The sequence below is a fragment of the Accipiter gentilis genome, chromosome 7 (assembly GCF_929443795.1).
Source record: "Accipiter gentilis chromosome 7, bAccGen1.1, whole genome shotgun sequence".
In the NCBI taxonomy this organism is placed as follows: domain Eukaryota; kingdom Metazoa; phylum Chordata; class Aves; order Accipitriformes; family Accipitridae; genus Astur; species Astur gentilis.
In genome coordinates, this window is record NC_064886.1 from 20,991,348 (window position 1) to 21,108,044 (window position 116,697).

General features: G+C 48.8%; 1 protein-coding gene across 1 annotated transcript; it reads left to right on the forward strand.

Annotated features, from left to right (window-relative positions):
- Positions 1 to 46,248: 46,248 nt before the first annotated feature.
- Positions 46,249 to 114,222, forward strand: MMP17 (matrix metallopeptidase 17). Its single transcript, XM_049806591.1, has 10 exons — positions 46,249 to 46,790; positions 89,671 to 89,803; positions 91,745 to 91,871; positions 99,025 to 99,308; positions 102,366 to 102,542; positions 102,677 to 102,776; positions 104,994 to 105,076; positions 109,177 to 109,329; positions 111,683 to 111,940; positions 113,210 to 114,222. The coding sequence occupies exons 1-10, from the start codon at positions 46,662 to 46,664 to the stop codon at positions 113,536 to 113,538; spliced, it is 1,773 nt and encodes a 590-aa protein (XP_049662548.1). The 5' UTR covers positions 46,249 to 46,661; the 3' UTR covers positions 113,539 to 114,222.
- The last annotated feature ends 2,475 nt before the right edge of the window (positions 114,223 to 116,697 follow it).

Consider the following 116,697-nt stretch of genomic DNA (forward strand, 5'->3'; position numbering starts at 1 on the left):
CAACATTCTTCTGGTTTAACATCGTTCATACAGCTAGGAAAGATGCTTACTAATATGTTTTACTGACATATACCGGTTAACACTCTTCAGAAAGCTTATGGCCTCAGTGTAATTGCACATTTGGTTATTCTTTGTTGTACACTGAGACTATTTAATTTTTAATTGAAATATCCTTAAAATGAGTACAAAAAGACACGTGTGAATTTTTCCCCAAGCCTGCTTTAACTGTGAGGTTTTGTAATAGTTGGTGCATTCAAAAAGTGCCCTTATTGGCAGTTATCCGATTCCATAAAGCATGAAATCAGGGCTTTTAAAGACCCCTGAAAAACTCTGTGGTCTGTAATCAGAAAGATTGTGGTTACAATGACTCATGTTCTAATTTTCTCAAATTTTATAGAGAGTAGGTGGAGGTTGGAGATGGATTAGAGAATTAATGTGGTAAAGTTTACGCTTACTCACAGACTAGTTGGTAAGTTAACTACATAGAACTACACAGATTAATAACTTCAGTGCAAAATCTTTTTGTTTAAAGCAAGGGGAGGAGAAACAATGCGTTGATATAACTCAAGCTTTGAGTAACGTGGTGGTCAAAATGGTAGTTGGTATGCAACTTGCCGGTGCTCACTTGGAATGCAAGAACAGTATTTAAACCACTGGAAACAATAATCAATCAGGTTTCTTTTCATTTTTTGGCCAGTAGTAATTAGCAGAGTTTATACTCCTACAAACAATATAGAATGCTGTCTGAGGCAGAGAAATTTCATTGTGCACATTAGTTGTAATGAAACAGAGCCATCCAAATGGTAATGCAGAATCATGTTACCCACCATTTACCTTGTTATTTGTAATGTGTTGACTAGGACAAAAACAACTTTCAACCAGTGCAGGAGAGAGAACGTTTTCTCTGTATGTGTTGATGAAACAGTACTAGTAGACACAGAGATAAAAAAGGAGATAAAGTAAATTTTGTAGGCAGCTGTTGTAGATTGTTGTGCAGTGTTAAATTTACAGGACCTATATTTTTCCCTCCTAAATGGAGTTAAAAGTCTCACCATGGTTAAATAATTGGCAGCTTGGATGCCAGTTGTTTGTCATGTAATAGGAAAAAAGCCCAACTCTTTGATAAAATAGACTGGGCAGCTTGTTTTGCTGCTGCTTTGCAGATTTATTCTCTTTGGGAAGGTTGTTGCTTTAATGACTTCTTAAAATATTTTCCTTCCCTGTGAGCAAGTCTTTTTTTTCTTTTTTTCCTTTTTTTTTTTCTTTTTTTTTTTTAATTCCCTTTTGTGGTATGAAGTGAGATGGAGCGTTTAGCTCCAGGAAAATTTAGATTAAACTACAGTTTTATACACTCTTTACTGTTTACTGAGGTTTGTTTGCGTTTAGCACTCTCTCATGGGTAGTTGTATTCTCCAGAATTTAAAAAGTAGTAGTGTTTTTATTGTGTTATTTTTTCTCTTTCAAACCAGAACGGACATTTTCACCATATTAAAGGGGCTTGAACTGCTTTACCAGAATAATTCCTTTGTATGTATTCACATTTGGAAATCGATGCTGCTTTTTTGGTCTGTCTTCACAGGCGCTAGCTGTGTTGTAACTGCTTGTAAATGCAGCATGGAGCTTGTGATACGATCCGTACAATTTCTGGTGTTTGGTACATCAGGAGAATGTAACCAGTATCAGGAGAATGTCTTAAGAACTTCAAATTGGAAAATTTTCAAATTTCTATTTTCCAGGTGCGGATTTTCAATGCAACCCCTGAAAGAGAACTTTCTGTCAACCCAGTTATAGGAGCCTGCCTAAGCATTTGGGACGACAGGCAGCAGGTCTGGGATTTGCAGAAAAGGCGAACGGGACTGCATCTCGCACCCCACCTCCCATCCACGAAAACTGTACGTACTCAATTCCTCACGATCTGGCCACACACCAAGGGGCCTAAAGAGGCCCTGTATCACCTGGCTGTATTGCCAGAATATTGTTTCTGATGGAAAATCCATGAGGTTGCTGCAACGGGGAGTTAAGAAATTGAGAGCGCTTCAGTTGGAAGAAAGTGGGCTTTTGAGTAGTCACGGGGAAGGGACTGTGGTAGCTCTGAGTTGTCAGCAAGTAGTTTTAATTTTTCAAATTTCTCTGTTTTGTGGAAACAATATAACATGAGGTTGCTTTGCTTTAAATTTGGTTAAATACAGTAATTTAAGCAACTCTTTAGTTGTAGGTACTTGGAATTATTTCCTCTGCGTGTGTGTAACAAACCAGAAGCACTTGGAATATTAACGCTAGCTTTCCAAAGCGCCTTGGGAGGGCCTTTTTGTCCCTAATGTGCTAGCCAGTCTTTCCTCATCTTAGGAGTTCCAGATCAGTTTGGAAGATAAACAAACTTTTTTAAAAATTGACAGTTTATACAATGCAACTTTATTCTCTGTATTTATGCAGAGTAGCCTTCTCAAAACAAATTTCCGTGACAGAAAAACAGTAGGAGCTGTTGAAGAGGTATCAGTTTTTGCTCTGTGGAGGTTCAGGTTCAACTGAAATATCAAAAAAAGTACTTAAAACTTTGTTAAGTTTTGAACCACTAAATCATTTGCAGACTTGGTTATTTGTAGGTATTATAGACATACTTTCTCAGGGATGGATAATAGGGCAAAGGCATTGCTACCGCAAAGCTAGTGTATAGCCTCAAGTTCTCCATCTTTCTTTGTCAAATGGAAGAGAAATAGGTAAGTGTTAGGTGCTGGTATACATCTGTACCCCAATCCCTGACCAGTTTCCTTCAGGGCATATTTCTTAGTACAGACTCCATGAGCTTTGATCAATCTGCCCATCTAGGTATAATCTTCATCGTTCAAGATGTGGATTCCTAATAACTTGTATTGCAGATGCTCTACTTTGAGTTAATTGAATGCGTTCAACAGCTTCCTACTTGGCTCTTCAGGTCAGCTGGTGGGTAGCCTGTTAGTAAAGTTAAAATCATTTGGCTATCTCAGTATATACGTCTTGGTTTTGAACAGGTGAAGAGACCTTGCTTCCAGTTGTAGGGCAGCTTCTATCAAATTGAGTTAATGGTTTGGCATTGAACAATTTGGCTCTGTCAAGAAGCTGACAGGCATTGAGATGTATCTGTGGTCTCTTGGCATTGATCATGATTTCACGTCTATTGTCACTTGCAACTCTTTGTATCATAACATTTTGCTTGACACCAATTATTTTGCAATGTACACTTTCTTATTTGTAAACTTCATGCATTAGAGACAATCAAAACCATACTCTGCATTTTGCAGTGGGACAACAAAGGATAACATTTAGAATTCATGTTTTCTTGGATTTAAGGCAATGTCTATTATCTTTTGTGAAGAAATTTTATTGGGAAATCCTGTTTAATTAAATTTCTACTTAATTAAATTTTGTTTATCATCTATTCTTCTTCTCTCATTCCTGCCCAGCAACTAATTATATGAAGCAAAGAAGTAAAAGACCTGTGGATTGAGGTTAGTAAAATGCTAAAGCATCTTCTTTACTAATTTTTCTTTTGCCTCATGATCTGAAAGCATGAAATACAGCATTGCACTGATCTAACATTCTTATTTTCATCTCGTAAATTAATTTGGCTATAACTTTATGAAAATTGGTTTGAAATTCTCCTAAATGGAGCTCTTAAAAGTTGAAAGCTCAGTGTTTGAATTTCTTTCTGTTGTGATTTAAATATGAACATGTTCTGAATATTTTGGTTTGCTTTTAGACAGATTCTTTCAAGCACCAGAAGTGTGGTTTGGTTAAGCATTACACATAAAAGGAAAGGTTTTTATTGGAGCGGTTGGTTAGAAACTAATACCTGTCTGCACACTAATTAGGTTTCCGTCTTTCTGGTGGCCAGCTGGTGTGGTATTGCTTTTGTTATTCTGTTTGAACCATTGAAGGATTCTTGATAATTCTTGATGCAAACCATGTCTTTGGTTTTTGCCTTAATTTTCCCTGTTCTGGATTACACAGGAGGTGAATATAGGTATAGAAATACCCTACTGGGTTTTGTATAATCTTAAAGCAAGTCCTGACTGTTTATAACAAACCCACTTTTACCTTCCAGTGAACTTGAAACTTCCATGCTATTAATTTAATATCTTTAATTTGAATGAAGATGATAATCTCTTGGCAACAATTAATCCTGAATATGTAGCATGACAAACATTATTAAAAGCTCTGCCAGACCTTTTTAAAGCAATGGTGATAATCTGCCATTTCTGGATCACTGCCATACTCTTGTCAGGAGACCTGCTATGACTTGGTTTTTCTGATAAGGACAAAATGGCTGCACATCTAGGTGCATGCTGAGAAACTCATTTTTCTTTAGATGGAGTATTAAAGTGTTGACCTCTAAATAGAAAGTGTGATGACTTTTTGATGGTACTTGACAGTGTTTATAAATACAGCTGCCTAGTAGGGTAAGAGAAATCCTGGTATGCAAGACTGGAGAAGGGCAGATGCCGACTTCCCCAGACAACATAGAGTGGCAGATAAGATAAGTTACTTCAGTGAAACTGGCGTAGTTTGGGGTTCCAAGCTTTTCCTTGTCCTGTTTGTTGTAAAATAAATTCTAAGGATGTATTCTTGCAGGGAGAAGTCCTGTATATGCTCATATCTTCTCTATTAAAAAGTAGCAAGATTTGGGGTTTCTTGTTAAAATGTAATCCAAAGATGTTTATCTGCAACTTTATTTATTAGGATATGGTAGTCTTGGTGACTGTAGGACTGTCTGTTAAATTATTGCTCTCAGTTGTTTTAACAGCTTTTTTCCTTCAGAAATGCTAAAGCTTGAAAAAACCTAACCCTAACTCTGACCAAGAAACAGGTCAGAGGGTTTGGCATCACAAGGAAGGAAACAAAAGTAATCTGTAATTTCTGCTCCTCCTTTCTGAAGTTCTAATAATTTAATTCATTTTCTAAGGAAAAATGGAAAGGAAAAATTCATTTTGTAAGGACTGATGAAAAGATGAGTATTTTCCTACCTTGAACCAAGTAAGTGTGAGAAGATGTTTCAGCCTTAAGCTATTGAGACAATCAGAAGTACATTGTCCGCAGGTCTTTGAGTGCCCTAGCTTATGCACAGTGAAGACTATAAATTACCAAGTACAAGGATTAAAAGATTTTATGAAAATCATAAGACGTTGCCTTAAAAAAATGGTGGGGTGGATGAAGCCTGTGTTACAATGGCATTATTACAGTCCATTGCCAGTAAGCTGTCTATGCTGCAAGAGAATTTCGAAAGCTATATGACCTTGACCTCACCTAGAAACCTTCTCCGAGCGGATACTGAAGACGGAGTGAAAAGGCAACTACTCCAGAGGTGTATTTCTAGTGGGAAACCTCTTGTTCCCTTGGATACTTAGAGTAGAATATGTGGGATTTAAGTGTAATGGTATAATAATGACAGACAGAGGAATAAAGGTTCTTTAGATGCCCCAATCTATTGTTTTATATTCCCAGAACAAAACATCTCGTGTATTTGCATAATAAGAAGCCACCAGTTTACTCCGTTGAATCATGAATTGTGAAAGCCTTTGAGTTTGTAAGTTAATAGTTTTCTCAGAATTGCCATTGCAAACAGAGAATAGACGATCATTATTCTTTTGTGCGGGTCCCTTATCTGTTTGGGTTCACGCTGTCCCTGTGAGTTGTGCTGCAATTTATCAGTGGGAAGATATTTCCAGCTCATTTGTGTTCTCTCTGTCAGGGCCCTGAATGCAGTAATAGACCTTAATGGTCCTGACCGGCCTCGCATGGAACCTTCGCTCACAGCCTCTGACCGGAGGCTCGGTTTCAGCTCAACGCCTTGGCTCTCTGCCGAGCTGGCTGTAGGTGTGTCCATCTGTAGGTCCGTGGCATCCATGTCTGTGCCTGGCTATGGACCCTGTTGACCCGGACCCCGACCCACAGGCTGACTTCCCAGCCTGACCTCGGAGCTGCCTCGTCGCCACACGCCGGTCTGGCGATCCGGACTCTCGGCTGGTCCCAGCTGCCGTTCCTGGGCCCGCCCTGCTCGCTCGGGTACCGTGGGGCTGTGGCCGGACTGGTGAGGTCCCTGCCCTGCCGCCTGCATTATGGCACTGAGCTCCCAGCTCCCACCCTTCAGGGAGTGGTTGGCCCTCGCTGCTCCACGGCTCTTGTCGCTCAGGTCTAACTCGCTGGCTGTCGTCATTGTGCAGAGAGGCTGCGGAGTCTCCATCCCGGGAGACAGTCAAAACCTGACTGCACACAGACCTGGACACCCTGCTCCGGCTCATCTTGCTTTGAGCTGAGGGCTAGGATGCAACGATCTCCAGAGGTCTCTGCCAACCTCAGCTATCCTGTGGTTCGTGTTCGCTAACACTCCGAGGCTGCCCATCCTAATCAGGGTGGTAACAACTGGTTTTGCCTCCACTGTGTATTCTAGGTCCCCTGTGTCTCTGGAACAGCTTTGCAGAGGTATATTAAGTCCAGAGGTGAATGCCCTCTGTCTTACCACAATAGGCAATAGAAGTTGTCTCAAAGACTGAAAAAAGCCAGTATCCTGAAGTAGCTTTTATTGAACTCCTTCCCCGCTTCCCCTTCATAAAAGATCCATTTAAAAATATGATAATATGCTATGTAATCTGGGAAACCTCATAGCTGAACATTGGCAGCTTCGTGATCCATAAAACACTACCTGAACGCACACATCCCATTGCCAGAAACTTCTTATGCTTTGAACCTTTGTACGTCACATAAAAATTTGTCTTCAGTTGCATCTTCTGCTTGTGCATCTTGAATGGGTGTAAGTTTGTCTGATGTTTTTTAATCAGGAAATGGTAGAAATTGACAGCCTCAAGCTGTCATTGCCCACAAAAACATTATGAGACATATATCTATTAATCCTGCAGAAGGAGCATGTTAAATTCCCACTGTTCGTAATCTCCCGTTGGAACCAATATTGGCTAATGACTTTAATGGTATCGCACTTGGCAAAAATTAAACACATCTTTCATCCTTTCCTAAAGCTATTTCTATTTAAAGCATTGTAGATAAGGAGACAAAGTGGACAAAGAGTGATATTATATGTTGAATTTAAGAGAATACTGTAAAAATGAGTGAGCTATGCTGGCAAATCTGATGGCATTTGTCCAGTGTTTCTTAACTGGCAAAGAGACATTCACTCACTTCTGACAACCTAATGATTTTGATGACACCGTGATGGTTTTTTGAGCAGGGGTACAATAAGTGGTGTTGAAAAGCTGTTGTTCTCATACTGTGACAGCGAAAATTTGCTGGATTTTAAGGCCAGCGCAACTTTGCCAATGAATAAAGTGTTATATCTTTAGAGGCAGAAGCAATTCTGTGTTTCCTTCCCAGGATAATGACTACTTTACATGGAGCTGAGGGTAACAGGCAGTGTGCAATCAGACTGCTTTACCTTATAGAAACGATTGAGCTACTGGCCTTCAAAATCATTGAACTTGCTTCCTCTTTTTGACAATCCTCCAAGCCCAAAGCAGAAGCTATGATTTAGGAAAGCTAGGAATATGCTTTCTGTAACATCCAAGTTAGGGAGGTCCTTTTTTGTAGAGGGCAAGTGGGTTGAATGCCATTTTGTAAATAGGGGTTTGATTTAATTGTCTGTGTCTCTGTTTGAAGCAATAAGCAGTTTACTGTTCCTATGGATAAGTGGGTGACACCTCTCAGAGAGACAGAAATAGAAACAGCTATTGAGGATGCGCATGGATGAGAGACCTCTGCTCTATGGACTGGCTGCTCATGATGAGGCAGGGGAGTACTTAGATTCCCTAGCTGCTCAGTTTAGACTTGCCATCTTGCTGCATCCAGTGTGCTGAAGTGTGCACCGTCAGAGGCACTCCGAAATGTCACTGGAAGTTAGGGTTTGTATCTTGCTAACTTCTCGGTATTGTCTTGTGACAATGCAGAAGAGCACGAATGTGATGGTCTTATTCAAGCCACAAGCAAACACAAGATAACAACTATTCTATAAAGAAAGAATATTCTTTGCCCTTAGGCTTTAAGAATATGCAGATACAGTAAATACTACTATTTATCCTTAAATAATGGTTAAGGTGTGGGAAATCTTCTATCAGTGGCCTATCAGCATGGGGAGAGAGAATAGAATATATTCTAAGTATCAATTAAAATAGTGTAGAGAGTTAAAAATGGCACAAATAGATTCAAATGGGTGTTACAGATTGCATGTGGAGACTTGTTCAGGTTCAGGCAAATATAGGTTAGATCCTGCAGCTGGCATCATTTGGGAAGTCAGACCATAGGTAAAATTGAACCAAGTAGGATGATGTCCAGTTTCAACTACAGTTTGCAATTATTCCACTACTGGGCTGCTTTTTTCTTTTTTTTTTTTTTTTTTTTTTTTTAATATTGTAAAAGCAAGGTCAATATCTAACAATAGAAGACACAGATCTGTATTTCACTGTGTTTGGCTCAGACTTGGTGATGTTCTTCCTCATTTGGGAGTGAAGAAGGGGAGCAGTACTATGATTTGATGTGTTCACAGATTTGAGAACGGAGTTGTGAAAAACTGAGTTATAAGAAAGTAACAACTTGGCTGAGACTTCACTAAACAATTACAGGTGATTCACAATGAATTGAACTGTCAAACCAGGTCTGTACGTCTAAAACCAGCGATTGGCGAGAGCCCACCTGGGGAGTTATACCTGCATTGCCAGTGGTCTGTAGCTATGGCTGAAGGTAATGCACTTGGCTGCTATTTTTCATGCTTCAAAGTTGTCTCTTCCCGTTTCACCTTGCTGGCGAGCTGGAGAACATCTTGTGAAGTCTGAAAACAGTGACGAGTTTGGGCAGCCATCAATTGATTTGATCCTCTCAGGGACATACTTTCATGGCCCCTTAAAAGGCTGGTGGCCAAGTGTCTCCATACAGTCTGTCTAATTTAATGTTCTCTCTGTGAGTAGATCTCTGTTGGATGAAAGCAGCTAGTCCCCAGATGCTTATATGGACTTTTTTCCTTGTGGTACATGCTTTCTGCTTGGCTAGTGGCTCACTTATGACTGGTCCAGCTTCATCCTGGGCCTCTTGAAAGTCCCTGTCTCATGCCAGAAGGCACGGCATTCTCTGAGGAAAGAGGTAAGCAGCTGTGACCCTAAAGTAGTACCCTGTGCTGAACTTTTGTGTTTCTAATCCTGAGTACCTTAAAGCTCAGTTCTAACTCTGAACTTGACAGCCCATTCAAAACCCATTTTTTCAAGGTGTCTCATCATCTGAACGCTGGAACTTTCAAGACCAAAGTTTTACAGCTTTTAGCACTTTGGTAGTAATGAGTTTTACACCTTAATAAAAGCTCCAGCAAAGTAGGATCTATCTGCAATTTCTTTAAAGTCACTGAAGAGTCGCTGATTTCATTCAGGCATTGTCAGCAGTACAAAAGCAGCTTCTCAACAGTCCTCTATAAATGAACTATTACCTTAAGAAACAGTTTTCCATTGCTTGTTCTTATATAGTTACTTTTTCTATCCATATCACATAGTTTGAGTTCAACTGAAATCTTGTTCACTCTGTTATAACAAGCTTTCAATACCATTTTTATTGCCTAAACAGAAATTAGCAGTGGGGAGGTTTCGCAGAACCTCCCCGAAAACGCATGATCTTTGCAGAATAGACTGCTTGTAAAAAGCCCTCCAAATCCTCCTGTTGTTCATACCGCAGAGGCCAGGACTGTGAATGATTTGCCAATAAATAAAAATGACATGTCAATCACACGAGCTTTTCTCCACCTTCTGAGAGGGGTATTTCAGCGTTCAACGCGTAACTGAACTCTCTGAAAAGCATTCCAGATGATCGCTCATTGTGTCAAATTATGCTGCATTATGGAGATAGGTGGCTATTTGCTGGTATGCAGCTGTAATTCGAGTTACATATGTGGGTTTATTAGGCATGGCTTCAGAAGGTGGCGGGAAAAGAGGGAAGTATTCCATAGTTAACAGCCAAAGCAGTATGAAAATAATGGTTAAGAAGCGCCAGTTGGGGATGGGGCCACTCGCTGCACTGCTGCAGGGCTGGCGAGGAGAGGACGCGCTGCGGTGCTGTCCTGCTGGCAAGATGCATTATATGAGATCTTGCCTTCCACTACTCGAGCACATCTGCTGGTTCGCACTGGCACTAAGCTCTTACATGACTGATGGGACAAATAACTTCAGGACTGTTTTGAGAAAGCAGTGCTGACAACCAAAAGACTCGGGAGACTTTAATTCTTTTAAGAGGGGAGGGAGAGGTAAGGGTTAAATCTTGAAATACTGAAGCCTGGTTCAAATGTGTGACTGTAACCACAGCTATCTGGAAACCTGTTTTTATGAAGAAAATGAAACACTGTCATTGCGATCTAAAAACGTTCCTTTCAAAAAAGTCAGCAGCCTGTAAATGGAGAGGAAGTCAGCCCCATGAACAACAAATCAAATTGAGTGGTTTTTATTCTGCCAACTGTTGGTGTCATGAAATAACAAGGAAAAATGCTGTAAACAGCGCTGTATTGAAACACTGAATCACTGAATCTAACTTTTCTTTTAATTGGACTGTCTGGAGGATGAGCCTTTGCAGTGTCTAGAAGTACCCATGAAAACTCAAAAGGGAGAAAAGGAATATATTAAAGCAGCTAATTTGTAGCATGATGCCAGTCTGCCCTTTGCATTCTCCCTATCAACAGAAATCATAACAGGCTAATTCCTCGCTGTAAAATGTTCTTTGTACATCTGAAGCTAATGGCATGCTGCACTGAGTGGGAAATGGGGAGAAGGGCTGGTGCTATCAAAGAAAATAATCATCTCATTCCCTTGGAACAGCACTGAAAGTTATTCTGCGAATACGCTCACCCTCACCAAAGAGAGGGTAAAAGCTCTCTGCTGCCATGTAAACAGCAGAGGAATTTGCCTTTTCTCTTTAATATTTTAAATGATATTGCTTAGAGTTTTAGTAACAAAATTCGGTGAGAAAGAGGAGCTCTAAATTTCAGAATCTCCCGTTATCTTCATAGCAAAAACAGAAGCTTTATTAGGGAGGGACCCCCGGGCAACGGAGCTGGTGCTCACGCCTGCGGGCTCAAGGCAATCACGGCTGCCCGAGGACTGGAGAGTCCTGCGAGCGCTTCCCCTTACTCCTCTTGGCTTGCAGCGGGAGGTGTTCAGCTCTCCGTGTCCTTCAACCTACGTCCTGCAATCCTGTTGATGAAGGAGGACCGCTAAAGGTGCGTGAAGTCAGCGGGTCCTTGCGGGAGCGCTGCTCCTGGCTGGAAGGTTTGTGTTGTGAGGCCGTAGGCAATAACAGAGGTGCAGAAATTGTAAGTAAAGGCATGAAGAAGGGACATATGGAGGTGTTGCTCCTGCGTTGGCTGCTATAAAATTTAGAAGTATTTCAAGTTTTGAGTTAAAGCAAAAAAAAAAAAAAAAAAAAAAAAAAGTAAGAAAGCAATCCTTCCACAACCAAAATACAACCTGAATCCTGGCAGCACACAGCTCTGCTGTCCCCAAATGCTGCTGGTCAAAGAGATCTGCAGGAAGTGCCTTTAAGAGTCTGTGTTACAGCTCCAGTTTTAATTTATATTCATTACAGTTTTTATCTGTGCACAATTTAGCCTAGCATTGTGAATGTTATTAGCTGCTGACTTTAATTGTCAGGATTTGTACAAAAGTGTTGCTATTTGACTAATTAAAGTCTGGCCAAGTGCGCAACATCAGGCCTCGGGCTCTTCTGCTAATTGCGCTGAGCTTTCTACCTGTTAATTTATTTGGATAAATATTATCAAAAGGCTTTGATAATTAACAGCTATTCATGAAATGTGCCTATCACCTGTCACCATCCTCTCAAACTGCATGTTTCCAGACCGGGAGGCTGAAGCATTATCCCCTATAACAGCATATTGACATGCCAAGCAGGGCATCTGAAAGAGGAGAAAATGAAGCTGAAAATTACGACTCTCTAGAAGTAAGGCAGAACCGTGGTGTGGTCAGAGCACTGGGCTGGCACTTGGTGGGAGCATGTTCAGATCTTGGCTCTCCAACTGTCTCCTTATGTGATCTCATATAGATGACTTCAGTTCTGTGTGAGAAAAATCGAGGTAATTCTTCTTTGCTTTGTTCAGTGGTACATAACCCTGGGCTTAAGGGCGATGTGGTGGTTCTGAGACCTTTGAGCATAGCTCAGAGGTGACGAGAAACAACAGCTTAAACTGAGCCCAAGAGGGAGAACAAAGCATGATGCTGCGGTTTTAACGTATGGTTGAAGACTGCTGCTCTCAACTCCGAGCCTGGTATATTTGTTGTACTGTACAACGAGGCTAAAATCCTCTGGAGCCTGCACTGTGATGCAGGTGGTAGTCCTATGCTGAGATGTCTGCACCCCTGTTCTGCGAGCACAGTGTTATGCGTACACGGGTGTTTGATAAGAAATAAACTTCCAGTAGAGATGGACTGAGATTTCCTAGTGCCAGAGATGCTGTACAAGACTTCTCTAACTTTTTAAACTGCATTTTTCCCCTTTTCTAGAGCTTTGAGCTTACTCAATTTTCAGCTGCATCATAGCATTAAAATTGGCTTTGGAGTTAATTTTAAATAGATTAAATTCTTGACTGTTAGAATCTTAATAGTAAATGCACATAATCTAGCATAGCAATTTTCTTTGGTTTTGCATCTTAAATACCTTCACTTAGTTAAGGTAATGGTTTGTACTTTTGTTTAAGAAAACAAGCTTGGTGATGATGTATGAAGAAGTTTTTCTTGCCTGGTTCCTTCTGACGTGTGCGCTTTTTCTTCTTTCCAGCAGCAAGAGCGCTGAAGACTTCCTTGACTGATGGGTTCGTTCAGGACATCTCGGAGGTAGGTAGGGAAGATACCTATTGACTGAGATGATGGTGGTTGATGTGAACCAAAAAGATGAATGCATAGCTAAAATGACATCTCAGATCTTGAAACGTGGAGTTTTCTGGGCTGTAAAGAGTCTCTATTTAATACCAGAAAAATGAAGCTGAACCTTAGTAATAATTCTTTCTTCAGCAGCAATCAGTCTGTGCTGGGATATTTTTATAATCCTAGCTATTGATCTTCTGAAGAGCTGTTGTGTTTGAAATAATTATTTCAAAGAAAGATTGAAGAAAAAGCAAGATCATCTTTGCACAAGAGTTTTTTGCATCACTTAAATATATTCACTGTAGAGCTATCTCCCCCAAAAGAGGTGAAGATCATTCCCAGCATCCAGGGCTGCTTTTTTTCTGCTCCATCTGCCAGAGTTTTGCAGCTGGCACAATTCATTAATTCTGTTCAATCTGTGTTCTCTTAAACCAGCAATGAATTTGATAATCAGCGTGCTGGGTTTTGAACATACGGTTTTCTTTTTACTCTGAGCTACTCATTGAGTATTACCATGCAACACAACAGCTTTTTCCAGGGCTTTCTCTGGAGAGGCAGAGTGGAAACAGCAGCATATGGATGGTGTGATGGGATCTCCATCTCCTTGGTAGAAAGCTGGTTAGCACTGGTGGGGGTAGCTCATAGGAATCTGGCAGTGTGTTTAGCCATTACTACTAACATCAGCACAGAATCTCTGCTTGTCCTCCAAGCTGCAAGTCGACCAGGTAAGTCAGCACGAGCAGCGACAGTCTGTTTTTGCAGACTCTTGTGTCGTGAGAAGCCTGTTAGCATCTAGAAAGCTGATATTGAGAGGTACTGGCCCTAAGCGGTGATACAGCGAGATGGTGCTATGCTTGAGGAACTTGTTGAGCAATGAATTTGAGTGACCTAGCTCTGTTCTTGGCTGCTGCGTTTGGGTTTTGTTGATGAAACAGCACTAAGAAGGGACTAGTCCTATCACCTTCCTGAAGGGAAAATCCTACACTTGCCAAGACGGCCCAGGGCATCAGAGCAGACTGGGAAAGAGATTGAGAGGAGGGAAGAATTTCTAACAGAAAAGCTGGGGAGCCCAGGGAACACAGATGGGGTGCCAGGTTGAGGAAGAGTTACAGGGGCAGTGGGAATGAGCAGGAATAGGGAAAACTGAGAAACTCGAGGAAAGAAAAGTGCATGTCAGGGAGAAGCTTGTATAAACTTGCATAGAAGCAAGTGTGAATAGATATAAACAGGGAAATACAGGCATTTACGACCATCTCCACAACACATTATACCATTGTTACAATCTTCAAAAGCATGCTGCCTACTTCTTCATATTCTTCTGAAAATTATTGTTTCATGACAAAGCCCCAGTCGTACAAAAGCTCCTGATACATAATTCATGTAGGTACAGGATTCCGTGCTTTTTTCTCCCTTGCAGATCTTCCTGGAGTACTCTGGGGAGATCCGTTTATCAGGTCCAAAGCAAAGCTTTGTTTTTCCCTCTCCTCCTCGACAAAAAGCTATCACTAGGTGCCAGTGTTCGGAGCAGCATTACAGTCTGAACGTGTACAGGACCCCATTGTACTGCCATATCCCTGTCAGCTTTCCCGTGAGTGACAAACTGCTGCTGCCTTCATCTCTACATGTGTGCAATATTAACAGCCGATTTGTTGACCCTCACATTTTCTTTAAATGTGTCTTGGTAGAATTGAAGCAATGCGCGCAATTTTTCTGGGAGAAGTAACAGATGGGCGACTTAATGAAGAAATCCACCCACTCCTTTGACTACCCTGTACAAATATTTCTATAGCTGCTGGTGAATTCACATACACTCATGAACTCAGAGCAGCTTGCCAGGACGGGAGCACGATCCTGAAATCTTTAACAACCCGGGACTTCTCACTGGGCAGTGTGTCTGGGTGCATGATGGGGACTGCAAAGATGGAGCTGTTGGTGCACGGCCGTGCTTGCCAGCTCTGTGTCATCCTTCCACCCTCCTCTGCCCCATCCTCGCTTGCCCGCAACACTCTGTGCTCCCTGGGGAAGCAGTTTTGAGTGTAGTCAAGGTGAAGTGAAATCCTTGCCTCAAATCACTGCAGACATCTCGGTGATCCTTGCGTTGCACGGAAAGCCGACAGGATGCCTCATCCACACTGCCCCATACAACTCTGATCCATCCTCCACGTTGTGCTCTCCACTGCTGCAGAAGGAGTCTTCTATGCACAGGAATTTTTATTGCATTTATTTGCCCTGTGTCCTTTTCATGTACCCACATTATTTTGTATGCAGCATGGAAAGACAAAGAGGTTCCTTTAAATAATTATATTCTTTCCTCTGCTAAACGTAGATTAGCTTCTTCTGATGCTTATTATTAAAAACCGTGCTAATTTACACTGCTTATGACAGGTTTACTGGCATTCATGCAACTCTTACTATCAATATAGTTAAAAAATGACTGTATGTGTGTTATTTCAGAAGCCAGCCCTACCGAGTTCAATCTGCAGCCAGTGGGTGCCATTATGTTGCCTTCATTGGTATTTCATCTACTCTTCAGCAGCCGGTTAAACCTGTGTGCTGTTGGTGATGGTCATCTTGCCACAGAACCGGGGGAGGATTCGGGAAATCTGAACTCAGTTCTGAGGTTCCACCTCAACAGGTTTCCTAAGCACCTTGGGCAAAGCAATTCCTTTGCCAGTCCCTGTTTGCAAATAACAACATAGGCAAGTACAGACTCTGTTCCATGGCCTCAGCTCAAAAGGACCGTGGTGGGCTGACCCTGGCCAGCAGCTAAGCCCCCACCAGCCCCTTTTTTTCTTTTTTTTTTTTCCCCCCACACAAAGGTACGTTGATCAATTCTTCACTGTTTAAATCCTTTTGATCAAGTGGCATTAGCAACCGGGCAGGGTGCAAAATGCATCCTTTTTGTTGCTGGCTGTCGTGTTTCCACTTTAAAATCCCAGATAATTAGTTAAATGTACCCAGGGAAACCCTAATTTACACAAGGTTGCCGAATAATTGTTACATTCATTTAAAATTAGCTAGATTGGAGCATTTTCTGTTCTGCCTTTGCTGATACCCTCTGGAAATGGTGAGGATCTGCCTGTTTGCTGAAGACAAGGACCTCTGAGACGGGTAAAACATGACCTTTATGCTGCTGGGGCATGTCTTCTCGCCTCAACACACTGGCAGTATCTGCACAGGAGGGGAGGGAGCTGGGGATGGAATATGGAAAGTTTTTGATCATATAATTGACTTCTTTCTCCTTCCCTCCCCCTGTGTGCTGAAACACCTGTAAAAATGTCTTACCTTCTGCTAAAAATAAATAAGAGAAGCACTCTCTAACACCTAATTATCTCAGACTAGGAGAAACAGTTGTGATTAAGGTTTTAAGGCAGCCTTCAAACAGGCGTGTGAAAATATGTCCAAACTGCAAGCGTCGGCAGATGTAGGGGAGAAGGGAATGTGGATAGCAGTCATTGACTCGAGAGGTGCACAGGATAATGAAAGAGGTGTTAGCAGATGGGAGATAAAAACAAGGGATGTGGGAAGAGCAAAGCCTGTGAAGTAGCTGTTGATGGAAGAGGAAAAGTGGAAACTGCTTGAATGGAGATGTTTGGTGGTCCAAGACCACCAGCTTGTGAGCAGAAGAACTGGCATGGCTGGCTGCGAGAACGGGTTTGCCTCCTCTTGGGGAAGGAGAGCAGGACACGAGGTGGCTGAAAAGCTGTTTTATGGGGAAAATTCCGTTTTCCAAATGTGTTTTTGTTTTCCTCTAGAGCAAAACCAAAACCTTTCTTGGGGCCTCTGTGCCGTACTACCGTAGACGCAGCCCCACACTGTGCTGCCCTGGCTGCGCTGGGGCTGAGCTGGGCTCCGTACTGGGACGGAGTGCTGTCCTCTGCCTGCTGGAGCCAAGTCCCGTGGTGAAGCCCTAGGGCTTGAGCTGCTCAGTGTAATTAATATGCATTTGATCAGGGAAAGGCTGACAATGGCTTGGTGGTAAAGGTGTTCATCTGACAGGCAATAAACCTACCCTGAGCAGAGCTGGAGACCCTAAACCTCCACCTCCTCCCTTACCACCATCCCTTCCCGCAGCAACCCCCCGTGGACAGTCTGCCAAGGCAGAATAGTTTATTTTTCTCAAAAATGTCTCAGTCAGCCCTTGCTGCGCTGCAGCAGAAGTGTCTTTGGCGCATCCACACTGCGTGCTGAGATCTGAACCCGCACCTGGGTCTTTCCTTAGCTGCTCTGCGTGTTGTTCGACTCCAAAGCCCCCCAGGAGCTGGAGCGGAGGGGCTGAGATGGTTGTGCCCAGCCTGGGTCTGCCAGGCCTCAGCCCTGAGCATCCCCGAGCGGTCCGTCACAGGGAGGGTGGCTGCCGGTGCTGCCGTTTCCCTGCAGGGATGTGCGCTGATCTCGGCTTGGTGAGAAATACGCGCTGCAGGCGTAGTCTTGAGAGGTAACAACATACTGTTCTGCATGCCCGCTTTTTAACAGTCCTTTCCATAAAGCGCCCTGAAACCCTGAGTTCTGTCTGAATCCAGGAGCTGAGAACTAATTTGTTATATTCCCGCCCCCCCCCGCCCCCCCCTAAATTCCACTGCTGTCTCAGTGCCAATTTGCACCAGTTTAAGCCTTCTCCAAACAACTCCCAGCTTCTTAGAGGCTGAGCAGGCAGAAAGACAAAATCAGTGCCCCTCTCGATGCTTGTTGTGACCTGACATACCTGATACATTCCTGGCTGCTGGAGGCAACGAGAGCACCTCAAGCGCCTTTTTATGACACTTGCTTTTCTTGCAAAGGAATGACATCCGACTCCTTCTCAGTGACAAAACCCCTTCCAGAACTCAAGGGATTTGCTCAAATTGCCAACACGCTTTCGTCAAGCGCCAGAATGCTCGGTGGGTGGAAGCCAGGCAGCGGCACGGCCGCCGTCCCTGCCGGGCTCGGAGTTGTTGCTCCCCGCTTACATCCGTCACGACGCATGCGTCAAGCCCCAGAGACAGATGCTGGGCAAGGGCAGGGAGGGAGCAAAGATCCCAGCTAATTTTTTGCAGCCAGAACAGCCAGGGTTTCTTTTTGTATTATCAGATTTGGGATGCGTAGGAGAGACCTCAGCAAGGGACGGCACTGCTTGCAGAGGACGCTGCTGTTTGTGCCAGCGATCAGAGCTGAGTTAAGGGACTTAACGCAGAGAGGGGACAAGGACACTGAGTTGATGTGCAATCTAACCCAGTATGTCAAAGGCAGAGAAGGGGGGCTTTGGTGGTGCTTAATGGACTGTCCTTTAGAGATGCGGTGTTGCCTCTGGGAATGATGCACTCACCCGGCCGAGCTGGGAGTGCTTGAAGTGAATTAGGCTGTATAATTTCAGGATGCCTTTGAGTCAAAGAAAGTTTTTGGAGATTCATTCTTTATTTATTGACGTGTTTTCTTTGCTTCAGAGAAAGAAAATGAAATTTCCCGCAAGATGAAAAAAAACCTAAACCACTTTCCTTCGTGCCTGTAAAAAATGCCTCAGGATTTTTATGAATTCCTTGTTACAAATTGCCAGCAAAGTTAATTGGAAGACTGGACAAAAACCCAGATCTTTTTTTTTTTTTCTTTACATGAATTCTTGCCTTTGCTTTGCCTAAGTGCACTCAGTGCCTGCAATATTGAAAGTGTCCATGTGCAGAATAAAAATAGATTCCTTCTGGAAAGTTTTTAAAACAAAACAAACAAACAAAAAAAACCACAACGAAAACCAACCCTGTGTGGCTCAAAATAATTCTTGCATTATATCTCGTTAGCTTAAGGCTGACAGTACCTCAGAGGTACAAAAAAGATGAAGCAGCCCTCCTTTCTCTAATAAAGCAAATTGGAGCAATAAGCAAAGGCAAGCTTTTGTTGTGCCGTCGGCCCCGGCTGCTGGCTGGGACTGAAAGCGCCCAATGTTTTGTGCTTCCCTTTTGCTAATTAACGTGGCCATTTCCAGGTGCCAGGGATCTGTCCCACACCAGCGCTGGGAAGCCCTGGTGCCTTTCAGAACCTCCCATGCCTGTTTGTATCTGCATCTCCTCGCAGATGTGTGGTAAATGCATTCAAGACCTCTGCTGGGAGGCCACTGGTTTTTCTTTTGGTCTGGCTTTCGCAGCGGTGGAAGAAGCAATGATCCATGCTGAGAACAAACAGGAGGTAACAGGTTTCAACATGCTTTACTGCACGGGAATTACAATGGCATGGCAGCTATTATCCTTCATTTAGGGGCACGGAGGCTGACTCGATGGAAGTAAGCCACTGAGGTGAAATCTGCTCCATTATTTTCAATAAGAGATGTGCGGAGCATAAACAGGTCAGTATCTTCAACATGATCAGCAAAACGGTGCTGGATTAACTACTGTCTAATGCCCTGCTTTATTTACAACAGCTCTGGATGTGCACTCCTATAACAAATGTTCCCACATTTAACAAGTGTCCCCCCGCCGCAGCGAGGCTGGTGGCCCCGAGCCGCTCACTCTGCGGCTGGAGGACTGCAGATAGGGCAGTAAATCGGCATTATTCCTCGGGCTTCTTCCTTGGCTCAGCCCAAGGTTTGTGCAATTTATGTCATCCTTTGGCAAACAGCTTCCATGCCAATAAACCAGAGTAAAAATAACTCCTGTCTCCTTCCTGCTGCCTGATTAAGGTGTTTAGGGTCAGGATTCTCTCTTAGTAGCTGTCCTGTACCTGCTTCTGTACGGTTTGGTCTCAGTCAAGCACTTTCAGGGCTGTTTTAGTACCAATAAATACAATCATGTGCAGGTTGGCTTGGGGCTGGATGGTACCATTATATCCCAGTCACATTCCTGAATGGCAGCCAAGGTTCCCTGCCTGGTAAAGAAAATACATAGCAGCAAGTTTTATGACTTACTGAGACTACGGCAAAAGATGCAAGGTGGAAAGTCTTTCTTAGGGCATGTTCATTTTCATGCGAGTGGACTGCATTTTAAAATAAAAAGGTTATCCATTTTCCTTATGTGCTGGAAAGCGTATAGGGTGTGTTTTCTAGCACGAGGGACTCTTTCTCATCTCCTGCTGTGAACTTCACCGACTGGGCTGACAGCTCACCGACTTGGATCTGCGGTTCAGCAACCAGACCCTGCTAATGCGCCCAGCTCTCGCCCCGAGGCGCTCCTCGCTCGCCTCCGCAGCGGTGATGATGGTGGCAGGTCCCGGATGGGAGCCTGGCACCCCTGCGGAAAAATGCGTTTGGAGAGGGAAAAGAGCAGGGGGACGCAGGATTAATGCTCAGCTGCTTTGTGTCTTGCGTGAAATACCCAAGAGATGAGGAGTTAAAGGAACCGAGTGGTGGCTATACAAGTAAGTGTGTAGTACTGGCGGAGCGAAGTCAATTGTGTCACTGGTTTTTGACTGAGCGCGACCTGGCTGACAGCCAGGCACCAGTGAAGGGGGAATAAATGCGGCTCCGGTTCTCCCTTTCAAGATGCTGCCCTGTGCCGGTGTGCGTGGGGAGAGGGAGCCAGGCATCGGACCCGGTGGGACCGGCACAGCCTGCTGGCACGGGTGGCTTCGGAGAGTGTGGGGACGTGACTGCCCGATGGCTGGAAGCCTCGTGGCAGGGAGTGACCCAACCTGGCTCCTGCACAGTCTTGGGGAAAGCAGATACCACCCGCCTTTGCCCCCCTCGGGGCTGGAGATTTGAGCAGAGCAGAGCTGCCTGGGGGGCTGCTGGGCACCATCACCCTCTCTCACCGCTCCACCCACTAATTATTATTCAGTTAAAAAAAAAAATAAAATCTTGTAGTACAACCTTCCGTTTTTAAAAATTTGCTGGCTTCCTCTGCTCTTTGGCCTGGTGGGGAAGGAGAAATAGCAGCACCCAACTTGTCTCCCCTCTGCCACGCGCTAGATTGGGCAGCTCTGTCGCAGCTCATGCTGCATGTGCTGTCTGGAAGGGAAACGGTCCAACTTCTCTGATCACACGCAGCGTTGATGCGTCCTCTGTTACAGATCCGCTCCTTTACCTCTGAGCTCATGTTTCTGAGACAGTTTGGCCTGAACTGGGCACACGACATTAGCTGGAGTGCCTTGTTTGACATTAGCACGGTCGGGTTTTGGTATGACTTCTGCCAGGCCTTTATCATCTGCATGCTGATTACTGATATTCACCTCCCTTACACCCGAGCGAAGTGCAAGAGCCCTGTAATCCTTTTCACTCAGCACATTAGTGTAAAGCCTCATGAATCTCTATTAAATTTGAGAGAGAACATGAAGATAGTTTGCAGCTGCCTTGTTGATTTTATATTTCCTCTCATTGTAGTGCCTTGCCGTGAAGCTGAGAATTAAATGGCTAATAAGGCATCTGCTCCAAGCAGGAGTCTCAAGATTGCGACAAAAACAGCTTACATCAGGGTCTGGCTTATTGGTTTTTCTTGCCGTCATATAATCATGTTATTAAAGTCTTTAGGGGTACCTGATTAGAGGTAGCGACTGTCAAAGCCAGCTCAGCTGGCAGCGCACACGAGTAGGCGGCCGTCGGGACGCCGGAGCTCTCTCCGTGGCTCGGCCGGGTGCTGCAGCTCTGCCTGCGAGGCGGCCGGAGCTGCGGGGCTGAGCAGCGGCCGCAGGCAGAGGAGCGGGTGCCCAGCGGGGTGCTGCGCTCTGCGTCGCGTGCGACTGGTAAGCTGAGATCCGTGAAGAAACGGACGCTGAAAGAAAGGTGGGAGTGCTCCGGTTTGGGGTGACAGCTGGGAAAGGCGTTAAAACACCTCCTAGCAGCCGTGTGGAAGAGCGGTGCCCAAAGGGAAAGGAACCGGCTCTGGAAGGAGGAGGTGGGCAATGGCTGGGCCAAGGTCAGGCTTGTGCACCCTCGAGCGATGAGTTAGCTGTGGGCCTGGGAAGCGAGAGCGGTCCTCCGGCACGCCGCGCGCGTGGGTTGGAGCATCCGGCAAGGACCCCAGAGCTCGTCTGCGCGGGAGGAGGAGGACGGGGCTCGGACAGCTGGGGGCAGAGGGACTCGTTGGCAAAAAGGAGGCGATGGGTTTGTTCCAAGCCCCGAGTGCCTCGGCTGCGTGTGGGGGCATCAGCGGGAGCGGGGTGGGTCTGTCTCAGTAGGAAAGCTCAGCGGGCGTCTTGAAGAACAGAAGATGCACTGTCTTCTTTGGACTTGGGTGCAGATACTGGATACTATTTTTCTAAGCATTTTTTAAAAAATGTTTAAAAATACAGCGTCAGACCTGTCATTTTCATGTTAAATTGAACTCCAAGTTCATACTAATTCAATTAATTAAAGCTATGACTTGATGGAATGGGTCTTGCCCGTTGTGTCTCTGGCCTTCGTTGCTATGATTCGCAATGCCTTGAAGATAAATTATTTTTTCAGATGTGCTGGGCATTGCTTCTGCTCTTCCCAGTTAGAAAGTGTTCCTTATTGCAGGGATCACAAAGTCACTGTGGCTGCTACAGTGATGTGCCTAGGTAAAAGCAACTATTTTTCCTATTAATGAAACTGCATCCATTTTCATTAAAAATAGCTCTGTCCCACTTTGTTAGGACATTTTCATTAATTTTTTTTTTTCTTAATGGGAACTTGCTGTAGACCAGTAACACACATTTTTAAAGATGAGATGTAGGTACTAATGCACTGAACCACCATTATAGGCAAAATGAAGCTTGGCTCATCACTTCCAGAAATGAGGCCGCTTTGGCTTTCCAAGTTAAAAAAACACTAGCAGCGAAGTAATGTTCATCCTATGTGTGATTCAGAGTCTGATTCCATTCTGCATTGTTGACGGCTTTGTACAAAAGCCTTGTCTGCTGGGGACTTCTGAACTTGGAGGTTCCTTTTGGTGTTCAACTATTTCTACCTGATGTCTCGGGTGCGGTACCCAGAGCAGAGATGCCACTGCCGCACCGTACTGCTGCAAAGGGCATGCAAACCAAAGTACTTCATGATCCTTCTAGTGATTAAACCTTCATTAAAGTTCACCTTTACCATCTTTAGCCCCTAAGTTTTTCAGACCAGTTCTAATTAACTTTTAAATTAAGACTAATCTCTAATAAGCAAGTGTGTGTGCTAGGTCTTTGGCTGCATTGGAAACAAATTGAAGCATATGGATATTTTTATTCTTTCCTTTCCACCTCCTCAGGCTTAACGGGCAGACTCAATCCAAGTGTAATGTCACCAATTGCAGGGATTAATTAGACCCATGTTTTGTAGTATAGTTAAAATACCATACAAAGAACTCTGTGAGAGATTTTCTGCTCTGCCCTAAACCTCTAGCACCGTGTGAATGAGAAAGACACACATTTGTACCAGCAAAGACAATTTTGACAGTTCCTGATGGATTGGTGTGATTTGGCACTTCCTTCTTCTTTTTTTTTTTTTTTTTTTTTTTTCCTCCCCTGCAGGTGAAATTCACTGTTAAAATTGGAATTTGCTGTGTTAGAAATCATTCCAATGCATTACCTTAGCTGCTGCTTTTGAACTTCTCACGTAAACACTGAGAGGAGGAGGCTGGGGGTGAGTGATTTTGTGGAGGAGACTTGCCTGCTTTCTGGGTCCTGCAGAAGGGGTCAATTCCTTCTGCTCTGTAGCTTCCTACTCCTCTCTCCCCCCTCCAGTAGCTACCACAGATGCCTTCAGACTGATTTAAGTGCTGTCAGGCCTTGGGGGGATTATACAGGTACATTTTACTCCTATAAAACCCTCAGGATGGAAAGAACAGTACACTTGTCCTCTCTCGGCTAGTCAAACATTCCTCTCCCTGCTTGTTGCATGCTAAAACTCTTCCTCTAGGCTTTTCTTTCCCCTCTCCTAGGCTTTTCTTTCCCCTCTCCGTGGAAAGGGAGAACTACTGAAGCTTATAGGATTGTTTCCAGGATGTAGGAAATGTAGGATCGTTCCCAGCCCGCTTCAGAGAGTGGGCTTCAGGTGAGTGTGTTTTGCCAAGCGCCATGGACATTCACTCACATCATCTTTGCATGAGACAGTCCAGCTATGAACTGACTCTCAAATGCTGGTTTTGCATATTACCTTTTGCATAGCTAATTGCTGTTTATTGATGCTAACCTGACCAAAATAAGTCATTGCTTATTAAAACCGCGTTGTGTTCCTCTGACCTTGAACTTATGCAAAGGTCTCACTTAAAAGGGTGTTACATTTTTAAAAAGTCTCTGAGTCTCTGTTGTCCTGGCTCAGGGTTTTCAAAGTGGCTACAAAATGTTTTCCCGGTGACCAGACAGCAGTGTGCTCTGCAAACGCTGTGCAAGCTGCTTTTGCTGGTTTCTTACTCTGGATCTCCCAGTTTTATGCATGTGAACATGGATCCATGTTTCTCGTGCTGCTGTTAACTCCACAAGACCATTGGTTCCCTGTGTCTTCTCAGTCAAGAGTCTTTGTGCCGTGGTTGTGTCCCGTGAGATGGAGGTAGGTACCACAAGTCCAAGACGGATAGCCACTTCACTTCCATTTTAAACATCTAATTCTGCCTTCAACAAGATTGGTCTTCACCTCTTCCCCTTTGCTCCCATCATGTTAGCGTTAACCACCTTCCACGTCTTGTCCCTTTTGGTTTTAACATGCTCAGATTAACAATGCCTATGTTCAGTGAGTAGGAAAGAATATATATATTCCACTTGACTTTGTTAGTGCTGTTCAGGTCAATGGGAAGAAATTTTTCTGGTGATAAAGGGAAAGGCCATTTAAAAATAAAGCTGTGACAGCCCATGCTGCTAGCACATGAGGTGAAAGGATGAGTTCATTTGGGGAGTGTTAACTCTCCTCCTAAAATACTTTGCTATCTGTTTCTAGTCGCAGCAGGTACACGTTTGGTCGCAGCAACTCTCAAAGAGCAGGGTGGTGTTGGTGACCAAGATGAAGAGCGATGGACAGACTGATGGCTGGCTGGGCTCTAAAGCTCAGGAGAAGCCAATTTCCAGCTCTGCCGCTGAACCCTGGGCTGATACCTCAGTTTGGGGGAGTCTTTCTCCATAATATAGCCAAACTGAGTTCCGATCATAGTAGTGCCCTATTTCAGCACCAAGATGAAAATATCATGACAATGACATATGTTAAATGGATTTTAAATATAAAATAATAAATGGATGAGCAGTCCCATTTGTGCTAAGCGCAATATGGCCAGTCCCACCCACCTCGGTGGGAGAGTCCCAGGCTAGTTAGCATGGTGCAGACTGTGAGACTAGAGCTCTGCCTTGGATGGGGTTTTGGAGGAAAATTAGACTTTGCAGTGAGTCACAGAATTAAAAATTAAGCCTCGTTACAATATAAATGAAACCTGTTGAGAAGAAACAGCTGTAGGGTCCTCAGGAGATGCACAAAATCTAGCCAAGTGTAGGTGAAATCCTAGCAGGCAGGAGTGCTGGTGAAGAGTAATACAGCCGTGTGAGAGATCTCAGTGGAGAAAGGGAGTTCTGGAAAGAAGCATGAATTTCTGGATCAGAATATGAGCGGGAACAGAAAGAGAAATCTTGCTTCAAGGGATGCAGCCATCCTGTGTTGGGGGATGCAGTTAGAGGTCTTTCTCATCTCTACTTGAAGCCAGAAACAGGTGATGCCAGCGTGGGTCATGGCTGGGCAGGGAGACTATAGCATTTGGTGTCTGAAAGAGTTGTCTCCAACTTGGGCTGGTTGCTGTTGCTCCCTTCGACCATGGATTAGACCACGTGGATTACATGACTTCTTTGGTCTTCCACCTTCGCTTGACTTCAAGTCCATTAACCCTGTCAGATCAAGACTCCAGCACTGATTTTGAAGTCATTTACAGAGCAGAAGCAGCTACCTTGTCTCCTAAGAGAAGCCACGGGAGCTGCCCAGAAAGCCCAAGCCAAAGGTACGGCAGTGTTATTCCGGGAAGCCAGCTGGGGAGTTGATCTGGGAGGCTGCTGGCCTTCATTCAGCTCTTGCCGAGGAGAACCTCCCTCGGCGAGGATGTATCAGCCCTGCTTCACGGGTGGGCAGCCGAGAAGGCAGACCCCCTCACCTCTTTACTTTGGTGATGGCCTCTGCCTTTTTAGGGGGCTCCCTAAAGCCAAGCTTGTTTTAAAGCTCTGCCTACTTATTGCTCTTTTCAACACCAACCAGTATTTTTGCAGCCTCTGGAACAGCTGATGGGGCAGGGACATACCCAGGGGAAGGTTCTTGTCTCCTGCAAGGCAGGTGACCTTCGTCCTTACCCTTGCGGTCTGCAGGCAGTGGCCCCAGGCAGGGAGCAGCCGGCTTGGGGGAACGCAGGGGCTTCTGCAGCCAACCCTGCTGTGCAGGCGGCCGAGCCGAGTCTGGGGCTGCAAAAGCAACAGGACACCTGCGATGGAGTAGAGAGCTGAGCTGCTTTACTCCGGGGAAGATCTAGCTTGATCTTTCAGTGACATAAAGACAGATGATCTCCCAGGCTTTGGGATCCCTTCCTTGCTACTCGCAGTAGCCATCTCTCCTTCCTCTTCCCCTCCCCAAACCTATATTTTTATGGCATAGGATGTTAGATTAAACAGTAGAAAATCATGAGCTGGCTGGACCAGGGGCAGCGATTCCAGGACAAAGCTCCCATGAGGGGCTGAAACTCGTACAACGCTGCCTGCCGGCCCAGTGAGAGCATCGTGATAGTGTCAGGAGAGGGGGGAAAATGGAGTGGGGCATGAAATCCATGTCAAGCATGGCCAAGAGCCAGTGACGGGGCTGGCTCGAGATGGAACAAAACGCTCTGTGACTGTCCGCAGGGCAAGAGCCCTCTGCTCAGCATCACGGAAAACCGCCCACCCAGCCCGGCTGCATCTCTGCGATCTGCCCCCAGGTGCGCCGGGAAAGGGAGGGGAGAAAAAGGCACGATTCAACCCTCCTTCGTAGTGCAGGATCAATTATAAAATGCAAATGTTAGGAGCCCGTCTCTGCGACACCAGGCTCGGGAGAGCAGTTGAATGCTGCAGTCTGCTGTCGTGCTCGGGTACTGACCGACTCGCTTCTCCCCGCTGAATCGGCAGTTTGTTCGCTTGGGCTTTGCAAGGTGGCAATTGCTGGAGCTCTGGGGTGTTGCGGCAGCTAGTAAAGGTCAAGACAAAACCTCTTAGCTCAGTGCCTGGTTTGCTTGTCACAATCTGGGCTGACGGGGCTGTTCTGTAGCGCAGGGGCCACTTTGTCTCTCCCAGGGCGATGTCCTGGCTGTGCGTGGGAGCGGCGTTGCCTTTCGGCACCGCAGAGGCTGAGACACTTCTTTAAGATCTACAAAATGCAGCTCGTAAAACACACGCCCACACCAAATCCCTACAAAGCCCATAGAGCAAGGGATTAGAAGACCCTCCAACAAAACTGACCTGTACAATTAAACTCCACTTTGACCTCATTACCAGTGCTCAGATTTATCACAGTCGTTTCCCCCAGTTCCACACCCCTTGCTCACACTGGGAGCAGAGATGCCACCGTACCCAGAGGATGCTCAGGATAACTGAGGATCCAAGAAGATGCTTCACTGTGGCTGGCTAAGAGTCCTCAAGTGGTCACACAATTAAATGAGACTTGTACATTAAGTACCTGAAAGTCTCACCAAACAGAACCTGTTCACGCAGGATTTGCGATTTGTGTTAAATTCTCTGAATTTAGCCCTTAAACTTTTGGCTATCAGACTGACGTGCCCACTCTGAGGATGGCTCAATGACACATTACATACTGGCTCGTCTCTTGCTGCTTTACAATAGCATTCAACGGGATTTAAATTAGCTTCAGCACTCTAATCGTGTTGCTTTTATAACAGCAGCAAGATAACTCCCAGGCATTGGTTATGCAGCCTCTGAGGGAAAGAGATTTCAGATGTGTTCAGCAGAAATGCACTGTGTGAGCCGTGGTTATAATTTCATTAACAGGATGCTACTCAGCTCCTACTGGGAGTCAGAGGGACTCCACGTCACTCTATAGGAGATTAGCATTATAATGGGGATCAGGCGCCTTTCCTTGTGTCACACTACTCTCCAGCCTGCAGGAAGATGAGCTGTCAGAAGACGTGATTTTTCAGACCTCTGGCCCAAGTATTTGACCCACGCATGAGGCTTCTCGGAAAAGACCGAGTTCTGCACAGCCCCTGCGGGGGGGATGCAGTGCTGCCATCACCTGGGGGTTGGGACATTCGCTGGTGGCCTCTGCAGTGAGCCCCCCTGGGGTTTTGGCACCCTGTGTTCAGTGAAAGGTTGCTCCCATCCCGACGAGCCTCCAGCAGCGAGGCCAGACCCACAGCGATGGTCAGACTGGGCACACTGGGGGGTGTTTTCAGTGGGGTATCAGTGGGATGCTGCGTGGGAGGGGAGGAGCCGAGTACCAACATGATGTGCCTGTCACCCCTCGCGGTCTGGGACCCACGCGCCTTCCTGAAACCGGCTGTCCTATGGCGGGAGTTTGTTCTGCAATGCCCAAGGCACGGCCTTGCAGGACAAACCAGTAGGCACTCAGACATGCTCCGGCTGGATTTGGGCTGCTTACGGAGCCAAGAAGCCTAGATTTACTGTCTGGGCTCCTCCAGCATCCCGGAAACCTTCAGGTCCCCTCCAGCCACCTCCTCCCCAAGCATGGGGACCGGCTGCACTGTCTGACTCTCAGGACGGGTGGGTGGGTATCCTGGGGAGAGGGAAGCGGGGTGGGTATCCGTGCAGTGAAAGCCCTGAATGCTTGCCAAAGGAGACTCACAAGTATTGACATTTAACTCCCCGCCTGCTCTGCAGGCAGGGAAATGCAGCCCCAGCACGCCAGAGCTGTACAAGGCTGACATTTCCAAGAGCCCTGGACAGCTCTTGCTCAAATTACTGTATTATCCCTGGCAGTGAACACCGTGCCGAGCACTCGCAGCGTGCATCCTGTGGGAAACCCCGAATTTTGCATTAGCATCACTGACTATGCATATGGGAAAGTCGTGCAAAGCCCGTGCTCAGCAGACAGGAGAGCTGGGACAGCCCAGCTGGGGTAGCCCCTGGACCGGCAGCTTCCCACAGTCCTGCCAGTGCCGGCAGTCAAATCCCAGCCCTGCCACCGACCTGGGGATACTGAGAACAGCAGTGGGAAAAACAGGCATTGATGTCTTCTCTAGCAGAACTGCACCAAAACTGGCACACACCCATCAACAGCAATTTCCACAGGTGCATTTAACCTTCATGTCACACGAGTGATGGGCACTGACCACACTACCGCAGTGCAGGCAGGAGCTTTCCTCTGACATTGAGCAGTACCTGAGCATTTTTAGAGGAGAGCACAGCAGCCTGGTCCTGGTGCAGGCTGTGCACACGTGTAACCTCCATGGGATCGGCAGGACCCCAGGTGGGGACGGGGACACACACGGGTGGCAGCAGGCCCAGGGCATGAAGCTTTCTGTACCAGTTTTCCTATCGCTTTTTCAACTACTCCAAGTTTAAACAAAGTTTCTCTGGGATTTCTCCTGGAACTCCACCGTTTCTCCATTGCTACAGCACCATTTTAAGTTCTTTCGTGCACAGGAGGCCCCAAGGCAGTTGGTTTTACTGGGCAGATTTCTCACCTTATCATTAACTCCCATGGTTCATTTTCTTCAGCTTGTTTTATGTATTTCAGCTCGAACCACAAGATTTAACTAAACCTGTCAGTGCCAGGATCCGACCCAGCAACTTCACCCCAGCCTGGGACTCTTACTGGGGGCCATTTCCCCAGGAAGGAGCTTGGCCCCAGCCCTGCACAGGCTGCAAAACCAGGGCTGAGCTGTCCCTGCAGGCATTTCCTATTTTCCAGCAGCACCAGGCACAACGTGGCAGTTGAAATGGTCTTTGCCTTTGGGATATCTGGCTTTTCACAACTGCCTCTGCTGCTGGGTGCTGTGCACCCGATGACTGGGATCCCATCAAGACCGATGCCCCATCTGCTGACCTCTCCAGCCTTCCCCTGCTTGGGAAGGATTTCTTTCCTCTCCCAAATGAAATCATTTAGAAAGCCAAATTTTTAAAGGAGAGCTATAAAGCTTGACTCAACCCTCTTATTTCTTCATAAAAAGTAATACATTGGAACATAAAGCATACCCAACATCTCAGAGTGTGCTTGCTCTTGCCCTGCCTTGTGCCGGTGGAGCTGCTGCCACCCGGAGCGTGCTGTAGCTCCCAAGCAGCTCCCTCAGGGCCTGGGAGACAGCACTGGCCCCAGCTCCAGTGGGACCTTCCCCCGTGGGAGCCCTGGCACCCAGCTGCCGTCAGGGCTGGGATTGTGCTCTGCAACCCTGGCCCCAGCCAAGTCGCCCAACGCAGAGTTGTGGCTGAATTTCTCCATCTGTAAAACACAGCAACCGTCCCTGACCCTCCCATCCATCCACTGCAGAGTATCCGAGGTCTATGCAGGGAGGCCGTGTCCCCAAAAAAGTCAGGTTTTAGCCCCAGGTGTGCAAGTTGAGCTACTAAACATGAGGCAGGCAGGACCCTTGCTCATATTTTTAAACTACGAAGCCGTACATTTTTGGTAGACAATTCTAATTAGTTTAAAGCCTTTTTTTAAATTAACAGCTCAAATCATGCTAAAAAGCAGAAGGAAATAAAATTAACGCCCTTTTACATCTATAGAAAACCTTCAGCAATTTGAAGTACAGCATCAGTCTCTTCACACTCTGCAGGTGGGGGGCCTGTACCGCTCAGTAAGATTTTTCTTAAGCCGCAGCTGTTGGTTTGCATACCTGGGTGATACGGATTTGTAAGGTCTGGCATGTCTGATTGCTTAATATGGAGGAGCTGGGGCTGGGAGGCAGCTCAGGGAGAGTGATGGGGCTCAGCTGCTCAGGGCAGAGGGATAAAGCCCCTGAGAGTTGGCAGTAAGTGGTTCACAGCCAGCTGGGGGCTGATGTGTTTATGTCATTTCTACCTTGACTGGCTGGATCCTGTACAACAGAAGAGGGGAGGTATGGAGCAAGCGTGGCTTGGAGATGTAGGAGAGCGTGTCTGAGGGAAATGGTACAGGTAAAGCTAAATGTGTGTTGTATAATTTCTATGCATGTATTAAGTGCGAGAGTAGGGATGAGAGTGAGATAGGAAAGGGGAAAGTGATCTGGAAGTGCAGATAGTAAAGGACCAGAAAATGAAGTGGCTCTACTTTTTCAGGGTAAATATTTTTTTTCTTTCTAGAAGTGTGGAGCCTTCCTTTAAAGAAAACTTTTTTAAGAAAATGACTAATGTTAAAAAAAAAAAAAAAACAAATCAACCTTTTTTTGCAAAAGAAGTTCCCCAAGTATCTAACTCTCAGATAAGAGAAAATCTTTAATAACTGGTTTCCTAGCACTTCAGGTACTTTTTTTTTCTATAAGGTCCACAGTGGGTTTCAGTGTTATGTTTCTTGTTGTATTTGTTGTCATTTGGTTCTTTCTGGGGTTTGGTCACTGGTTGCTGTAGCAGTGACAGACCTGACTGCTGTTCCCTCTCTTGAGTGCTCCAGAGTAGTGGAGCCTCTTCCTCCTCCTGGGCATTCAGGATGCTTGAAATGAGACATATTCTGACTTGGAACATGGCAGAAACCTGCCCTGGCCTGGGATGACATGGCCACAGCTCTGCCCAAGCAAAGGGGTTCCTGAGTTCTGAGAAGTTGCAGAAAGCCCCATATTTCACCACCACCTCCTTGTTCAGTTCTGATAAACTAGAAAAACCCTTCTGGCAGATTTCTTCTGCCTCTGGGTGCCCAGGGTGCTGCTGCTGCTGCTGCAGGGTCACCTGGGGCTGTGTAACATATTTTCTCCCTTAAACTGCTCCAGAGCAGCAAGTGCCATGTCCCATTTACCAGCCTGGAGTAATTGCCATTTCTTTGACTGCCTTAGGGTGGTAAAGCTCTCGAGGGTTCTGGGAAATGCTGTGGAGGGGAAGCGTGGGGCTGGGCTGAGTGCTGCGGGCTCCGGCAGAGCTGGGCTGGAAGCTGCGCGGCAGAGCGGGAAGGCTCTTTGGGCTATTCCCCGTGCAGAGCCGAGCAAGGCTTTTGCTGTGTTTGTGTGCAATTTATGTACATAAATCTTCCATAAAGCAGTGGGTCTGTTTCCCTCCTCTCTGCTACTGGTGTCGATAAAAGGAGATTTCTCTCTGCTGCTTTTGAAAGAATTTCCACCTCTTATACAAGGGCAAAATTTTTCTTTCCCCTTGATTGGGGCTGTAAAGGTGATTGGGGCTGTGAGGAAAAGAAAAAGCCTTGGGGGGAGTGGTGGTAGTGCTTGGAAACAGAGGAAAAAAAGCTACAACAGCAGCATTTATTGGTGTAAAGCAGGACCTCGGCAGGGCTGAGCCCACCCTGGGATGGGGGATGCTCCTGTACCCCTGGTAGCTCTGGCCGTGGTGGAGATGGGGAGGCTGATGGAGAACCATGCCCTGATATGTCCTGAAGTGGCTTTCTGAGCAAGATGGTGCTGTAAATCTGTGGCATTGTAAATCTGTGAGCAAGGAGCTGCTGTTTGGCTCCTAACTCTCATAAAGTGCGCATGGCTGACCTGCAGCGTCACTTGCTGAGTTTAAACACTGCCAGGCTTGCAACAGGCAGTGTGGCAAGCGGCTTTGGAGAGTTTCTCCTTTTTATGGCTTGCACAAGCATTGGAGGTGCATCTCTCTCTCCTTCTGGTCGCTGCCTAGGAAGAGGTTCTGGTTTTCCTGTCTGCATCTCCCCAACGTGAACAGCCCCCACTTTGGTCATGCCCATGGCCACAAGGAAAAGCCTTCGGGTGCTCAGCCTCCCTTGCTGCTACTTCTGCTTCTCCAGTAGCATCTGCCTGTGCTGTCACTCGTTTCTCTGGAGCACTGCTGCCTCCAAATCCTGCCTGCTTCCTTCCTTCCTACCCACGTGATTTTCTTGGGGCCCAAATATCCAGTGATGGGAATAATCTGGATTTGACAGAGCTCTGGGGAGAGACCCGAGTTCCAGAAACTGCTGAGCACCTGACAAAGCCTGGCACAGCTGAAATACGCTTTTCACTTGGGCTAAGCTTGGGGACAACTGGTGCGTGAACCATGTCAAACATGGGGGCATCTCCCTGACTCCTAAATTATTTATTAATGCTGCAAATACATTCAGCTGGTCTTTTTATTTGGGTTTCTTTTTTCTGGCATAAATCTGTTACCTGAAGCCCCAAAGCTGCTCTCATCACCTCGGGCTTTGGTCAACACAATGCGTTTTCCCACCTGGAAGTGTCTGGGAAGAGCAGCAGCCCCTCCCTGGCAGGGTGGCGGGCACCCATGGAGTCGTGTTTTCTGCCTTATGCTGCCAAAGGATCCCACCCAGCTGGGTCTGTTGTGTGTCCCTCTCTCCGCTCGGTGCAATGTTTTAAGAGACAATTTCTTTTGCTCAGTGGGGATTTGGTGTTAGGACTAATGCCAAATAACCAGGCTGCCTCTGAGCAGATCAGGGGCATGCAGGGCGTCATTCCCTATCCCCAAGGCACGGGGGCCGCAGGATGGTCTCAGGGGCATCGCCCGATGAACTTCAGCCCTTTGGCGTTTGGGAAGGTACAAAACTTCTGTTCAAAGTGCCCAGCTATAACCTACTTCCATCGCTGGGACAGGCTGTCCTTTTCCCTCCCTCTGCAGTGCTGCCCAATCCTGCCTTCTGGTTGTCCCTTTGGTACGAGCTGGCTCGTGGTACGATACTCACGTTAGGGTGTGACGATGCCTCTGCTTGTACTTACTCTGTGTAAGCTCTTTCCAAGTGTTTCACCTGCTGTCCAGCTGGGAACAAGGCTGCTGAGCCTGAGCCAGGTCCCTGGGAGCTCATGGGCTCAGGTGTGCACCAGGACACCTGCAAGGGGAAAAAGACTGTCAATGTCTAATAACTGGGGAGACTGCAGGGTTTTCAGTGTTAGATTTCTCAATTTACCAACACAGCCGCTACCGAAGGAGGCCAACGTTTGTGCTGGATTTCAGCTCCCGGTATGGGGCTAATCACTTTGACTGTGGTGTGTGATGACTGCATTGCTCCCTGTATAAAACAGCACTTCAAGTTAGATGCTCCTCTAAAGCATCCTCAGGGCTCCAGCAAGCCTCCTGCTTGTTATTTTGATACACAATGGAAATATTCTTGCTTTTTAGTTGGCTGCAGTCAGTCATTAGATTTTATAGCCCATTCGGGAAGGTGAATGCCTTCTCCCAGCTCTCCTCTTTAACCTCTCTTCAATCTCTCTGCTGATGGCACATTCAGCAGCTCTCTTTCCACTGCCCACAGGCAATTGCTGCTAAAATTATATATCTTTTACTACAACCTTTTGAAATAAATGGTTCTGTTTTAACTGTTAAATCTTTATGGCTGTCCTTTAAGCATCAGAATGAAGGAAAAGTGTTTTGTTTTGTCAAGATTATTTAAAAGGGGGGAGGAACATAAGTAATCATCTTAATTTCTCAGGTTATTGTGAATGGTGGGTGGTTTGGGAGGTTTTTTGCTAGTTTCTACAAATAAAACACTTTATCTGTCAAATTCCCTGTTGATGCAATGCTGTGCCTTTGTTCCTCTAAGTGACCGCTTGCCTCTCTTAGCACTAAAGGGGTCTTTTCTACTTTTAAAATCTTTGCAGCAGCCCCTGTGATGCTCTTGAAGCAAATATCAGAGCAAAACAGACAGGCAGGACATGGCGAAGTTTGAAAAGAGTTTCATATGTTCTGAATTATCTGTCCTTAGGCATGTCTCTGGAGCAGGAGCCGTGATGAATTTCAAATCAGATCTCCCCAGGTCTCTTATTTTCCAAATAGGAGGGTTTTTTTGAAGGCTAAGGAAATACTTTTTTTTTTAATAGGAAAAGCTTGTCAGAGGGATACAATAGCTTTCCTACATCTAGTATCTGTGTGCAGAGCAAAGGATGTGAAAGATAGATGTCAGGAGATCTGCTTATTTAGTCAAGAACTTTTATCCTCTCACGGTGCCTAAGGTGTTCCTGATCCCACAAGAAATACATAAAGATCAGTGAAACATCACGGGCACCCACAAATGCTGATTTGCATTAATCGTATTCTGATTTCTGCTTGGGTGTTTTCCCTCCTCCTTTCCCCAAGTGAAGCACAACATTGTCTAGACTTGGCTGGTGAAGCATGTGCCCTTCTGGGTTCATCTGAGTCCTGTGGGCCAGCAAACCTCATGGGAAGGGGGCCCTTGGCTGGTTGCCATGGTGTTGTATATGTCAGGCTTCTTTCAGCAGCTTTTTTTTTATTGGTTTTTTTTTTTTTCCCCCTTCCTTCTCCTTTTCTCCTGTTTCTGCTGCCACCCATCTCTACCTATCCCTTGACTCCAGCTGCCCTTGGTGCAAGAGAGACAAGAGGGCTCCTGGCTGGTGACTTCTGCTGCCCTGCGGGGTCATGGCAGGGTTGGCTGATCCCAAATGTCCTGCCCTGTGACCCTGAGTGGATCCCCCCCCATCCAGGGGCAAGGCTGGGGCATGTTCCTGCCCCAGTCCCAACCAGCCCCATGCCTGCTGCCCTCTGAGCATTGTTCCAGGAGGGATGAGACAAAACCCTATCGCAGCCATTGTCTGAGCGACTACAAAGTGCTGCTAATTGAAGGAGCCACAAATGCACACAAACGCCTGTGCTGAACTAGCATTCTTGCACAAATTAAATTACAAGTAGGAATAAGCCTAATTGTACCAGACAGCGATAAGTATAGCTCTACTGTCAGGAGACAGCCGGCTTGTCCTGGGCAGGGGAAAGTTGCTTCTGTCCTCTGGGAGGGGACTTGTGTGCACTGAGAGCTCCTGGGGGTGCACGTGGGACAATGTGCATTGCTGTGAGGCAGGAGGTGGGTATTTGGGGTGCTCTGATGCAGCACACCCATCACGCAGCCCTCACACCCGTGTCCGTGCACATTTCTGACTGTTCCCACACACAGGGTGCCGCTAAGTTGGAGCATCATCAGCCACTGGCATGGATCAGGACCGGAGTATTTCTTGGAAGCCAGTGGATCTGGGATCCCAGACCTTTGTTGTAACAACCTAATTTCTTTCCACAGGCTCGTTGCCACATTAACCGAATATCTCATGCTCTGTCCTGTATCTTCCTCAAGAAGCCTCTGAGAAACACGCTGCTGCTGTCAGATGTGGGTGACCACGGGCTGCTGGTTGTGCCCAATCTCACACAGCATCTCCAGGCCAAAGGGTCATCTGCTTGACCACCATATCTGTCCTCCTCCCAAGCAATGTAGCTGCCTGTTCTCAGGACAAAACAGGGACAACAATGTCAGTTTTGAGCCTCCTGTCCAGTGACAGCTGTCTTCTGACAGTTCAGTTGCAATGGGTTCAGGTCTGAATCACTCGGCACTGAGGCTTTAGAAACCCCAGACTCAATTGTCTGAGGATTTGCAAGAACTAGACCCTAGTCTCCTCATTCAAGCTTTAATAACACAGGGAATTAGTGGTAAAGTATTGGATGATTTAAAAATAATAAAACATTTCTCTAGTGAAGCTTAAAAAAAAAAAAAAGGCATTTGATTGTACTTTGATTAAGCACAGAGAGGGGCTGTATATAAAACATCCCTTTGGACATCTTGCTTCTATAACCGCCATAATAAAAGTTTGGTTTATGTAACAGCTTGCAATCTATGTAATGTACTTTGGTCTGCAGTGTGGACATAGAGCTGAGCTGTGTTGTGATTGCCAGGAGCTGTTGTAATCTGTTATTCTGAGGACACAAGGGGTAAATAAGAGCTTTTCTGTAAAGCAGGGAGGCTTTTCAGTAAGACCTTTAATAGAGCAGTGAGATTTTTTGCCATATATACCTGGGCATCATTGCAAACAGGAAGATTTACTGGTAGCTTCAAGCCAGAAGGTTCATGAGCAATTTATTTCCAAAGCACTGTGCTACTGCATACATTTGTTCTTGGTAAAGGAAAACCGTTTAGGGTTTTTTCCTTTTTTCTCCTTTTCCTTTTTCTTTTTCTTCTTTCTCCTTTTCCTTTTTCTTTTTCTTTTTTCCCCTTTCCCTTTTTCTTTTTCTTTTTTCCCCTTTTCCTTTTTCTTTTTCTTTTTTCCCCAGGTCTGATGCTGTTCTGTCTGCTGCAGCTTCAGCTTCTAAAGCAATATGACATAACTAGCTGCTTAGGATCCAGGGAGTAGAAAGTAGAAAGGAGTCATTAAAGTCGAATCCTGAGAAATAATTAAATTCTCAAAGCTGCTCCACAAACTAGGCTACTGTTTATTTCGCATGCCTCTGACATAAAGAGGCATAATCCTTCCAGTCTGGGGCTTTCGTTCTTCACCCTTCATCAATCCACAGGAGAGTAGAGCAAGAGAAGGATGTTCCTCTTGGGTCTTTGCCTTGTGATTCCAGTAGCAAAGCCTTCCTCTTCCAACAGAAGCCACTTACTTTTAACCTTGATGGAAACTACCATTGGTGAGCACCACCACAAAGGCAAAAGATGAGTTTTGCCACCAAGAACAAGTTTCATGGTAAACGTTTGCCTTATTTAACTGATGCTCTCCCTGCAGGCTTCAGGCAGGGGGGACTGATCAAGTGGGTTAAACTTTCCTTTGGTTGTAAGTTTGCTGAGAAGGTCTAGAGGAGGCTGTGGAGAAAGAAGCCTTGCAATATTGATTGGTCTGGATTTGATGCACTGGAATAGCTTTGCTTGAGAGATACAATGTTTTCCCATTAGGGCATTAACAGGAAAGCTGAGCAGCACTGGCAGCTGTCCTTAGGTCGTGCTTAGCTCTGCTAAGGGACATGTTAGCTTTGTGGGCAATGTACTTCCAAGAGATGAATTGTTTATAGCAAGAAAAAGCCCTGAATTTGCAACACCGGCTCCAAAATATCCTTGGGTTTTGCTGACATTTCAAAATGGGTTCCATGGTTGCCAGCTGGGCTTTGTAACCAACTGGGCCAGGGAAAACTTCTGGACATGCAATTTGGTAAGTGTTCAGCTCTGAATCCTAACATGTGGCTCAAACACATCTTAAAGGTTCTTTGTTTACTGAGGAAAAAGTTGAATTTGAAAATTCAGGCTCCTAAATCCCATTATATAGGGTAAGCATCTGGGACTGCATCTGTATGAATGCAACAACAGCCTTAGGCTAATGGCTGATTTTCCTCAGCTTTTGAACCTCATGAAGATCTTAGTGGGAAGAAGATGCAGGTCAAATGAGGAGCAGAAGAAATAAAATATAAAACAAGATTAGGAAGAGCATCAGGAGACTGTTCTCAATCCTTTTGCACCAAGGTGGCCAGCCATGCCTGAGCTGGTCCTGAGAGCCTCTTGGTCTGGTGGTAGGGATCCCACAGCCTTCCCAGGCAATGGGGTTGAATACTTCACTATTCTTACAGCTTGCCATAATGTCTATCTCACACCTTCTGTTTTAATGTCCTTTCTGCTTGTCCCATCCTCGCGAACAGTTTCTTTCCCACCTCTTCTTTTCTGGTAACGTTTATCCCTTGAAAAGATGGGTATGATCAGTCTGAAGTCCTTTCCCGTAAAACATCTGAATGCTTTTTGTTGCTGTCTGTTGAACACCAAGTAATCCCTGTCTCTTTAGAAGTGAGATTCCCAGAACTAGAAGGTGAAGGACACCAGGATTTATCCAGAGTTCAAACCCAGGACTCTTAGCACCTTAAATAACTGTTGCCCTCCAAGAGGAGCAGCCAGGGCCAAGAAGAGAAAACTGAACTCGGTGGGGAGCGGGGAATAGCACTGCAGTCAAACCCCATTTATTAGGGACCTCGAGGAGCTGGCAGGATGTACATAAGGAGGAGTTGGGCAGAGGAAGAATTTGGGGGTAAACCCAGAAGGTGAACAGTGTAGAGAGCAGAGCAAGGACCCGAGATCAGGGCAAGCATCCCCGATGCAGCATATGCTCTTTGCAGGTGGGGGGTACTGTAGCACAGCATGTAGCTGAGGCCTGTTAACTCATCACCCATCACTCCATGATGGAAAGCATTGCACTAGAAGCTTTACTGACCTTGCCAGCTAAATGCCCCAAATGTCTGGGCCAGGTCTCTAGAAAGGCACTTGAGTAACGGCAGAACATCTCAGCCATATATCTATATGTTTACATATCTATAAATCTAGCCATATATCTTCTTTCAACATATGACATTGATCAGCAGCCTATCTGCCTCTGTAGGGTATGGTCTATGTGTGCATATAGCGGATTACTGGCTTTTGAAGTATGCCACACAATTTGCTGTCTTCCTGACTGACAGAAAGCACAAACGCTTATTAAAGCGTTATAAAAGCAGGTCAAAGGTTTCATGGTTTTCCTAAGCCAAAGGACAGTCTGTTGTGTTTAAAGAATGTTAAAATGAGTACTGTTTTCCACTGGAAAGCTCCATCAAATGCTGGTTTGTAGCTTTTAATATTTTTTCTGCTTTTTGTTTTTTTGTTGGGCTCTTTTTTTTTTTTAAGTGACTATGTTCTACTTGTTAATTAACCTCTAGACTTCTCTTCATTGCTTAAACAAGACAGTGCATAGAAGGATGTTGATGTTGTTAAAAAGCAATGGGAACAAGGATGGGAATTCTGCTAGTGAAGAGACAATTGCATTTTAGTTTGCTTTACGTGGCAGTCTGGCCCGTTCTACTTCTTGTCTCGTTATTACAAGAACTTGATTAAGGCTTTCCTGTATTGGGGAAGCTTACAGCAAAGCTAAACCTGGAGAACATGTGCCTCTTCTGTACTGTTTTATAATTCATGGGTGTTAAACACAGTTCTGTGAGAAGTATACGATGCAGCGGGGAGGCAGAAGTGGCCGGTGTTGTGTGATCTGGTGTGTGCTTGCATCTGCTTGGTGGCAACGTGGCTGTGAGCTGAGTTATTAAATGTTGTAGCCACCAGTGACATCACTACAGTGCCAAGGGACTCCAGCAGTAGATTAAGATGACCTCATGTTAGGGCCCTCACAAACTTGGAAAAAACCAGCTCTTTTACCCAGGAGAAGACAAAAAACAAGGCATGCCTGCAGGCAAGGGAGATTAAGGAAACTACAAAACAAATCCTGCTCATCTTCTTGGAGCGTAGTCGTATTGGAAAAAATACAGTGGGGGGGAGCAGGTCCTGATATTATAGGGTATGTCCATAGGCGAAGGGAGGATAGCACAGCTGACTTGGGTTTGCTTAGAAGGAAAAATCCCCAGGCAAGAGGGACAGCATGGACAAAAGTGTGAGCATGATTGTTTGAGAGCCTAGCGAAGGAAGAGACAGGCTGGTTTCATGGCCAGCTGGAAGAGAGAGCAGATTTCTTGGTCCTAAATGAGTAATAAAAGACAAAGCAGGGTTGTCTGTGCAAGCCTTTGAAATAAAGACAAGCAGTTTATGTTTGATCTGATATACAGAATTCAGCAGAGAGCTGCTCGGAGAGGAGCACAGAGAGATGGTCAAAGCGATAGGCTTGGAAAAAGACCTCTGAAACAGCATTTGATACAGGTATCTGTAGGAGCGTGATTGGCAGCGAGAGATAAAAGGGCTTTACAGCAGAGGAGAAGCAAGCTGGGGAGACCTGCAGCTGAGCGGGAAGCCAGGGAAAGCTACATTTTTCACGCAGTACGTGGGAGAAATCTGCAAGATTTAGACCTTAGAGTGAGTTAGGTCTAAGCTGTGTTGTTAGTGGGCTCAAGTGGGACGAGCTCCGAGGGGACGTGGCAGGTGCTGCCTTGGCCTGTGGAGCTGGAGCTGGCAGATGGATGTCCGTGAGATGCTGGAGATCCCTCGTGTGTGATTATGCAGAGAACAAGACTCCTGTGGCCAAGAGCACTGCAAAGATCTCTGCAGCATCCCTCTGCTCCGGAGCCCAGCCCTGCAGGAAAATACTGCTTTCCCTCACTCCTAACTTTGGCTTCCATCCTTTCATACGAGGTATTGAAGAAATATCAGTAGGTTGGTTTTTCAATCAGAGAACAAGGAAACAAAAAAAGCTGTATACTCCCACGCTATCTGTAAATGCCCTGTTCCACTTCATTTTTACTCATAGAAAAGAAAAATTTCTAAAATTGCTGTGAGTAATACTTAACACTTATGCAGCTAGGTGTCTACTATTGGTCTCGGAAGAATAATTGATTTTTTTTTTTATCATCATTGGTCACCAACAGTCCTAAATGTAGGCAAGCAAATAAGTAGCTTCTGGGTGATATTAATTACAAGCGAGCAAATTAGATTCCAGTAACTGATTTTCCCATGGCTACCAAAGCTTCCAGGAGAACAGCAGGATAATATTACAAATGTCCTCATTCTCATACTTCACAGCATAAACTGATTCACCACTTGGGCTCAGCAAGAAGCCCGTGCTATGTGGCTGCCCCTTGGGAATGCCACGTGTGCCATCGAAGTGGCTGCTCCCGGAGAGGGGGCACCGCATCGGCCCAGGCTCCCTCTCCACTGTGGCACTGCAATTTGTCTCCTTGGTTGATAGGGCAGAAAATTATCCTTTCTCAACTTGCTGAAACATGAGCATCTGCAGTGATGTAACAGGGCAGAAGAAGTTGTAGAGTATCTACTGATAAGAATTGCTGCATATTTAATGCGAAGGATATTTTCAGTATAGCTGTGTAATTGGGAAATTAAATTGTCTGAATGTTGTCATACATGCTAATTATACTAAAGATGGCAAGAGGAAAAATTTTCATCTTGCACGTAGCATATATAGTTGGAAGATAATGATATTTTAGACTCATGCTCACCATCTTGGTGCACAAAGTTGAAAATATTTTAAGTACACGCATTTTGGTTAGAATGTATGTGGAAAGAAAACAAATATAGTGTACTTGTTTACAGGTTTTTTCCAAACACTGACAATAACAGGCAGATCAGGGAAATGTGAACTTGAAAATCAGCTTTACTAGCATTTCTTGTTTTGCATAAAAGTTTTGTGCTAAAAAAGACTATAGGTACCACAATAAACACATCTGCTGTGTCTGTCAGTTTTCTTGTTCTTACTTACAGATGATTGCAGTTATCTGTATTTTGTTGTGGTGTAAAGCAAATATTTTGGCTAAAATGTGTTGAAATGCTGTTTTAACTGAGTCATTCATTTGCAACAAATGAAGCATAAAGAATGCATTTTGGAAGCTACACTTAACAGAATTAAAATCATCACGCTGTTCCTTCCTTAAATAAATTCTATTTAGTAACTCTCCTGTGTAATGAATGGCATGAAAACTCCATCTACCCCCATATTGTTCTTACGACACGAGTGTGGAGTTAAACCTGTGCCATTGAGGTGGCTTTTTATTGACTGAAAGGGAAAGAGAGAGAAAATATTCGCAGTTCAGTTTGTTCTAACTAGGTTCTTCATATTGCCTAACTCCGCTCTTGCAGCTGTAAGGAGCTGATGGCAGCCATATGATCTGCCTCGTTATATTGTGCATAGCTTCCACCTTCCCAGGAAGAGATGTACTTTTATTACATTCATTTGGCTAGAGTGATGTCAGCATGATCACTCATATGCTTAAAGTTGAATACATACCCTACAACAGTCTGAGGGTTTAGATCTTCTCTGATATTTCTTTGGGCCTTGATGATCAAGCAGTGTTTTGTTGGAGGAGGAAGTCTCATGCAATAAATTTAAACTATTAAAGAATCTCTCCCTGCTGTTTGTACATGGCATGGTTGTAGACTTTTTTGGTATTGTAATTTATGACTGCTTTTGATTAACACATAGAAACCTGCCATCTTGTCTCTTATAAGTGCTTGCTAAAAATGTTTATAAATATGTTGGGAATTACTTCGAATAGCTTTAGGGTATGGACAAAGCCTCTGCTCATCCAGTGTATATCATTATTCACATCGTAGGTTCTTGTAGTGCAAGACTGGCTCTGAGGTGCTGTCACAACACAGATGCTAACAGCCAACACCGGGGCAGATGGTGAAACAGAGCAGGTATTGACAACTGCAGAAGTCAGAGGCTGGAAAATTGAGTGGGATTTGGCCACCTAAAAACTCTGCGGGGTTTGCTTGTTTTCTTTGAAAATCTCAGCCAGATCTGCAGAACTGTTCAACTCCTCCCCTGCACATGGCTCTGCTCCAGTCCCAGTTGGAGGAAGGTGTGCGGATCACAGCCCTGGACCCGAGCCCACGCCAAAGCAGTTAGGATGCGAGTTAAGAATCCTGAGCTGTGATCTGAGACGCTTCACTGAGCAGGACCAAGGATGCTGCCCGTCCCACCGAACTTCCACTAGCTGAAACGTTGCCCCCTGAAGCTGATTGCTCAGGGCCATGTGTCAGCAGGGGAGAGCAATGGGTGCCCTCCTCGCCCCCACGCACACCTCTCCTTTTGCTGCGTGTAGAGGGGGCTAGGGCAGCACTTGGGCATTTAAAGTTGTGGACAGAACTGTCCTGACCACCCAGGAACTAAAAATCCCCCTGTGCAGGTGAGCAACCCCGCTTCCAAGAAAGCAGGGAGTCCATCCAGCCCTTGCTAACTGAGCTCAGTGTTAAAAGCTCATCTCCTGGGGACCGGTTCCCACCTGCCACAGAGCAACTGGTGCTAAAGGAGGTTCAAAAATCTCAATTTGGGCAGTGCTGCTTGTGAGTCCTCACTCTCGTTATAATAGCTGCAGCTACCCTAACATTATAGTCCTCCCCAACAGTGGTTGTTACCAGGAATAGATGATACCAGACCCTTTTTTTTTTTCTTTCTTTCTTTTTTTTTTTAAATTGCTTGCGGCTATCTGACTATCTGCTCCACCAGACTCTGATCTATCCCAATTGGGGTGAACTCCTGCCTGGTATGCTGGAGGCAGGAGGCTGTGCAAAGGAGAGCTGGTGGGAAGCTGGGCTTCTGCGTGGTGCTTCTCAGTGGGAGGATGGAGCTGGCAGCTTGGGTCGAGCCTGCTGCAGTGAAATGTTCTACAAACACCCAAAACTCTGCAATTACAGCCTCTGCCTGTGTATAATACATGTACGTGACAAATGGCTGTGGGAAAAGTATTCTCTTGCAATAGGTAAGTTTTAGTATATTCTACATTTGGTAAAAGTGGGTACGCTCTTACATTTCATGCCAGAGGAAAGAATCTAAAAGGATTAAAGTACATTTGACATGGAGCAGCATCTTCCATTTGCCCTGCTGTCAATCTGCTTAAAACACCTGGCCTGATGGAAACCGTGAAAATTTTGTCCCTGATGTGCTGCTGTGAGAGGATGACCTAGGAGGTGAAGATAAAATGGTAGCATGTGCCCTAAAATCTTGACCCCTTGAAGTTAAGAGCAAAACTCTTCCAGCTGGAGTGGGCTTAGACTTTATCTTTGGTCCAACAGCTCACAGGCTGCCCATGATGAACTTTTATCCTTTGTTGCCCTGATCTGCAAAACGGGATTAAAGGTCAGGGTGAAGCGTGCAACATCTTCCAGAAACACGAGGAAGGTAGCTGAGGTAACCTTGCTGCTACAGGAAAATGTGGCCAGTGCAGGAGAGGTGGCACGGTGGATATGGTGTAGGACCAAGCCCTGGAGCTGCAGGCTGCCCAGCACAGGGACCAGGCTAGCGTGCAAACTGTGCCACGTAGAGGGAGAGAGGCTTTTTTTGTGCTGAGCAGTCATAAAAGAGCCCTAGAAAGCATTTCCAGATGCTGAAGTAGTTGTCAGTGATAACCCTAAACACATTTCACGTCCTTTACTGAGGTTAGTGAACTTGTGCTGGCAGTTTTCACCCTGCCAGGGCTGTTACCGCAGAAGCTGCTGACCCTGAGGGCTGTAGGCTTGTCCTAAACTCCAGGATTTTGAGTCGCTGCTGCGCGCTCCTCCCAGCCTTGTGCGGCTGTGCTGCCTCTGCCTCTCGCCCGAGGACCGCTTTGATCTGCCCACAGTCATGCCAACTGCCAAGAGAAATGATCTCTAATAAGAGATTCTGGAGCTGCTTAGCAGGAAATTACTACGTGTGATGTTGCTAAGCAATGTCGGGCTGGCCTGACTGCCCGGGATAACGCTTCTCTGCTGGAAAACCCGGGAAAGGTCAAGGGGTGTTGGGTGGCCGCTGCTTTCTGCTCAGAGCAGTGGAGTCTGGAATAGAGCAATTAATAATCTTTGTCTCATCGGGGCTGGTGTGACAGTTATCGGAAGCGAGAAAGAGTTCTCTCCCGAGAGCGGCAGCTGCGGGATGGATGGGATGAGGCAGGGGCGGCAGGAGATGCACAAAGGAGGAGCGAGTCCTGCAAAGGCGAGAGGGACGTACAGAGAGGGGGAACCACCCGCTGGGAGACGGGGGCTTTGCGGGAAGGTGGCTGTGGACATCTTTCCAAAGTGAAATTAAATGGTGAGGGAGAGCTGCCGGCCCTATTGCTAGGCGCAGGGACATGGGGAACTCCTGCACTTTGGAACTCCCTTTCCTGCACCTGCGGTACCAGAGGCCAGGCTTTGCTGGGCTTTTTAAGAAACTGAACTTTGCTGTAGAGAGGAGCGAAGCTCTCAAGATGACAGCTCTTGAGCTACAACAGGTAGCTCTAGTTGACGAGGCTCTGAGCCCTGTAATCCAGGGGTTTTCCCTCTGATTTTGCTGGTGTTGGAGCAGTAATTTCAGCCCAGCTCATGGGGACACAGGGTAACACGCACTCGCCTGCGTTCTGGAAGCGAGGTCTCCCTGTCAATTCTCATTAACCAGTTTCTTCTGGACACGGATTTCTTCTTTTCTCCTCCACTGCTTTGCTCTAGTCCTGCCTGATATTAAATAGCTCCAGAAGCAGCTACAGTTCATTGCTGAATTAATCTATTTGTGCAGAAGGTGTCATATCAACGTCCATTACAATTTTGCCCCAGCAGCATCTAGAAACAATTCTTCACCTCTGCCAATTCTTCATTATTTCCATTTCTTATTTATCTTTTTTTTTTCCCTGAGAGTGCATTTACAGTTTCTGTTTTAAAACAACTTTAAAGATCGTTTCCGAAGCTGTTGAGTATATTAATGTGCTAATAAGAAGTGGGGAACACGGATGCGAAGTATGAAGTACATTTTCATCCTGACCTGGCAGGAGCTGGAGATGTCAGGATGTCCCCTGCCATCTGGCCTGTCGGAGCATGTGGCAGATTCACAGCTCTCGTGGGAGGACGCGCTGCAGAGGCCGTAGGATCCCATTACGCTGTTTATGGGGACAAGCCAGACGTCTGTCTTGCTGAAACTGGATGTCAGTCCGAGACGCACCAACCACCCAGTCTCTTCCACGGCACCTTAAAAGGCTCGGAGGATGAGACAGGTGCTTCAATACATTTTGATGCTCAGAAAGAAGCGTGGCGGAACGCTGGGGCATTTCAGCCGGAGGCAGATCCGAAACTGAGCGGGGCCCCAACCTGCCCCCAGGGTCTGAGCCCTCCCTCCCCTGCCAGCCGCGGCGGGGAGCGGCGCCGGTGCTCGGCGCTGCGCAGCCCCGCGGCCAGACCGCGCTCTGCCGGCGCCCCCCTCCCCTCCCCGCCGGAGCCGGGACACCGCCTCCCTCATTAGCATCCCTTCCTCCTCCTCCTCCTCCTCCTCCTCCTCCTCCGCTGACCGGGGCGCTCCGCCGGCCGGGCGCAGAGGGGTGCATGGCAGGAGCGGCGAAGCGCCGGCGGCCCCGGTAGCGGCAGCAGCAGCCGCAGCCGAGCTCCGCTCCGCGGCGGCGCCTGAAGCAACTTTCCCGCTCCCGCGGGCTGCGGGAACCGGGCGATGTGACCGCGCACCCGCAGCCGCCGGGCGGCGGAGCCTCGCCGGCAACGCGGAGCGGCGGGGAGCATTTCCCCCCCCCCCCCCCCCCCCACGCCCCCGCCTCTCTCCCACCCTCCCTCTTTCCTTCCCTCCCTCCCCGGCAGCGCCCGCAGCCCGGGGCGGGAGCGCGGATGCGGCGCGGAGCCCGGCGGCCCGGCGGAGCCCAGCGCGGGGCCGGGGCCGGGCCCTGCCGGGGCGGGCGGCGGGAGGTGCGGGGCTCGGGGGGATGCTGAGCCCCGCCGCCCGGCCCCGCGCCCGCCGCCGGGAGATGCTCCTCGTGGTCGCCCTGTGGTTGGCGTGGCAAGAAGCGCCCGCGGCGCCGACCCCCGCGGCGGACGACATCACCCGGGGAGTTGTGAGTTATCCGCGACACCCCCCGGGTCCTCTCCGCTCCCACCCCACCCGGCACCCGCCTCTCTGGGTGTCCGTCCTCCCCCCCGACACCCCCTCCGCCTCCGGGCACCGCCGGCCCCCGCGTCGCTGGGCGAGCTCCGGCGGCTGGAAACGCTCTCCGGAGCGCCCCGCTGCTCGGTGTCCCCCCGCCCTCCCCCCTCACTCTTTGCAGCCAGTGCCCTCCAGCTTGTACCCGCTGCTCGGTGCCCCTTTACACCCGGTGCCCGCTCCATCCCCCCCAGCGCTCCCTACGCGGTGCCTCTCCTTGCACACGGAGCCACGGAAGGGTCCAGTTTACCCCCCCCCCCCCCCGCCCCATACCCAGTGCACGGAGCCCTTTTGAAGCCAACGTCCCCCCTGCCTTGCACCCGGTGTACGGTATGTCCCCTTGCAACCATTGCATACCCCCCCCCCCCCCCCAAGTGCTCTGTGTCCCCCTGCACCCCGGTGCGGTGGTCCTACTTTCCCTCAGCCCAGCATCCGCGGGGTGATGGCCCCACCAGCCTTCCCACATGGATGGTGATTTCTCAGGCACTGAGAAAGGGCTGGTCTCTCTCAAGGGCTCTCTGCCTGCAGCAGAGCCACAAGAACTCCGGCCAGCGAGCCGGCTGAAATGGCACGTTTGGAGTAAGAGCGATCCCGGAGGACTGGGTCACGCTCGGGGATGTGTTAGGGGCTGCTCTGCGCCGGTGGCAGGTCGACTTCATTGCGGTGGTCCGCACAACGTGGGCATCCTTGTGGTCCTGCTTCTCCGCTCGCAGGTGCCCGCTCGGTTTGCAGGGAGGTGACGGGTTTTAGCAGGCAGCGAGGGCTTAGGTCGTGTCCCTGCCAGGTCACCGTGCCAGCGGGTCTGTAAAGCTTCACGCCATCCCCTCCGAGAGGGGAGAGATGGAGGCTTTTCTCCTGGAGGAGGAAAAGTTTCTTGTAGCCGATACCAGCCGTAGCTCAGAAAAGCCCCACGACTACGTCAGACCCCGGGTGTCGGGAAGCTGGCTGTGGCTGGGCGTGGGCGAGCAGTCCTGGGGCCGGACCCGCCAGTTTGGAGAAATTCCCTGAAATTCAGCAAATTTGAAAACGCTGCCTGTGCGCTGCTGCGAAGGAGGGAGGGAGGGAGGGAGGATTTGCAGCACGGCAGGGTTATCTAACGAGCGGGGCTCGCACGGAGCAGTGCGCCAGGACGCTGCCTCCGCCGCCAAGGCTCGGCCGCCAAGCGCGTGCTCTGGCTCGCAGGCTCCTGCTCAGACACCTGCCGGGAAGGACAAAGCGTATCGTTCCCCGTTGGTTCCTAGCAGAATAGAAAATGTGGGGAAAATAAGGTACATCTGCAGCATTATGGTGCATTTGCTTTCCTCTATAACCAAATGTTAAAGCTGGAATTAATATTTCATGCAAACAGCACACGACTTGGTGTATTCTGCCCCAATCAATTTGACTCAAACTTCATCTTTGACCTGCTTTTACCCTTGCTACCATACATGCTGCACTCAGCTTTTACGGGTGAAATGTTAATACTCGAGGGGGCTTATTAGTTATCGCTGACAACTTTCAGGCGTTAAGGTACCTTTTTTTTGTCCCGGACTGGATTTAAGAGGTAGCTCAAAACCATGCTGAAGAGCTGTGGCAGTCTCTCGCAAAGCAAAAGGTGCCAGGAACGGTGATAACGGTGCAGAAGTGAACTGCACAAGAAAGAGATTAGAGAGTCCTACGTTAAGACCAAGCTGTATTTATGCTGGGAAGTAGAGAGTAGAGGATGTCAGACGGGTGTCCAGGTGATTTCTCCCCTCCACTGGGTGTGCTTGCTGGGGCAAACACATCTCTCTGGCTCCAGACGGCGCTGGTGGGATTACGAAGGGGTTGACTGTAAAGCAGGTCTGTGCTTATGCCCTCTAATGAGCAGCAGGGAGCAGAAAACACCAGGTATTTTCAGAGGTGTTTGTGAGGGAAATAGCACTGTGTGGGAAACCAGAGCTTTAAGAAGAATTATTTGACATCCACTTTTATGAAGCAACTAAGAAATTAAAGATCTGTGATGCATTTCAACCAAATATTTGAAAACTAGGAAGCATGAAACCATGGCAATAGAAAGCTCCACTAACCTTTGAAAATTATATCCAGCAATTCTCTGCAGTAAATAGAGCACAATGTCAACAGAGCTTTTACATCCCATATAGTCCCCCCTTGCAGCCGACAGGCCTTCAGCATCGAGCAGGACTGTGCCTCCAAACCGCATCCTCTGCTCCAGTCCTGCTACGGGTTTGTTTTAAATGAAACAGTGATGCTGGGCCAAATTAAAGTTCAGCAAAACGAAAGAGGGCTATAATTCAAAGGCAGTTCTTGTTAGAGTGCTGCCCAAAGCAATATAATATTGAATGATTCTCCAGATTTCATTACTAGTGGAATATCCTGCCCAGTTTATAAATCTAGCTTGATTATTAATGTTTTTATTGTTCTCCATTAGCTGCTTTAACAAAGAGAGCATAAAATAGCAGATGGAACGGAGCTTGACTTGAGTGTTTCCCTTGAATTTTAGTACATCGCTTTCGAGATTTACTACTTTGCATTTTGCACCGCTGCCTTTACAGTAAACCCCCCAACCCCTCCTCACCGCAGTGCCCAGCATTCACAAATTGCATCTTTTTATGGCTGTTGGGCTTGAGCGTCTCAGGGGTGCGAGCAGCAAAAACTTTATATACGTTAGTAGTAACCGAGTAATAAGAGCTCTCACTTCGCTGGGCTTCGAACCAGGTCTGAAGGGAGGTCTTCCTTCAAGTTTTATTTTTCAGAAGAGCTGGTGCGGTGGAGTCTGTACACCGAAGGTGTTGACCTGGAGACCTGCAGGTTTGTGAAGGAGCTTAACAAAGCAGGCAGCTCCTGCCCGCTGGGCTGCGTTATTGCCCGCTGCGGGTACAGGAGCTGTGTGGTGGGACGCTGGGTGCCAGGCAAAATCTGTGGCTTGGGGATGGGCGGATGCCCAAGGCTGAGCGAGTTTGGCCCCGAAGGAGATGCTTTGCCCTGGAACTGAGGTTGCAGGATGGGAGTTGGCAGTGGGGGGGGGGTGGTGGCGGCATCGTCGAGATCATCCCTTGCGGACGTGGGCTCTGGCGTCAGTGGCCAAGGGATGCAGGAGTCCCAGGGAAGTTTTAGTTTGGTTGCAAGAGCGCGGGTGCAAAAAAAAGGCCATGAGCTGCTTTTTCTTGACTGCGTGGTCAGGGGTGACGGGGAAGGTCTGTGCATGCCCCCCAGGCGTTTCTCCAGCTGGGGCTTGCTGGGCATTCCTGGGGGCTTGCGTATGAGCGACGCCTCTCTCGATGCCTCTCTCGGCCTCCCGCTCACAAAGCCCGTCTGTGTTGTTCCCAGAGAAGTTGCTCTCTGGGGATGGAAGCATTTGCATTCATCGGTGGAGACCACGGACCCGGACCCGCATCCCCCTCTGCCGCCGTCCCAAGCGGCTCTTTGTTCAGGGCAGGGCCCTCGCCTTTGTGGCGGCTTCTCATTTGAATGACAAGGATGCACTTGTGGGGAGAACCGGGGTGGCACAGAGCCCTGTGACGCTGTGGCCCCCCCACCCCCCCCCCCCCAGCTGGCTGCGGTGGGCCGGGGATCAGACAGAGGTTCCTCTGTGTCCCCACATCAGGGAGCGGAGGGGCAGGAGGAGCAGCAATTTCCTACAAGTCTGTGCCCCGCATCTCCCAGGTGCTGAATTTCAAAGCAGAAGCCAGCCCAGGCCTGGGGAACGGGCTCCTCCTTGGTGTTTCGGGGGCGCTTTTCCTGCCTGCGGGAGGGCAGGAGCATCCCGCTGCTGTCGCTGCCAGATGCCCACGTGCAGCTGCACAGCCCGGTCCAGTCGCCCTCCCGCTCCCACCTGCCCCAGGATAAGCCAGGAACCCTCCTAAATTGCTGTATTTAAGCACCTGGGGTCAGGTACGGTGACCCTGAGACGTGGCTTACCTCCTGGTTCAAGGCTTGGCATAATTAGCCCTCTTAAAGTAAAAGCCTTGTATGGAAATAGGCCGTTCCCTCTATCAGCAGAAACTACCAGACTCGTAACCTTCTGTTTCTGCTAATGGGGAAATTAAAAATTGATAATCCCAGTTGGAGCTTCATTCAGCCTTCTAAAATGGCAAGTCTTTCAGGACAAAATGCTCAATAGATTCCCTAAACAATAACGCATTCAGGCCAACAGCATTGGAGAGAGGAGCTTTGCTCGCCCCCTCTGACATTAAAGCACTTCATTCCCTTCCCGTATGGAGCAGTGGCCATCCCAGGTCTATGAATTCTCTCCAAGAAAGTTAAGCTACCACGTTAAAAAAAAAAAAAAAAAAAAAAAAAAAAAAAAAAAAAAATGGTGCTGGTTACATTTTAAGGTACCTTTTGAAGCCAAAGTACAATGTAAACTAAATTGCCTTGACAAAAGGCTGGCTGGAAGCTTTCAAATAGACAGGCTCCTGTGAAAGCATTTAATCTGGTATTAAAGCCCTGGCTGGTTTGAACTGCTACTTGCCTTTCAGATTTAAGCACCCCAGACCTCCAGATACAGTAATGCAATTTCCTCCTGCTTGGCTGCTGTTGTGGGCCCAGCCGTGTGAATTACCCAGGGTAGTTAAGCTAAATTACCCGCTTTAATGAGACTGCCTTCAGGAAGGGTTCAGAGCAGGCGGGTGAGACCCTGCTGCCACTGGGCACTTGCCCATGCTTGGTGCTGGGGACAGAGCGGGTGAGCTCCCACCTTGGCCTCACTCTTCGTCCTTGGGCACTGCAGCAAAGCGTTGGGGGGTGGAAGAAGCTCCTGGCTGGCAGGACCCACCCCCCCCACCTCCCCCCCCTTCTACCTCTGTACCCTCCTTTTGCCCCTAAAAACTCCTGGGGCTCTCACACGGGAGGTCGCTGCCTGCGTGCGCCCACCTGACTCAACCTGCGATGTTTCGTTATTCTCCCTCATTAAATTAAACTGGCCAAGAGGCAACGCGAAAGGCAGCGCGTTCCCGTCCCCTGCCTGGCATCGGACGGGGTGATCCTGGTTTGGTGACCGGGTGTGACTCACCGGTGGGACCACACGCATCGGTCCCACTGAGGACACGGGGGTGACGTGGGTGATGCCGCCGTGAAACCGGGGGGCTTGGATGTCTCTGACACCCTGTTTTGTCCCTGCAGGTTCATTAGTGCCGGCGGCAGCTTGCTCTGACTCATCGCCGGGGCCGTGTACTAATTTCTCATTATTTACTCATTGGCAAAAGTGCTGCAGCAATGGGCTGTGCGGCTCTGGGAAAGGTCACGCTGCGGCTGAGGGAACCTTTATTTCTGGATGCTGTGGGAGCAGGCGTGTACCCTGCGTGGGTCTCGCGTCCTAGCTGGCCTTGTGGAGGCGACAACGTGGGAGGGAAAAGCCCTCGTATCTGGGGTGCGAATCGCCAGCTGATGGTAAACCTGGGCCACCGCGTCATCGCTCTTTAAAGTCTCTTGTTCAGAGTAGAGCTGCACTTGAAAGCCAAGGATTTGCTTTCAAAATAACCCAAGATCTGACAGCAACAGTTCTCAAAATGCTTTCTTTAATCAAAATCACTTTAAATGGGTAGATTTGGGAGTTTCGGAAGCTCTTGCTGGTGTGCGTGTACAGCTGCGTCTTCTTTGTCCCAGATTTTTATGAGGATTTTCTCTGATTTCTGGGTCAGAGAATTAAGAGATTTGATGTTATATTAAAAAAATCCACACCAAACCACATATGCAAAGTTAAATCCAGTGCAAAACAAAGCAGACGTGTGGGGGCGAGGGGAAGAAGCTGCTGAAGGACCGGAGAGTTTTAGATGAGTGTAATGAGAAACTGCCTTTGACAATGGATTTGTTCAGAGGAAAGTCCTGATGTGACTGACGTGGAGTAAATGCTGACATTCACCGAGGAGTGTGGTCTTCAGATGAAACTCTGGCAGTTTGATTAGCCATGATGATTTAATAGGAAAAATCCCGATTAAATCTGAGGAATTTCCTGCATCAGAATAAACCATGTGCACAGAAAATCATTCTTCCAAGAAATCTGGAGATGATCTACAGCTCCTAGTGAGAACGGTGCGAATACGGTGATTTGGAAACCAGCAGTATATTCAGGATTATTTTTTTAATATTATTTTTTTAAGAGGGAGTTTCTACCTGTTGACTGTCAGTGGTCAGGTGGCATTCTTCACACCAGCTGACGTATTATTTCATCCTGACAATATTGATCTTTTGGGTGAACAAAAGCAATTTTACCTGTGTCACAGGGTCCTTGCTGAAGGTGATGGACATGTTTGGATTATATCGTCTTGTCATTTAACAAACCCCAACTGGCATCTCCTGTGGTTCAGCTCCCAGCTGCTGAAGATAGCCCGACAGCCCACGTGCTGCCGTTGCGTCCTGGGTTTGCTCTGCAATTCAAGTGTGTCCTACACAGCCCGCTACACACGTCCTTCTTTAAGGATGCAGGACAAAAGGTTCCCTCATCCAAAATACAAGTGGGTGGTAAGAGGTCTGGACTGCTTCATCCACAGGTTTATCTTCATTTGCGGAGGTTGCCTGTCCTACACCATGGTGGCGGCATTTAACCTCCATACATAACCTTCCCCCGGGCTCCCATCCCAAAGCACCCAGCTCTGGATTTTTCCCATTCCCATCAAATGCGCCTTGCTGGAGATGGCAGACTACCAAGACATCAAAAGGAAACTGCACGGGCTGTTGCCAGACTGTGGGGATCTCGCTGTTCGAGGCTTTTTTGAGGTTGAAGAAGCAGATCTGAGAGTGGTGCTGGGACCAAGTGAGCAACTGAACCCTGGAGGGGACCTGAATGGGATAAAAAGATGGAAAAGACCAATGTGTGAGGAAGGGGTTCCCATGAGATCACTTTTGAGAGGAAAGCCTGGAAACACTCATCTGAGGAAGCGTGCACTTGATTGGTAGCTGTAGACTTTCCAAAATACTGTGAGTTATAGGCTATACTGCTTGTTCTCAGGCTTTGACTGTCTACGCATCAGTCAACCCTTCGTGAAGATTTGCTTTTCTCGGTGAGAAGTTGTCACATGCCGAAGTACTACTGCTGATATTGTGGCTGAAGTATGTCTTAGGAGATGGATTTTCATGTTTCCCTCAAAGTCGAAGCTGTGACTCCTAGTGCCCTGAGCTGCTGGGTGGCTCTGCTGGGCTCTTCCCCAGCACCCAGGAGGCAGTGCCTTCTCAAAGGCCTATGTAATTACCAAAAACTTGGAGGTCTGCTTGGCTGAAGGGTGTAACACAAGAAAATGCTCCTTTTGTCTTACTGTAGCTCCTGGGTAGTTTGGTTATAGAATCTCAAGGAAAGTACAAGGAGCAAAATGGTACCATGACTGCTAGAGACAACCCCACCACAACTCCAGGTCTAATTACCTGTAAGCTCTGGAGCTGATGTATTCGGCCTTTGGGAAAGGATGTCAGGTCTTGTTTATCACTGAACAAGAGGAAAAACAAAGCGGTCTCTCTTGTTTTTCTTGAGCCCACTATATGAGATCTCCTGCGGAGATATTACATCCACTCAACATTAGTTATGTGCTAGGTGGTGCTTGGTCGAGGCTGTGCCTTTGACAAGGCAGGTGGTGGGGAGCATAGGGAGCTCCCACCCACCCGTAGGCTTGTTCCCACCTTGTTACTTATATTTACTTTGTCGTTGCTATTCCTTCTTTGTGCTCACAGTGTCCCTCTGGCACGTCCGCCAGCAGAAGGGCAGTCGGTGATGCTGCTCAAGAAGCATCTTTGCTCCTTTGATAAATTCTCTGTATTAAACTGGCTTTTATTTTTCTTGTTTGTTCTCCATTTTGTTATTGCTTGGCAAATTCCCCGTTGCTCCCTACCGAGCCATGCTGTCTCTACCTTTGCATCCTTCATGTCAGAGATGCATTTTTGTTCAAAAGCTAGAGGAAATTGGGTTCACAAAAGGGAAATCCCTCATAGACACGCCTGTGAAATGGCAACATGTTTTTTATAACGAGGCACAGCTAAAGGAAGGTAGGTGGTTTGGGACTTCTGCCACATTTTGTTTATGCTGCAGAAATGTATCCTCCAGGTCTGATCAATGAGACTCCGAACCAAGGAATAATCTTGCATGGCCTCAGCCAGCACTAAAGTGTACAGCAATCCAGTTCTTCCTCCCGGGCTGGATGCATGTCATATTTCATGACAGAATGACAGTCCCATCAGACAATCTGTTGCTGTTTTGGCATTCCTAATACACCTCGTGCTTTGGTACGCACTCACTCAGTGTCCAGCAAGATCAGGATAACCTAGAGGAAATCGGCTGTCATGCTCTAGGGTCCCATATGGGTGGTGAACTGGGCAACAGTGATTTGAGTAGTCTTCTGCAAACTCTCCTGGGTTAAAAAACTCACCCAAGAAGATACTAAAATTCTCTTTCTCTAACTAAAACCCGGAGCACCAAGTGCCTAATCTGCCGGACTCTGAGGCATGAGATGTAGTTGTTGACCAAGCAACCTCATTGCTCACTGAAAGGTGACCTGAGCTCTGAGCACCAGGTCTCTTAATCCTCAAAGGCTTTGCTTTGTGAAGGGTATCCAGTCCAGTCTGGAGTTGGGTGGCTTTGGTGGGGTCCCCTCCTTTGACCATCGCTGCAGCTCACCGGGGTTAGGTACAGCTCAAGGGGATCCATGGGAGAGCTGGTTGCTGGATCAGCACTTGGCAGCATTCGGCTCTTAAGAGCTGCTCTATTCCTCACGGCAGAGCGGAGGGTCGCGTAGTAGAGGAAGAAGCCCTTGATGTATTTGCTCGCAGTTGCGGTATGAATGCGAATGCTGCTGTACAGGTGCCGGTGGCAGTTTGCAGCTCTCCCCGGTGATGCCCTGGAGTGACTTCTGCCTTCTGGACACTTACAGGTCTGCTGGCTGACCCCGGGGTTGGGGTAGGTGTGTGTGCCGTGGATCTGCTCTGCAAAGCCCACCTGCTGAGCTGGGCCAGCTCTTCTCATCCAGTTTCTGTTACTGGGGGGTGTACTTTCACTGGTCTATCTCTTTCCAACTGGGTCTTTCCCTGCATCAGGGTTTGCCAGGAGCCCAACAGCACCCTCTGGATGAAGCCATTTCCCCAGAGGAGCAGCTCCCGAGGGTTCGTGCTCCCTGCCTGGGCTGTGCACGGGGACACAGAGGTTGGAGGAGATGGGTGACGGTGGGTGCCCCTCCGCACCCACCGGGGAAGGCCCGTCCCCCTCCCAGCAGCCCCTTGGTTTTAGCAGAGCTATTCCAGAAGATCGCCTTTGGGAGCAAAAGGGGTTTCTTTCTGCGATAGCAAACGTCTTGGTGAGCCAGGGCTCCAGACCTGAGATCTCCCCCCTCCCAGCCTTTGCAGGGAGCTCTTCTGGGAGATGGACATCATCGGCTTTTCTTCTGCAAGACGAAACCCCAGGGCGAGAGCCCATCCCCGGGCCTTTGGGCTGGTGGGAAGGGGCCGGCCGGGCGCTGCTCGGGGACGCCGGTGCGGCCCCGTCGGTGTCGTGCCGGTGCCCTCTTGTGGAAACTGGGGAAATATCCGAGAAAATACGTTGGGGCCGGGCTGGGTGCGGAGGTTGGAAACCCACCCGTGGGAGCGGGTTGGGGTTGCTGGGCTCGCCCCCCGGGACTGAGGCCTGGCCGGCTGCCCCGGTGCCTTTTGCATCGCTGGTATTGCTAGAGGGTGAGGGAAATGGTATTAACTTAGCCTGGGAGGCAGGGCATGCCGGCATTCAAATCCTACCCCTCGGTACAGTTTTTTGGTCACTAAACCCCTGCGTGGCGACAGCAGTCCGTGCTTTAAGTGGATAAATTTTGCAAAGTACCTTCTGCGCCTCCTTGCTCTTACTCTGCCATAATTACCATTTACCTCGTAGCAAACACCTTTATCACCAGCTGCACAAACTTTTGACTTTCTTCTTGAAATAGTGTACCGCGGCACTGAGCCCGCCGGGTATTTCCCGGAGCCGCAGAGCAGGCACAGACCCACCGTCACCCACCTGCGGTGGCTCTGCCGCTCTCCTCAGGAAAGCATCATGCTGCTTCGGCCATCTGCTAAAAATGTCAGCGGGCGAACGCACCCACGGAACCACAGTGCCAACGTGCTGGCTCTCACATTCGCAGCCCAGCACCACCCCTCTGCCACACTCGGGCAGCTCTGGCCATGAAGGGTGATGATTAATAGCTGCCCTGAAGCAAACCTGCTGGTGCCAAGCATCTTCTGACCCCGCCAACTGCCTCGCTTCCAAGCCCCTTTGTAATAGCTGGCAGAAATCGTGCTACACTGCGTAGGAAATGCCAGCCCGGCACCATCGGTCTGTTTTCCATCCTCTGTTCTGGTTTCACAGCCCTGCAGAACCGTGGTGAGCCACGTGCCTGTCTCCCAGCTCCACCGCAGGAACAGCTCGGGCACTGGATCTAGCCCTGCTGCTTGGGAAGCGCCAGTCCCACAGCTCCCTGAGTTAAAGTTCACCTTATCTTCTCCACGTTTCCCTCCTATCTCCTTTATTAATATCCTTTTGCTGAAAAACAGCCTCTGTTTTAAATTTCTAAAGAACTTTTAACTATTAAACCCAACCTGTCTTCTGCTGCATTTCCCAGGCTTGGCAGCTCCTCTTCTTTCCATACTTTCCTGGAAAGCAGTGTCTACAGGCAGTGCCATGTTGGCGGAGGTCATCAGTGCCAGCCCGAGGCAGAGGCTGTGCATCTTCGGAGGAGAAAGGGAGCCGGAGTTGTGGGAGCTTGTGTTGAATTTATCCGGAATCCTTGGGGTGACTCGCTGTCCCTCCTGCATCGTGCCTGTCTGTGTGATCACAGATGCTCATTTTTGCTTGTCTATTTAGAAGAACCGATTCTCCAGGCAAGGGCATCTGCTTTTTTTGTAGCTCTGGGATCATCTCTCAGCCTCTAGGTTATCTAGACCCATACCACCTCTGAACCCTGACAGTCCCGAATTCATTTCCTTTTGGTGAGGGACAATATTGTATTTCTGATGTTGCGTACAGGGAATTCAGTTTTGGGAGCCAGATTTGTTCAGGGCCAGATTTGAACGGGGACGAAGAGCTGAGCCCTTCCTCATGTGCTCAGAGAAGCTCGGATCTTATTCAGAGCCAAGAGATACAACTGCAGATATTTAATTAACATTGCAAAACCCTTTAAAGCAGAGTTTCTGGCAAAATTGCCAGCTCTGCTGTACAAGCGGGTAGGAGGCCTGAGCGGCCTCCACAGGGATCTGTCACAAAATAAGGAATGTTTCTTCGCCCGGATGGTTGTGAGGACAACAGAGGAAATTGATATGGCACGCTCTCTTCTGCCAGGGTAGCCTTGAACCCTAAAAAAAACCCTAAATGGCAGCCAGCTCCCCAGCACATCACCTCGGAATGCTCCAAAGAGCTGGAAGTTGCTGGGTAGCAGCTGGGAGCGGGGTGATGTGCTGGCTTAGACCACCTGGGGAAGGGCGCAGGGTCTGGCCATCGTCTGTGGGTGATGAACCAGGGCTGCTGTGGAGCCCTGAGCAGGAGCTGGTGCAGAGGAGGTCATCTCAGTTTGCAAATTGGCCATATATTGTTTATAGCAAAAAAAAAAAAGTGACCACCTGCAGCCATGACTGAGCCTGGAGAAATAATTATAATAAAGGCAGTGGCAGGTGGAGTAAAATATGCACCCCACTGGTTCCTCCACAACGATGAGAGCGGCAGAGGGAATTGCTCTGTTGAGATAATCCCAATACCTCCATTTTTCAAGGGCTTACAGGTCTCCATCTGCATCGTCCTGGAGGGGCCCACATGCTGTGGGAGCATGTTGTGGTTTACGAGAGCAACATTGCTTGCTGTTGTGACCATATCATCAAAGTCCAGACAGGACACGCTCAAGCCATGTGAAAAGGAGGTGACCAGAACCGATCCTTTTTTGGGAACGGTGCAGAAATAGCAGTGTTTGACTGAGGGATCGCTGCTAGTTCCCAGCTTGCCTTACCTTCAAGGGGCATAAGGGCCTATTAGCCAGAAAACAGGGCAACTCTGCTTCTCATTAAGAAGCATAAATGAAATTAGTTGTTTCCACGGCATCAAAACAGCTGAAGGAAACTGGTGGACTCCAGTCTCCCCAGGCCTGACTTGCTGGCACGCAGCGGGGGGGGAGGTAACCTCGGCAAGAGCAGCGACCGAAGCAGCTGCAAACAAATCCTTTAAGGACTCTCCTGACATAAATAAACATGGAAAATAAATGATGTCCCCGGCACTCTGCCCTCAACTGATGGGAAACAAGCTGCATTAACACAGTAGTTCAATAACCTGGAAGAGCTTCAAAAGAGACCTGCTCATCAGCCCCAGGAGAAGGGGGAGCGCTGCCTGTGAGCGTGCAAAACAAGGTTATGAAATGTTGCAGAGCACAAAATGATAGGGTGAGAAAGTGCTCGCAAATTGAATTATGAGTGGTAATAGTTTTCCTACAAGGAAGAGCAGAAAAGAGAAGAGGTGTCTATAGCTGGTGGTGGATGTGCAAGGTGAGGGCAAGGAAGCCAGGTTTGCACCCTGAACTTTGGAGCTGTGACCTGGGAAAGTGCGCGGGGTTTTCTGTCCTTCACACGAGTAGTAATTGTGCTTTCTGCAGGGGAATACGCTGAGAGTTAAGAAGAGGGCACATACAGTCTCCTAGGGGACCCAGGGATGTAAAGCCCATCCGCAAAGGCACAGAAGTAGGCGCCTAGACAGAGGGGGCTGCCAGGGCGGCTGCTCCCACCATCGTGCGTGGCTGCCCCGGCTCTTTGTGACACAGAAAACCTTGAACTTCCCCCTCAGCCCACCCTGCTCCTTCCTGCTTCCCACCGCTTCAGCCCATCTCCTGCTTCATCCTTTAATTAGACAGGACGGGGCGTTACCCCGGTATTCAGCGCTCCCTGAAAGCTTCTCTCATATGGCAGCCTCTGGATGGATTGGAGGGGTTACCGCTTCTTTTATTCAGACCGTTGCATTTCTCCAGCTTCTCTAGAAAATTCCCTTTGTTCGTTAAACGACCTGTCTGTTAGGGCCCAGATGGCTGCTTTTCTCTCGGCTTTAGAAATCGCCTGCTTAATTTCCCTGGTGCCCTGCCAGCCCTGCGCCGGGGAGGGGGAAGGAGAGCGCGAGGCGGCCGACACGGCGTGCACCGATGTGCGCTGACGTGCGTGGCCAAAGGCGCTTGGAGGGCTTCCCCGGCACCGTCCCTGCCCGTGGGGACATCTCTGGGCAGGATGGGGAGGACCAAAAACTGCCGTGGTCTGGGGGAACGATGTCTGCAGGACACTTCTGACCTGCTCAGTATCTCCTGGTGATCCTGTTTCACCCCGCTGCGCTACCAAAATAGCACCCGGGGGGCTCGGTCCCAGCACTCACATCTCTGACAGCCTTTTCCTAATTGCCAGGTTTGTGCTAGTGCCCTTTCCTTGTGTTTTGAATTTAACTCTTTACATTAACTCTTGATTTCGGTACACTGTGCTTGTGATGCCAGTGACCCATGCCTGTGGCAGGCATCAGGTGCCCAAGGCATCCCTGGGCATCACTGCCCATGTGTGCCAGTGAAGGGCTGGGCACCCCAAAATCCCCCACACCATCAGAGTCCAAGACAAGAAAACTGAACGCAGCTGAAAGTGGTGCAAGCGTTTTAGGTGGTGGGGGGGAGTGCTGAGACCCTGGTTGCTTTGGGGGGGACGGGAGGAGGCTTTGGAACCTGCCCTGCTCTGCTGTGGGCTCAAGAACAAGAAAGCCAGGCTGAGAATTTCCTCAGCGCTCAGGGGAAAGCATGTTACGATCAGGTGAGGCCTAAGTATTTTTTATATTCTGACTTTTAAGATGCAGCTCCATTCTAGGGAAAATGTTGTTTGGGAGGGCAGCCACCGTGCAAAAGCAGCACTCCATCAAGGCAGCCGAGAGCAGTGCCCTGCCGCGGAGGCTGCGGAGGCAACGCCGTGTGGCTTTGCTCACTCGAGCATTCTGCAGCCCTTTCTACTCTCCTCCTAAAGCTGCTTTCGCAGGAGGGGTTCCGCCAGGAAGGCAAGCCTGCAAAAGCTGGTTTGGAGACTCAACCGACGCGCGCCTGTGTTGATGTTTTAACTGCAGAAGGAGGCTCAGGACCCACTAAAAGAAATCGCATCTTCACTTCATTGCAATTCTTTATTCCTTTGCTGCGTGTAGCATCGCAGATAAGCGGCCTCTTTGCTGAGGGGTGGTGGTGGCAGCTTTTACGGAATCGACCTCTTGCTCACTTTCACTGCCTCATTTCACAAAGTCCCAGCACCGTGCTTTTTGAGCTTCCAGGTGCATGTTGCTGGGTTACGTAGGAAGACGAGTTTGGGCCTGAGGTGGGTGAGGGATGTGCGTACTGCAAATGCAGCCGATGTGCTGCCGAGGTGCCGGACACCGTCTCCCGCTGGAGGAGGCGGTTCAGCAGGGGCCTGATGCTGCTGAACCCCTCCAGGCTGCCCTTCTTGGGGGTACCACCTCCCCTTCGCGTTTCAGGCAGAAAATGCCTCTTATCTCGAATGTATCTTAATGCAGTCGTGCTAAATTTAAAGCTCACATTGGCAGGGCGGCCCAACACACAAGTTTGCTCATTCATTTTGTGTCTCAGCATCCCTTGGTCACACCTGGGTTTGGATTAACCTCCTTCACCTCTCGCTCTACCCCTTTTGGCTGGTCCAGATATCTGTGCCTTTTTTCCTGAGAGGAGAGGAGGCCTCACTGACTTCCCCAAAAGAACCCTTGACAGTAACATTTCATTGCCAGGTGATGGGTGCAGTTAATTGAATTCCTTTCCCCTTATTCTAAGGCAATTGCAGAGCAAAAGCCTCTCTTGAGAGTGCTTGGCTGCCGCATGGGCCAGGCTCCGGCACGTCGCTGGGCCATCTTCTTGCTGCCCGAGCTGCTAATTCGGGAGCTTGGGGGGCTGCTGGTCTCACGGCAGCACTGGAAAATAATTGCTGCTGTGGTTGAGTTATGGTGGGATGTTATTGGCAATGTATTAAATTATGTTAAGTGCCTGAGTACATGCTCTTATTTAAGTATTTGTATAAATCCATCTGCGTGCCCTGGTGTTAGCTCTCAGTTGTCCCCATCCCATCTCCGTGCTCATGAAGGGAGAAGCGTGGTTTTCACCTGATGGCTTCTCAGTTTTCATTTTCGCTGAGCACACCTTCACCCTCACAAAACCAAATGCCGTGCGCAGGCCTAGCAGTGCCTGTGCGGCAAGGTGGCTGGCAGTTCTGCACTGCTGGATCTCGGTAGCTGGGCGGGTTTGCTGGTAGGCAAAATTCAACCACCGCACAAACTAAATCTGCTTTCCTTTCTTCAGCCATAAGGCTGGTGACTGGTGGGTTGCTCCTGCTCTGCTGTATGTAGAAGGCAAGCGGTTTTCTGCAGAGGATTCTTATGCTCAATACAGTTCAGCACGAAGCTCCCTAAAGCCATCCAAAAGGACGGGTCATAGGGTTTGATGGGGTTTGCATCGACCTTCCGTGGATTTTAAGAAAGTCCTTTACCTGCTCGGGTCTTTGGCCTCCCACCCATTGCAGTAGGCTTGCAGTAGTCTTCCACCTTTATCGAAAGGCTTTGAAATCTTCTGATTTTATAGAAAAATGAGCCCGGGGGGTTACTTCAAAAGGGATGCCAGAAGCCAGGCAGGTTTTCCTAGCATGGCTCGGTTTGCTGTGCCCATCCGCAAGGCAGGGGCAGAGCCAGGAGTGCCCGGACCAGTGGCCGAGCCTGTGCTGGGCAAACCCAGCTGTTGCCACCCGAAGAAGGGAGCTGACCTCAGCTCTGGCAGCAAAAGCCCTGCCAGGTCTGCATTAACCAGCCGTCACCAGCGATGTGACGTTCCCAATAGGTGAGCAGCGAAACAGCTAATGACTTCTGCCATTTGACAAATGTTTCCTGACACTGCCGGGGAGGTCATCGTATTTCCCCCAGAGCCATTTGTCTTCTTGTCCCCGGCGTGTTTGCATTCAAACCGCATCCTGCCTTCCTCGGCTTTGCACAGCAGCCGGTGCCTGGGAGATGCTGTCTGTCCCGGGGTGCCAGGGGAGAGGGAGGACTGGATTCAGCTCTGTGCACGCCGTGTTTGGCGCTGTTGAAAATCCCCTCTGAGCGCAGGCAACTGAGAGAAGGTGTCCGTGGGAGCGATGCTGCTGCCTGCACCCTCAAAAACAACCCAGTGTGTTGGAGAAGAGCCCAGGGGATGGTGGGGCACGAAAGGAAACCCCTCTTGGTGCATGCCCGGGTCCCCTCGCTACCCTCCTGCCGTCGCTGGAAACCTCCACCCTATTTTCCAAGTTTCTCCGTTGGTCCAGCACCCTTGGCGATGCATCTGGCAGCTCCCATAGGTGATGCAGCCATTGTTCAAGCCCTCTCCGCACTGTCGGGGGGCCACGCTCCTGCTCCCGCCTGTGTTTCACTTTGCTCACGGCAGCCGCTGCCTCACTGAATAATTTACAAAATAGCTGCCCGGCTTTGAGGAGCTGCTGCTGCCCACTGCACCCACACCGGGCTGGCTGGTACAGGTCCTATGGGACAGGGCACATGCTGGGAAGATTTCGCCCGCTGCCGATGGCAGGGCAGGAGGACAGGCAGCCAGCCAACAGCCTGGGCAGGTCAGCACCAGGACATTAAAGCCACCTTGTGCCTGGGGGACGAGCCAGGGCTGGGACCTGCTGCTGCTCCCGGGAGCAGCTGAACTGCCCAGGTGGGAGCCGGCACCGCTGGGGTTTTGCCGGGGCGAGCCCAGGACTCCGCTGCCTGGCGTGGGTCCCCCGTCCCGAGCAAATCCTCAAGCTTTGGGTAAAGCATCCAGAGCTGCTGCATGGTGGCACACAGAAAAATTGGCTTTCTGAGCACTCCTGGTGACCATCACCAGCATGCTGCTGCCCGTCTGCCCATGCACGGAGCCTGACTGAGGGTGGCAGCTGAAGAAATTCGCACTGATGCAAAAATCCAGATCCAGCGAGCAACTCCTTCACTAACACCAGCACAACACAGCTTTGCTCTGCTGATGCCTGCTGGCCTAAGCCAGCAACCTGCACTGGAAGGAGAATTCGGTGTGCGATCCTTTTTCTCTTTAGCAAAAGATGGAAACTGCGGCCAGCTCCAGGCAGTTTTGCCTGGGAATCAATATTTTTGGCCTCATTCTCGGTTAAAATACTAACTTCAACCATTTAAAACAAAAGAAAAACAAGGCAATAAACAAAAGTCTCCAAGCAACTGAATAGCACGACCACACAAACGAAATCAAGACAGACAGAGGAGTCTGGAATTCGAATGTTGGAGGAAATGCCTTTTCCTGGATTTATATCCCCTTGAAAGGGTGAAGCTGCTTCCAGCCAGCGTGGGGGCTCCTTTTCTGGGGAGGGGACCCTGTGGTGCCAGTACCCGTGCAGAGGGCAGCAGGGACAGGCAGGGGGTAGCCAAAGTGTCTGGGAAGAGGGGAGGAAGGGCTGGATCCGGCCCCACTGCAGAAGAGGCAGCGCTGGGCGGGTGCAGAGCTCGAAGGCATCGCTCCAGGTTTCCCTGGGCTTCGCTGCCGAAAGAAGCGGAGCGTGGCGATGCCAAAAATGTGAGTCGAGGTGAAAGTCTCGCAAGACAGAGACGCTTTGCTAGGGAGAGCATCGCCGCTCGGGAAGCCGGTGTGTGTTGGAAACCATTCCCTTTATGATTATTTTTTTCTCTCCTCACTGTGCCGTGAGGTAGTTGGGCTTTTTCCAAATCGCTCCCATGCGGGTGGAGAGCTGGGGGAGCTGCGTTTCACATTTCATAATCTGTGTGACTTGATTAATTCAGCTGTATGTTAAAACCTCATGAAATTGGCCAATTTTGCTGAGGTTTAAAATAGATTATATCCATCTCCTAACGTCAGTTTTGCAAATAACCACTTGGCGGCTTCTTAAAATGTTAAAGATAGGGGATAGGCTGCACACTGCCAAGGAGAAGGCATATTTAAAAGAGATAATACGTCTTCTGTGTAAGCTCAAATGAGGAAATAGATGTTTGTGAAGCTCTTTAAAGCATGGTTATGTCAAGAGCAAGAAGATCACATTTGTTTTTCATTTGTATGCAAGGTGAAGAAAGGACAAGCAATTTTTTTCTCCTCCTCTGAACTCGTACAATCTTCCACCGTAGAAATTGGTGATAATTGCTGCAAAATGACCCAGCTGGGTCAAGGTGTAATTTTGAACCTTGACTATCTTTCACTCAGCGAGAAATTAAAATGATTTGACTTTGGCATCTTGGCAACCCATCACTGGAACAAATAGAAATGTGGAAAGTGGATGCCAGCCACAGAGGTGAATCAATGGAAAAGGATCTTGGGTGTCGGGAAAGGCAGTGGCTGGCCTTTCCCAGGGCCACGCACAGCCCGGATCGATGCTGCTTTGCACATCAGATTGGAAGGTGTTTTAGAAGCTGCTTTGGTTTGGGTTTTTTTCCCTCTTCTTTCTGAAAGATATTTTTAGTTTTGAACAAAGAAAGGATAAGTTTTGAATTGCAGGGTGAGGATGTACTTGGAACAGCAGCAGGGTGAGGGTCCTCAGGATGCACTCGCATGTGGGAGCGGGACGCGGCTCAGCACCCCGCTGCCCCTGCTGCCGGATCCGGCCGCAGCCGTAGGGTTGGTGCCACGTGCTGTGGGAGTGGGATCAGTTTTCACCTTCTGTGTGTGCAGTCCCTCATGTAGGACATAACCTCGTGTCCCCACTCACAAATACCGCTCTGCCGACCGCCTCCCTGGGACAGAGGAAACTCCTGTTTAATTACCGCGGCTTTGATTTTGACAGCACAAATTTCCCTTGCTGCCTTCTGAAACTTCAAGGTTAGCTGCAAGCAAAGATAAAGGCCCTTTGCAAAGGCTGTTTGCTCCCGAGAGGGTCCCAGCACTCCCATGCCGGATAAAAGTGTAGGGAGGAGGGGAGGGTGATGGATGCCACAGCCATGGGACCTTCATCTGATGAGCTGAGAGGGCTTAAAAAGTGGGATTTAATCCAGCCTGCAGCAATGCCTCATAGTTGTGCATAAATGGGGATGCAGGGATGGGAACCATGGTTCGGGAAGCACTTGGTGAGCAGCTGACCCTTTGGTTTTTGGGAACGGGGGTGGGAAGGAGCCAGTAGGTCAGGTTTGAAACACAAGCTGCTGGCAGGAGCATGCCTGTATGAGGCTGGATTGGGCCCTTCACAGAGTGGGCTGGTGCAGGCAGTGCTGGGGCAATCCAGAGCATCCCCCTTACCGACATTAGCAAATGGACTGGGTTTGTCCATGGGAGGGATTTGGAGGAAGCTCATCATCCAGGTGGTCATTCAGATGAAGTGCTGCCTGCAATTCATTTGACACCATCAGCTGCAAATGTTTTGCCACTGTGTTGTTGCACCAATTTAGTTGTCAGAACCCAAAATCGTTATCGGTTTAATGCCAGCTGTGCTTTTGTTAGCATTACTGGCAAAATCTGATGTTACCTTGGAATATGTCTTAATTTCCCATCTCACTGTAAAGCAGAAGGCTTGTGCAGTGCCCACACTGCCTTCCACGTAGCACACGTAGAACTGGAAAACCCAGTGTGTAGTATCACAACACGCAGCTCTCTTCCATCTCCCACTTACTTGAGCTGAAGACATAGCAGAGGTGCCCCACGGGAAGGGTTGGTGGACACAGGGGCTCGGGGAAGCTCCCTGCATCTCTCCCCTTCCACTAAGTAATGCAAAAATAATCAGTTTAAGGAGGTCTTGCCTCAGTGGTGGGGGAGAAAAAGGGTACTCTGTGATAGCAATCGGTCTGATCCAATTTGATAGCTTAAACGCACTGATTCAGCAATCAGTAAAATATGCACATGTGTACTCTCTTCAATAACAATTAATTTGTTCACACGCCTAAAACTTAAGCACCTGCTTACTCCCCATTGGCCTCACTGGGTCTTAGACACAAATGCTCACTATAGCAGGACCAAAAGAGAGAGAAAACATGCTTCCATCTCCAGGTATCTATTGTTTTAACCTGTACAGTTTTAATACAGCTTCACTGGGAGAATAAATGCAATGAAAAAATAAAAGGTAAAAGCCTGGTCTGTGGTGAAAATCTTAGTTCTATTGGGGTAGAGGTTGCATGGGTGGATTTGTCTTTAATTTCAGTATATTGGGAGAAAAAAAGAAGGCAGGTGTGTGAAAAATTAAGGTGTTGTGCTGCATGTCTTGTGTAATTAGAAAAGCTGACAAACATCATTAGAAAAATCTATTTATTAAGCAAATGCTGATTGTGGATTAGGATAACTAGTGGTGTTTCCTCCTGATACAGCTGGGAGGTGAGGGTTTCACTTCAGCTCTCCTGGGTTTATTTTGCAGGGATGCTGGTGCTCAGCAGCTGCTATAAGCACTCAAGAACTTCTTTGTTGCTCTGTGTGGTTTGACATGTTGTAATGACTATTCTCTATCCTAAACGTGGTGTCGTGGTGCCAAAAGATATTGGTGGGGGAATGTTCTTGCCCAGCCCAATCTGCATAGCTGGCTATGGGTCTCCAGGGCAGAGTGGACCGTGCAGCTGAAAGTTTCTTTTCTCTCTCTGTGCAGCTTTCAAGCTGGTGTTGCAAACTCACTGGCAGGCTCTCTTGCTTTGGTGCGTGCCAAAGACCTCTCTTGTATATTGACGATCACCAAGAGATGCTCTTCTCGCACAAGCTCCTCAGCTACAGCTTCTAAATGAGCATGCGTAGCTTGGAGGAGCTGTATATTGCTACCTTCTGGGTGCTCTGGTACAACATTAAAGTGTCAGATGCTGAGAGTTTCCAGGAGCCTCATTCCAGGATTGCTGCTTTTGGAGGAATTGGTGCCTTGTTGTGTGCTAAATTATTTATAAGTAGTTTTGTTGGTGGCTGGATTTGAGAATTAAAATGTATAGGCGACATAAAGGTTTTCAGTAATGAAATAAGGTAACAAAAAGATAAAGCCATTATATGTATAATTAAAATGACGCATAACTATATATTCTTTATGTAGCTGCTTCAGCACCTCAGCTGGCTTATTAGGCCAAGTGATCAGCCCCTGAAGCCTCTCCCAGGCCAGGTTTGCCTCCTGCTCTTGCTAAAGATGCCACAGAGCTGCCTGGAGCAGGGCCCTGGCCGGTCCCTCGGGGACAGTGGTCCTGCCTTCCCCCTTCTCCCCTAATTTCTGGGCTTGGAGAGTGGGACATCACGTGACAAGGCAGAAAGGCAAAGTCTTAAAACTGCTTAATCTTTTTTTGTCATATCCCTTCATTAGCGTATTCCTGGTTCTAGGTTTCAAGCTTCTTGCAGCCTTCTGAAGGTGTGCTGGGGCAGTTTCATACATTCCCTTATAAGAAGCAGTAAATATTTCCTTCTTGTCTATTAACTAATCTATTTCTTGGCATGGTGCAGAGATCAGACACGGTACTGCAGTAGGCCAGACTGGGAATGCTTCCCTTAAGATAAGAAGCTCTTCTGCAGGCATGTAGCATAGGGCATGCTGATGGGCAGGTATGGAGGTGGCTTTTGAGAGAAGCTGGACCAAAACCTCCTTAAACACCATCCCGGAGCATCCTATGTCTGTGGTGGAAAATGCAATGTCCTGCTACTGTGGGGCAGGTCTCCTGTGAGGGGTGCTGGATGAGGGATCGTGGCCCTGCAGGTGCCTTGTTTGGGTGGAGAGCCCCAGGGAGTGTCTGGCCATGTTGGACCCGCTCGCTCCCTCTAACTAACCAAGAGGACAGGGAAGGGCAGCGTCTGAGGATGCTGCTTTGGTTTTCCCTGGGGTGTCCTGGAGACTCCTGGTCAAAAACAACACAAAATGAGCTTGAATAATGGCATCATCGGCCAGCTCGTTAATTAAAAAAAAAAAAAAAAAGGTGTTTTTTCCCACTTCTCTAGCTAGTCCCAGCTGGAGCCTGCACTGTATTAAGTGCGCAAATGAAAAGAAATATGATCTCCTGCAAACTTTTTGTTTTCCCTTGAAGCCCAAAGTTCCCGCAGCAGCCGGACCCTGCACAGGGCTGCACTTCCAGCTTCCAGTACCTTAAGCAACATGAAAGACATCACTTCTGACCCTCGGAGTTCAGAAAGAATAATTTAAGATTCTTTAACCTTTCCTTACATGATCCATTTCAAAAAGGGCCTTGCTATAAAGTCTACCCTTATGCAGCATTACAATACACTTATGCATTTGGGCTCTGGGGGAGGCTCCTGTCCCTGGCTGCTCCCCACTTACCCTCCCACCGCCTCATATTCCCCCTGGCTTCGTCTGCCCAAGCAGCAGGGGATTTTTGGCTTTGCCTCTGCTGCTCTTATGTCCCTGGTGTTGGGATGGCCAGGAGCTGCCTGGTACGTGGCCGGATCCTGCCCGCACTGGCCAGGGGGATGTTCAGCCCTGCTTGCTGGGGATGTGTGCAGGGAGCCAGCGGAGCTCCCAGCAGCAAAGGGAGGCAGGAGCAGCATGCTGAGATTATTTTTCTTGCTGTCTAGGTCAAGTTCATCTTGAATTTACTCTGCTTATAGTTGTTTGGCTAACGTTTTCTTACCCAAAGATCTTGCTTGCTTTCTCCTAATAGTTTTGGTTTGCCGCGTGGTGGTGGATTTATTGTTGGAGATGCTTTCATGCCAAGTTGCTCAAGACGGCAGAGTTCATCTCCAATGCTTTGGGCGCAGGCAGGAGGATAAGTGCAGTGGGCGCAAAGGCAGGGGAGCGGGGAGTCGTGTGCCTGTTCATTAGTTTTTAACCCCAGGGGGGAATCGCAATGGTTTTGTGGGCAGCATCGCTCTGGACTCCTTGTCAAGACGGGTGGGGATGCCGATGCTGCCCATGGGTCATTGCTGGGGGAAGGAGGAATAACTGCACGAGCGATGGTCCTGGCTGGCACAGTGCATGGGGGGGAAGCCAGCTGCCTTCTGAAGGCCCTGGGGGGGACAGCAGGAGGTGGTGGGCCGTGCTTATGCAGCATCCATGGGGGTGAGGCTTCTCCCAGCGCTGGTTCCTTCTTGAACCTGCCTTTGCTTTAGAAATCCCTGTAATACAGCTACTGCTGCAATTTTCTATTTAGCTAGATCTTCATGAGGGTCCGTCTTATTTCTGCTCTTGGCTGATGCTTGTCTTCTCTTACCAAGCAGTCTGTGATGTTCTTTATCAGGGTGTGCAATGCTTTCTTCTTGCCCTTTCCTTGCATTTCCTAACCTGCCTCACATGCTGCTTTTCCACATGCCAGGCTTTGTCGGGGGAGAGCTGGCGGAGCCTGCCCACCCCAGCACCCCACTGAGCGGTTCCCCAAGCCGTCTTATCCGTCGCTTGTGCCCTGAGATCTGGGAAACTGCTTTAATGCTTTTTGTAGTACAACACAATGGCATACAATATACTCACTTAAACACGGAGCAAACAAAAAGTCCATTGAAATGGGCCCTGGTGGGCTGGTGTTACTGTGGGCGTCTGCCTGCTGCTGCCTTTGTGGTCGTGACTTTTAGTCAGATTAAATTGTGTCAGAGCAATCTGAATAGATTTTCTTCTGTTCCTCCCTCTCCATCCATCCATCAGAGGATGCCTTTCGCTGACGTGTTTATACTCCCACCTGGTGCAAACTGGCTGTGGTTGAGGCTGGGTCTCACTGGGGCGATGGGTAGTGGAGGAAGAAAGCGACTTCTCAGACCACCTTGCCTGGGTGATCAGATGCGGGGGAGAAATCCTGGCTCCTTTTGAGCTGTGGGAGTCTTGCCCCGTTTTCAGAGGAGCTGAGATTTCACCCTTCATTCGCCTGCCTTCCCAAAACCTGCCAGCCCATGAAGTGGCAAACTGGGAGCAAAATGAAATAAGATTTTGCGGCAGTGGAAGTGCTGGATTGCGTTCAGTGCTGGCCCTCCAGAGAAAGGCACTTTATAGCCATGGAATTGAGGGGAAAAATACAATTTTTTAACTTTCGCCATCCTCCCTGTGACATGGACTTGGTGCTCAGCTGCCCCTCTGCGGGGACAAGTGGGGAGGAGTGCCTGGCTCCATCCCCGCCAGGTGCGGTGCTCCTTCCTGCCTGTCCAGCGAGCTCAATTAATCAGATATATTTGGGCTCTTGTTTGATTCTTTAGTCTCTCCACTCTATTAATTAGCATTTTTATTTTTTTTTTTTCCAAGCTGGTCACAGAGAAGCTGTCTCCTGCATGTTTTCACATCATGTTTTCTCCCCACTTTCCTCTGGAGTGCCAGCATAAGCTCCATACCAGTGGTTTTCCCTCTTTATTTGGGCAGTCTGGGGAGAGAAACATTGTTTTTCCATCCAGTATACAGCTGGGCTCATGCATCCGATCATCAGCCTGGTGGTCAAGAGGAAGGCTGGCTTGACAGCAAAGGGCGCTGGGTCAGGCTGGGCAGGGTCCCAGTGCGCTGGTGGGAGCACAGGTCTCGCTGCTCCATCTCCGAGCCTGTCCCATGAAGGGCAAATGTGCTCTCAGCTCCTGCCAGTCCTGTCTCTAACAGTGTATGAAATGCTGCTTCTGAAAGGAAAAATTCCTTCCTGGCTGTTGTCAGTCAGTAATTAAGGCCTGATATATATGAACTGATTTGATTTCTCCCCCCTTCCCCCTCCATGCTATTATCTGTCTTTGTATAGCTTGAAATATTCCTGATGGTCATAAAATTATCTTGGCCTTTTTAAAAGTCAATACTTGCTACTTAGTAAAACCATGAGCCTATGGGCTGGAAAAGATTCAAATCTTACTAGCTTAGCTAAAAGGCATTAATTCACAGAATATATACATAACAATGCTGTCCCGACTTGTGGCAAGTCGTGCCTGCAAGATTTCTTCCCTTGTCTACAAGATGGACTTTGGGCATCTTCTTTTATTACTTTGAAAGCTCAGCCTGATCAATAGATTGGCCAAAGCCAAGCGAGGCCTTTGTATTAAAGCAAGAAAAGAGACAGATCAAAATTAAGTGTTGGGATGACTGAGATCAGCACCGGCTGGGTGAAGCTGCCCTTCTCTGGGTTGTCTGCCTAAGAGCAGCGGCAGAGGAAGGGGATCTGATATCTGGTTTTGGCTGCCATGGAGTAAATATACTTTTGCAGCAGGTCGGTTGTTTCTTCTCCTGTGTTTGTTTTGCTCCTTGTGTACCTGGTGAGCAGAGCAGCCTCGTGCCACCCGTGGTGGGGCTAGTCCAGGGGAGGAACGAGAAGCCGAAGATACAGCACATGCCCTTTTTGGTTTTAATCATACGTGCAGGGGAAGGGGAGCCACGCACCACCCGAATTTCTTTGCAACAGCAAGGAATGCTCGTCCTGCCAAGCACCTGCCACTTCTAAGCACCCTGCTACCACTCTGCATTAATTGCAACAGAGCTGACGAGGAGAAATTAATTTGCTGTCCGTGGCACCGTCACATGGACCTTCCCTCGCGTTCCCTTGGTGCAGCACTACCCCATCAGACAGGAATGGCTCTGAGGGCTTCCAAGCTCAAGCTCAGGGCTTGCCCAGGGCATGCTGGCCACAGGAGGCGAGCGCTGCTCGCCCAGACCTGATCCCAGCCCAGCAGCCGGGCTTTTCCCCTCACTGGAGGGTGGCAAAGCCTGGAGGAGCAAGGAAATAAAAGACAGCGGCTGGGAGCGAGCAGGTAGCTGTGCCGCGGGCCGGGCATCACGTTTGTGCTCAGGCATCTCCAAGAGATGTACGGTGAAGGTTTCTGCGACGGTGAAGGTTTCTGCAGGCTTTGTTCCCCTCCTCATTGGGCTGGGCTGGTGTTTGTCCCCCAGGGCTGGCTGTGATGTCCCCACGGCTGTGGGGAATCGGGCAATGCAGCCCTCTATGGCAAAATCCAATCGACTTTCCCACCCTAGAGTTTCCTTTCATTGGGAGCACAAATGCTTTCATCTGGGGATCCTCAGGGAGCTCTGTGCGCCTCAGTTTCTCTGCTTGCAGCCACCCACTGTGCCAGGCCATGGTCATCGAGCCACGCTAATGGCTTGTTTGCAAAGCAGAAAGGAGAGAGAAAAGATGACAAAAGGCACATTTCCTTCATTTAAGGAAATAAAGGAGAGAAAGAAAAAGGAAAGGCTCTTGCAAACCCCTCGCTCTTCCCATACAGCAAGCTCTGACATAACCTCATTAAACGCAAGCGCTCGGCTGCATCCCTGTTCACAGAAACCTGGTTTCTTGTGGAAAATTCACAGGACAGTCACATGCAAACCCTTTGCTTTTCCCAAGGGCCTTAGAAATGATGGCGTTAAATACAGAAAAGGGAGGAAAACAAGGGCTACAGGGGGTTCGTTAACCATTATGGCCTGATGCGTGCTGGCAGGGAGCCAGCTGACAGCATCGCTGCCGCACCGACTCCCCAGCAATGTTCCATCAGTTGCAGATACTTCACAAAATCTAACAAATAATAATAATAAAAAGCGAGATTTTCAACCAAAACATTGTTTTATTTCTAACCTGAGGCTTTAACCAGGATGAAAGGCTAGACAATAATGCAAAGCGCTGCTGTGAATAATTGCTGAGAAGCATTGAGGTTTGGTGGCCGGGGCATCTGCCTGGGACATGTTGTGTTCCCTGCGGTGTGACCTCCAGCCCGCACCTCATCCTCCCCGTTTCTATTTTGTCATTTCTCTTGCTGACATGGAGGAATCTCTTTGGGGGAAGGACGGGCTCTGCTTGTCTGCATGTAGCCTCTGTGCACCCCTGCAGGACAGCAGCCTCGGAGCCAGAGATCCTATTGCTCACTGAAAAGCACCGAGGGTTATTAATTGTACTGTTGCTAGAAGAATGTTAATTTTGGTGCTGCTAGATTAAGCAATGACATAAATAGGTGATGGGCAATCAATGTGAAAGCTTAAATTTGAATTAACTTAGGGTTTTACATTTTGACTACTTTGGTTATTTGACCAAGAACAAGATTAACTCAGTTTAATAGCTTGATCGCTGAAATTGGCCTGATTATGGTTTGAAAGTCATCCCTTTGAGGACGGGGCTATGTCCTACCTCCACGGCTGCTGCTGTGGTTTTACTTGGGGACAGCTGTCTGCTAAAGTGGGTTAATTGCACAGCAGCAGCAGATCTGCTTGCACTGAGATGTCTGTGTCCTTGCTATGTAAGAAAATAAAGGATAACGTCTACGTTAACGCAACACTGGTGGCTGTGGCATGTAGAAAAAAAGAAGAAAAAAGAAAAAACCTGAACAAAATAAAGCTAGTTTATTATTGCAGCTAGACAGGTCTCCGTATCTAACCTGCTTAAAGCTGTTTGAAATGTCTCTGCGCTTTGCATTCCGCGGGCTAGATGTAACCCAAAACATTTTCTAAAAGGCAGGGCTGGAGCTGTAGAAAGCTGCAGGTGTCTGGAAAGGTCAAATTGGTTTGTTCCCTGTGTTAAAGAGGGAATAACACTTATTTTTCTAGCTCTCCTGTGCTCACTGCTGTTTGAGCACAGCAGCATCCTTCCTATCCCAAGCAAAGCAGGAAGAATTGATGTGTTGGTGAGGAGGAACAAGGATTCACCCTGCTCTATGAAAAAGAAACTCATCGCCTGCAAGCTCGTCTTGTGGTCAAGGCAAAACCCTAAGTCAGCAGTCAGCAGAACCTCGTGCTTTGCCTTAGTCCCTCCAAGGGCATACATGTCGTATCTTCTTCAACTTTTCTGGCAGGTTTTGTCACCTTTCTCCATAACGGTGTCTGTTGTAGCATCACCACTCCAAGTCCTTGAGCCCCAGGGTGCTGCAGCCGTGGCCGTGCGTGGCTCCTCATCCCCATGGGAAGGTGTTCGGCTCTTACTGGGGTATTGCCCAGCTTTGTGAGCTTTGGAAATAGATGTGTCTGCAAATTGTGGGCAGTTTGTCTAGTCCAGCCAGCAGTACCTATAGACTCTGTGGTTGCAGGATGATGCCAATTACCTTTTTGCACAAGGTTCAGCAGGAGACGAGATCGTCCGCATGGTACTTAGGGAAGGAGAAAGCAGGCCTGGATGGTTGGCTTCCATATAGTTAACAAATGGTACTTGAGATAGATAGATAGATATAGATAGATAGATAGATGTGTGTGTGTGTGTGTGTGTATATATATGGCCTAAGAGAATGGCAGCCCGCTCAGCATGCTGGGGCATGTCTCTGCTCCTGATGAAGAGCCGTCCTGGTGTTGCAAGGAGAGCGATTCTGCTTGTGACGTGATACAGATGGTCACTTTGACATTTTCAATCAAATGTGTTGACAGAGCTTGTGTCGTGAAGCTGAAGGAGTCAAAATATATGGGCCTTAAAAAAAAAGAAAGGGCAAAACAAACCTGGTGTGATTAAATGTATCCAATTTACCAGATGGATTTCTGCTCTGCTGTGCAGGATGGACTGTTCCAGGAGTTTCTCTGCATTTCATATTCTGCTTATGTAGGAATGCGAGACCTTTCCATTTAATGAGTTTGATTGGTATCAAAAGTTAGTCTGTGTCGTTCCTGCTGGAATAGGTCTCGGGAAGGGGCCGGGGGATGAGCTTTTGCATAAATCTCATGAGCAGAGAGCAGCGGCTGCCCGTAATGGGAGCATCTGCCTCGTCCTGCCATCACCACCAACATCCACAGCCCTCACAGAGGGGAAACATACTTTTAGCAAAGATTCAAGACAAAAATATCCATCTTCCTTTATTGCTTATGCTATAAGGGTTACGGTACGAGAGGCAAACCCAGCCTCGAGCGCAGGGAAGTGTGCCTGAGGGTTAAGGAGACCAGCGGTAGCTGGGGCGGTTAGATGGGATCCTTTTACCAGGGTCTTGGCATGGGGTACGCGGCTGGGAACCTGAAACCCCTTAATCTCAATATCTGCAAATAGATCTAATAGGTATATAAAGTCTGGCTGTTTATGCGTAGAAAGGTGAAGGATGCCTCCAGCTGTGTCAGGCTGTATCAACACCATAGAGAGGCCGCAGAAGATTGGGGATATTTTCCCATTAGAGCTTTTTCAAATATGTAAGTTTTATAATCTTTTTATTTCATCATTTGCCGCCCAGTGGGGGAGAGATGATCTTTGTGCATAAATGTGCCTGTTGCCAGCCGTGCTGGGAAGGGGAGTGGCTTTTGATGTGTAAAATCGCAGGCACTGGCTTTAATTTGCACATCCCACGTTGGTGCGATCGGGACCGCAGTGAGCAAAGAGACGCTGTTGTAATTAAGATCAGGGTTGGATCTGAGGTGCCATGCGTGGCTGCGGTTGCACGGACGGCCGTGGCATTGGGAAAAGACTTGTCTCTGCCTAACGGCTTCGGGGTGCCGCTGCCCACCACCCATCCAAGCCCACCTGAAAATCACATCAGGACAGTCCGTCCTTCAGCACGTGGCTACCCAATGCACTGTCCTTTCAAATAGACATGAGTCACAACAACACTTGGTACCCATGTTCTTCAAGGGAACATTAAAATCCACCCAAATATTATTTATTATCTGCAGCCTGTGCATAAAGCATCGCCTCTGACCGATTGACTGCCACGCAGCCAGTGCCATCAGTCACGGCAAGCACCTCTGAGGCTTCTCGCTGCTCCCGGTCAGAGCCAGGAACGAGGACTCCTAATTAGGGACACGGTTGTTCACAGGCGGTGCTCAGCCAAGCCTGGACCGCCTGCCAAGCCTCAGTTTTGGGGAACACTGTGCAGAATGAGGACCCCCTTTCCCTGGCACCTTCCTGAAGCCCCCTGGCTTCAGCCCCACTTGCAGGAGCCTGGAGGTGATCCTGAGCACCCAAAATGCCTGCGCTTACTGAAGTGCCCTCGCTGCAGCCTGCCGGGTCGCCGTGCAGCCGACAGCTGGCGCACAGCTTCCCTCTTCCTCCAGTAAACTGTTCTGAGTTGCTCTAAGCACAGCGGGGTCTGGAAAACTGAAAGATCTGGGCAAAAAGGAAGATTTTCCAAATCTGTTGGTAGTATTTCAGCCAGGGACACTTCCAGGCTCAGTTTGGTTTGGATCCAACTGGCCAACCCCTTGTTGTGAAATACTACAAAGCTGGCAGGACCTTCTGGGGATATTTCCAAAACCACCCTGTGATGAGTGCCGGGGAGACAGAAGTGATGAGTGCCGGGGAGACAGAAGTTCTCATTACCGCAAGAGGGATGTGGGGTTTGGACCTCTGTTTTCCTCTGAACTACCTGGGCAGAACTAGATGACAGTCCTCTCATCCTTCCATCTGCAGGGTGCTCACATCCCAGGGATGGGTAGTGTGGGAACAGCACCCAAAAGGCTCTCGCACCGCTGTCTGCAAAGCACCGTTATGTGCTGCCACCAGTCACCCAGCGCTCTCCTCCTTTTGCTGCCCCTGCCTCAGTTTCCCCATCGGTAAAATAAGACCTGTGTGAAGTTCCTGTGCTATGAAAATGCTTCCAATAGCAGCCACGGAGTAAAAGGGATGTGTCTCCTGGATGCGTGAGTTTTCCCCTGTGTCATGCCACATAAGCAAGAGCGGTTGTATACCGACCACCAGCTCCTGACGTTACGCAGCCCCAGCAGCGCGTGGGCTCAGGAGGGAGTGCGGAGTATCTCTCCTGTAGGGCTGCAGTCCTGGTGGGGCAGGGAGGGGAGGAAAAAAAAAAAACCCAAGCCTTACTTTTCCAATATCCCATCAGCTTGTACTTGGCTGGGATGAAGCTGTGCGTGCCCGGCCCAGAGCAAAGCCTGGAAGCAGCTGGGAGGGGGTGAGCAAGGGCAAACAAAACTGGTAGTACGTACACAAACCGTAGCCTGTACCCACATTTCTGTTGGACAAAACATTGCAAAAACTCTACTCTCAGCCCGTCCTTCGATGTGGCAGAGCTGCAGGTGCGAGCAGTGGCCAGGGCACCCCGTGTTCCCGCGGAGAAGAGCTGGGGAGCGGTGGGGGTGGTTTGCAGGAGGGGGTTTCAGCTCTGCACAGCCGCAGGGATGGAGGGGTCAGCATCCGCACCCTTGGCTTTCGCTCCCGTGCGGGAGCTAGTTATTGCTGTTTGCCCAACTGCGGTGGTCTGGTACATACACAAGCGGTGCTGCATAATTTGGTATAGCTTGGAATGCCTGAAGAGATAACAGTGTGTATAGACGTGCAGTTTTATTATTATTTAAATTAGCATTTGGGGCAGGAGGAGTGCGTTGCATAGTTCAGCTCATTTGCAGAAGTCAGGTACTGTATAATTTGAATCCCTCTGGGGAGGAGTATAATCTGAGGTTTTGTTTGGTTTCTGCTTTGTTCTGGATGTTTTCTGCAAAACAGCTTTGGTCCCGAGTCATGATTAACAGCAATTCTTACTGAAAGCAGAGTCGTCCTGGTAGCCACAAGAAAATGCCCTGGACTAGTCAGAGCAGGTTAAATTATTCATTTTGGTTAGTTTGTTTTAATAATTAAAGAATTTTTGTCATGTTTTGCAAATTGTCCAACACTGTGGTGATGCAGGGCTCTTTTTTTTTTTTTTAATCTGCCACTGTTCAGTGGGTAATTTCTTCCAGCTAGTGCAGCCTGTGGGGCTCTCCTGAAGTACTTCTGCAGAGTTCCTGGTGTTTGTACCTGAGGGCTGGTCATCTAAGAACTGTGATATTATTGCTTCCTTTGATTTAATAGCCTTGTTTGCAAACAGAAGGCTCCTTTTTTTTCTGTTCGCCAGTTGCCCACAGCATCAATAATTGTTCAAGACACTTGTACAGCTAATAGAAAGAGCCTGTCAACAAGAAAAGCTCATTGTAATACGGCTGTTTTAAAGAGATTGGGGGAAGCAGCAAAGCCAACCAGGTAGCAAATGTGTTGTTCCTGTAGTCACATAGATCCAGGGACAGGAGACATAAGTGGGGCTTAATCCTCTCCCAAATGGATGCTCAATTTCACACTCCAGCACAGCTTCTGATTTATAGATTTCTTAACGTCACAATATTTTCATTGCTAAAAACTAAAGGGGAAGATGCAGCTAAGACCCAATCTAAAAGCTGCTGAGGTAAATACAGGGACTGTGGCTGGTTGTTAGCAGCCCTTGGACCAGTCCTAGCACTGAGCGCGGGAATAACAGCATTTGAATTCCCAGTTTGCAGAGGACTAGAGGATTTCTGCAATCTCTTGAAAGGGATATTGAGCCACACTGTCAGCATATTTAAACAGGCAGCCTGTGTCCTGAGGCTATCTTGAAAACCAAGCCTACCTAGCTGGAGAGAAGAGTGATGCTACAAGGGGAAGGAAGGAAGCAAGCCACTGATCTCTGAGCTAATGAGCGGAGGAGAGACGGGCAGCTGATCTGATTTATCAAGGTAAAATGTTGTTGGCTGCTGTAAAATGGGGAAACATTTAAGCTGTGCTGGAGCTTCAGCTCTGAAGCCTGGGATGGAGGCTGAGGGTTGTGAGCGAGGATGTGGATGGGCCAAGGCGAACTCTGGTGTTAGCGGTCATGCTGCAGAGAGAAAGTCAGGTCTGGAGTCCATCCTGGAGAAGACACTGTCCTAATAAAAGATCCAATAAATGGAGTTAGAGAGAGATTTGTTTTGATGTATAGCAGTCTGCTCAGTTAGCTACCAGACGTGGTTTGTTTAATGACTGAAACCGAAAGAGTAGGAGCTCATCTCAGTGAGACTGGGAGAGAATATAGATTAACGCCATTGTGTTCTCAGTGCGTCATTGACTTTCCCTACGTACCATAAGCAAACGTGCCGTTCAGGTCCAATGAGATGGACAGGCTCATTAAGCAAAACCAGGACCTCTAAAGTCACCCCCTAGGAGAGCTGTGCTGTGTATTCTCACTTTGGTAAAGAGCAATTTGTACTTCTTTTTTAAAAGAATTCATCGTTTTCTTGCTCATCTTGGTCCCAATCCAGCTGGAAGACAGGAGTGTTTAGAAGTTCTCTGCACAGTCTGCTTGGGTGATGTCAACAGCCCCATGTCAGCTACTTGGGAGGCTTGGAGTTTTTAATTAAATGTCCGAAAATCTGTGTGCTGAGATGAACCAAACCCCCAGAGAGCTCATCTTGCAGAGCCTACCCCTTGTATGCAGGGAAGGCATCCCAGCTCCTGTGGTGGAGAGGGCTTGGGGAGCCTCCTGACGGAGGTTTCCCCTTGGCAAGGGACACAGCAGCTGCCCTCCCTGCCAACCCTCCTGCCTTATGGATGAGAGAAGGTGGAGGAGCGCGGGCAGAGGAGGGTCAAGGCATGCTCTGTTCCCCCGTCCATCTCCAGCAGATGTTTCCTGAGGAGCGCCGTCCAGCTGGCTCTGCTTACAGCAGCCCCCCGGCAGCTTTGGACTCTGATGAGCCTTGTGCAAAATCATCCAGGAAACCACGGACATTCCCGTGTCCTGTGCCCAGAAAACCCGGAATTTGCAAAGTCTTGGCTTTGATTTTTCTTCGGACAGAGAGGATGTGATTTCAGAGATGAGGCAACCTCTCACCATGATTTATTGCGCTGTGTTGAGCAGGGAAACCTCTTCCCTGGCTACGTGTGGACGGCGGCCCAGTACACGGGGAGGAGAGTTCTCCTGGGCTTATAAATGCTGTAAGAACTGTATCTGGTGACATCTAATTTAACCCTGGCACACCAGATCTGAGGTTAGGTTCGATCCAGCCGTGCCTGCTGGCATGCTCAGAGTACACCAGCGGGTGATACTGGTGGGGAAGGGGGGTGCCACGGGGACGTGCTCCCCTGCTCTGGGGACCCACCGGCTGCTGGGCTCCGGCACGGAGGGGAGCCAGCATCCAGGCGAAACGCCTGTCCTGGGGCTTTGTGTGAGCTGTGAACAGTGGAGATCATCATCCGCAGCTGCTTCAAGAGCGGTGGGTGGCAGGTCTCATGGATTCCAGTTGCTCCATCGCTCACGCTGGAATTGGGCTTTTTCCTCTACCCTGCTTAGCCAGTCTCTGTCCTACCTGGACTTATGGGTTGAGGTCATACTCTGGTTTGTCCTGTGTAAATGGAGCCGGAGAGAGCCTGTGAATTAACCCAACAGCCAGTACGCTCCATGATGCAGACGAAGCTGGGCACAGCCTGGGTTCCAGCAGCACAGATGCTCTAAAGTGGATTTTTAAAGCACATCCAAACTCTGCTGCCGGTATTTATGTGCCATATGTTGCAGTGGTAATTACTTGTGCTTCTCAATGGAATAGAGTATTGGGGTTGTTTAGATTCCCCCCCCCCCCCCCCCCCCCCGTGGGGTTACTGGCCTCTGGGCCCACCAGAGGACTAGAAATCATCGCATTTTGGTTTTTAATGCAAGCGCTGGCACTGTCCTATGTAGTGAGCAGGGCTGGGGGTATTCAGGGAGAGCCAAAGTCCCAAGTTTGCTGTTCAGCCCGGGATCTGGCAGGCGGCATCTGTCACTGGGACACGGTGCTGCCAGGTGAGAGCTTCTGGCCTGCTGCAAACAGCCTCCCACTACGCCCGCATGAAAGGAGCAGGGTGATTTTCACAAACTGTGCTAAGCGATGAGTTACGTGGCTTAGAGCTACTTTTGCAGCAAGATAAAAGAATGCTAATTCGGTCATTTACCTGACTTCCCCTCACAGTTCAACAGACTATTCTACGCCAGAACTTTCTTCTTTTCCTTCCTAAATAACTCATTGATGACAAAGCATGCTTCAGCGCAACAGGCAGCATTATGCAAAACTAGGGCTGATTTAAAAACAAAAAACTATTCCCGTTGAAACTCAGTTTTGAGGTCATGTGGAGTTTCAATTACACACAGATTTTTTACATCGTTCATTGCCTTTGAATGGAAATCTTCAGGATGTGCTGGAAAACCTCTAGTGACTGAAGGCCTCCCTAAAGTCCTGGTGTGTTAAATCTCCACCAAGAAAAATACACATTTATGTTGAAAATACAGAATAAACTGTACCTTGTTTACATGTTTTGTCACTTTTTCTTACTCTGAAAAGAAACCTAAACCAGCTGTAGGAAACAGTGCTCTGTGCTGCACTGTTCTGCCTGCCTTCTATGGGTGGGAATTGGTTCTTTGATCTTCAGTTCAAAGACATTGAAAAGGCTGTTTCTGTGGTCTGCAGAGAATTTCCTTCTGCTTCTACAACATCTCTTGATTAACTCTGTGTTTCTGGGAATGCCTTCAATATCCATCCAACCAACGAGATGCTTAGACCTTGTGTAACATCTACCGCAGAGTGGATGAAATTTGCTTCCAAATCACGACAGCCTTCTTCTGTGCCCACCTTGCCTGGCAGAGGACGTCATCCCCCAACGCCCAGGAAAGCAGCAACGCAAGCAGAACCCTGCAAATGAGCATCTGAAGCTACAAGCAAGACCTGATCACGTCCGACAGGACCCGGAGGCAGCCAAGTTGGCATCCAGTTGCTGGCTGGGAAGCGAGCCGCGCCGGAGCGGAGGTGCTCTCTCTGCTGGAACTTTAATGACCTGGATGTCCCAGGTCCAGTGTCATCAAGTGGTTTGATCCGTCCCTTGCCAAGGGACCTGCTAGCTTCGGGATGTGTAGGTTGTGGCCTTTTGCAACGCCGCTGTTGTTAACCTAATCGAACATTTAAAGGAAGGGGGAGGGAGAGGAAATCATTAGCAGCTGCATTAACTTCTACCCTGGATTCTGTGCACAGCGTTCGCTCGAATTAAATAGCTGTTTGGATTCAAGCAACTCCTCCAGCGTGAGCTAATGAAACCGGTCCTGCGGTTCAGTGGTGGCGTCAACCAAAATCCTGGTTGTAATCCAAACTGCGGGTTTTTTTCTCCTAATGAATTAATCAGCTGATTACGTGCACGTGATAGCTCATTAGAGAGGTGCGTGTCAACCTTTGGAAGGAAATTATTGGCTTTGTGCGGCCCGGAGGCCGTTACATTGCAGGAGCACACTCCTTGGAGTATTGCAGCACCATATGTGTTGCTCTAATTAATGGGCGTTGTTCCTGGGGTCGTTTGATCTCAGGAAAATGACTGTAAAAATTTTAATACTGTAAACCTTCGAAAACTTGGAAGAAAAACTCAAACAGCCAAAAGCAATTTCCCTTTAATCTAGCTTGTGGTGGTGGTGATTTTTTTTAATTTCTTGTTTTATTTTAAAAGCTTCCACCCTATTTAATGGTAGCTGCAGAGATAAAGTGAAGTGTAATTTGGAAATTAGTTCCGGCTGTTTGAGTTGTAGCTTTATTTTAGTAATCTGGGTCATTAATTTTGTTGAATAGTGTGTTTGGATTTTTCCTCCCTTGTGTGCGCGAAGCACAACCGCGCCCAGGGTATAAAGGGACTTCCATCAGGAAAGGGAGATTTCAAAATCCCCTATCCCCTGGGTGACCCTACAAAAACAAAGCCCGTTTTTCTGTGGGTATCTGGCGTGGACAGCAGGAGACGAGTGGCGGAGATGAGCGCTGGGGCGGTTTGTGCTCCTGCTGCAGCCAGGGACGTCGGACACGGTGGGGAGGGACCTCGCCGGGGCTGCCCCCGCCGGAAAGCTGAGGGCCGAATTCACATCGGGGTAAGGGTTTAGGCTCTCAGCCATGACAAGAGCCTTTTGAAATGATTAAGGAGCGAAGGGTGCACTTTGGTAAAGCTTTTCAAGGAATATGAACGGAAGGGATCTTTTGAGTGAAAAAGCATGCTTCTGCTCAAGCCTTGGACTGCCCTGAAAATTTGGAAATTGGGATATACCAGCATCCTATCCGTGCAGCCAAAGAGTCTCCAGAGGTGCGTTGCAAGTCACTGTGAGCGTGGCTTCTCGCTGCAGAGAGGCACCTGGGGCAATGCCGGTGGCCGTGGCACAGACCAGGGAGAGGTGCCCACGGGTGTCAGAACCGACAGCTCTTGGAGAGCTTTGTGGGTGCTGCTTGCACCCCCGTCAACAGGGGCGTGAATTTAAACCCAGTTTCCTCCTCTGGCGTTGGTGGGGTGGGGAGTGTGGGATGCTGGTGCAAAGCCCAGGGTCCAATCTAGGAACCTGCAGAGGACCCAGGGACTGGGGGTAAAGCTCTGCTCTTCCTCTGCTTGGCAATACGGCGGGTAAACCGAGAATAATGATCTACATCCCTGAGCAAAGGGAGTGTTACAAACTCTGCAGGATTAAGGCTGGTTTTTTCCCCCTGTATGTTTATGCAACAACAAGCAAAAAAAAATTTTGGGGCTAAGCTTTAGAAATGTGGTCATTATAATAATACAAGAGCAGGCAGAAGCATGGAACTGTTATGGGTAGAGTTTTTCTGCTTGTCCTGATTTCTTTTTTGCTGTTTATCCTGTTTATCCTCTCCTTGTTATCCTGAACTATTTTGTCTTCTTGTAAACGCCAACCTACGACCCTTAAAAAGAAATCATCAGGAAGAAAACTTGCTGACGGAGTCTTTTTTTGCCTGTGGCAGTTGAATAAGCCCATCAGCTTATATAATATTAATATTTGTAAAAGCAAACCTACGGAGCTCATAAATCTTCCATAAAAGAGGGACAATATCTACATCTATTTTAAAATTAAGCAGGTAAGTAGGTTCTAGGAAAAAAGGGTATAGATACAAAGGAAGTGGATAGATGAAAGAAATGAAATTGCCATTTTAATCTGAAAGCTGGCTCTGCATAAGTGATACCAGAGGCTTCACTGCTGCTGGAGCCAGCACTTGGCTCTGGGTCATCACTTGGCCCTGGAAAGCCCCAGTTCCTGGCTGCTGCCCCAGCAGTGTAGCTCCCTGGTATTCCATTCAAGTGGGTTAAGGAATAAAAAAAAAAGTCCAAAATTGAAGCAGGGCTTGTTTGCAGGGGAGAAGAGGACTTAATTAGCTTTTTTTTTTTCTAACTTTGTGCCTTTTCCAAAAGAAAAAAAAAAAATCACGTGAAAAATAAAATTCTGCAGTTTTAGATTCTGCTTACCATTCTTTGAGGCAAGAAGCAGGCTTTTCTCCATTATGCTATGCCACAGCACTATGGGAACCCAAATGAGAAAAAATAATAGAGCTTATTTTTAGCCAACCAGGTGAGCAATCCATCTCCAAATACGCACACAGAGCAGCTCCGTGGAGGAACGACGCTGCTGCGTCACCATTGACACAGTCCCTTTTCAAAGGAAAACTGTGCTTTGAAGCAGTAGCCTTAAGACATCTTTTATTGGGTACCACCTGCAGTGGGACGGGAGGGGTAAAATCAAACCTTTTAAAGGTTGTAGGGATATAAGGGAACGAAAAACTCCTTTCCATTTTTCTTCATTTCTTGAGTTGTGTTGTCCTTGGATGGCTGGTCCCATGAGACCACAGGGGATGGGACATGGGCAACACCTGTGGAGCCTCCGGTCCTGGTGCCTCGGTCCCGAGAGGTGAACATGTTGCGATGGCTTTTCCCCACTGTCCAGGACACGGCATGAGTCCTGCCATCCCGTGTGGGGCAGGGTGGGATCTCCAGCCCCACAGAGGGATGGTGTTTTGTCAATAAACATCCCGGCTGTGGTTTTTAAGGGGTATGTATGTGCTTCTGCTCAGCGCTGAGCAGCGTGAGGGCTCTCGCCAGCAGCTGTGTTTATTCGGTGCAGTGGAGGGGAGCTGCAGATGGATGGGTGTCTTTGGACGTTTTTGCCAGGCATGCAGCTCTTCCTTTTTTCTTTCTTTTTTTTTCCCCCCCTGGCCCTGAGCACAATGGGAAACCTTTAATTCTGTATTGCTCAGTGGTGGAGCTGGACCAGAAGACTCATCATGGACTGGGCTCAGTCCCTCCAGCTTCCCCCAGCCCCGTCTTTACCAGCTCCCAGCACCGAGAAGTCCATCGCGTGGGTCCACTTCTGGCGATGGCAGTGAAACACGTTGGCTGGGTCCGACCCGGCAGCCCCCTGCAGTTGAGGATGGAATTCCCAGTGCAGCACCAATAGATGGGAGACTAGGGAAGTCTATTGCAAGTATTTTATAGATCAGGAATTGGGGCCCAGAAGCAAAATGAGGTGATTCCCACAAAAACTGAGCTGGGATCCCGTTAGCCCCAGACCAAGGTATGTACTCTGGGCCATGGCATGAGCTATGTAGTGCAGCCACACTTGTTCCCAGATCATCCCGGGGCTGGAGGATGGTCAGACTTTGGCTCAATCTGAATTTTTGGGTGAAGCAATTTTTTTTCCTTTTAAAACAGGAAGTTGCTGGAGCTGAACCTTCTCATGGGATTAGGTCAATTCATTTAGCACAGCACATTTTTAGGGAAAAGTTTTTATCATGCTAACTCAGGCAAGAAAAATGTTCAAAGAATTTCAACATTCAGCTCAAATCACTACTTCATTTAAACATTTTAAGCTAATGAGTTGGGAAAAAAAGCCTTTTTTATTATAAAAAAAAAAGTGAAATAAGAAGGGAACGTGTTGAAGTTATCTCAGTGGAAAATGTTTTCATATTTTCATCTATGGAAGTTTATGAGTTTAGCTTTTAAGTCAGGACAAGAAAATATCTGAAAAGCTTTCACAGGGCACACAGATAATTAGCCAGACAATTCCTGCTGGTCTTTCTCATCTTCAAATCCAGCTGCATTTTCCGTAATGAAATTTTCTGCCACAGCAAAGGTGGAATGTGAAAGTTCAATATTATGGATCAGCTTTGCTTACGAGGAGAGAGGAAACAAGCCAGAACCCGTACACTGGAAAAGAGATGAATGAGAGTAATATCACAGAGGACTATAAAATTATGGAGAACCTGAGTAAGGTATGATAAACATGATGGTCTACATGAAAAATCACATTCAGGAAAATCAGTGCTTGCAAGGTGGATCAGGTGAAGGGTTTGTGATTTTTGTCCATTCCTTCCATTTTTTCTTTAGGGAGCCCCCCATTTGCTCTGGGGTGTCCAGTTGTGTTTGTGCCTTTTCCGTCCCTTTGGATTAAGAGAGAAGATCTTGCCCCAGCTGCAGCCAGAGCAGCAGGACCTTTGTTGGACCTCACTGTGCCTTTGCTTTCCCCAGCCTTTTGCTGCCACCTCCATCTCCAGGAGGACCTGAGCAAACCTGAGTTATGTACATCTCCAGCATAGCTTCGGCTCCTTTGTCATTAGAGAATAAATGACACTTGTCTCCATGGCTGGGGAAGAAACCAAATTAAACCCCACCATCCTCAGCAATTGATGGGCCGGCTGCCGAGCTCCACGTCGCAGCCAATTTCTCATAAACAATCAAGGGCAAATTGTATCTCTAATTTCTGTCACAAATGTTTTTGCTATGCAAAGGGACAAATAGGAGCAGGGAGAAGAGGAGAGAGCACTTGGCCTGGCCTTCAGCCTGATGGCGAGGGAAAGCTGTGACGATGCTGACGCGCTCCTGGCAAGGTGGTGGCTAATGGAGTTGCATCAAGCAACAAGAAATGGCCAGAGAAGCTGCTTTCTCTGGCTGTAAATACACACCACTCTGCTAAAATAAGGAGGGTGAGGAGGGAAGTAAATTACCAGTGAGAAACCCAGCACAGGAGACCATGTTCCCCAACAGAGAGGCACACCAAGTGTGGGGAGATCTGTTATAAAGCTCTGTAAGTATGAAATTCTTTAATTGGGTTTGCCAGAGAGGGACTGGGGATGCTGTGGCATTCGGGTGGCCGCTGCAGGTGACACCAAGCTATAAGACATTCAGATTGTAGCGATAAGCAGGTACTGACTTTTGGCACTAATCTGACTACAATGAATTTGTGGCGTATTGACCGCAGCGGAAGTCTAGATCGATATCAGTCTTCAAGAGGCTCAATAGATCAATGTTTCTTTGATACAGATAAAGAAAATAAAGTGTAGGTGTTTATGGCATTCCTGCATGTGGTATTATTATTCTTTGCTGATCCTTCTGCCGAGGTGGGGGAGGGGAGCGAGAAGGAAGGTAAGAAAGGATTTAGAACGATAATTCACCAGACATTTAAAAAGCAGTTGTAAGAAGGAGATTTATGGCATTTTCTTTCATCAGTTTTAGGCTGAAAAAGAGGAAGATAAAGATCTTCATAAGAATGTATCGTCCTTTGAGAGGCAAATTCCTATCAAATAATGGTCTTGGGTTTAATGAGGTACCCATGGCAGGGTGATCGCTGGCATGCGTCTGTGCTTGCTTAGGCTTTGGCAAAGAGGGACACACGGATGTTTCACAGGTCCCAACTGCTTTCTGGTGGTAGAGATGCCCACACCTGGCTCTAAATGCTTTCAGGCAACTGGCAGGGAGATGGTTAAACCAGGGCACTTGGAAATACTGGAGAGGAGGGCACAGAGAGAAAAGCCATTTATTTCTCTTCTTAAATAAACCAGATGGCCCCCTGCTGGGGGCTGCGGGTGACTGAGGTTTCAGCTTCACCAGTAAGCCAGTCCTCACACTTCTGCTGCTGTTGGGGTGAGCATGACCGCCGATTTATCCCTTTGAATAAATAATCTGAAGTTTACAAACCTGCTGCCACCATCAATGGGATTTTCTTAGTGTTTTTTAAAAAATCCATTTATGTAGGTTTGGGGCTTTGGTTTTGTTTTTTTTAAATGACGAGGGCCATCAATCAGCAGGAATGACTTTTTGGCATTGGCCAAATTTTAGGAGAAGGCTGTTGCAGGGATTTCCTCTGCTCCCTGTCCCCATACCCCTCCCTGCTGCACTGGAGGGCAACCTCACTGCTGGGAAACCGCTGGGTCTCTCCGGGGCGGCATTTCGGTTCCTGGAAGCTGAAACTTTGCGGCTGCAGCATCATGTTGCCTGGGAACTGGCGGAAGGGGACCAAGTCAAGGTCCCACCACACATGGTGGACTCTGAGGAAGTGGCTTGGTATGTTACGACTCCATGGTGGTTTTCTCCAGAGGGTTCAGTTTTGTGTCAATGCTGAGGTCATCCGCCTCAGCTCTCAGATGACTGTATGGGTCAGAGTGGGGTTGGAAACTTCATGGTTGGGTTTGTTTCCAATCAAAATCCTAGTGTTGTGAACGCCAAGGTAAAACAAGTCACTCTCATAGAATTATTTAGGTTGGAAAAGATCAGTAAGACCATTGAGTCCAACCATTAACCTAACGTCCTCAAACTATCAGGGTGCATTGAGGGGACTTGGACCTCAGGGATGTCCTCATCCCTGTGTCCCAGCTCATCTCCACTGGATGAAGGGAGCCTCTGCCAAGCTGTTTGCACCCTTAATGCACTGCAATCTCAAAGCTCGGCCACCCCAGCCATTCATGGACTGGAAAGCAACAGGAGGTCGCAGCAGGTCGATTAATGTCACAGCAGGATGATAGTGTTGTGGCAGATTAGCTGAAGGGACCCGGAGAGCAGGCACAGCTCTTGTGCTGACATGGGGACATGGAAGGACTTGCAAAGGGCACTTGGTCACAGAGGTGTTCCCCATGCTGGCAGGGAGGAGGAAAGGTCCCCTCCTGTCACCCACCCTTCATGGGAAGCTGTGACCTTACTGTGGTGCCTGTGGGGGACAGCAGAAAGCTTAAAGCCCAGCACAGATGGTCGGAGAGGTCCGACCAAGACAAAGTTGGGCAAAACCCAGCTGCAGCCTCGGCCAGAGGTCAGCGAGGTTCCTCCATCAGACCTGCGGACTGTCCCCAAGACCCCCGTGGGCTCCCACCGGACGTGAGGTCCCGAGGGAGGTGGCATTGCCTGGCCCTCGCAACAAGCGGTTTTCCTCCCCTTGCTGTGCTCAGCCCTGCAACAAGTTTCCAGTAAGAGCTGCCAGTGTCCGAGGGGAGAATCAAAGGCGCCTGTGTGACCCTCGGGTTGGGGCTCTGCTGCTGCTATCAAAGATGGTCTGCAGCTGGGTGGCAAAATTAGATGTCACCCTTGGAATGTGTGAAGGTCGCCAGATCCCGTTACTGAAGTGATGTGTACAGATCCGTCCTGACATGTCCATTTGTTAGCAGTTTGATGGAGAAGTCGGGTATAAATGTGTAAATGGGAAAAGGATTTCCAAGCAGAATGGATGGGACCTTTGGAGCATTTTTCCCTGCGTACGTATTTCCTTCCTTTCCTTTTCTCATTCTGCCCTCTTCTCCTTGTTTCATAGGACTGGCTGACAAAATTTGGGTATCTGCCTCCTCCGGATCCTGTCACAGGACAACTGCAGACGCAGGAGGAGCTCACCAAGGCCATCACTGCCATGCAGCGGTTTGGGGGGCTCGAGGCGACGGGGGTCCTAGGTCAGTGGCTCATGATCCCTTCTCTCTCCGGTGCAGAGGGATGCAGGGATGGCTCCTTGTAGGTCCGGGGAGGAGAGGGGACTTGGCGCTGAGTTGTGGAGTAGCATCATCTCCAGGAAAAGCTCACACGGGGGTAACATATGGCCCAGTTTACAGCTGTAAGAGTAATTACATGGCTCAGGTGCTTTGTTGCCTTGTGCTTTCAAGAACCTGAGGCAAGCAATTATTTCACCAGACCCACACACCCTTGGGGTTCCTGTTGTGCTTAAAATAGCTTAAAATAGCTCTTGGTGTGTTCAAACAAAAAAAAAGAAGAAAAAAAAAAGAAAGAAAAAAAACAAACAGAGAAACTAAGGCTGATAGGTTGTCCTGTTCAAAGCCTTAACTGCAGCATCACATTGAATTGGACAAAAATCCTAATTAAGCCTCCTAATTTGTACATGTAGATATTCTGGTTTCTTCACCACTGGGGCACAGCGCAGGGGAGGGAGGAAGATGGTGTTGCCTCCCCCCAGCGCTGCTCGCTCCTGCCCATGACGCAGAGAGCCCCGAGGTGCCTGCGGAGCTGGCGAGGGTCTCCTTGGCTCTCGCCGGGCCACGGTGGCTCTGGACACCCGCCCCTGGTTGCCCCTGGCCAGCTGAGAGCCCGTCACCCTCCCCAGTAGTTCCAGTGGTCAGCAGGACAGGGCAGTGGGTGGCTTCTGCCTGACGTGGCGGCCACATCTGGCTGGGAGGGAGCAGCCCAAAGGCCAGGCTGAAGTGACACAAGTTTCCCTGGCATGGCCGAGGTCGTTCCTCTCAATGTCCTCATTGAGGGAAAGAGAAAGCCAGCATTATCCTGGCCTTTGGAAGGGTGCCTGTCTGCTTTCCTCTCCTCCCTGACGCACGGCCACGGCCTCCCGCCACGTGGCCAGCTCCGTTCTGCTGCTTGGGATGGAATTAATGAGAAGTTGCTAATTAGCAGGCCAGTCTCCGTCCATCCCGCTGCCCCCGGCAGCCCTCCGCTGGTCCCCCGGAGCAGCTGCCGCCTGAGCAGCCGCTGGCCGCATCCCATCGCTGAGATTTTTCCCTCTCTGCTCTTAATTGAGTGCATGCAATTATTTCTCTTCTACCTTATCACAGGCCGCAGGAGGCCCGGGAGCAAGGATGGCCTTTCAAATGCATTTGCATTTTCATTTTTGGAGGGGGTGTTTGACACAGGCCTGGGGGGCTGCCCCAGGCAGGTCGTGGACCTGGGTTTGCATCTGAAACAGTGTTTAAGAGGTAAAGCCAGCACGGAAAATGGATGAACGAACAACTTGTTTGCCTTTCAGCAGATGAGAATGGGAGCTTTAAGCTTTTATTCAGTTTTAAAAATAAGAAGGAATATGAACATTTTCCAAATGAGCTCCTAGCTGAACAGAGATATAGTTTATTTACATGTGAACATCTCTGCTTTGCCAGAGGAATAATGGGAAATTCAGCAAGAGAGAACAAAACAGAATAATTAAAAAAATATGGTTTAATGTGTAATCAAAGCTGGCCACAGGTGGTTTTCCATACAAGTTTTCGAGATCTGTAGAGTGTCGTCCAAGAGGTAACCTGCTGCATTTCCTCCTGAAATCAATAAACCGTCTGTTGACACTAACAGCAGAGATAGCACCTCACCCCCTGGCCGTGGGGTGTCACCCCCCCTCACCTCCTGGCAGCCCCAGCTGGCGGGTGCTTTGAAGAAATGGGCTTTCAGCAGGAATTGCTGCCGTTGGTGGGTGCAACCGTGGCATGGAGAGGGCTCAGTGTCCCATGGGTGGCACCACATGGGTGATGCTGGGGCCAGGACCATGCCCCAAGGGCTCCCAGGCACTACCTTTTGCTCCACTGCTGCATCCTCAGCACTTCCCTTCCCTTCTCCAGTAAGAACCCACCATTCCCATGATTTCTTTATTTTTTTTCTAACCCTAGATGAAGCCACGCTGGAGCTGATGAAGACCCCTCGCTGCTCTCTGCCCGACCTCACCACCACAGAGACCAGGAGGAAGCGATTCACGCAGGCTGTCACCAAGTGGAGCAAAAGGAACTTGTCTTGGAGGTAGGAATTCATCCTCCCGTACCGAAATGTTGCAGCAAACGGCTGATCCCACACAGACCTGGGTTAAATACAGCTTTGTGGTGAGTTTTAGGGTGATGTGTTGAAACATGTCCCTCTGTGCTCCCAGGACCCCATAGACTATTTATTTAAACTCTTCTCCTGCCGATCCTAGCCTTGACTTCCCGGACCTGCTCGGCCGCCAGCTGGGAATGGTGCAGATTTCGTCGGTGGATTAGCTGGGAGCCTTTTGCTGCGTTGCAGTGGTTGGAGCATCATTTCTCTTGAGTTCATTGGGACTTTGCACTCTCTCTCAAGGAGCTGCTACAGGCTTGGCTCAGCACAGATTAGGCTTCTTCTCTTGCCCCACGTGAGCCCAAGGGTTGGGAGCATTTTCTGGGTAATAGAGTCACTTTTTTTTCTCCACGGCCCCATATTCCCCTTGCTACAGGGGAGTGTTTTTCACTTGACATCAGGGAGCGACATGTGTGGGTCACTGAACCTGTGACACACAGAAGTTTGGGTCCAACTTCCAGAGCCCCTTGCAGTCACGCTGCAGGTCAGGGATGGCAAACAAGCTGATCCCTGTCCCATCACGACTTGTGCTTTTTGGGATTCCTTTTACCTCCCTCAAAGACCACATGCTGCAGTGATCGTTCCTCCAAGAAAGGTGAGCACCATGAGGTGCTCTTAGTATCCTGAAAACACATGTGGATGCTATGGAAAGTCCTTATTAATAATAAGCTTCTCTTTGATCCTGACATAATCCCTAGAGCGGGTCTACCTCCCACTGCAGTAACAAATCTCAACTTGGCTGTCACTGTTGACATGTGTTGAAACTCTGGCCGTACCAGGGATTTGGTCCAGCACATTCTCCTGAGACCTTATTTTCAGAAAAGATAAACATAATTAAGCCATTGTTAGCTTCAGTAAGAAACAATTTTGGCTCATGGATGGCTTCTCGTAGTGAAGTGACCCATGTTATAAAAGCTCAGCCTGTCCCCCTGTTGACTAGCCCCATCTTCATGGGTAAGAGGAATAAACTTCACATTTCAGAGAGGAAAAAAATCCCTTTGGGCAAATCAGTAAAACCTGCCCTGATGTCCCACGAGCTGCCAGAGCCAGCGCAGGGGGGACAGCTTGTTTGCAGCCCTGAACCCGGCAGCTCCTCTGAGCAAAGCTGGGCTGGACAAACCCGAGCTACGTCCCACAGCAGGGCAGGTGCGGTGGCCAGGCGGTGCAGTCAAGAGCCCAGTGCTGCAGGTACCACCAGGACTCCAGACATGCTGGTGCAATGCCCGCAGTCCCAGGCTGGAGCGCAGTGTGGAGGGGAAACAGGGTCGGGCTGTTTTGGTGGATGCAGCCCCGGGATACTCCCCGCCTCCCACCCCCTCGGAAGCTGTGATGCTGCGGCAAAGATTGCCATAACACAGGGTTTAGTTTTGAGACGATTTTATATGTATAATATACAAATTCCATCTCCTGACAAAGTCATTTCTGCTTTTTATTCTTTGATTCTTTCCAAGATCTTGGCTGTTGTTCAAGAAAGGTCTGTATTTTATAGCTGGAGGTTATATAAGCCAACAGAAGGCTATAGCATTATAGAAACTCCAACACAGTATTTACATCCAGCACTTGAGATTAAAATAGCTTTTTGAAACTGCCATGAAAATCTGCCAGTAGAGGCATAACGTTTTACATGCTTACCTTTTACACATTGATTGAAGATTTTCAAAAAAGTAAACAAAACCAAATTCTATTATGGCATGCATTTAAAAATTGAAGAAGAACCTGAACAACTGCAAGGCTGGAATAAACGGGTAAGAAACTTGTACGAAAGGATGATCGCAGGGTAGGCGTCTGCACTGATGGAGAATGCAGTGTCTGGCAAACAAGACTTTATAGGCACGCAGATTGCTCAGGTGTCTTCTTTTTACCCTTGCGTACAGCCAGCCCGTGGGACTGGAGAGCTAAAGAGGCAAAACAGTACAGGTTGCATCCCGCACAGCCCATCGTACAGCGTCAGAGCATCCCGCTACAGCGTCAGACACACGGTCTTCTGTGCCTGATCTCCAAGGGATGTTTCCAGGATATTACAACACAGCAATCTTTTAATGGGATTTTTTTTTTCTGCATGGTACATAGGTACCAGGGCACTTGGTAAGCTGATGAGGCGGCAGCAGGATGGGTTTGGGATGCGGCTGGTGTGGGCAGCAGCGTGCTGCCAATGCCCTCTGCTGGCTTCAGCGCCGGGAGCTGCCCGTTGCGTTTGCAGCCTGGTTTTTCTTTTGCTAATTTTGCTTTCCTGCTTCTGGTTATGCCCCGCAGAAGGGGAGTTCACAGCCAGCATGTCTACCTCTTTCCAGGCGCTCGCCGTCTCCTTGCGGTCATGGGAAATGCAGCGTCAGAGCTGTGCCCCTCTCTGCGTGCCTTGAACTACCTGGGGCAGGGGGAAGCCCCCGAAGCCCAGCTTTCTAAATTTCCCAGGTTTTTTTTCTTGCTGAAATCTCAGCCCGGTGCTGAACTGAGCTGACTTTCATCCATCTTTAATTAAGGACGGGTCCCTGGTGCCACTTCATCAAAGCTGCAGTCTTTGAAACCGCGGCGCTCAGGACACAAGGTGCCGGAGCTGGAACAAACGCAGGCGGCAGGGGAGCAGTGACGTCTGTCAGTCGCTGCCCGTCGCCGCCGGGAGCACCCTGAGCCCACCCGCAGCAGAGGTACGGCGCTGCCTGACCTGAGATATGGATTGACCAAGGCATGGAAGGGCAGCTGCTGCGCACGTACTGCCGGGTTAAGGTGTGCAATCTGGGTGACCCCCAGTACCACACTCCCATCCCCATGATGGACCTCATCCTCCCGCTTTCCTCCTCTAATCGGTGGCATCGCACAGTGGGGACCTCCTAGCCCAAGCCCAGCTGGTCACAGGCAGCTGTGCCCCCCATTCCCTGGGGGTGACAGATGCCCAAGGGGGGCAGGGGTGTCTCCCCAAAGTGTGGAGCTGCTTTAGGGCTCTCATAACGCACCCATTGCAGGCAACTGGGACCCTCGTAGAAAAAGCCTGGAGCGGCTGGAGCAGAGTGCCGGCAGCTGCCCCACTCCAGCAGCACCCCGCTGGAGCAGCTGCTCCTCTCACAACCCAAGAAACCGCCTGTGAAATTTGCTTTCGCCCACCTCTTCTCCCTGGGATGGATAATTCCCTTGCTGGCACCCATTGCTGAGCTGCAGGGAGCCGCCTGGTGCTATGTGCATATTAAAGTGCCGGAAAAAGGATTCTCACCCCAAAATATTCGGTAATTTTTGCAAAGTGCTGGGAGAGGTGCAATAGAGAATGCAAGCAGCTCCACTGCTTTCCTCCTGTAGCACTGGGGTGTCACAACAGTGTCGGGGTAGCACCGGATCGGGACTGCCGTGCCACGGGTCGTGCCATGGCTTGTGCCACGGGCGGCTCTGGGCAGCTGGGAAACCATCTTTGCCATGGGATTAAGAATCCACCCCTTTTCCCCCCACCCCCGAAAAATCAATTTGGGTATATCAGGTAATCCTTAGCCTGCTGTGTTTGGTAGTTATCAGCATTTATTTTATTTCTCTGTGGTTTCAGGGCTGCAGAAGGTGAAGGAGTGCTTTCATTAACCAGCAATTGATTTCTCATACATCACTAATACTCCTCCACTTTTGTCTTTGGGAGGACAAAAAACAAAAAGGAACCTAGAAATCAGAAGAACCATTGGTATGAGCGTCCCTCGATAGTGAACAGAGGCAGATCAACTCTCTCTGGCCTCTACTTATTAACCACCTCGGACCCAAAATCTCTTTGGGATGAGACAAGTGAAGGAGGGGGACTCAGGGAACATGTGATGGACTGGCAGCAGCCGGGTGAAATTCAGCTTTCATTTGTTTGCGTGGCCGTGCCGCTGCCTGGGTGAGCTCTAAAAGCAGAGTGGAGGTGTTCTCCTTGGCATCCAGTTGTGCCGCTTACAACCAGGTACTGCTCGGCAGCCGCTGTTTCAAGCGCCACGGCTGATTTTGCCTCGCGTGGCCACAGCCGCCACGGGGACGGATGGTCCCCAGGGTGTCCCAGTGCGTGGCTTTGCAGAGGGATGTGACTGATGCCGTGGCTCGGGGCCACCTCAGTGGGGTGGCCGGAGGGGGACCGAGGAGCCCTGTCCTCATTCATCACCTTGCCGGTGGCTTGGCAGGGACCGGCTGGAGGGGAGAGGTTTCTCTCCAATTACTTACATCGGGCTTTTGCTTACGATTAGAGCTCTGTAAGGGGAGTCTCAGGAGGGATTAACATCCAAGAAGAATGAGCAGTTCTCTCCCCTGGGTACCTAAGCGCCATTTAATACAAATAATAATAATCAAGGTAGGAGGAAGCTTACTTAGTCCTGACTGCATCTGCATGACATTAGAAATGGGCCTCCTTTTCAGTGGAACTGGGTAATGCAGTGCTGACGAACGTCCTATCAGCATAATAGTCTTCTCCTAATCTCATTGAAAACAATTAGCAGAGCTCTGGCAATCAAATCAGATGCTGAATTGAAAAACCCTGATGGGATTTTCTTGAAAAATAATGGTGGTAATGAATAAAGGATGGGGGATTTTTCACTTACACCTGCAGCATGTTAATAAAATGTGGGTCAGCTCAGAGATGCAGGACCTCTTATAAGAAGCAAAATAAGTATTGATACTGTTTCTGCCTTAATCTAATGTTTCTGGAGTCAGGGGTGGGAATGAATATTAATAATGTTTGTCTCTTTAGACAGGGCTTTTCATCCACCGTCCTTTTACAAGGGAGATCAGATTCATTATCCTCATTCTACAGCTGGGAAGGGAGGGAAAGAAAAGGAAAGCAGCTCACGTGGCTGAGCAGAACTTGAGGAGGGAAGAGCAGATAATGTCCCTGAATCTGAGTCTGTGCCCTAGGCACCATGATCTTGGAGATAGGTCGTAATTCCTGGACTAAACATGGTGTGGTTTACATGTATAACGACTTGTTCAGTAGAGATTAAAGCAGCAAAGGGTTTGCCTAAGTCCAGAGGAGTGTTGTGGAAGATGAAGGCACCTAGTTAAAGAATACCTGGAAACCAGCTGGCCTTTTTTTTTTTTTTTTTTTGTACTGTAGAGGTTTACATCCAGCCACAGCCTCTTCTAGAAATTAAAAATTGCTTGAAAATTGTCTTCTCTAATCCTGTGCTCATACTGCTTGTACCTCTATGCTGTCTTTACAAATGTGTTTTGTTTGAAGTCCTACGATCATCTGATGCTACGTGTATGCTGACTCATTTAGTTTAGTAGATAAGGTCATTCTTTGCCCAGAACAGTTTAGCAGGGATAACAGGGATAGCAAAGGCATGGATGTCAGTGATTTTTGCTCACCTGGCTGTGATGTGTTTTGCCTGATTCACCCATCTCATTCCCACTGTCTCTAGGATGGAATTCCCAAGCTCTCCAGAGAAACTGTTAGTAAGATTTCTGCTTGTTCTCATGAGTCCCTTTTTGTTCTGCCCTGGATTTAACCCTCACTAGTTTTGCCCAGGTAAGGAGGTGGTACCCACCTTGGGCTGTGTGTCTCTGAGGGCATGGGATATATGCAAATATTTGTGGAAGCAAGAGCATCCAACCTCAGTCAGCAAGTCATTCCTACTCCCCTCCTCTGACCCATGTGTCTCCTAGTACCCAAATCACTACTCATAAGAAGAGCTTGAGTGACATGATGTCACGTCCCTTTCTGATACCTGTGATTACCTCTAGAAGTTTAGTCAGATCATTACTTCACATTGGTGCTGGGGGAGTGGTGTAATACTGAGCGATGCTCTCCCAGCTATATTATGCAGGAGGGCAAGTAAGGCGACCAAAATTGTTGCTTCAGCCTTTAAAAGTCTGTCAAGCCATGAATATTTCATGAACATTTTGGTTGGTGTGCTTGTATACAAAAAATAAAGTATCCATTATTACTGGGGTAAAGCTGGCCAGAAATTTTCCAGCAGAATTGTTTTTTGTCAATAATTACTCAGTCAACAGTACATTTTCCTGGAGGGTGTTTATTTTTCTCAAAATTGTCAATGAAAGATTATCTAAACATACTCTTTTAGAAGCCAAGGTGCCTTGTTGCATCTTTGTCTTTTCACCTCCTTTATTAAATCAACAATGTTAGGAATTCTTTTTCAAAGTTTGATTATACAGGAAACAGGGACCTTTTTTTTCATTCCAGCTCAGACCAAAAGGGAGGTTTGAATCATGCAGCTGCAGGGCAAACGCCGGCACACGGCTCGTCCCACCTGGCTTCTCTTCCAGGGAAGGCAGAGCTGGGGACCAAGGGATGCAGTGCTGATACAGAGAAACTATAATAGTCCTGGGATGTGTGCAGTAGTGTCGTAAGCCCCTGCTCATCACTGCTTTTTCTACCAAGAAGCAAGGCAAGAACTTCTCGACTACAGTGCTCCACCAGACAGCCTGTCTCCTGCTTGAATGAGATTTACATAAAAGGCATCCTTTCCTCTTCCTCCTCATTATGGATTGCAGTCTCAGAGATTGCTGGCAGTGTACCGGTTTCAGAGTATATTTTATACCTCCAACAGATATGCTGGGAAATATATGGAGGCAGCAAATCCGTACTGGATTTCTGTGTGTGTGTAATAAGAATGAGCAATGACCTGCTGTTTGTTGCAGAGAAACTGATGGGCCTGTTTGTGGTGCAAAGGCTTCAGGAATCAATAATCTTTGCAAATTTGGGTTGCATTTGGAACGAATAAGTGGTGAGAAAATAATTGTCAACAGATCGGAAAGGGAGCTTGAAAAAAAAATGGGCAAGGGACTCACGACGTTGGCATTTCCAAGGCTGGGCAAAGGTAGTAGTCCTGGGTTATTAACAGCAGTTTGTGCATGAATTGTGGCTCTGAGGCTGACTGCCACCTGGTAGAGCAGGATCGGGAGGCATCAGGATTCAAATCCTGGTTGTGTTTCATGCTCTGCTGGGCAAGGTTGGCTCGGTATTTCCAGAGGTCCCACACTTAGGAGGAGTGCGAAGAGCTCTGGGAGGCCTCACCGAGGCTCTGTGGTGCACCACGCACCTGCAGAGTCCTTCCTGGTGGTCCTCAGAGAAGGATCTTTCATGCTACTCATCTGTCCTCTTTTTTTGCCCTCTTTATTTCAGAGTTCGCACCTTCCCAAAAGAGTCCCACCTGGGCCACGACACAGTCCGAGCCCTGATGTACTATGCCCTGAAGGTCTGGAGTGACATTACCCCGCTGAATTTCCATGAAGTGGCAGGTAACAATGCCGACATCCAGATAGACTTCTCCAAGGCAGATCACAATGACGGCTATCCCTTCGATGGGCCTGGTGGGACAGTGGCACATGCTTTCTTCCCTGGAGACCATCACACGGCAGGAGACACTCATTTTGATGACGACGAGTATTGGACCTTCCGATCATCAGGTAGGTCAGGGTGGGAGAGCTGCAGCCAAAAGCAAGGGCTCCCAGTTTCCCTCTTCTGCTCTGGTGGTTAGAATGGTTTAGCCTCTGCTATACCTTCACCCAGGGTTGGGGATCCCAAAACCTTCTCCTGCTTAGAATCATAGAATCGTAGAATCATTTAGGTTGGAAAAGACCTTCAAGATCATCAAGTCCAACCATCAACCATGCCCACTAAACCATGTCTTGAAGTACCCCGTCCACTCACTTGAGGACCTTCTATGTTTCTGGAAGTCTCAATGGCGTCTCCGTGTTCCTCCCCATTGTATCAGCAGTTGCAGAGCTCCCCGTTGCCCACCCCCAGTCCCCGACTCTTCTGGGACCTGGAAGGTCACAGGTTGGGTGTGCCAGCTGTTGGAGCTCTTGGATGGGGACTGCATTCTCCGACTTTGGCATCTTTTGAGTGGCTTCCCTGCCACACATCCCAGTTTCCTATTTTGAAAGCATTATTTATAAGCTGACCTGCCTGGAAGCCCAGTCTGCAGGGAAAAAGCCCCCTGTGAACTCTAGGTTTTTCCTGCCATCTTGTGTCCGTTACCTGACATCAGGATGGTTACAAGTTACAATTTTAGTCTTTTTTTCTTTTATTGCATCTTGTCTGGCTAGAGCAGAGTTTTAATAAGCAGAGGGACTTTCAGAAGCGAGTGTTCCTCTGCTGCATGAGCCATCTGTGGGGATTGGGTCCCCAACCTTCGTGTCAGACGTGTTTTGACAGAGTGTCTCCTCTGCAGTCACCAGCTGCTAATTTACTTGTAGTGTCACCTTCTCTGCCAGCCTCCCGGGAGCTCCTGCTGCCTCAGCTTAATGATTTCGTTTAGACCTAACCATCTTCCCTGAAACCAGCTAATACTTTCTTTCTCCCCCCCCCCCCCCCACCTCCTCCCTGCCCACCGGTTGACCTCCATCCATCCCTGAGGAGTGTTTGTGGGCAGGAGGTTCGCCAGATGTGCTGGAGGAGGTCTGAGGTTAAGGCTAAAGGTCTGGACAGGCTGATTCTTCAGGATTCAACCTGGTCTTTGGTTCTTGCCACTGTGCAACCCCAACCGACGTCTCTTATGGGGAAGAAAAACAGCAGCTCTGCTCTGCAGACATACAGGGCAGAGGCAAGCGCTGAGGTCTGGTAACTTGCTGTAGCACATGTGTTATGTGATGAAGTAAGGAGTGGTGCCCCTTTTGTAGCTGGTGGTTGGGAATGCTTGTTGTGAAACAGACTTGTGTGGAGGAGCGAGCTCAGGGCTGCCGGCCTCGCAGGGAGGATCCCTCCAAGCACCACCAAGGGATGAGGGGATGAACCCGACAGCGAGAAAGCTGCCCTCTATTTTGAAGGTCTTGGAGCTATCCGAGCTTCATCTTTTATTTATTTTGTTCTCCCTAGTGATTCAAAAATAACAACCTGGTAGATGATATAAAAATATCCCCAAGGTTGTCAGTTTGGCATTAAAATGTCAGAAAGCATATGTCTTGTTCTCTTCTAGTGCTGGGGAAAACAGCACAGGTTATAAAAATCCTGGCTGTTTACAGACACTGTAAATAATAGTCATCAAGGAAAAAGCAGAATTCAGCAAAAATATGCCCGCCCCTACCCCCCTAACCCCCCCCCAACAACCCAAGCCCAGTGGGGAGCACTAAGGACTGTGCAGGATCAGCCACAGCTGCTTCTATGCAACATCTATCTCCTCAGGCACCGACCATGGATCAAGGAACGTGGGGCTCCCCTGAGCTCTGCAGAGACCTTTCCGACCTCACTGCCTTTTTATTACAATACTTGCAATCATGATCTTGGTAAGAACCATACTTAAAATCACCACCGCCCTCTGGTATTGCTCTGCGGGGCATTGCTGTGCAGCGAGGGGCAGCATTGCATGGTGCTTGACCCAGCTAGTCTGGGGCTGGGTGGTGAGAATGCACTGAGCAGGATCAGTCCCGTGCAGGTCCTGGGAACAATTCCTCTTTTACTTTGGCAGTGGTGGTGTAGGTTTGGAAGTGGACATTAACCCCTATTGAGATCTGACCTGAGTGTCTGAGGCTCTGGAGAGTATTGGATGTGTCTGTGTGTGGGTGCGGTGTGAGGCACTAGGGGTTGGATTGCAAATACAGAAATCTGGGGAAAGAGAATAGAGATAGTCCAGACTGAGGAAAAGAAGTTATCGAAGGAGGTATCAATGTTCAATAAAGTCTCCCTGACGCCCAGTGTGGTGTGTGAGGGTCAAAGTGTTTGCCTTGGGGAACAGACCCTGGAGCTGCAGCCCCACCAGCACAAGGTGTAGAAGGGGAGAAGACGACCAAGTCCTCTGGAAACAAGCTGGATATGGTCACTGGGCAGCAGTTAGATGACCAGGGTTGGTGGCCGATGAGCAGGTGAACAGCTCTGCGTTTGTATGCATGCAGGAAGGCGTTTGCGGTGAATTTGGCCAGGGCAGCGGCGTGCAATGCCAGCATTGTGCAGGCAGGGAAAGCCCAGCAGAGCACCATGGGCAGGCGGGCACTGCCGGGCACTCGCCGGTTCCTTGGCACGTGGCTTTGCTCATTATCGCAGGCTTTGACAAGCTTCTGGCTAGCGGCTGCAGAAATTTGGTATTCTGGACATCGCAAAGACTGTGTCGGCAGCTGCTGCAGGGCAGGCATAAGGTATAGGAGACAACCAGTCTGGCCCAGCTCCTGCAGCACTGGTTAGTGGGGATGACGGATGGTTGTGCCAAGGTCACTGTCTCAGCTGTTTGTCCAGCTCTTTCTCAGGTGTCACTGGGGATCTGGGAATAAGAGGGGTGATCTCTAGGCTTGTGTGGGGCTGAGGACTTGCAGTGTGGGCTGATGTCTGGCTTGCTTTCCATTTTCATAAGATACACTTAGGTCTCCTTTTTCCAACTGGAGAAAAATGTCTTTTTCAGACTTCACCTATTCCAAAGCTTTTCTATCCAGTTTATCCAACATATACCTACATTTCTTCTTACAGCCCACCCAAACCCCCAAAACACAATCAGCATGTAGTGGCTTTTATTTCAATTTTGTCTTTATTTCCAGACGCTCATGGGATGGACTTATTTGCTGTAGCTGTGCACGAGTTTGGCCATGCCATTGGCTTGACCCACATCTCTGCCATAGAGTCTATCATGAGACCCTACTACCAAGGTCCAGTGGGGGATCCTCTGAAGTACGACCTACCTTATGAGGACAAAGTCCGAATCTGGCAACTCTACGGTAAGTTTGTTTCCCTCACCTGGCTACGGCCCATTTCTGCCATGAGGCATGCTGGAATAGCTGTCTTTTGGGGTGAGTGGAGCTGGTGGGGAAGATGGTGTAGCCCTCTACTGCTTCTTTGTCTTTATGTGCAGGAGTCAGGGAATCTGTGTCCCCCACAGCCAAGCCTGAAGTAAGCAAAACCGATGACCATCCTATCCTGCCAGAGCTGCCAGAGAACCGCTCCACTGTCCCGTAAGTCAAGTTTGTTTCTTTTCAACTGTCGCTGATGTTCCTGCAAAGGACATCTAGTAGTGAAGCTCCACTCAAACATCAGTATCTTTCCTGCTCACTCTGGCTTCAGTATTTCCCTCTGCGCCTTTTGTCTTCTGGAAAACACAGACACACAGAAAGTGCACCTTCTTCCTCATGTCTCCTGATCATCTCCTGCATATACTGTTGCTTTTTTTCAAGCAGTATGTGTGGAGACTGGCCAGCCAGCCCACAACCAAAGTGGTTAAGAGCAGGAACAAGTGATAGGTTTTATCTATCCCTTAACTACTTTTTATCATTCAAGGCACATCCAAAAATCCTGTATCATCTTGGAATACTTTGTGTTTCCCTAAGACTCAAAATTTTACTCATGTTAATGGAAATTTGTCCCCACAACCCTTAGGTGAACTCATCCTTGCTGAAATTTTAATCAAACTTCCTCTGCAATATCCTGATTTGTGCAAGCCTAACTTACCTGAATCTTTCCACGGTGAGCAACTCCCTAATGTACCTGTGGGGGGTGAATATTGGAACAAGCGGACCGATAGCCTGACTCCAACGCAGGTTTGAATTGGCAAAGGACTGCTTACACTGAGTGTCATCAAGCAACCAGCGTGCCCTCATTAAGGGAAGTTCTGGATCTAGCTCATTAATAAATGCTGGAGTTACCAAATTGTTTTACTACCAGGGCAGCAGGACAGTTAAAAGAGGAAGGGATACTGAACAAAAAGGCAGGAGTTCATGGTCACACATATTTTTGCCAGATACCAGCAGTGCCCCAGGTGAGAGCAGCAGAGATGGAGCAGGTCACCTTCACCTCCTGGTCTAACCTCATCTAGGGTTTGACCTTGAGGAAGTCACTTCATCCCTCTGTGCCTCAATGCCCCATCTGCAAAAAGGGGATAACAGCACTGAAGCATGAACGACCGGATTATTCCTACAGGAATGGGACCAAGAAGAATATAATCTTGAAAAAATATCCTGGTGCTGCAGTTATGTTTCCCACCTCAGCACCTTCTTCACCCCGCTTTGCCCTGCCTGGTGTGATGCCCACAGCAGAGAGGTGCTGAGCACCTGCTCTTGGTGGAGGTGTCCCACCTGCCAGGGGTTGCAGGAAGGCTATGAGGGTCCTAACGGACCCTTTTTCCTTAAATATGCTGAATGCCATTAGTTATCTTTCTTCCCATGTAGCTTCTAATGGAGCTTGTCCACAAGGGTCTGTATGGCCGTGTTTTGACCTAGAGACGAGAGTATTTCTCTCTGCTGCTGTAGGAGACCATCATCTCACACCAGCAGCAGGAGGAGCAGGGCACTTGTTCATACCCACCCCTTCTTCCTGCTCCGTGTATGACTGGGAGGGTGGATGGGGTTCACCTCCCCATCTGTCGTTTCGTGCCCAAAAAGAGCTGCAAAATGGGTACTGGCAGCCCAGCACAACTCTTCTATCCGCAAATTAGATTTATGCTTTCCCGTCACCCACAGCAGCTTTTCTGTGCATGTTCCCAGCATCCTCTCCTTGTCCTCCATCGGTCGTCATTTCTCACGTGGGCTTTGTAGCTCTTTTGGTCCTTCAGACTCCCTGCCTTTCCCACCCACCCGGTTAAAAGCAGCTCAGTATCTCAGCTGCAACTTGCCGGGTGGCTTTCACCACACGTCACACGGCATCGTCTCGCATGTGCCATCGTCTCCCTGTGTTTGGTCTCATCTGCTTTCTGCTTTGCAGCTCCGTCACCTCTCGCTGGCATTTCGGAGCCCAGCCTCCGAGCAGCAACGTCCCCAGCTGCTGGAGCAAGATGCTGCTGGCTCTTGCCCACCACGTGTTCTGCTGCCCGGGGGCAGTCGGCTGAGCCACGCTGTGCCACCGGGGAGCGGCAAGCCAGCTCTGCCCTCACCAGTTATGCTAGCTGGTAGATGTAGAGTGTGTCCCCGCTTGACTCCCAGTGACGGCCTCCAGCGGCCCAGGGAGCATGTCTTCCACAAAGCTGTCTTCAGGCTAAGGGTTTCCCAATCCCGCCTCGGAAATCCCCGTGCGGATGGCTGGGTCTGAGCACGAGGAATGACAGATGGACGCAGCCTGTGTTCTTCTGCTGGGGGCTCTGGGGGGCAGGGGAGATGTGGTCTGCGGGATGGAGGACACCAGGGAGGACGTAGCTCCCCGCTGCCCGCCTGGGCTGTGCTCACCTGGGCATCTCTCCGCAGGCTCAGGAGGGACGTGCCCAACAGATGCAACACTCACTTTGACGCGGTGGCCCAGATCAGGGGAGAGGCTTTCTTCTTCAAAGGTAAGCGCCCACATGGTCTCTGCGTGCGTCGCCCTGAGGTGACGTTGGCGTGACAGCGTGACGCTGCAGCAGCAGAGTCAGACGGGCTGGGGCGGGCGATGAGGATAAGCTGGCTCGGGGTTTGCAGGCTGCGGGGTCTGTAGACCCAGGGAGACGTCTCGCACGCCGCCGACTCCTTTTGGCTCAAATCAAAGGGCTCAGACCTTTAATCAACCCACTAAGGCTGAGGACAGACGATAAGGAAATTTTAATGTCAATGGGAATCCTGCCTCAAGTGCAGAAGGAAACCAGCCGGCTCGTGCACGGTCTGTCACGGCGCAGCGGAGGAGGTGCCCACTCTGCCGATGGCTGGGGACACGCGGTGGCACTGCTGGGGAACAGGCAGAGATCACAGCTGAACAGGGACTGTGAGGGAGCAGGAGGAGGGAAAGGGATGTGCTAAAGGTATCCAAAAGACTGCACGGTAAATCGACCATTTCTTTTATCCAAAAAGAAGGCGAAAGCCAGCGAAACTGAAACACAATTTATTTTAAAATGATAAAAATGGATGTTTTTAAACCCAGCACATAATTAACCTGTGGGACTTGCAGCCAAGAGCAGTTGGGTGGTCTGGCAGCACCCACAAGGGACGTGTGTCCTAACACCAGGGCAGACGTGTGTCCACGTGGCACGTCCCGGGGTTTAACACCTCCCTCTGAAGCGGCGGGCTGGTGAGAATCCAGCACAGCACTCTCTACAGCGCTCTGCCCCATCACGCCACACTGCCCAAGTTGGAGGCATCCAGGAAAAAAAAGCAGAGCAACAACAGCTCTCCACTGCTTTTTTTTTTTTTTTTTTTTCCTGGATGCCTCCAGCTTCCCTTTCCTCCCACGTTTCACCTTCCCTAACGCTGCTTGCCGTGCATTGCTCAAAGACGACGTGCGTGCGATGGCAGAGCCTTCTGGTTCCGTGTCAGCGAACACTCACTGGCAGTGTGTCCCCGGGCTGCCCGGCTGTCGACAAGGATCCCATCGGTGCCTTCTCAGCTGTACAGAGCCCATGTAGGCTGCACTCCATGGGCTTTCTTTCCCATCTTTCCAAGATGGAAAAGTGCCCACTGGGCATTTCTTTCCATCCCTGGCCACCGTTTGGCCACCCCAAAGCCATTCAGCAGGGAAGCAGAAGCATCTCCCCCAGGGATCAGGGGCGGCATCCGGGCATGTGTAACCCATCTGGGTATCACAGTGCGAGTCTCGGGTCACAGGCAAGAGTGGCAAAAGAGCTCCAGAGAATTCGATGTTGTCTGTGCCCTTGGGTGAGCACAATACAGAGGCTGTTCCCCTGTGGTATTTGTTCGGATGACGGCTCCAAAAAGCCACAGTGAAGAAGGGAAAATAAGAGACAAGAACTGGTATCCAGGATAAATGGCTGTCTGTCTTTCAGAGGGGAAAGAAAAAAAAAAAAAAAGAAAACTAAAGAGAAATCTATCTCGGTGTCTATTTTTGGATATATTTATTGTGGGCCAAAATGCAAATGTAAAGAGCACAGTGTCAGTGGGTGCCAGCTGCATGGCTGCCTCTGGAGCCCAGCACCTCCCCTGGAGCCCCCATTGCTGCCACCAAACCATCCTGGGCACCAAGGAGCGGGGATGTCACCTCTGGGGCAGGATTTTAATGACCTCCAGTGATGAGCTCCCTCCATCGATGGATGTTTTGTTCTGAGCTGATCCGGCTGGTTCCCTAGCTGGAGAGCAGCCTCTTCCACTGTGAAGACACCAGGACTGGAACTCCCCAGGGCTCCCAGGTTTGTCATATTGAAGGCAACGGGGGGTTCTCCGCACTTCCAAAACACCACTTGCTTTGATTTAGGTGCCTTGCTACAGACTCCTGAAGTTTTAAAACAACTTTGGCCTGTGTGTGTGTCTGCACGGTGCGTGCAGCAACCTTGCCAGAGGCAGCCAAAGTACGGAGAGCATGGTACACAGCTGGGATCAAAATCGCCTGGTATTAAAGAAAGCAATTGCCTCAACCCATCATCCATATAAAACGAGATGCTTGGGAAAGCAGGGCTTTACACTTGGCTTTCATCCTGCTCTGTTTGCCACCTTGGTGGGTGGTTTTAAATCCAGCTTTTTAAACAAACAGAGGGTGGAGATTTTTTTTTTATTATTTTATTTTATTTTATTCTATTTCTGCATGATAATGGCAGCCTGCGGATCTGGCTTTGGCTGATGATCGACCAAGTAAATGCAACGCTTTGGCGAGCAGGCTTGGCCGTGACAAAACATGAGCGCGGGCAGACTGGGGCCGTTGTGTTAAAAATTCCTTGCTATTTAATTGCTATATTTTTTTGCTTTTTCCTGATAGCTTATCAAAAACCCAACCAACAGCCCAGGCTATGCCTGACTTTGAGGGTAGATTTAAAGCTTGCTTGCTGCAGTTGCACACCCGCTGAGCCCATCACTGGCAAAAGGTTGAAATGTCAAAAGCACTGGGGCTTCCCTCCTTGTCTCAAATGAGCCCAGGGCATTCTGAAGTTCAGATACTTATCTACTAAAGAAGGAATTCTGTTGAGCTGTATTTCTTGTTAAAAAAGTGAAAATCTGGCTTTGTCTAGTGCTTCGCTAATTAGAGATGCAGAGATCATCTTTATTTAATTACATGTGTTTCCATCGATGTACAATAGCCACCAAATTTGAAACCTATTTTTTTTAACGTTCTTAAAAAGAATCTGTAATTATGGCAATTCCTGCCACATTTGAATGTATTATTCATTTGTGGGTTTCAGTCAGATAGACCAAATATGCAAACTGGAGCAGAAGAACAAGAATATGATATAAATCCTTATAATTAGAATAAAACCCCCTCTCTGCAGATGTTTAAGTGTTAGAGTTTCGCCTCCTGCATTATTAGGCTACGATCCAATTTCCATAAAATTCTAAAAGACGGTGTCACAATCTGCTGGCTCTGGAGAAAGGGCTGAGTGTCGTGAATACAAATCTGAAGACGCATCTTTGGTTTCTGTTGCTTATCCCCCCTTGGGAATCCGTGCAAGAACAGATGTAAATAACATGCAATAATTTCTAACAGGCAATAACAAATATGAGATGAAGTTGGGAGCTGGCTTTTAGACATCTTGCTCCAGCTCAGATCTCACTGTGTCGAGCTCTCCGGGGAAGATGCAGCAGAAAGCGTGCTGCAAAAACTCAGGCTGGGAATCCCAGAGATAGTGCAGAGAGTCAGGCTTTGAGTTGCCCCCCAAATCATTAAGACTCTGTGGAAAATCCCACGTAAGGCTCCTTTGTCAGGAGAAAGTTTAGTATCCTTCCCACAGAGGACAAACCTGTTTCCTTTTCCGCTACCCAAAATACTCCAGAAATACCCCAAGCCAAACTCTTTTCTGGCTGGGGCAGTGTTGCTGCAGGTACTAGAAGTGTGTTTGCTTACACCACTGGTACATTTAGCCCCTGGGAGCACCGCAGGACTGAAGTTCCCTGCTCACCCTATACCTCTAGATGTGCCTAACTGTGCCTCCTTCCCACATCAACCCCTTCCAGTTTTATTAATATAATTTCCTCCTCCTCTATTTTCTTAGTCCCTTTCTTCATTCAAAAAACCCTCTGATATTTCCATCTTTCATCGTAACATCATACACATTTCTAAATACGAAAGCAGCTGGGTACCCTGTGTGCAGGAAGCTGCGGGTGCTCCGGGAGAGGAGAAATAGGGATGTTTTTTTCGGAGGCTCTCACTAACGGCTGCTGGTGTCTGGTGTAGCTTCAGCTGCTGCCTGGTCCCAGGAGGTCCCAAGCAGAGCAGGGTGGGAGATGAAAGGCTCCTCTCACCCGATCCGGCACAGCGGTGCAGCTTCACGCTGCGGCCAGGAGTAGAACTCCAGTGCAATGTCCAGAGGATTATTTTGATCCCCAAAAGAGGATTTCTTCTAATGGTCTGCCAGACATAGAAAGCGCTAGCAGCTGCTGCTGGAAAGCAGGATGCCTCTAATTCATAGCTCCCATCTCACGCTCTTTGCTTTCTGCCGCTGCCACGTGCCTGGTGCTCGTTTCCCCCAGCGAAGGAGGGTTGCAGTGTGGTTCAGTAATGTCTAGTCTGTTCCTCCAGGCAAGTACTTCTGGAGACTGACTCGCAATAAGCACTTGGTCTCCCTCCAGCCGGCTCAGATCCACCGTTTCTGGCGAGGCTTGCCACTCAACCTGGACAGCCTGGATGCCGTCTATGAGAGAACCAGCGACCACAAGATCGTCTTCTTCAAAGGTGAGAGCAAACGCGGTGCTGGAAGTAGCATGCGTGTCTCCCCGGTGTAGAGCCCGGTGCCAAGGTGTCTTGGCAGCGTTTTGACCTCTCCTGAAGGCAGGAGACACCAGCGTCAGCCGTTGAGCATCTCCCAGGGCAGGTCCAAGACCTTTTGTCTGTGAGCAAGGCTGGGAGAAACCAGCTTGTAGGGAGGGCAGGCAAAAAGTAGCAGTCAAGTTCCCCAGAAAATGAGGGAAACGTCATTGAAGAAAAAATTCAGCCAAATCTAACTGATATCTGAGCTTTTCAAGAATGAAATAAAAACAGGAACCGCCCAGGCACATACTATGGGTTTTCTGTTCCTTCTTTGGCCTTTTCACTCTTTATTATTTGCTGTTGAGAAAAGAAGAAGCAGCAGAGGGGACAAAAATCAAACCTGAAGAGCTTGGTTTTGCTAATTATGTTTCTGTTACTTTTTTCTTTTTCTTTTTTTTCTTAAAATAAGTGGTATAATCCTCTCTTTTTATTTAAAATTACTCGCAAGTTTCTTTCAGAAGAGCTGGAGAAAAGAGATTAGCTCTTGTCTCCTCTACAAGTGTCCAAGTCCCCCACAAACCACCTGCCTGTGCTGGTTAGATGCTACCCATGTGCTGAGTGTTACCCAAGCCCCTGGAAGGCACCGGCTTTTGTTTTGGAAAGGTTGTGCACTTGAAGAGCTAAATACATCCCAGCCCTCTGTACTCCCCGGCTGGAAATTGCTTTTTGTCTCCCGACCGTTCTACTCCAAGCGTGGTGCAATTATCAGTTTCAGAAGTGCTGAGCCCAGCACTTCTGAAAGCAATAATTTGGGTTTCGATTCCTCCAGCAAGGCTAGAGAAATGGCTTACATCCCGCACAAGCCCCTCCGCTCGCAGAAGCATTTCCAAGCGCAGCCGAAGCCCTTCCAGGCTGCCCGTGTGCTGAGCACCGCAGACCAGCCCCCAGCCCTGCATCTCCCCAAGGAACGGGAGGCAAAAAGCTCCACCGTGTGTTTTCAGCTGCCTCGGGCAGCCCACCCAGCACTGCCTTTCTGCTAATCCGGAGGGAACGGGGCCAGCCGGAGCGTGGCAGCTCTTACGCCTGGCACCAGAGCCTCCCAGTCCAGGCTGCGGACCACAGCGGCACTCGCTTGCTTCCTTCCCTTCTTTCCTTCTCTCCCTGCTGGGGACGGAGAGGCCCCCGGCACCTCAGGTCTAGGGGCTCCTCCTGGCTGCTTGGGAGGCCAGAATTACAGATGTGCCACAGCTGGGGCCTCGCCCCTGCAAGGCACAGCGCTCCACGGTCACGCACGACGTGTGTGTTAGTCCTGCCTAGCTCTGAAGATTAAACTCAAGATTTTGTTTCTAGCTATAAAATACTGTCTCGTTCCCTCTCTCCAGCGCTGTTTCATTGATCCCTGGACAGAAACCAAAGCACACAAATTACCCCAGCCTCTAAGGTCCTGCTGCTGGTACATGGGCATGTATTTAAGTCCCTTTTCAGATTTTCTAGAAAACCAAGGGAGGAAAAATTCTGATCTTTAAAATAGGTCATCTGATACCTAAAAGGACGCTGCAGGTTCCCAAAGAGACATTGTACAAACAGAAAGACTGTCTCAGTAGTTAGAGGATTATGTAGGAATTGCGAGATCTGGGTTCATTTTCTTGTTCTGCCACAGACCAGGGGCCAGTCGTGTTGTGCTTCATTTTTATTGGAAAAAAACCCCATGTTGATGGTTCTTTCCTGGCCAGGGTGAGGTGGCTGTGTAGGATGCTTGAAGAGCAGTGGGCTGCTCCGATGGGATTTGTCCAGGCCCTGCACATCCTCCTTACATCCCTTAAAATCCACAGGTCCTTCAGCCCAGCTGGCTCTAAAAACTGTGGTGATTTCTCTCCCAAAGTGGGACTACACTTTGCTTCTCAGGAGTCAAATAGCAGGCAGAAAGCGCCCAGTTTGCCCACAAAAGCTTCATGTAACTTTCTGTTTCTTGCAGTTGGATATCAGGCAGAAATCAATGGGGCAGAAAACCAAATGCCACTACCAAACACATAAATGTGACAACTGTACTAATGCTGTTGGCGTGTTCATGTCCCGGGGCTGTCACGCCTGCAGCCATTGAGGAGCGAAGGGGGGCTATGCTCCATGGAGAGCCTGACACACAAAAAAGCAACTATTCAAAGATCGAGGTTCCCCACTGGGCTGCTGCCTTCTCGTCCCCATCCTTAAACGCCAAGAGCTCGGTCCTGAGAATTGTCACGGCAACAGATAATGAAACATCAGTTTGTCTGCCAGAGAATGTTGGTTTTGACTGTGAAACAAATGTGATTTTGCTCCGTGCTTCTTTTCCTTTCCACAGGAGACAGATACTGGGTCTTCAAAGATAATAACGTGGAGGAAGGATATCCACGGCCAATCTCGGACTTCGGTCTGCCACCGGGAGGAATCGATGCCGCTTTCTCCTGGGCCCACAATGACAAGACTTATTTCTTTAAGGACAATCTCTACTGGTGCTACGATGACCATGAGCGGAGGATGGATCCTGGGTACCCTTCAGAGACCATCCTGTGGAAGGGAATACCAAGCCCTTTAGACGATGCCATGAGGTGGTCAGATGGTGAGTCCATAGGCCGGTTCAAAAAAAACACAAGAAAAAAAAAAAAAATCAGTGCTTCATTTGCACTTGAGCTCTAGCCCCTTCTACCATGCCTGCCGACATTAACTGCTAAGTCCCTGATGGGACGACAGTTCCCAGTGTCTGAAAGCTGAAAAGGGAGATAGGCTTCCAGCCAGAGCTCCCTGCACTGCTCGCTAAAAGACTTTGTACTTTCAAGCAGGCAACAAAAATATCCTGGGGGCCTAATAATTTGATTTTATTAAAAGAACACAGTTGATGTTGTTTTGCAGTGATTTTTATCCTAATAAGTGCTGATTTGCTCCTCACTGAATTTGTTGTCATTGGATTTTTAGCTACGTATATGAGGATGTGGACAGAAAATATTTTTAAAGGAGACATTTTCCCCAGAGTTACGACTTATTTTCTGGGAATGAGATTTCTCGGTGGTTTCTTCCCCCTGAAAAGACCACAAAAATTTTGTCACAAATGTATAAAACCAGGCAGTCACTCACAACAAGGTGGCACTTCCAGGTTTTATTTACTGACGACCTAACAGTGTAATAGCAACCATTAAACTAGGCAGAGGGGAGGGACATTTCCAGAGGCCTTTCAAGCTGAATTTCCAAAGCTGTTGAGAGCAACCGGCCATTCGCGTGGGTAGGAGTCCTCCATGACCATGAGACCTGCTTAGAGAATTCACAGCCTCCCAGTTCAGAGTGGAAAACACGCACCCGAGAACAGAAAGTTCCCAGGGCCCTGCAAGGCTCAGGTTATTTATCTGAGCCCAGGGATAGCAGCGTGCACCCCAGGTGATTAACAGGTAGGTGAGGTCTTCTTCAGCCTTACCATGCCCTGTTAAAAGACTGTCCACTGACAGCCACTGGGACGTGTACAGTGGATCCAGCCGTGGATTTACTAGGGTTTTTATCCTGCACGCCCTCAGTACTAGGGGGATGCATCTGCTCTAGGACCTGCCATAGAAGAGGTGACATCTCACCACCCGCCTCCCCTCTGTCTGGTGGCTCCTGGCTGGTGTGAGAGATCCCGGCCGGGTATAGCACCATCTTTTTGAGCATCCCACTAGCAGCCGCTGTGCTCCTGCAGCGAGAGAGGGTACGGGCAACAAGCAGTGGTATCGCCTGTGCCTCCGCTCCCGGGGCTCAGCAGGGGTGGGATTGCTCTTCTGCTGCTCCCAGTCTCCTGTGCCCTTTCCGCTGGGAGAGCACCCATCGCTGCTGATGTTGCCTCTGGGTTTTTTTCTCTTCACAGGTGCGAGTTACTTCTTCAGGGGCAAGGAGTACTGGAAAGTGCTGGACAGTGACCTGGAAGCCCAGCCTGGTTATCCCCAGTCCATCGCTAGAGACTGGCTGGTGTGCAGCGACATGCAGTCTGACTCTCCAGAAGCAGCTGGGAGCAGCAGGACTGGGGCACGCTCCAAACCAGGGCAGCACGACGAGAGCCGGTCAGAAAACGGCTACGAGGTCTGCTCCTGCACCTCGGCCTCCCCGTCCCTCCGGCCTTGCCCTGTGCTCAGACTGTCATCCAGCCTCATGCTGACGAGCCTGTGGACAGCAACGCTGCTGTGTGCAGCCCTATGACACCTCATCCCACAGAGGAGACAACGCCATGGTGCTCCAGGGAGGGGAGGGGGATGCCATCCCGTGATGCTAACTGTTGCAAGCAGAAAAACATTCCTAGGAACATGCCGGTGAAGGGTTTGAATTCTCCATGAGAAATGAACAGTGGTTTCTGGTTTTTTTTCTTTTTAATTTTAGTTTAAAGGTCTAATAACAGATTTTGAGTTCTGCACCTTCTTATTCCCCCATCTCGTTAAAGATGAGAGCAGCCTAACATTGAATTTATAAATGTTCCGTAGAGATGTGTTGCTTTGGATGTTTAAACACAGCAAAGAAGGGAGGAAAGAGCTACTGTGATTGAATGGGAACAGAAGAGATGCTGCTGAGACAGATGGCAACATCCCGAAGGAAAGGCAGCAAGGCTATAGGCGAGAGGCGGTAGTTATATGCTGACACAATGTACGCATCCTATTGGATGTACTAGGTAGAAAGAAACTTTGACTCCACTAAGATTAACTGCGAGGTGATCATTTTACTGTCAAACCTGCTGTGGTGACTGATGTCTCGGTAACCTGTATCAGTTTCTACGGGTCAGAAACACCTTTGCCTTTCAGAAGGCAGTGCAGCTTATCTTTGTATCCGAGTCATTTGAATTTAACAATTTCTCTAATAAACCTTGGCTGCCTAGACAGAGATCTCCCAGTCCTCTGCCAGACCAAGCCTGCCACCTGCAGTAAGGTGCTGAGTACTGAGGCTCGGGAGCAGCCTCACCTCTATGCAAGGAGCAACCTTGCCGAGTGCAGCTAAAAGAAATGCAATTACACCCACCACCCCAGCCTAATCCGTGCAGGTGAACTCCTGCTCTCGGAGGTCCTGTTTCAGGTTGGTTTACGTTTTGGGAGGGATCAAGATGTATTGCATTCATTTGTGACTCTGTTATACCTGGCTGCGCTGCGGAGGATGGGCTGGAGGGAGGAGGGATGCTGCACAGCCTCAAACTCTTCTTGATGCCCCTGCCAGGAGTTTGGAGCGACAGAAGCAAGGTCAAGCACTGCATTAGGATGTTCCTGGGGTTTTTTTCTTGCTGCTAATCCATTTTCTGCGGTATAATTTGGGCATCTGAGAGTCCTGGAAAATGGTGAGTGAGAAGCTTTGCTAGGAACTGTGATAGAGATGTCAGGAAGGCCAGGGTCCTCCAGTGTGGTGTTGTCAAGGGCTGTTAAAGGAGAGAAATGGGCAGCAGCCACTGGGACACGCTGTTCTTCTCTGCCCTGCTTCTGTAAAGCTCCTACAGAAATGCCTCTTGCTGCCTCTGCCAGGGCCAGCTCCTGGGAGAGACCTGGGCGCAGGCAGCGACACTGGGGGACCCAAGGCTGATCCACTGGCCCCGGTGCCAGCCAGGGCTTTTGCCACAGGGCCGGGCATAACACAAAGCCCTCCAGGGCAGAGTGGGAAAGGCAGAAGTGCACGGTTGCCTCCTGATGGAAAAAAGGGGTCACCTTGAGTTTTCCTCTCTGCTGTTTGCATTTTTAAATAGTCCCAATCATTCACGGGGTGCAGCTATTTTCAGGACGATGTGCTACAGTGTGATTTTATGGGGCATGACTCAATGGAAACCTCCCATTAAAGCATTAAATATCCTTTTAAAAAAAAAAAAATACAAACCAAAAATCCTCATGCATAGCAGCTCCCTCTGCTGAGTAAAGCTGCCTCTGGTCTTCCCTCCGCATCAGTCTTGCTCTGCTCAAAGCAGGTCCCCATCCCACCTCTGTCTGCTGGGCCGAGCGGAGGCTGCAGAGGCAGGGCGTTGTGGGTTGCCATCACGGGAGCTGGGATTTTCCTTTGGTTCACATCACTTTTCTTCCTCTCCCCTCTTGTGTCAAGAAAGCATGGCTTTTAGTCCTTGCTGGGGTGACACTGCATGAATGTCAGCATGTTATAGATTCCCCTTGGAGATGAAGCCAGGTAGGAGCACAGCATCTTGGGGAAGACACTCTCTCTCTCTCTTCTTCTTTTTTTTTTTTTTTTTTGTTTTGTCTTCTTCCACAAAAGAACTATCCAGAAGCTGCACCTGAAGGATCAGAGGAGGCAGGAACATGGCTAGCACTGCTTGCATAGCTTCTCCAGCCCAACCAAGGATCCTGTTGTGGTGACAAGGACCGGTGGCCCTGCAGCCATGCTGATGTGGTCACAGTGGTGCTGGGACCCACGCTAACAGGCCATCAAGTTAAATTATGTTTATTTAATGTGGGGGACTCTGATTTATAAATAAAGCCTCGCCTGTGGAAAGGCTTTCAATACGCCCTTCTCTACTTCAAATTATGCATTTTGATAATCAGAAATGGAGCATGAATCGGGGCTTTGCTGCCGCTGGACAACCCTTGGGAAGGATGGAGAGATGCTGCTGTCTCCTCCCAGCATGTGGCTTGCTCGGTCCTTCCCCCAGCCACTGGCAAAGCTGCCCTGCCATTGCCATCAGCTCCGGGTGCGGCCGCAAGAGTCTCAGGCTCCCCCCGGGATGAAAATGGGAGCTGGAGCGTTTCCCATCGAGCTCACTGGTTCAGTGTGGGGTTGGCTGGGCTGGGGCATTGGGAGCAGATGGCCATGGCACAAAGGCAGTGCTACAGCGAGCGCCCTGGTGCTCGGGGTGCTGCATCGTTCCTCCACGGGGGCACAGCAGTCCTGCATGGGTGAAGCAGTGCGCATCCGTCGGTGAAGGGGTTCCGTGCTTTACAGACCCAAAGCAGAGCGAGCCCTGTGCCCAGCAGGGTGGGGGGCTCTGCGGCACCCGGAGGGGGCTGTGAAGGCCACGAGGGCCCCGGGGCTCCCACACGATGCCTCTGCAGCCACCCCTCTGGGCACGGTGTATTTGGAAATCCCTGGCCAGTTCCAACCACATTTGCGGATCGCTCGTAGGGTAGAGGCAAGAGCTGCAAAACACAGCACGTGCCTGGTACTTGGGGAACTTGTTCTCTTGGGTTTTCCTCTAAAGCCAGGCTCACCTCCCTCTTTTTCTGGGTCTGGGGGAGACGGGTACCGTCTCCGAGAGGGGCTGAGCGGGTGCAGAGCCAGCTAAGGGCAAACGCGGCCCTGGGCTGGGGGCTGTACCAGTGCTGGGGGCTGCAGAACCCTCTCCCCGGGGCACAGAGGAGGTCGGAGGCAGCGGGTCGGCTCTGGGCC

Coding starts and splice junctions, on each gene's coding strand:
- MMP17 (XM_049806591.1), top strand. CDS start 46,662: ATGCTGAGCCCCGCCGCCCGGCCCCGCGCCCGCCGCCGGGAGATGCTC. Junction 105,077..109,176: donor AGAGGCTTTCTTCTTCAAAG/GTAAGCGCCCAC, acceptor CTGTTCCTCCAG/GCAAGTACTTCTGGAGACTG. Junction 109,330..111,682: donor CAAGATCGTCTTCTTCAAAG/GTGAGAGCAAAC, acceptor TCCTTTCCACAG/GAGACAGATACTGGGTCTTC.